The sequence below is a fragment of the Ylistrum balloti genome, unplaced genomic scaffold (assembly GCF_031769215.1).
Source record: "Ylistrum balloti isolate Yb309-2 unplaced genomic scaffold, AGI_CSIRO_Ybal_v1 Utg369802, whole genome shotgun sequence".
NCBI classification, from domain to species: domain Eukaryota; kingdom Metazoa; phylum Mollusca; class Bivalvia; order Pectinida; family Pectinidae; genus Ylistrum; species Ylistrum balloti.
Genome location: NW_026781979.1, coordinates 1,808,667 through 1,935,288, shown reverse-complemented (window position 1 = coordinate 1,935,288; position 126,622 = coordinate 1,808,667). Strand labels below are relative to the sequence as shown.

The 126,622-nt window shown below is 36.3% G+C and overlaps 6 protein-coding genes and 1 pseudogene across 6 annotated transcripts; 5 read left to right on the top strand and 2 right to left on the bottom strand.

The window, feature by feature from the left end:
• Window positions 1-6,156: 6,156 nt before the first annotated feature.
• On the bottom strand, window positions 6,157-14,307 carry LOC132544597 (rhodopsin, GQ-coupled-like; the record flags this gene model as incomplete). Its single annotated transcript, XM_060208213.1, has 3 exons — window positions 6,157-7,304; window positions 7,945-8,081; window positions 14,063-14,307. Coding segments are annotated over 3 exons (1,530 nt in total), but the record flags the coding sequence as incomplete, so codon positions are not given.
• A 6,537-nt stretch (window positions 14,308-20,844) lies between these two features.
• LOC132544595 (neurotrypsin-like) lies at window positions 20,845-30,728 on the top strand. The gene is made up of 12 exons (XM_060208212.1): window positions 20,845-20,920; window positions 23,980-24,146; window positions 24,269-24,365; window positions 24,601-24,669; window positions 24,948-25,070; window positions 25,925-26,090; window positions 26,495-26,602; window positions 26,724-26,785; window positions 27,670-27,856; window positions 29,311-29,582; window positions 29,726-29,865; window positions 30,537-30,728. Exons 1-12 carry the CDS (start codon window positions 20,845-20,847, stop codon window positions 30,726-30,728), a joined length of 1,659 nt encoding a protein of 552 aa, XP_060064195.1.
• Window positions 30,729-32,771: 2,043 nt separating this feature from the next.
• LOC132544544 (uncharacterized) lies at window positions 32,772-35,223 on the top strand (annotated as a pseudogene).
• A 1-nt stretch (window position 35,224) lies between these two features.
• LOC132544594 (major facilitator superfamily domain-containing protein 1-like) lies at window positions 35,225-43,730 on the top strand. Its single transcript, XM_060208211.1, has 8 exons — window positions 35,225-35,264; window positions 35,728-35,843; window positions 36,386-36,486; window positions 36,640-36,745; window positions 37,769-37,909; window positions 41,870-42,009; window positions 42,362-42,476; window positions 43,623-43,730. The coding sequence occupies exons 1-8, from the start codon at window positions 35,225-35,227 to the stop codon at window positions 43,728-43,730; spliced, it is 867 nt and encodes a 288-aa protein (XP_060064194.1).
• Window positions 43,731-66,608: 22,878 nt separating this feature from the next.
• Window positions 66,609-103,855, top strand: LOC132544602 (ras association domain-containing protein 2-like). Its single transcript, XM_060208221.1, has 11 exons — window positions 66,609-66,651; window positions 80,684-80,778; window positions 87,294-87,589; window positions 94,767-94,845; window positions 96,766-97,017; window positions 97,464-97,661; window positions 98,429-98,530; window positions 99,452-99,503; window positions 99,758-99,969; window positions 100,371-100,468; window positions 103,212-103,855. Exons 1-11 carry the CDS (start codon window positions 66,609-66,611, stop codon window positions 103,270-103,272), a joined length of 1,488 nt encoding a protein of 495 aa, XP_060064204.1. The 3' UTR covers window positions 103,273-103,855.
• A 9,302-nt stretch (window positions 103,856-113,157) lies between these two features.
• On the bottom strand, window positions 113,158-118,009 carry LOC132544593 (ubiquitin-conjugating enzyme E2 D2B-like). Its single transcript, XM_060208210.1, has 6 exons — window positions 117,986-118,009; window positions 115,910-115,979; window positions 115,243-115,274; window positions 114,422-114,499; window positions 114,089-114,194; window positions 113,158-113,366 (listed from the first exon to the last, which is right to left on the bottom strand). The coding sequence occupies exons 1-6, from the start codon at window positions 118,007-118,009 to the stop codon at window positions 113,158-113,160; spliced, it is 519 nt and encodes a 172-aa protein (XP_060064193.1).
• A 3,318-nt stretch (window positions 118,010-121,327) lies between these two features.
• On the top strand, window positions 121,328-125,794 carry LOC132544545 (CDGSH iron-sulfur domain-containing protein 2 homolog B-like). The gene is made up of 3 exons (XM_060208155.1): window positions 121,328-121,424; window positions 122,657-122,865; window positions 123,513-125,794. Exons 1-3 carry the CDS (start codon window positions 121,328-121,330, stop codon window positions 123,603-123,605), a joined length of 399 nt encoding a protein of 132 aa, XP_060064138.1. The 3' UTR covers window positions 123,606-125,794.
• The last annotated feature ends 828 nt before the right edge of the window (window positions 125,795-126,622 follow it).

Here is a 126,622-nt window from a genome sequence, read left to right as displayed (position 1 = left end):
GACGGTCTGTAATACGTCAGTGTCTCTGTTGAGACCGACGGTCTGTAGTATGTCAGTGTCCCTATGAGACCGACGTTCCTGTAATACGTCAGTGTCCCTGTGAGACCGACGGTCTGTAATACGTCAGTGTCCCTGTGACACCGACGGTCCTGTAATGCGTCAGTGTCCCTGTGAGACCGACGGTCCTGTAATACATCAGTGTCCCTGTGAGACCGTCGGTCTGTAATACGTCAGTGTCCCTGTGAGACCGACGGTCCTGTAATTCGTCAGTGTTTCTATGAGACCGACAGTCCTGTAATACGTCAGTGTCCCTGTGTGACCGACGGTCCTGTAATACGTCAGTATCCCTGTGAGACCGACAGTCCTGTAATACGTCAGTGTCCCTGTGAGACCGACGGTCCTGTAATACGTCAGTGTGTCCCTCCCTGTGAGACCGACGGTCCTGTAGACCGACGGTCCTACGTCAGTGTCCCTGTGAGACCGACGGTCCTGTAATACGTCAGTGTCCCTGTGAGACCGACGGTCCTGTAATACGTCAGTGTTCCTGTGAGACCGACGGTCTGTAATACGTCAGTGTCCCTGTGAGACCGACGGTCCTGTAATACGTCAGTGTCCCTGTGAGACCGACGGTCCTGTAATACATCAGTGTCCCTGTGAGACCGACGGTCTGTAATACGTCAGTGTCCCTGTGAGACCGACGGTCCTGTAATACGTCAGTGTTCCTGTGAGACCGACGGTCTGTAATACGTCAGTGTCCCTGTGACACCGACGGTCCTGTAATGCGTCAGTGTCTCTGTGAGACCGACGGTCCTGTAATACATCAGTGTCCCTGTGAGACCGTCGGTCTGTAATACGTCAGTGTCCCTGTGAGACCGACGGTCCTGTAATACGTCAGTGTCCCTGTGAGACCGACGGTCTGTAATACGTCAGTGTCCCTGTGAGACCGACGGTCTGTAATACGTCAGTGTCCCTGTGAGACCGACGGTCTGTAGTACGTCAGTGTCCCTATGAGACCGACGGTCCTGTAATACGTTAGTGTCCCTGTGAGACCGACGGTCTGTAATACGTCAGTGTCCCTGTGACACCGACGGTCCTGTAATACGTCAGTGTCCCTGTGAGACCGACGGTCCTGTAATACGTCAGTGTCCCTGTGAGACCGACGGTCTGCAATACGTCAGTGTCCCTGTGAGACCGACGGTCTGTAATACGTCAGTGTCCCTGTGACACCGACGGTCCTGTAATACATCAGTGTCCCTGTGAGACCGACGGTCTGTGTACGTCAGTGTCCCTGTGAGACCGAATACGTCAGTGTCCCTGTGAGACCGACGGTCTGTCAGTGTCCCTGTACGGTCCTGTAATACAGTGTCCCTGTGAGACCGACGGTCTGTAATACGTCAGTGTCCCTGTGAGACCGACGGTCCTGTAATACGTCAGTGTCCCTGTGAGACCGACGGTCTGTAATACGTCAGTGTCCCTGTGAGACCGACGGTCCTGTAATACGTCAGTGTCCCTGTGAGACCGACGGTCTGTAATACGTCAGTGCCTCTGTTGAGACCGACGGTCTGTAGTACGTCAGTGTCCCTATGAGACCGACGGTCTGTAGTACGTCAGTGTCCCTATGAGACCGACGGTCCTGTAATACGTCAGTGTCCCTGTGAGACCGACGGTCTGTAATACGTCAGTGTCCCTGTGAGACCGACGGTCTGTACGTCAGTGTCCCTATGAGACCGACGGTCTGTAATACGTCAGTGTCCCTGTGAGACCGACGGTCTGTAAAACGTCAGTGTCCCTAGGAGACCGTTGGTCCTGTAATACGTCAGTGTCCCTGTGAGACCGACGGTCCTGTAATACGTCAGTGTCGTGAGACCGACGGTCTGTAATACGTCAGTGTCCCTGTAATACGTCAGTGTCCCTGTGAGACCGACGGTCTGTAATACGTCCGACGGTCTGTATACGTCAGTGTCCCTATGAGACCGACGTTCCTGTAATACGTCAGTGTCCCTGTGAGACCGACGGTCTGTAATACGTCAGTGTCCCTATGAGACCGATGGTCCTGTAATACGTCAGTGTCCCTGTGAGACCGATGGTCTGTAATATGTCAGTGTCCCTGTGAGACCGACGGTCCTGTAATGTGTCAGTGTCCCTGTGAGACCGACGGTCCTGTAATACGTCAGTGTCCCTGTGAGACCCAGTGTCCAGTAATACATTAGTGTCCATGTGTTCCTTAAGACCAATAGTTCAATAGTACACTAGTGACCCATGTGTTCCTAAAAGACATACATTTACTAGTAAGCCAGTGTCCATGTGTTCCTACAAGACTTACAGCGCAATAGTACACCAGTGTCCCATGTGTTCCTACAAGACATACAGTACGCCAGTGTTATTATGTTCCTATAAGACCTACAGTTGAGTAGACGCCAGTGTCCATGTGTTCCTATGAAACCTACGCCCACTTATAGATGATATACCAGTCATGTCATTGATTCTATCTTTTTCATTAGGACGACTCCTTGATTTACAGAGGATTTGGGATTTGGAATTTATTGACGTAAACATAACTAATTATCAAATGATAATACCGGGAAGTAATTACATCCTTCTGCTACGTCCGTTTGTACTATGAGGCTATTGGATAGACTGTGAAAAAATGCAACGCTTACTCAATATTGGGCTGCCCCGATAACAAAAAGGATACAAATCAATAATAATACATGGAGCTTTCCTCATAATGTCGCCACTTGTTAATCTGGTCATAAATACCAACATCTCCCTTGGGATATACTGGCAAAATCTTGTATTGAAAATGTCACATAGATATATCTTTAAAGATGAATAGATAAATAAAAAAAAATTAAAAATTTTGAAATTGAGCATTTTCTTCCAGTCATACAGGCGATCATATTTGTGTTGACAAAGCGTTTTGGAGTTATCTCCCTTAGGTTGCATAAAGCCATGGGTAACTCAACAGGTTAGACTTTGAATTTTTGTTCTTTGCAATTCTCCGTAATATGCGATATTTCAAGAGGAATGGATGGCATTGTATTATTAAAGTAATCAGAATCTCAAGGTAATATGCACAATAAAAACTTAGAGTGCGATGTACTAATGACATTTCGTATTTAAAGTGTTACACCTGACAACAGCCCAAATTGCCTTGAGACGCGTGACAATATTCTGTATCTAAATACAATGCGACATATGACGACATGTCATATTTACTCTGCGGCACATTATGAATCTTTGTGTTTACAGTGGGTCAGATGGCGAAATTACGTATTAAAACAATGCGACAAGTCTGGTGTAGAGGACAACTAGTCCTGTATCAGAAAACCACGCTAAGTAAGTAAGTCACGAAATTTTATATTCACAGTGCGAACCATGACATTGCACCATATCTACATTGTGGCACCTGAAGATATTCCATATTAAAAATTCAGTGCGAAATATGACGAAATATCATATTTACAAAGTGACACATGTTGACACTCCATATTTAGAGCATGACACATGATGTCACTCCATCTTTATAGTGTGACATATGACGACACTCCATGTTTAGAGTGTGACACATGGTTACACTCCATATTTAGAGTGTAACACATGATGACACACCATATTCAGAGTGTGACACATGATGACACACCATATTTAGAGTGTGACACATGACGACACACCATAGTTAGAGTGTGACACATGACGACACTCCATATTTAGAGTGTGACACATGACGACACACCATAGTTAGAGTGTGACACATGACGACACTCCATATTTAGAGTGTGATACATAATGACACACCATATTCAGAGTGTGACACATGATGACACACCATATTTAGACACACATGACGACACTCCATATTTAGAGTGTGACACATGACGACACACCATAGTTACAGTGTGACACATGACGACACTCCATATTTAGAGTGTGACACATGACGACACACCATAGTTACAGTGTGACACATGACGACACTCCATATTTAGATTGTGACACATGACGACACACCATATTTACAGTGTGACACATGACGACACTCCATATTTAGAGTGTGACACATGACGACACACCATATTTAGAGTGTGACACATGACGACACTCCATATTTAGAGTGTGACACATGACGACACACCATATGTAGAGTGTGACACATGATGACACTCCATATTTACATTGTGACACATGACGACACTCCGTATTTCCAGTATTAAAATACAATGCGACACATGACAAAATGTAATATTTATAGTGCCGCAAATGATAAAACGTACTAATATGACGATATTCCAGTCAGACAAATGACGATTACGGACGACCCATTGTGGCATTTCGTTTTTGCAGTCGGAAACATGAAGAAATCTGTGCGACAAATGACGACAATGCGATATTAACTTTTTAACCCAAGGACATCATTCCGTTGTTGACTTTGTCCCACATAACGATATCCTACACATGTATTCAAATTTTGTCATTTGGCAACATTCCTTGTTTTATACTTAGTCCCGACTTTATATGTTTTACACAAAATATATTATTTAGTATTTTTACAGTTAATACATATGGACGAGTGGTCTTGAGGTTTATGGTATGTATTAAACACAGAGGGTTTTAATGTTTTATACGCATATTTTCTAGTACAGTGTTCCGTAAGATTTCCAAGGATGACTTAATTAGCTGTACTTGTAGATCAGTACAAATATACGACTGAACTGGTTAACTCATGTGTGTGACCAGATGCTGTTTCATTACGTAAATAAAATGGTGATTTTCTATGTATGTATAAATATAGAACTTTCCATCAACTAATTAAACCGCCATTGATTTGTATAACACTTGTTGAAATAAATATCAAGTTCGCCTGATGTATCATTCACAAGATGACTACAGGTATTGATGCTACAGTCCACGACTTTACGATATAACTTCATCTGTTTCTATCTTTATAATACTTGTAATACAGGTATGTGTATCATTTTCTGCGAATTAATTGATAAACGGCATATAAATTAAGAGCTATTTTCTTCCCACGCGAAACAAACCAACTGCTCCGTTAACATTGTATCAACATTTCTCTTAGACGATATATGCATGTATTACCTCCAAATATATCCCGAATCAATCATTTACTATTCGTCTATATCGAGCACAAACGTTCATAACTGATAATAATTCTGATGTATCTTATAGGGTTGAAATATTTCGGTAAGGATCGGGGGCGTGGCAAAAGTGGCGTGGGCGTGGCCTAAATAGAAGGACGGTTGGTTTTCAGGTAGATTAGAAGATATTCTTTACTAAAAAGAGTTTGTATTCAAACAAACATACTTCCTATCCTGACCAAATACATAATCCTAAGGGAACGACTGAAAGTGACATCGAAACAGGTGTAATACAAATGTAGAACGGATATAAACTGAGTATACTGGGTTATCAACTATTTCGCTAGTACTTTTCATATAACTATAAATATATGCTTTTGTAACACCCCTCTTTGAGCCTACTATCTTTGCAAGAAGGTCCACCTCAGCAAATAGCTAAATAACAACTCGAAAGAATGTTATGAGTTTACGCACGTTTTTACTCTCAACAATATCAAAATTCAAGATGACATCGGAAGACAAACCCATTGGTATAGCAAAAATAACCTGCCCAACACAATCTACAACATAATGAATGAAACTTCCATCCAAAATGTAATACATATACATTGCACTACTTCAAAATAATTTTTTATGAAAACCAACCAACCTACCAACTAACAAATAAACATTATCTCAGAGTCCTCAACTCAATAATCTACATTTAGTAAATCCCGTCTCAAGTATGTCGATGACCATTCTAAACTCCAGAATGATTACAGAATCTTCAAAAGCGTATGGGGAAAATGGCATATATAGTCCACAGCGTAATGTACAAAGTTCGTTGCTGTCTAGAATCACAAGTGTTTGGGATACTGGTCCCGCGGAAACATGAAGTTACACATTTATCATCGAAAGGCTCCTGTTGTATATGTATGATCATGTATGCAGCTGTTCCTGGTGACGTCGGTGTGTCTGTTTTTAAGACCACCTCATTAATGATTTCTCACTTTCGGTTGACTGACACCATATGGTTTCAGATGATGTCACTATAAACGTCATTTCATGACGTCAGCTGTTAAAGGTAAGTAGTACCTAGACCCACCCGCTCATTATTGTTCAAGACGTAAATATCACCTGGAGGCGCTCCGAGTGCCTGGGTTGTTGGTCCATGTTGCACTCGTGTAGGAATATACAAGGAATTTAAGTTGGAATCCCGTCTGCCTTGATCTTGAGTGATATCAAGAAGTGTATCCACTTCTACTTGATAAGCCAATAAAAACATGGCGGGATAAGAGCGAGAATTATCATCTGATTTTATGACGGAGACACTTCTGCCGAAAGACCTGTCTCTGTTGGCCCGCGTCGCCTCTTCCGGCATTTTTCTCTCCGTTAAACTCATTGCCGTCGTTGTTGTCGATTCGCTAAAGTTACTGAGAACGCTGGATACGTCGCTGTTGTTGCTCTCCGTGCGAGTCACTTCTCGCTTCCTATAGCTGACTGAGGTTCGGAAATCAGGCTTATCCGCCGGCTTACAACAACAAAACATCCAAGGGGCCCGCTGATAAAGTGCTCTGCGAAATTTTGGATGACTGAATGCATATACAAGCGGATTGTGCATGGAGCTTGACTTCGCGAGCATCACGGGGAGTTCTGACACCAATGGTGTTATCCAATGCGCAGGTCCAAACTGTGCTATCAAGGCAATGATAGCGTAGGGGCTCCAAGATAAAATAAACAAACAGGTGATGGCCATGGCAATTTTGGAAATCCTAATTTCCGATCGAGCTCTCTTATTATTTACCCGAATGTCTTCTGCATTCATGTTCTGGGTTAAAGTAAGCATCTTTTGGTCATGATTCCAGACACCGAAGATGATCAATATATAAGATACGCTTATGATAAGCAGTGGTAGAGCGAATCCACATAGATACAGAATTATGATGTATACTCGTGTCCGGGTCGTCTTTGTTAAATAGTCGAAGGTACATGACGTTTGGAAACCTTCGGGAATGTAGGCGCCCCAGCCAAAGAATGGTGGGACACTCAAGAGAATGGACAAAGCCCAAACCAGAAGGATCATAAGATACACCTTGCGTCTTGTCATGGTCTGTGATGCTTGTAGCGGCTTGGTGATGACGATATACCGGTCAATGGAGATAGCTGTCAGGGTGTTGATGGACATTAGTCCAAAAACACCTCCCACAAAACCGTAAAGCTGACAGGCTGCAATACAAGACATCAGATCTTTACTAAATCAATATCAGGTATTTTGTGTCATTTACTACATACGAACCGTATTTTGAGTAAAATAAACACAAGCATAATTTGTATTGGTTTTATTGCTTTAAGCTGTTTCTCGCATTATTATTTATTTCTATGGAACCATAATGCCACAGTAGATATGTAACCGGGGTCTCATACAGTATAATTCATATAATCTTTTATTCTGAAAGTGCTTTTCGAACTGCTGATTAAGCCGAAGACAAAGAAGTGAATAGTACCCTCCGATACAAGTTTAGAATCAGATACAGAAGAGCCCAATGACTAAATCTTAAGTACATCTTACAGCTGTTTCGGCTTTCTAGGACGCATCAGTGATGTTAGGGCGGACAAAAGACACACAAGCGAATAAGGTAATGTAGATTCAAGCAATGAATTAAACTGGATCGCATAGCTGTTTAGTCTTTCTATGGCTCCCCAGTGACGCTAAGAGCTTAAACTGTTGAGACATTGATGACTGAAGAAGATTGAGATAAATGTCAAAACCATTTGGGGAGGAGCACTAAATTTAATAAAAGTCATAAATTTGAATATTGAATTTTTGAAAAGAACATCAAATGTATATGTACTCTGAATCACTCACTCAGGGATCCAAACACCCACTTCTGGTGGAAGGAGGACACAGTCAGTAGCGGGAAGCCATTGAAAGCAGAGAAAATGAGGTCACTGACAGCTAGGTTCACCACTAGTAAGTTCGATGGTGATCGGAGGCTCTTCGTGCTGCAAAAAATAATCATTTTTTTCTCCGTTCTTACATAATACACAAATATCATACACTGTATACAATATAAACCAATTTTTGCGTATTTCATAATGAACTAAGGGTCTCTCTAACACCACTTCCAACTTGACATTGACCCACTTTTGCTCCAGCGCGACCTACTTAGACCTAGGTGATGTTTTAAACCCAAGTTGACCGAGCCTGCTGACCTAGCTATGGTCTAACCTGCTTAGACCTAGATGGTGCTTGAAACTCCAACGTGACCTAGTATCAGATTGATCTAATGTAATGTATAAAAGACAGAGAGTTTTCTCATCCAGTATCTGTCTTCTAAGGAAGAAAGAACGACACAATCAGCACTCACATAGTTCGCCGTTTCAGTGATCTGCGGGCCAGGTAAGTAATTGTTCTATTTTGTTTGAACGCAAATTTTCGTTGTTATAAGACGCTGCAGTTGATATTAAATGTTACCACAGCGAGGACTCAATGCTACAAAATCTCTGGTTTATGATTACAACCTGACTGGAAAAGTACCATGTCAAGTTCAGAAATACTTGAATTTAGTATGACGGTATTTGTCTGTTGCTGATAGATTCATAAATAATTGTGAGCCATGCCAAAAGTTGACGGAACTGTTGAATTTGACATTGAGGCGGCTGTCGTGACGTTTTGCTCAAGTCGAAGTATTTCAACAATCTAATGTTTGTTTTAGTTGTCAGGGAGAAATATTTTAACAGTCTAATGTTTGTTTTAGTTGTCAAGGAGAAATATTTCAACAGTCTAATGTTTGTTTTAGTTGTCAAGGAGAAATATTTCAACAGTCTAATGTTTGTTTTAGTTGTCAAGGAGAAATATTTCAACAGTCTAATGTTTGTTTTAGTTGTCAAGGAGAAATATTTTAACAGTCTAATGTTTGTTTTAGTTGTCAGGGAGAAATATTTAAACAGGCTAATGTTTGTTATAGTTGTCAGGGAGAAATATTTCAACAGTCTAATGTTTGTTATAGTTGTCAAGGAGAAATATTTCAACAGTCTAATGTTTGTTTTAGTTGTCAGGGAGAAATATTTCAAACAGTTTGTTAATGTCAAGGAGAAATATTTCAACAGTCTAATGTTTGTTTTAGTTGTCAAGGAGAAATATTTCAACAATCTTATGTTTGTTATAGTTGTCAGGGAGAAATATTTCAACAGTCTAATGTTTGTTTTAGTTGTCAAGGAGAAATATTTCAACAGTCTAATGTTTGTTTTAGTTGTCAGGGAGAAACATTTTACCAATCTAATGTTTGTCTTAGTTATCAGGGAGAAATATTTCAACAATCTGATTTTTGTTTGAATTGTCAGGGAAAAATATTTCAACAGTTTAATGTTTAGTTGCCAGGGAGATGTTCCAATAACATCCACCTTTAGGTAATACATTGTACATCCTCATACCCCTGTACTATTTACAAAAATAAAGGCAAACAATCTTGTTTACGTTACAGACTCGTCCTCTAAAATATACATTAACAGGTGAAGGATTTTACTGTCATTATTTACTATAGTTAAGGGAGGCTTCATGAGGAGATGTAATTACGCAATGTGTTTCAGTAAGGTTTCTTTTTAGCCTATCTGACTCGACGTCTGGCTAGTGATGTAATGACCAATATGTATCTTCTCATCCTCTTTATATGAACAGCTCTGACTGGGATATTTCTTTAACAATCAAGCCTAATACTTCCTGTTGCGGGTTAGTAACTTATAATACGATCACCTTTCTATGTTTATGGTTGGCGATATACAGAAAGCTCATCAAACAAGCCAATCTACCTTGACAACTGGGTTGGTTGACAAGTTTTCCGTCTCCGCGACTCCTGCCATGTCCGGATATCGTCTCACCGACGAACGCCAGTGTTATGGCGACGTGAAGGAGCGACCTGCATCCCCTTCGGTGGGATGGACTCGTCTGTAGCTCTTATTGTTTGGTTATACTAGTTTATACGACGTCTCCGGGGCCCAACAATGCCTTATCCTTACTCTAGCTGTTGAAACATGACTTTTACATTATATATCAGATGGTTTGGTGAAATACCTGTTACCACTCTGTATTACACCACTGAGAACAGTGGTAGGAAAGTAAAAGACAGTTAACTCTTTGTTTCCCATCAAGGTTTTCTTTGATAGGCGAATCAGTATTGTCTTCGCATATCTCATGACGAGACATGTTATAGTACTCGTGTCCAAAACGTGGCTGAATTTAGTTCACCAATGAGTTAAACGTTAAAAGGTATAAGCCTGATTGGTGCTTTGTGAAGTTGAGGTTTTATATTCAAACAAAATAAGAACATGTGATTTGCATTGAATCTTTTATTTACATTCGGACATATACGCGAACTTATTACCAGAACCTCTTCTTTTGTCCGATTTTTTCTTCATACCCTTAGTACGTTGCAGACAACAGACTTGATTTGGTTGCATGGAAGGTTTACCGCTGATGAGTTGTCTTCAGTCCATTAGGATACGTAATACCCATTAGGGCACGGATAGTGTCTGAAACTGCTACACAACGTGTCATTGACGATAGATATCACGATCTCAATACCGTCCCATGTATTTGTTGTACCATCTCCGGTTACAGCCAGCAATGTCTTCTGCAAATGATTCATTGGACTGTGAAAGGTTTTTTTCTTTGACGAGTGAGGATATCTAAAGTCTCCTTTTGTTTAATCTGTGGCATTTAACGGATGTTCCGTCATTTCCACATCCTTTATTTCTGTTATTTTTTTTATCTGTAAGAATAAAGACAAATAACATTAAGTCAACTGTTAACTTTGTAAATGTAAAGATAGGACGTCTTCATGAGGTGATGCAATTCTGAAACATTCACAATTCAATACAAAATAAGACTTACCTTATCTTGTATGTGTTTCATGCTGCTCTCTGTTCCCAAGAAGACTGATGCTGGATGGCACGAATCCCGTGTCTTTAATACAATACAGAAGGTCATTCTGGGGCTAGACCATGTTCGGGTTGAAAACACCACCTTGATACAAGTAGGTCGCTCTTAGGCTAGGACAACTTGGGAGCTAGACCAATTAAGGGCCGAGGATATGTGAAAACAACCCTTGCACGGAAGTAGGTCAGACCGGGAATAAGTCAAGTTGGTGTTAAACATCCCCTTGGGCAAAATAGGTCACAAAGGTGCAAAATAAGGTAAATGACACATTTGGGTTGCGGTGAAAGACACCCTTATAATGTTACCGAGCCAAGTGAATTAAACTGAATCATGGTTCTTCTGCGACTCGTTAGTGATAGTAAGGGTCTAAATTGTTAAAGGAGGCGAGTGAGAAACACACGTCACACCAGTGCATATGATCACCCCACTAATCCTGTCAGACATGTTGTGAGCTAAGCGTTTTAAAGAATCGATATAATCAATACAGGATCAAAAAATTAAAGTTCAAAGATCTAATTGATCAGATTAAATAACTTGTAGTGATTACATGTATTTGAAGTGCCAGTGAAGTATAAAAATTGATAATTCTCAGTGTGATACAAACTTTGATCTAATAGTGTGAATGGTATTCATCAATAAACAGAAAATGTAATTCTCTACTGATTAGTCTTTAAAGTATTGATATCATTATAGTTAGATATTTAGACAATACGCCAGAAAAAAACACAATAAGCAAGAAAGAAATGTAAAATGATTAATTCGACAAAAACTGCTGGGATCATATTCCAAACTTAAGATCTTCACAAAATAAATTAGCCTTTCTTACACAGAAAGAATATCAGAGATCTTAAAAACAAAGTATAGGCTATATCTCGAACCTTAATTACATAAGATTTAGTTATACAACATTGCTAATGTAAATTAAACATTGATTTTTTCGCTCCGGTTCCGTTGATAAACAAAATGTCATACAACATCTGTGGAAGGGCGGTATAGTTGACGACGAGTTGTGTTCTGACGATCTATAGAAACCGGAACATTGCCGTAAGCCAGTCTACCTCTCGATGATTGTATCGTACATACATATAACGGTGATTTTTTCTTAATACACTTGTTTACTGTAAATATGTTTAACCTTCCAATGGTTTGTGAGCGATTTAGGGGTGGGCGCCTGCTTCCATTGAACTCGGTAGGTGTATTATGTGATGATGTCGGCCTATATAAACGGTAAGATTGAAGGCTTTATAACGTTATCGCAAACGACTTGCTCAACAATACCAGGGTCAAATTAAAATTATTGAGTTGCTATTGTTAATGACATGGCCTCCAAAATTTAATAATATGCCAATATCATGTACGCGGGAGTTAGATACATCGTACATTGGTCCGGATTTACATAATGAATAATGCTTTAAGATGTCTCTCTCTCTCTCTTTCCGTTGAACTCATGTAGCTTTTTTACTATATAGATAAGCTTCAGCATGCCACAATGTTGTGTTTGTTTGACATTAAACAGAAAGGCCAAACTCATTAATTCCCTTGGTACTAATGACGAAAGTGATAAACTGATTTTAACCGTAAACTGCAAAATGGCTGTTTGGCAGTTTAGCAAAAGCTTGAAGGAAGAAATGCTGTATTTTAGCTAAAGTAATGAACGTTTTTAATTCTCTTCTTAAATTGTACTGTTATGTAGTGTTGCATTTTTTCACAAAAGCCCTGAATCGGTCTTTGATTTTCTTCATTTATTGTATTGTTAATGTATGTATGTTTTTACTTAAGCTTTGAAACGATCTTTAATTCTCTTCATGAACTGAAATGTTAATTTGCTGTCGAAATGCAGGTTTTACAGTCCCTTTCCCCTGATTACTTAATTCTTATGGATCTTTTGAATATGCGATGGATGGCATTGAACAATAGACATGACTTTTGATAAAGAAACATTTCCTGATTATTGCACATCGTGCCTTTGTTTAGTCTATTGGTGAACAAAATCATGCTGCATCATAGCGATATTTTCATCGGCTTTGGTTTTACATTGTCACACGTCTGTAATCTGCTTATCAGGGTATTAGGAAACAATCACAGGAATACCCTGGAGACTTTCGCTTTCGCTCTGACATAAAGCAAGTGTGCAAAAAATGTTTCATTTAATTTGATTTGTCGTCAGCCATGTTTATTTTGGGCCATACATCTTTGGTGTGAGCTTAGTATTAAACAACATTTTTAAAACAACACGAATTTCCTTAGATAGGACTTAAAGAGATAGCGAACGAACACTTCTTGTCATAATAGGCATGTATCGTGGCCCACAAGTACAAATGATTCACAGCAATTGATTAAAGCATCTGAGTGGTTATGGAACGTCTACGCAGTGGTTGTACATTATATGTGGAGTGTTTAAGGGATATCTGCGGAGTTGCTGTAGAGTATATGCAGAGAAGTTGCTGTGAACTAGTTGCAGAGTGTCTGCAAGGATTACCTGCTGGTGGAGTGTTGCGAGGCAGTTGCAAAGTAATTGCAGATGATCCAGTAACTCTCAGATATTCTGCAACTACTCCACAACAACTCAGCAGATACGCTGCAAATACTGTGCAGAAGCCCTGCAACCAATCAAAGGCTCTGAACTATTGTTATAATATTTGTCTACTTGTGGACCACTACTTCTATGATTTAAGAATAATTAAATATGTTATGTCTTCAGAAGAATAGGGTCGTATCACCATATTATGCAGCGTGCTCTGTCACTATAGGATATTTTTATAATGTCAGATGTATTAAGTTCACGACTTACAGTAATCAAATATCTATATGTGCTGAAAACAATTATATCTCAACCAGATATTTGCAAAGTTAACACGAGGCTAAACCTTGATTCCGAGTACTTAACTTCAGTTTAAACAATATTTCAAACCATAGTTAAACACTATCCGAGATACTTACATTACATTGGGGATAAGAAGGCAAGCTTTAACTAGACTTTAAAATATTATCTCGTGGTAGAGATACCTTTGTTTTTATCAAACAATAATATAACATTCTGTTTCCTTACTTGCTAAATATATAAATGACAATGGAATTTCCAGTAATCCCCAGTAGACCAACAATAGTGATGAAGACACCGATGATGTAATGCCATTCCTTTGTGACGGGTGGAAACTGTGTCCAGTGTGGATGGACGGACAGAGGGTGCTGGTCACTCCATATAGTGTTTGGCGTAAACGACTCGTTCATTGGTCCATCGATAACATTCAACCCATCGAGGGTTGACAGATCTGTAGGGAGAGATGAGGAGATTTAGAACAACAAACACACAAACAACGGCAAACAGGATATCTCGTTTTTCAATAATTATGTAGTATTATTATTAATATCTAGATTAAAAATGTGACTTTAACTTTTGTGATTGGTATAAATGTAATTATTGTTGCTCTACTGTTTCAGTCATCACGTGTATATAGTAGTGATGATTTTTCTTAGAAATTTGATGTTGAATATATCAAAGTCCATAGTGTCTGGTAAGTAAGACAAAAGACTGGACGTTTGATCTTTGTTAATCATTGCATGATACACCATCTACTGATATCAGTCTGGATACCTCTCGCTTCATTGTGACTCCAAGTCAGACGTACCTGTGTTAATCAACATGTTTTGGCGACGTTCCTATCGATTAGTCAAAGATATGTCTAAAGTCATACAGACAAAGATACAGAAAACACCACTCTGTTCTAATCTTTATGCCTAATGTTGTTATAATGTCAAGCACTCGCGACGTGTTCTGACCTTATCGCAGCAGAAACGTCGCATCGATGCAGTGTTTGACTATACTGTATCTGACTTTGTTGTATCAGACTATTTTGTGTCCGACTTTGTTGTATCAGACTATTCTGTGTCTGACTTTGTTGTATCTGACTATTTTGTGTCAGACTTTGTTGTATCAGACTTTGTTGTATCTGACTATACTGTATCTGACTTTGTTGTATCAGACTATTTTGTTGTATCTGACTTTGTTGTATCAGACTTTGTTGTATCTGACTTTGTTGTATCAGACTTTGTTGTATCTGACTTTGTTGTATCAGACTTTGTTGTATCAGACTTTGTTGTATCAGACTTTGTTGTATCAGACTTTGTTGTATCAGACTTTGTTGTATCTGACTTTGTTGTATCTGACTTTGTTGTATCAGACTTTGTTGTATCAGACTTTGTTGTATCAGACTTTGTTGTATCAGACTTTGTTGTATCTGACTTTGTTGTGTCAGACTTTGTTGTATCAGACTTTGTTGTATCTGACTATTTTGTGTCTGACTTTGTTGTGTCAGACTTTGTTGTATCTGACTTTGTTGTGTCAGACTTTGTTGTATCAGACTATTCTGTGTCTGACTTTGTTGTGTCAGACTTTGTTGTATCAGACTATTTTGTGTCCGACTTTGTTGTATCTGACTTTGTTGTATCAGACTTTGTTGTATCTGACTTTGTTGTGTCAGATTTTGTTGTATCAGACTTTGTTGTATCTGACTTTGTTGTATCAGATTTTGTTGTATCAGACTATGCTGTATCTGACCATCTGTATCTTGCTATGTTTTATCTGACCATCTGTACCTGACTATGTTGTATCTGACCATCTGTATCTTACTATGTTTTATCTGACCATCTGTATCTTACTATGTTGTATATGACCATCTGTACCTGACTATGTTGTATCTGACCATCTGTATCTTACTATGTTGTATCTTACTATGCTTTATCTGACCATCTGTATCTTACTATGTTGTATATGACCATCTGTATCTTACTATGCTGTATCTGACCATCTGTATCTTACTATGTTGTATATGACCATCTGTACCTGACTATGTTGTATCTGACTATGCTGGTCCTGACTATGTTGTATCTGACTATGCTGGTCCTGACTATGTTGTATCTGACTATGCTGGTCCTGACTATGTTGTATCTGACTATGCTGGTCCTGACTATGTTGTATCTGACTATGCTGGTCCTGACTATGTTGTACCTGACTATGCTGGTCCTGACTATGTTGTACCTGACTATGCTGGTCCTGACTATGTTGTACCTGACTATGCTGGTCCTGACTATGTTGTATCTGACTATGCTGGTCCTGACTATGTTGTACCTGACTATGCTGGTCCTGACTATGTTGTACCTGACTATGCTGGTCCTGACTATGTTGTATCTGACTATGCTGGTCCTGACTATGTTGTATCTGACTATGCTGGTCCTGACTATGTTGTACCTGACTATGCTGGTCCTGACTATGTTGTATCTGACTATGCTGGTCCTGACTATGTTGTATCTGACTATGCTGGTCCTGACTATGTTGTACCTGACTATGCTGGTCCTGACTATGTTGTATCTGACTATGCTGGTCCTGACTATGTTGTATCTGACTATGCTGGTCCTGACTATGTTGTATCTGACTATGCTGGTCCTGACTACGTTGTATTTGATTATACTGCATCTATATGACTCCTTTATAATATTTCTATGTTGTATCCGACTATATTGTATCTGACTATAGTGTACTTGAATATATTGTACTAACTCCGCTGTGTCGGATTCAAATTTATTTAATTCTGATATTCAGTACCATTACGTGTAACTAAACCTTACACCTTCGTAGGACGCAAATACTTAGATGATGTTAAAGGTTGTCCTATCAGTCATGGAATGGGCGATTCAGAACCTCGTTGATTATATGTTTTTTTTTTCCATTGGAAGCATTTTTTGTTAAATAGATATAAAATTGCCCCATACCTTCATAATGGCACTGGCTTATTAATCTTATGGGGTAGCTTGTGTAACTGGTGGCACAGGGCGGTGTATAGGTGTTGTATGGGGTTATTTGTGTAACTGGTGGCACAGGGCGGTGTATAGGTGATGTATGGGGTTGTTTGTCTAGCTGGCTCATACAAGGCTAATATCTTGGTATATGTAGCCTATCTAATAATTCATGGATAGACTGAAAGGTTTCAGACCGATAAATGATTACTTGACAGGAAACCAGCAGTATAACAATACCATATCGTCATAACTAATCCCTAAGAACATAGTCGATATAACTAATCCCTAAGAACATAGTCGATATAACTTGATACCATGGTATCACGAACTTGGTGTATTTCCATTTACAAAACATACATGTCATAACGCAGAGTCTCTCGAGCTGAAATAAATGGCTACATTTTTTCTGTAATAGGAAATCATGATTATCTGATAAAATAAATACATTAGATGAAAAAAATTTTTTGTACATATGTGAAAAGTATGTGATAATATAAATAAAAAGTTGTCATCTACTTATCAGCATTGTTAAGCTCCAATATCACCCATGATTCGACAGAAAGCTTAGTTACTTTCCATTACACTAGATATATGAACATTAATTTAATGACAGATTTTTAATAGACGAAGAAGACAAGAAAACGCTGGGAAAGAACAACATCTACAACAATGAACACACAAGAACAATACTGAAATACAACACAATAATAGACAGCTGAACAGAAAGTTATCTTAAAGCAAGACACAGTGACCAATAACCGCACATAAAGATGGAGGATACCAGACACATTGGACAATATCACCTCAATAGACGGTGGATACAACACAGAATGAGCAAAGACAACGCCAGTAGACGGTGGATACAAGACACGCTGAGCAAAGACAATAGATGGTGGATACAAGACACACTGAGCAATGACAACGCCAATAGACGGTGGATACAAGACACACTGAGCAAAGACAATAGATGGTAGAAACAAGACGCATTGGGAAATGACAACGCTAATAGACGGTGGATACAAGACACACTGAGCAAATACCATACCAATGAACGGTGATAACAGACACATTGGCAACAGACTGAACAATCGCCACAGCAATAGACGGTGGATACAAGACACATTGGCAACACACTGAACAATGACCACAGCAACAGACGGTGGATACAAGACACGCTGGCCGCACACTGCACAATGATCACAACAATAGACGGCGTATACAAGACACACTGGCCGCACACTGAACAATGACCACAGCAACAGGTGTTTGATATAAAACCTGCTGAACATTGACCACGCCAATAGACGGTAGATACAAGACATACGAACATTGACCACACCAATAGACGGTAGATACAAGACATACGAACATTGACCACACAAATAGACGGGAACCCACAAGACACATAACGCTATAATCTAAACAATGAATAAACGAACACATAATAGATGGGGTTTTAGTGAAATGTATTGATCAGAAGCAATAACACATGATATATACATTTCTCTTAAGAAAACCACCCTTTTGGCGATTGTAATTCGCGTTTTCATTCTGTAGTGCAGACCTACAATTTTTATCAATTATGAAAGATATTGATCGTCACATGGCAAAGGTTAGAAATCCTAGTTTCACCAATTTAGTACTCCTAATGGTAATACTAGAGTTGTAAAGTGGAGCGTTCATCTCCGCACTTCAGAACTTTATCCTGTCGTAATAACCTTTCTAAATAAATAAAATTCATTTATTATAATATATTCTTCAATCTTTTTAACTATGCTAAAAATTCTGAAATAATTCTTTTTAAAATAATTAATCTTATTTCAGGAAACTATTTCAATGAATATAAATACGATATAATCGCTAGACTACATACATAGGTAAGACGTAAAATCTCCATATACTGTAGAATCAATGTGGCTTTATTGTACTTACTTTCTGCCATGTTCTCCGTCCTACGCCACCTGCATCACTGTAACGATTGATCTGGCACTGCCAACAAACGCGATCTCATTAGTAAATTACATTTGTATACATCAAGCCATGTCTTAAATTGTATTTTTGTATGGCGATGTAGCTCAGAGGACAAATCTTGTTCCACACCTCTACACTTTCTGAAGTAAATAGTATATAATACAAATTTCAAAGAGACGACTACAACACTAGAAATGTCACAATATTAACGGACATCATTTGACCGAAGAGTTCGTATACTACATACAAAATACAATTACTATTATTGTGGATTAAATGGATTTATTGCCGTCTCTTTGCATGCTTAGTCGATTTTCAATGTTGTTTGTCTGAGAAAGTAATCCGGACCAGCAAAGTCCAGAGTATTTCCAGCTATCTCGTTACACATATTTCGAGGAAAGATATTCTTCTTAAACAAAGTATGGAAGTTATATTGATCAAATGTCAGATTGTTTTGAAATTACCGTACTCTCGTAAACATGCTCCAAAGTTGATGGATGAAATATCAACGACCAAGAACAGAAAACAATATAAGACCAAAATCTCTTGAAGAAGTATTGATCTTTCAGATTGTTGAGAAATAATTTGGAATATAGTTTGTGAGAAAAGTAATACGTGCAATCCAAATAATGGGTCATTTACATAAATCAAATGAAATATCGGACTTTCATTATAACATGTGGAATCGCTAATATTGAGGACTTCAAACCCCTAGAAATCCTGCATCGATGCCAAAACTTCTGAGTTTTGAAGAGTGCTTTCCAGTTGCTAATAGCACCATGTATTTGCATTTGAATTACTGGTCTTCGACGAGACAGTGTCAAATGCCCCCTGAAAGTCAATTCATTGATGACATTAAACTGCGAGAAGTTTGTTTCTGTATCCATATCATACAGTTTATCATTTATCGAGTCATCTTCTAGAGATTGAGTGCGGGACATTTTGATTAACAAGACTTAATCTCTACCGAAAACTGTTATAACCAAAAAGAAATTATTTATTGTCAGTAGGAAGTGTTTCTACAGTTTCTCTTAATCATGTTTGATGATGGAACATTTACAGATATATTTATTTATTGTTTATTGGAACTCCGTGAATGCGAAACACACAACACTAGGATATTTCTACACCATATTCTTCAACAGACTAAAAAGTTTTCAAATCAATAGTTTGTTTAGTAACACTTTTTACTCGTTTGCATAACACAAGATTATAGTTATAAAACATTGTATAAAGCCAAATGAAAGATCTTTTCCATAAGTTCCTGATGTAAACAGAATAAAAATAATTCGATGGCGTTTAGATTGCACACTTACCGTAAGTCGGGTTTGATACAGGTAAGCGAGACTGAAAGTTATTACAGCGAAATCAAGACTCCAGTAACATTCGCATTAAGAGGACTTACTCATATCACAAAGGAGAATAAATTTTTAGACATGGCGGAAATCAAATCATTGAGATATTAACACGTGAATATAGTGTGTATTGATATTGCCTCCTGCGGTGGGCATTGCAGAATGAACCGTTTTTTCGTCTTTAGCCTAGAAACAATTTCATCACAACAAGGCAGATGGTATTGCCCCTAAAAAGGCACATAAGCAGCACATGGGCTGTATCTAAGGAGTATGACTATAAAAGATGAATCTCAGTTTCAATTATTCAAAATCAATTATACATTACTGATCACGTTACGTATTCTGAACCTAGGCGTAATGTAATGCTACGTAATAGAAGAAAACAGGCACAAAAATCCTTCCGGACGATGACGTCATATCTCTTATACCCACCCTTAAATTCCCAGGTAGGCGACAAATTTGGCATACAATTCCCTGATAATAAGGCAAAGTAATGGGCCACGGTTTAAAATTTGTAATATGTCACTTACAGTGTGACGTCTGCGTGTCCACATATAACCACTAGACGTGAAGCTCGTCCAAACAATCCTGTACACAGTGTCATCGAGTTCACTTTTATCTATAACTGGACACAACCACTTAGGCGCGTTTAAGTTTCTGTTTGATGCTGAAAAGATTTGTACGTAAATGTGACTTGAAATTATAGGAGATGCATCCCTTGCAAGTAAATATTGTGTTCATTTTAGCTGTTTTTGGACTGTCCGAATCTGCCCAGCGAACAGAAGGTAAGACAATCTCTTAGAACTTGCGATATTGATGAAATCGTAAAGCTATCATTGAAACCTAGATCTTGGTTAAAGGCAGTATCATCAAGTATATAGTTCATACATTCTACAAATGTCTCGTGTTTACAGGTGGATGAAAAAATTACAAACAAAAAGGTGTGTCAATAAGAGGGACACCTGTAGACCTAAAGAGGTTTATCTCTAAGTGTCTTTGAAAATTTGACCTTGTGAAAATGAATATGAATGAATTACTTCAACTATGAAATAACAACAGCAAGACAAACTGGACTAAAAACGAAGTAGTTTTAACTTTTATTAAATGCACTATAAATTTATATAATTATAAAATATGTTTGTGGTAAAAAAAACTTAATAAAGGAATCATAAAATCATAAAAGGAAGGTTTTTGTTTTTTTAATTGTTTTTTTTTTAATTAAATAAGAGAATTCCCGTAATTGATTTGTATTTACCTGTTCATATATTTCTGTAAGGCCTAACCAACACGACAGATTTATGGGATAAAACAATTAGAACTGGTAAGACAAATCCATTCATTCATTAAAAGACCATTTTCTAATAGTGCATTTCAGAAAAGTAATTCACAACAGGTGGTGCTAGAAATATCACTTGAGAACTCAAGCTGGTTACAAGCTGGTTGTGGTTAAATGTCAATAACTATATATGAACTCAGTATTTTCAAAACTCTTGTTAGGTATATTCGTCTCAAATATGCACCTTATAAGCTATATAAAGGGAATTCTTTGGAATTCACCAGGCATCTCTGTCGCACAACGATAATTACAGTTCTTACCATTAAAGTCAGTATCATCGGAAATAAAACAAAATTTATTCAATAAAATATATTTAAAAGATTAACCAACTTGTCTTGGACGTATCCGGAACAGTGATATATAACAAACAATCCCATGAACAACAGGTGCTTTCGAAGGGCAATAATTATTTTCAGCACCTGAACTTTGGAACGACACCTATCAGATAATAAACTCAACAAAATGTTTCAAATACATAAATAATGTGGAGTGAGAAATTGATCTTGCGCGTCAACTATCAACATACTGTCTATATTTATAGATAAAAAGTATAAAAAAATCAAACTTGATATCAAATTTTGTACGAATGTACGATTTTCAATTGTAGTAAGTAGAAATGATGAGAAAAGGTGAAAGTAACATGCAGATTGATTACAAACATCACACTCAATGTATGACTTAGAAAATGCTGGGTATCGACAATCATTGAAAATAAATGGTTTAGGGAAACTTAATGTTTTTCTTGGTGTCGTTACAAAGCAAAACACAAAAGTAAAACGTCATTGATTTAATGTTAGGATGATAAGAGAGAGAGCATTTAGGGATAAAAACTAAGAACATAAATTCATTGTTGTTATCCATTTAATATTTCCCAGAACATAAATTCATTGTTGTTATCCATTTAATATTTCCCAATGTCTTTATAATTAACTTGACTGGTCAAAACACACATTGAATTATATAGCTGTAACCAATTGTTGATATAAAAATGTATTATACAACTCTTTCGGTCATGTAATGGTGGTCAGAGATCTAATCATCTAGATATGAATGCCGTGACTGAATTTTCAATCAGCTGAGTACATTGAGTGCACCGGAAGCACAAACTGCGAAGCTATTTCTGTCAGTAGGTAGGTCTCTGTTTGGACAATGACCGACACTCAATGTCAGATAAGCCGATCTCACGCTCAAGTTCAAGTTGATCAAAGTATTTTGTTTTAGAACGTTTTTGACCTTTATGGAAAACTGTTTCACTGGCAAACAGACAATTCTATGGTTATATAATACCGCTAGTCTAAAGTATATTAAGTCCGTACCATTATCCTTTTCTAAACAACAGTTAAGTCTTTTCACACAGAGGATGGACATCAAAAAACAGAAAATTAAAACACGTTCTAACAAGAAAATAAAGAAAAAGGTAATAATAAGGCTATAAAGGAGTTCTATGGCCTTTATCAGGGTCTCAATGGGAAGTATATCATTTCTTTTTACGATATAAAGCCCATGGTTACCTTGTTGATGATATCTGACTGGGGATTTTGTTGATGATGTATGTCTGGTGATTGTGTTGATGATGTCTATCTGGTGAGTTTGTTGATGATGTCTGTCTGGTGATTGTGTTGATGATGTCTATCTGGTGAGTTTGTTGATGATGTCTGTCTGGTGATTGTGTTGATGATTTCTGTCTGGTGATTGTGTTGATGATGTCTTTGTTGATGATGTCTGTCTGGTGATTGTGTTGATGATGTCTGTATGTGATTGTGTTGATGATGTCTGTCTGGTGAGTTTGTTGATGATGTCTGTCTGGTGAGTTTGTTGATGATGTCTGTCTGGTGAGTTTGTTGATGATGTCTGTCTGGTGATTATGTAGATGATTTCTGTCTGGTGATTGTGTTGATGATGTCTGTCTGGTGAGTTTGTTGATGATGTCTGTCTGGTGATTGTGTTGATGATGTCTGTATGGTGATTGTGTTGATGATGTCTGTCTGATGGCTTTGTTCCTTTCGGGATGGTTATCCTCCTGAGACGCTCTATGTGGCGGGTGTTATCGATGTCGATGAATCAGGTGAAGTTTAACCTTCCAGAAAACCCGCTTTAAATCTCTTTGTGCTTTCCAGGGTCTCCCTGTAAACCGCTCCGGTGTTCTAACTTTGCCCTTACGCTTTTTCGTCGCAAACATTTGTTGATGTTGATATATTTCATATACTTAGAGGCCCGACCACAACCTATGAATGAAAAAAGTATATCATTCAAAGGTTTGTTTTAGGGTTTTTGTTCTTGCTTTCATTCGTTTGATGGAAAAACATGCCATGGTTCTCGCATTAACTTGATTTTTTAAAATTTCTTTGAATGACCTTAGTTCACATCTTGGATTTTATTATTTTTGTTTTCCCTCCAAACAAACTTTGCAGAATCGGTAAACACACTTCATATGATCACGATTAAGGTACACGCATTACCCGAACCGTCACGTTTCAGAATCTGAAGTAGTTGTTTATGTTGCTTTAGCATGGAACAGAATACGGTTAGTGGGTGGAAACAGATACGGTGGCAGACTAGAGGTCAAGGGCAATGGTGTGTGGGGCACGGTCTGTAATAAAGGATGGACAGACGCTGATGCATTGGTGGCCTGTCGACATCTTGGATTTTCAGGTGTTGTCACTTCACAATTACAGGTAGTTATATCAGGGTGTCATGGTGATATTATCTTTTAAGAAAAAAAAACATCCCGTATATTGTACATGTTTGTTTAAAGAGCAGCACGATTCAAAAACCATTATTATGTAAATGTTTTCAGCGTGATCAATATGACGTAGGCACTGACCACATACACCTAATGCGGATTGCATGCTCTGGACGAGAGACGGCTATTACTCGCTGTGCCAGAACCATAGGTGATTTGATAACGTTTACTTACATATCAATTATTACATGTACCTGTTTCTATAAATAGAGTGTTACGCGCTAAATATTTCTGTTGTTCGTCACATAAGAAAAAAGTAAACGTGCATCGAATGTAACAATATATAAAATTTAACTAACTAAAACGACATATAATTTTTCAGTTACACAATAATCCCACAAGTGACGTGACCGCTTAATTATTTATGTTTGAACATTTTCATTCAGATAAGACCTGTTCCCATAGTGATGACGTAGGTATCGAGTGTCAGGTTCCTCGGCCTATGCGTCCATCAGGTGAGTGATATTTTCAAAATTGTTAGGAATATTAAATTTTGAAACGTCAAACGACACAAAGACATTTGATGGAAATGACAGCTTTGGTAAAATTTAGGTTTTTTGAATGTAATAAACTACTTATAAATAAACAAGAATCATAGAAATTGCAAGAGGGTGTTGTGGATTACTATAACATATACCATCAGTGCCATCACCAGTACATTATTTTTAGAATTCATTTGTAACTGCTTTGTGTGTAACCATTGTAACAAATCATTATTTGTCATTGGTTACAGTGTCCACTCGCTGCAGTTCGACTCAGTTCCGATGTCCGACGTCTAATACTTGTATTCCTGCTCGCTGGCGGTGTAATTACGTGGATGACTGTGGTGACAATGCGGATGAAAACCAATGTGAACGTAAGGCCCCTGTATTCTGCAAAGTACTAAAATAATCGCATATGTAATCAAACCCATTGCCCAGTTCATCTCTTTTGAAGTCAAATTTATAAAAAAACGATGTCAATTTTCAGGTCAGAGAAGGTGATAAACTTTGAAAAATGTTGATATATATTGGTTTGTGCAATATTTGATACGTGTCGCCTGAGATGAGACTAATTTCATGTCATAGAAAGTAATAAAAACACAATTGGAACTATTTCTATGGGATGGCCATTTGATGGTATGCGCGTGCGCTCCCTGGATAACCCCAGTGACTGATGAGCGGCGCCAAAGAGGATGAAATTAACCTGAGATTTCATGAATCCAAGACCTCACATTTGTTCTCGGGAACAAAGTTTATTATGGTTTACGCAGGAAATTACATTTCAAAAATCATTATTTCTTACATTTTTATTGAAAACAATTTGCACCCTAAGAATTACTTGTATGTAATGATACTTTAGTGGTATGCACTTGATTACACTGATTGGCCTGAGGGGTTATACCAGAAAGGGGGGGGGCAATTTAACTGAAATATTGCAATCCTTCTTAAGACATAGACTGGTTAGAATTAAAAAGTTGGTGATGGAGGAGATTAGGGTAATTTGCCAAATTTGCATACTGTGGTGACATGTTGTCGTCGCATTTCCTCCAAGATGGAGTAAAGCTTACTAAAATTTGTAAAAGAAAATTATTTTTTAGGTATAATTATGAAATTACATTTTTTTAAAATAAATTAAACTTGGTTAATATCATGGACATAAGATGATTTTTTTAATCTTTTATTGAACGTTTGTGACCGTTAAGGCCCTTGGACCTCTTAAACATTTCAGCGACGACCAGTTTACCAATGGTTGCAGATCCGTTCCGTCTAATGAACGGGGGTGGCCCGTGGGAGGGGAGACTAGAAATCAAGTACGCCAACATATGGGGCACGGTGTGTAATGACGGGTTCGATATCACGGCAGCCAACATTGTTTGCCGCGATCTTGGATACGAGTGAGTAACTATATCTTCATACGGCCTCCTGATATTGCACATGTTACAAAATTTGCAAATCCTTAACCTTTTTTCCGCATGAAATATTTACGATTTAAATTTGGAGAAAAGGGAAAGCAAACGGCTTCGAAACGTGTGTAAAGACATATTTAGTGAAGCTCTTGAAAACATAGAAAAACAAATATTGTCTTTTATGAGAAAAAGTTAACTTGTTCATGATGTACAAAAGTGGGACAGCGCTCCAAATTACGAGATGTAACTTTGGGTTTTTTGTGTGCCTAAGTTTTGTTACTGTTTAGGACTTGTTCACCATGATTGAAAATACAAACGTGTTAATTCTTAGTACATCAATATTAGTTACTTTATCATAAAGCTTATACAAGGTGGTTATGTTCTGTCGCCAGGGGCGCCCGGTCTGTGCAAAGTTTCGGATCTGGTCGTGGACAGATCTGGCTAGACGAAGTCAGCTGTATTGGGAACGAAACCTCACTGATGAACTGTCGTAGAAACAAGTAAGTATTGAATCTGTATATATTTATATCTATATCTTAAGTACAGCCATGACTACCTTATAAGTCCTTCAGATCTACATTTACGTCGCATTTTGTCTGATGTCAGAATACCCTTTTTCAGTTTAGCTGTCCATGACTGTCGTCATAGTGAGGATGTTGGTGTCGTCTGCTACCCATACAAACGTAAGTGTACCTGACCTGTATAAACAATACAAAAAGAAATGTGTGCTAAAGACACTTAGTTCCCCTAGAAGTGCTGTTTGGTATAACAGCTATCATGTCTATAATGACCATGAACTGCTTGTTGAATTATTTAACAGACAACAGTATTAATTTCACGTGGATTAGTATGCAAAGTCTTTAAGGATTTCTGAATACGGTAAACGTTGCAATACACTGGAATGTTTTGTAAATAATTATATGGGTACCGGTAGAAAACCATAAATAGGTACCGCTAGATATGTATATTTAAAAAGTTTCGCAATGTATGTGAAAATCTCATGGTGGATAACAAATTTAAAAAATATGTTTAAACACAAATTTGAAATCAGTTTTAGATAACACTTACCAAACTACAAAATATTAAGATCATCAAACGAGGGACAACAAATTGAATATTTCAAGAAACATTACAGAAATTTAAAAATTAAAAAATAACATTGTGTATACTGGGAATTAGGATACTTCTATATTATCAAATCTTCTATACAACACATGTAAATACTTCAAACAAATTAAGTGCACATAGTATGCCAGACAATTTAGATGACATATTCCAATATGATATATAAAAAATAAAGTTTTAAGATTCTTTAAGAACAAAAACAAAAAAGCAAAAAATAATTCGACAAACTTTGAATTATGAGCAAAGATATTTTTTAAATTAAAAAAAAATCAATCGCATGTTTTGGGTTTGGTTGGCAAAAGTATTATATAAGGAAAAAATAGGAAAAAAGCACTAAAGGAAACATAATAGAAAAAAACCTTTAAAGGCTTCGGACAGTTGTTTCATAATAATCATTGTAACAGGGGAATGGTAGATATTATCAGGAATGCTGTTTTCTCAGCTTGTGGTATACAGAACATTCCGGTCGTGTCAAGAAAGATTGTTGGTGGGCAAACTGCCAATCCTGGGAGCTGGCCTTGGCAGATATCACTTCGAGTCATTCTACCTAGTGGGCGTTATGACCACTTCTGTGGAGGGACACTCATTCATGAGGAATGGGTCATCACCGCGGCACATTGTTTTGACAGGTATAACACTATCTATATTATCAATTAGGTCATAGAAGAATATAGCTTACTCGAAATCAGCAAATGTCTCTTCTAATAATTCATTTACCCTTATCTTAAAGATAAGCAAACTCTACTATGAACCACTTGCAAAACTTACAGCAAACGAAAGTACTACATCGTAAAAATGGTGCGATAGCACTTTTTATACATCAAAGTGTCTTGACCTCGCTTTTCACAAATTAACCTTGAATTACTAAATTTACAACTATTCTAAATTCAGAGACAGATACTATATTTACTTATAAAATTCACATATAAAATCTACCGTAGCGACACACACACACACACACACACACACACACACACACACACACATTAGTTACAGTATTTCGCACGCACGCTGTTATTATACCTAAAGCACACACATATATATATATATATATATGTATATAATATATATATATATATTATATATATACTTCTCGAAAATGCAGATGCATGTTATTAATATCCATAAAGATCCATATATATATCTATAATATATATATATATATATATATATATATATATACTCTGATGAAAATGCAGATGCATTTAGCAAAGAGTATCGAAGTAAAAGTAATATCAAACATGATAAAGATTGTAACTTTAGATAAAGGTGTATCGTTAGAACAATGTACGAATGTACGTGTATATTAGGATAAACATGCGACAAGTCCATCCAAAGCTTAAGGGTACGCCGATTTCACTACAGTACATTTTGCATTAGCGTTTGACTGTAAGAAATGAAAAGAGACTTAGTTGTAAAGAAATTATCACAATATCAAAATAAAACTGCCCTTCTCGTGTGTCCACATCTGATAAAATACACGATAAAACACTACTAAAATACTTCACGAGATTATGATCAGTTCGGTAATAAATATACCTTTATGTGTTTCATTTTTCAGCAGTTAATGATTGCTAATAAAGAGAAATTTTGACAACACTTTTAGGATATGACAGGTATCTTTATCTCAGTTATCACAGTTAATCATTAGTATAAAGAGAGATTTTGACAACACTTTTCGGATATGACAGATATATCTTATCTTTTACAGACAATCACTCATTTTTCGCTACAAATTCCTCTCTTAATTATCTAACTTACTGTACGGGTTTAAAAACAACATACATATAGATATATACTGCGATTTTTCTCCATCACTGCCTGTATATCATACCCATGCTAAAGGTAGTTCAACAATTATATTTATCATTTAAAATTTTATGCAGTATATATTAACAAATCAATATTCATTGCCACCATTTAATATTTATTTATACATGTAAAAATTCAGTTATGGACATTTTCAAAAATTATATATAACTTTAATGAAATATCTATAAATATGAATATCAACATATCGTTTAAAGGAAATGGCAAACAATACTGTTCTCCGATTTTGGTTACACTGATCTTCATCTTACAGCCTTCAAAGCTTGGATGAAATTCGTGTCGTCTTGGGAGATCATCGTTTGTCCGTAACTGAAAAACAGGAGCAGACTTTTCGGGTACGGAGCGTCACAGTTCATGAGGACTACAGAAAAGGTCATCATGCACATGACATAGCAATCCTTCACCTGGTGGGGGCAGCAAACCTGAACAGCTCTCATGTCAACACTGTGTGTCTACCGAGCGATGCCAACACACAGTTTGAAAGTGGACACAGGTGTTACGCTACGGGATGGGGAGCAACTGAAGGTTCGTAGTCATGTAGTTGACATTTACCGTAAAATACATTGTAATTCCAATTTACCTTTTTTTTTTTCATTAAAGAGCGATTGGAAATATAATCAGTTAAATTTACACACCAGGATAAGCCTCTTTTTTCCTGTTTGATATAGGTACAGGTGATCAGGATGTCCTCAGACAAGTCCGATTACCAATCTACCGTAACTCAGCCTGTCGCCACTTCTATGGTTCCAGAGTGACGGATAACATGCTGTGTGCTGGTTATGACTTCGGCGGCAAGGACAGTTGTAGGGTAAGTCACTGCAGGGTGACAAGGACAGTTGTAGGGTAAGTCACTGCAGGGTGACAAGGATAGTTGTAGGGAAAGTCACTGCAGGGTGACAAGGACAGTTGTAGGGTAAGTCACTGCAGGGTGACAAGGACAGTTGTAGGGTAAGTCACTGCAGGGTGACAAGGACAGTTGTAGGGTAAATCACTGTAAGGTGACAAGGACAGTTGTAGGGTAAGTCACTGCAAGGTGACAAGGACAGTTGTAGGGTAAGTCACTGCAGGGTGACAAGGACAGTTGTAGGGTAAGTCACTGCAGGGTGACAAGGACAGTTGTAGGGTAAATCACTGTAAGGTGACAAGGACAGTTGTAGGGTAAGTCACTGTAAGGTGACAAGGACAGTTGTAGGGTAAGTCACTGTAAGGTGACAAGGACAGTTGTAGGGTAAGTCATTGCAGGGTGACAAGGACAGTTGTAGGGTAAATCACTGTAAGGTGACAAAGGCAGTTGTAGGTTAAGTCACTGCAGGGTGACAAGGACAGTTGTAGGATGTCACTGTAAGGTGACAAGGACAGTTGTAGGGTAAGTCACTGTAAGGTGACAAGGATAACTGTTTCTGTTAATGCATTGAGGGGAGATAACGATGTGTTTGAGTTTCGTTCCTCTTCAAAGTCTTTAAACACTCTTTTTTTCAGGGAGATTCCGGAGGTCCGCTTGTATGTAAAGCAAGCAGTGGACACAAGTGGACACTGGTCGGAGTGACGTCATGGGGTGAAGGTTGTGCGAGGGTAGGGCATCCCGGAATATACACTCGAACACAAAAATATCTTAAATGGATTCAGGACTTCGTAATAGGAGGCCGGACTACACATACCTTCATAAGATGATGCCTTACTCGCCTGTACGATGAAATGTAGCAATGCCACCTTTCCATATGAATCTCATTTACTCTCTAACTGACTGCCATGTGACGCGTTAAGTAAGCACTTAATTATTTATTGTTTTATGTGCTTTGTGTCTGTTGATATGTTTTACAATATATATTTATATGAAAAAAACAAACAAATAAAATGGTTCCTGATGCAATATTTATTTTTCTTTCTTATTGGTTTTATCAAATTTTAGCTCATAATGCGTGTTTAAGGTACTGTAACGTATATAATCAATATTATTATAAATCGTCCTAGATAACTGTTTCCGTTATCCATTGAGGTACCCATCAAATCAAAAACATTGAGAAAATGAAAGTCAGCCCATAGCGTCAATGTTTACTAATTTGTCAAACACAAACATGTTAAGGAAACAGAACATGTTCAAGATACACGATTTCACTGTTTACACATCGAATTCCGCAATACTGAGATACGGGGGCAACATTACATAACAACTAAAACAACTTAATATATTGCATTCTATGTGAAAGACAAAGCGTATAACCTTGTTTGTATAAAAATTGATGGGTATCGGGGACACGATAACATATTACGGTATCACCAGAAAAAGACGACTTTCTCAATACAATGTGTATCCAAAGTTACTTCTAGACTTGCAATGCTTTAAACAAAACAATGGTTAATTTTGATAATTTCAATTATTTTATATGCTGGATGCAGTGTTTTACATATGCCGATCACTCGCTGTTTATTTTTAGATAGATAACGTTATATATATAGGGTTGAAGACGAGATAAAGATACTGATTGTTAACCCAGGTGGCGAGACACATATCTCCGTAAACTACACTGTAACATGGATGGTGGTACAGTTTCTATCAGACCAGTGAGATGACAGAACAGAAATAACTTTTAAATGGATTGAAAGATAAACACTTATTGATGAACCCATCGGCAAACGATTCTGAAATTGTATCACAGAGGTAGGTTACTTTAGCTTAGGTTTCTTTGTATATTACAACTCGTGATGTTCCTTTCCGTTCAACATCTACCTTGTTACTTCTATAAGATATGAATTACAGATATACATATTGCCTGCAGTATGTGCTACGTCCAGCAGTCATATCTCACATCTATATATAGTTACCTATCAAACACTGCCGTACAAGAAGTCATTAGAGTATTCATGGAGCTGATATTGGAAAACTACTTAAACAATACCAGAAAAACGAAATTACTTGTTTAGACATTGATGTCGTTTTCGTGCAAATTGTAGATAATTTAAAGCAAATTTCTTCAGAAAAATACATAGCGTTATGGATCTTATTCAGTGGGTAATTGGAAAACATAACCTTTTACCACACTATACATCTTCCTTTAAACAATAGTTCGAAAATCCTTAAGAGAGTTCATGATGGGATATTTTTGAGGAAAAACTTAATTGTATGACAAGACATTAACGGTATTTTAATAGACCGTTGGTTATCACTAAACTGCCAATGATTAATTCTGAGAAGTAAACAGTTTTATAACAGTGTCACAGTCTTCAGAATCATACCTGGATACTTAGGTTTAATCCTAGATGTTGCTGCAGGATTTTCCTATACATATTCATATCTGAATTTTCCTACATATATTAATTCATAACAAAACGGAACTTGTATACGATCGTTATAGTTAACAACTGTAAAGACAACTGTTCAGATCGGAACGAGACCTCATATATTTGTCTTCTTCAAACCAAGCTTACTGGTAAGTTTTCTTACCCCATCAACGCAAACTCTGTCAGGAGAACAAAGTAGACATAATTTTCTTCGTACATATCAAGGCATAGATGACTTTTGGCAGATTTGCAGGACTGATTTACAAAATTATTTCTTGAGAAATATAACCTCTGAGACCAAGGAAGAAGCTCTTGTTTGAAAACTTGATACGGATAATTTTCGCGTCGATTAAGACAATTATAATTATCGATACGTCGATTTTGTTCGCAGGAAAGATTATAATAATCCATGACGAAGGACCTAAGAACGGTGATATGAAAATACATGAATGTAAGTAGTGTTGAGGACGTATGTCGATAAACTTATATAACCTAGAATCCTATAAATCTTGTTATACCAACATCATTTTGAGATGTATCATTCTATCATACTCATGATACAAAATTATTGCATTAGATGACCGCCATAAAGAAAGCTGAAAGTGTTCAGGTTAATAGAACTGAAGGTAATCAAAGGGAATATTAGACATTTCTCTTAGCTGTTGTTGCAAATATTCATATATCATTTGCCACCAAATGCACTTATACATATATATACACGCATATACATAAACTCATGTATTTATTTATATATATTTTGAAATGAAGTTTAAATCAATGATTTACTAATGACGTCGGGATAAGCTGTTATTGTGAAATGTAAAACAAAGTGTCAGCTTTTATTTACATTTCCTTATATTAAAGATTTATGCTGTAATCAAAGTACCAGAACGTTTTTCAATAGATTAATTCTTAACTGTCTATCTGTAAGGGAGGTGGCGTTATCTTATCCTGGTGTGTGACTGTCTCCTGGCTTTAGGATGTTACTACAATATCGGCGTACCCAGTGCTCTTCAGGCCGATATCCAGGGATCAGGAGTAAGGAAACATCAATTACTGCTTATCTATCATAGTTTTCTAATCGTAGGCAATATTTTACTTTAATTCCTGCCTTCGTGATGCTAATTTGTCAACTCTTTCGGAAGGATACTTCAGTTTCAATTTTTGTGACTGTTGGTGGGTCCATTTATGATGTTGATGATGAATGTATCTAATAATGTCAGACGATAGATTTTTGTCAGTAAAAAAAGTTATGTTCTATGAATTTAGTATTGTTCCATGTCATGTTCAGGTTTCTAACTGCACACAATACAACTCCTCTGAGCCTGCCAATGTGACTTGTTGTGAAGAATGTCTAGGCCTGGGACCACAGAAATACAACCTCTTATTTTCTGTCCTGTCATGGACGTAAGTATTCTGTAACTGCGGAGCAATAGTTTTCATGAACATAAGCAAGTACCAATATCTTCATTGCAGTAGTGACATCGTGGTCTCTGTTTCGGTATGAAGTGAGGTATGTTAAATACTCCTTAGTACGCCTGTTGATTTCTTTGTTGTTAACTTTGTACTCCTTTAACACATGACTGGTGCTGCTAATGAACTAGAAGATGCTTATTCATCCCCCTTTAATCTCTTGAATTGTCTTCGTGTACAGTTGTCTTTCGATCATATTCTATCCTCCTTTTATCAACGTTGAGTCTGAATGACAATTTCAGTATAATTAGTATTTTGTTGTCTCTCAATACAAAGTTAGTACAAGTTTCTGATATTGACCATTGACAACTATTCATTTTTGCATGAGTATTGTACATTTTAAAACAGGTACCATTAAAAAAACAACAACAAGACAATACATAAATGTCAACACAATCATAACCCAAACCCAAAGTCAATAAAACTAGGGCAAAATATGAAATCGCGTTTGTACGTCAACAACATCCGCAGTCCTTCCTTTCCTGAAGACGTTGTCGTTCCAGCGGCGGTTACTGGCGTTGCTAGTAGAAGTTCCGTTTAGTTTAAGGCTAATAATATGTAGTTATAGGTTAGACTCCATGAGACACGCCGTTTCGTATCTTCATAAGTAATATTTTCTGGATAAGTAGTTCCTTAATTTGGAAGTTTGCATTTTTCAGGTCGGCGGCTGTCTCGATACCAGGAGGGTACTTCATAGACAAGATAGGAAACAGAGGTAGGGTAAACCCAATAACAGGGACAATGTATGAAACTGTGACATGTGAGGTTTTTCTTTCTATATATAGTTACACAATACTGATTCCATCATTTCGCTTTACTTACAGCCTCTGCCGTGTTAATCCCAGCGATATTCTCCGCGGGTATGGTGCTGTTCGCCCTGGCTGGCTCACCGGCCGTTAGAGGTTCCTCCTATATGTTTCCTCTTATGCTTATTGGCAGAATGACACTCGGCTTTGGCACAGGACCTGGAAGAGGTATATATACGATGAAACAAGAGACGCTGTCACACTTTCCTTGGCATAAACCGACATGTTGGCAAACTATCATTGATACAATAATCCCATCTGGGGTCAATTTTTTTGCATCCGATAAAAAATTGCCATGTTCGATATGCATGGTATTTCATTATTACTAACCTATTTTATTTGATTTCTTTATTTTTTTAGATCATAACATTACCTGAGTTGGCTTGTATTTGCTGGGGTTGTCGGTGAAGCAGAAAATGCTTCCTCTTCCGGAACACTTGTATTATTCTCAAAGTACTACATGTTGCAATTCTAATGTCTAGTTCTTTTCAAGTTTTACAGAATCGGGTGGTATCCTTCTGGTTTAGAGACAACAGTGTGTTACCTGTTAGTTTCCTCATCTTCACTATTAGGTCTGGTAACGTCCTCAACTTCTTTCTCACCGCTAACATGGCGCAGTGGTTCGGACTACCCTGGAGTCTGTGGATAGGTAAGTAATAATTTAATAGTGCCATCGATATATATCAAACTCTTATCTCGCGTTTTAACTTATGGCAAAATCAAATTATTTTGACGTTAATAATAATCAAATTGTTTTCATACCAAGCATTTTATGGCATGCAAATATTTTACCCATGTCCGTCTGTTTGCTCGTTCCGTCGCTCCACATTCTGAAACAATACCATATCTTGAGAACTTCTGTATGAAGAAAGGCTCAAATTTATCCCATAATATCATGTCACTAAGTTCATATCGTGTACGTTAAAAAACAAAGGTCATATTTGGAAACCTATGTAAATTCAACCAACAAATATTGTTACCTATAACAATAGACGTTTATATACATTCATTCCGTACGGACTCTTTGTATTTAAGCATCATCCGTGTATACGCAAGATATCAATAGGTAAGACACGTCACACTGTAATGATAATAACATACTTTTGAAATAGGTGTGTTCGTCTGTTGTACCGGTTTGATAGCTGGTATCTGTCTGGCCGTCCTTGACTGGATTGGAACCAAACAACTGGACGAGGAGGCGCGCAAACAGATGGAATCTAAGCCAATAGTGGGTATAACAATTCAGACTTTCATGGGTTCATAATAAAACAGCAAGCATTCTGAAAAAGCTAGCTCAAAAAATACATCTTAATAACAAGATAACACAGAAAATACAGAAAAATGTTCATGTTAATTTTTTTTCTTATATATTCCCAGCTTCATTGAATTTTAATGTTAATTAAGATTCTATTTATATGTCAGTATGGTCTTTGCTGGTTTACTTCTAAAGAGGGTGCTAAGATTATCATTACATGTGAATCTGTACACTTAGTTTCTGTAAGGGAAAGCATGATTCCATAAAAATAAATCAAAAAGAAAAAAATGTATGAATGTGTACAACAAGGATAACATTAAACTCTATCCTAAAGAGTGCAAAATGAAAAGACATTGTACTGAATGAAACGTATGGAGACATAAATGTATCTGATAAGGTTGCAGAATGGCGATTATCGATGAAACATACGTTTGCTATTTACAGAGAGTTAAAGCACAAAATCCTTATTTTTAGTTGCAATCTTGCATTATTATCCGTATTTTAACTGTTTACAGAGACTTGCAGATCTAAAGAGTTTTCCATCTTCCTACTGGTATCTGATCGTGATGCTGACCTGTTTTTATAGTTCTGTCATTCCCTTTGTCTCGAATGCAACGTGAGTTCCGGTCTTTGAAAGTGTTGTTTCATGAAAATAACACCCTTGAATTATAATGCCATATTTGATCATGATCAAAGATATCTATTCAAATTATTATCAATTGTTTGTTTTATGGATGTATTTAAAGCTAGCATTAATGATTTTTTGTAGAAAGTTTTTCCAGGACCGTTATGGTTACTCGAAGACTGATGCCTCATACATCAATGGTGCCGTGTACGATGTGTCGTTGTTGGCTCCGATACTTGGCAAAATAATGGTAATAGATATTAACGCGCGTGGTGTCCCTATAATCATGCTATCGATAATTTCTAGAATATGAACACCTGTCAAATTTTAATTCTGCATACCAGAATACTAGGCATATCTTATGTTCATATTTAGAAGTATCCTTTTTCTGACATCAGTCTACATTGTACAAAAAACACACTAGTGAATGACACCTTTTGATACAATCTTAGGGTTAGATACAGTAAATAATAATCAAAAGGTCAAATTTTAAACCTGAAAGGCGAATGAGGAACATCCAAAGTGATCGAAAGAAAAGTAAGAATGAAATGATGAGGTGTATTAGCCCCATAATTCGTTCAATTTTGTAGTTTTCACAAATCGAATAGTTTAAGAACAATTTTAAGTACAATTCTGAAGCGTGGCATTATCTATGATGTGGCAATTGAAAGTTCGGATATCTTATTTTACTGAGCAGTCTTTCTTTCATTTTATCAGTACTTTCTCAAGCAGTATATTACCTGTACAGTCAAGTTTTCTCATTGGCATGCTATACAGTATTACGAAACTAGAATCTGGCTTTTGATACGACCTTTGGAAGTTCCCATTGTCAACTAAGTTACATAGTTATTTGAGACTAAAGCGTACAACACAAATACAGACTGTTACAAATTTGGGTAATGATGAAAAACAGTGAAGCAAATACAGATGATATTAAATAGGAGTTTTAACATGTAAGCTCTGAATTATACAAACTCCTCTGGTCGTATATACTGTATGCTTAATTTACATTTTACACAAATATACACATAAAATGTAATGTTATACGTTAAAAAATTTAATTGCATATAAAGCTAGTTCATTCTTTCTTGGACCCGGTAGTGACTCTAAATGTTTATTGAAATTTTGAAACATAGGATTGAGACATAAAAAAGTGGTCGGAAAAATTCTCAAAATTTAGATTAAGAACATTTGATGTTATATAACTGTTAAAGACTTCAGTGGCGCATCTTGTCATTGTTGACATGCTCTGATGTCCATTTCTTGCCTGCAGGAGAAGCTGGACTGCCATGGAATTGTAGGAATGACGGCAGCCTTACTGACCATACCAGCGTATCTGACGCTCGCTTATGTGTCCCAGGTGTCGCCACTAGTTATGTCCATATGGATAGGAGTGACGTTTAACTGTAATGCGGTAAAGTCTCCCTTACCTTGTATGTATGTAATGTATCAGTTACCAATCGACTATTTAAATGAATTTGTACTGATGTGAACCTTGTATTCTTTACTATTTATTGTACAGAATACACATTCATAATAAAGAACTGCTAAGAATTAATATTTCAGGAAAATACTTTTACTTTTACTAACTTAGATAGTGATGTGTTGACCTGTAAGATCAGTTCTAAGATATAATTTATATATTCATTAATCAGTGAAATGAGTTACAGTCGGTTGTGTTAGCAAAAATTAGCACCTCATTCTGGTTTAAAATTGTTTAAAGGGACATAACTCTGATAGAATAAAATGCAATTATCAATTATCTTTCTCAACGTGATACCCAGCACATTGATTTTTTCCCGCAATACACATGAAATGATGTTTGCAAAATACATATTTTTGCTGTTTGTTTTTATTCCTGTATGTAGATCAGGAGATGATTGAACCTTAGGAATTAAAAAATAAAGTGCAGCGTTTACAATCGCTATGTAAATTGGAATCAACATGTTGCTCTGATTAGATCTGGATAATTCAAACTTTTATTATAATTGTTTTGATTAGATCTGGATAATTCAAACTTTTATTATAATTGTCCCGATTATATCTGGATAATTCAAACTTTTATTATAATTGTCCCGATTAGATCTGGATAATTCAAACCTTTATTATAATTGTTCGGATTAGATCTGGATAATTCAAACATTTATTATAATTGTTCGCATTAGATCTGGATAATTCAAACATTTATTATAATTGTTCGCATTAGATCTGGATAATTCAAACTTTTATTATAATTGTTCTGATTAAATCTGGATAATTCAAACTTTTATTATAATTGTTCTGATCAGATCTAATTCAAACTTTTATTATAATTGTCCCGATAATTCAAACTTTTATTATAATTGTCCCGATTAGATCTGGATAATTCAAACTTTTATTATAATTGTTCGCATTAGATCTGGATAATTCAAACTTTTATTATAATTGTCCCGATTAGATCTGGATAATTCAAACATTTATTATAATTGTTCGCATTAGATCTGGATAATTCAAACTTTTATTATAATTGTTCGGATTAGATCTGGATAATTCAAACTTCTATTATAATTGTTCGGATTAGATCTGGATAATTCAAACTTTTATTATAATTGTCCCGATTAGATCTGGATAATTCAAACTTTTATTATAATTGTTCTGATTAGATCTGGATAATTCAAACTTTTATTATAATTGTCCCGATTAGATCTGGATAATTCAAACTTTTATTATAATTGTTCTGATTATATCTGGATAATTCAAACTTTTATTATAATTGTTCTGATCAGATCTGGATAATTCAAACTTTTATTATAATTGTCCCGATTAGATCTGGATAATTCAAACTTTTAATATAATTGTTCTGATTAGATCTGGATAATTCAAACTTTTATTATAATTGTCCCGATTAGATCTGGATAATTCAAACTTCTATTATAATTGTTCTGATTAGATCTGGATAATTCAAACTTTTATTATAATTGTTCGGATTAGATCTGGATAATTCAAACCTTTATTATAATTGTTCTGATTAGATCTGGATAATTCAAACTTTTATTATAATTGTTCGGATTAGATCTGGATAATTCAAACTTTTATTATAATTGTTCCCGATTAGATCTGGATAATTCAAACTTTTATTATAATTGTTCTGATTAGATCTGGATAATTCAAACTTCTATTATAATTGTTCTGATTAGATCTGGATAATTCAAACTTTTATTATAATTGTCCCGATTAGATCTGGATAATTCAAACTTTTATTATAATTGTTCGGATTAGATCTGGATAATTCAAACTTTTATTATAATTGTTCGCATTAGATCTGGATAATTCAAACTTTTATTATAATTGTTCGCATTAGATCTGGATAATTCAAACTTTTATTATAATTGTTCGGATTAGATCTGGATAATTCAAACTTTTATTATAATTGTTCGGATTAGATCTGGATAATTCAAACTTTTATTATAATTGTCCCGATTAGATCTGGATAATTCAAACTTTTAATATAATTGTTCTGATTAGATCTGGATAATTCAAACTTTTATTATAATTGTCCCGATTAGATCTGGATAATTCAAACTTTTAATATAATTGTTCTGATCAGATCTGGATAATTCAAACCTTTATTATAATTGTTCGGATTAGATCTGGATAATTCAAACTTTTATTATAATTGTTCTGATCAGATCTGGATAATTCAAACTTTTATTATAATTGTCCCGATTAGATCTGGATAATTCAAACTTTTAATATAATTGTTCTGATTAGATCTGGATAATTCAAACTTTTATTATAATTGTCCCGATTAGATCTGGATAATTCAAACTTTTATTATAATTGTCCCGATTAGATCTGGATAATTCAAACTTTTAATATAATTGTTCTGATTAGATCTGGATAATTCAAACTTTTATTATAATTGTCCCGATTAGATCTGGATAATTCAAACTTTTATTATAATTGTTCGGATTAGATCTGGATAATTCAAACTTTTAATATAATTGTTCTGATCAGATCTGGATAATTCAAACCTTTATTATAATTGTTCTGATTAGATCTGGATAATTCAAACTTTTATTATAATTGTTCGGATTAGATCTGGATAATTCAAACTTTTAATATAATTGTTCTGATCAGATCTGGATAATTCAAACTTTTATTATAATTGTTCTGATTAGATCTGGATAATTCAAACTTTTATTATAATTGTCCCGATTAGATCTGGATAATTCAAACTTTTATTTTAATTGTTCGGATTAGATCTGGATAATTCAAACTTTTATTTTAATTGTTCGGATTAGATCTGGATAATTCAAACTTTTATTATAATTGTTCCGATTAGATCTGGATAATTCAAACTTTTATTATAATTGTTCCTATTAGATCTGGATAATTCAAACTTTTATTATAATTGTCCCGATTAGATCTGGATAATTCAAACTTTTATTATAATTGTTCTGATTAGATCTGGATAATTCAAACTTTTATTATAATTGTTCTGATTAGATCTGGATAATTCAAACTTTTATTATAATTGTTCTGATTAAATCTGGATAATGTGAAATTTTATTATAATTGTTATTATTCGTTTGATAACGTACTTGTCTACATGAAATAGTAACCTGAATTTATAGGTCATACAATGGGAGCTGACTATATATAAGCAGAATTAGGGTATAAATCGACAGTAGACCTGCCATGACGGCTACTCTCTAACATATCGTGGTCATTGTCAACTACTAAAATATGCTGACGCTCTTTAATTTTCTGTTACGCTGTCACCTTCGTATTTAGAATTATGTTCCCTAGAAATATATCTAGAAATAAATTTCAAACATAATTATTCATTGATGTAAAACAAGACCGTTGGATGTAGATGACATTGAATCAATCATTGTTGTATTTTATGTATAGGACTGTAAGTTGACGTAGAATACAGATCTTTATATTGATAAATATTCTTGTGATGAGCTTTATCTTTAGATATTATAATAAAGACACTACCGAAAATATTACTCATGAATATAACTTTATGAAAAAGTACTCTCACAGAAAAAGTTGTTTTTCGTTGGCTAAAACTTTTGCGGTTTTTATGAAAATCTTGATGCAAAACGTATGCGAAAATCATGATATGGACATTTATTTTTTAAAATAATTTGAATTTTAAATTAATCCTTTATTCGCGGTTTTATTGTATTTCATTCTCCAAAATAGTTTAGAATTAAACACCCGAAAATTAGCTGCCTTTTCAATAATAGTAAACATTGAAACTCTTCGGTGATGATAGGAGCGAAATATCAAAACGTAAAAAGAGAGGTAATTCTTGTTTAAGATAGGGGATAATTTAAAAATAATACGAAACAAGTGTAATAGGAAATCCCTTTGTTTGTAGATAATATTGTGGCAAGTTATGATGTCTATGATTCCTCCGACCTCCTATGGAACAGCAGCTGGTCTGGCCTCTAGTAGTATGGGGATAGGCATGGGACTGTCTGCTCTCGTTGTGGGCACGATACTGGGACACGAAGAGGAGTAAGTTGGATTACTATTTCAACTTTTATCAATATCTTGTTTTTTCCTATATAGGCTCAATTTTGAAAATACGCATTTTAAATGAATGTTAGAGTTTCGGATATCATTTTGTTGTTCCGAATTTCATCCTTCTTTTATTCGTAGATAATAATGCTTCCATTTTTCTCTTAATGTGGCATTTTTATATGTAAGGTTCTTGTTCTTTGAATGTCATAATTTGATGTTTGATTATCACAAACGCCAATGTAACTAGTGAAATGTTATTTTATCGAATTAATGGGCCTAAAACAGAATTTCCCGTATATCATCTATGACACCGTTAATTGTGTGAATGATCTGATTTGGTCATCAGGAAAGACGTTGACGTTCGACTCCAGAAGTACCGTTACATGTTGCTGATGTTCGCCTGTCTCAGTGCAGTGTCGTTCATAAGTGCGGTATTCATGAATGTATCCGACATTCGATCGGTAAGTCCATCTCCTGTCGCAGCTATAACCTGGCATTAGACAGTTAGTGTCTTTAGGGTCTCGGTCCCGGTATTATTCTGACATACAATCATGAGTCAGCATGTAAGCCTGCATCTTGAGTATCCGTCAAATACATTTAATTAATATTCAAGGCTTCACTTATGGAATAATCAACAAGATCCTCCAGAGCTATTCTTCATTCCAATGTCACGAGAAAGCCTGCTTCACAATTATCAACTGTGTTTGCTACATGCAACAAGTGGCTTTCCATCCTTTACACGAACCTTGAAACGATTTAGTATCCCAATCCAAAATTGCAAATAAGATAAGCAGTGAAGAAATTCAAGACAGGGTATAAATTAACATGATGTTTATATTAATCAGTATGGTTTAGCTGTCTGCGACAGCTCCGTAGCAAGGTTGCAAAATGATCTCGCTATGTCGTGCGCTAAATGTCAAACTCAAATATAGCGTTTACAAATAAAGTAAGAGAAATAGCGGGAGGGAGAACTGTAACCACGGTGTTTAGCTCATGAAATGCCAACGGCTTAGAGATATTGCAAATACATGTAAACGAACTGAGTATGCCTTTTCGCATAAGACAAAAATTTAAAATGATAGATATGTCCATTAAACTGCGGGCATTACGAATGCAAACTGCATAAAACGAAAATTAGTAAAAAAAAAAAAACAAAAAAAACAAAAAAACAAAAAAAGCACGTTGCCACGATGAATGTCAAACGAAAGCAGTTCAGTACCCAATGCCACTTCTGATAATGATTGCATAGCAGTTTCAGGTATAAGGAATTCTTTTCAAATCAAGGAAAAGGGAGAATAATGATAAATATACAGTGTTTAAGGACATAGTATTTTAGGTTAGCTATTTGTAATGTGAGAGAAAGTGATATATCATTAACGTAATATGCAGGGTATATTATATTATAGATCGTGAATGATATCTTATATACATATTCGGCTTTTATCAGAACGTGACGAAACTGTACAAAAATACACAAGTGATAATTATAGTTGACCAACAAAAGTGTTATTTTTTAAAGACACAGTAGTATTATAATAAGCTTGTCTATTTACGTCATATGCTAATTTTGATTTTAAATAATTTATTTATTTATTTATATCTTCTAGGAATGCAACATAAACAGACGGCTACGGAAGGGTAAGACATCACCAGAAAGGAATGGATCTGAGACTGATCCACTGGTTTCTGACGATAAATCCATCAATAAAATGTGATCATGGTCGTGTATTATATATGTCCGCATATTTCACATACATGTGCATGGTTGCCCATTAATGACAGATATGTGGAGTTCAAGAACACTATACATTTTACTGCGATCGTAGCAAAGAGGTTTTTAAAAAAAAATTTATACTGTTGATGTTACATACATTAATATATCACCCTAATTTTCACAATTGTCCATAGATATAAAATTGTCAATCTTTGGTACATCAACAATTTTTGTAAATACATTGTATATCATGGGTCATTATATATATTAAACAAACATCTTGTACTTTTTGCAATTTACACTGTCGCTCAGTGAATTTTTGTATAGAATTTTTGCCATTGTATCTCATTCTTCCTATTGTGGTAAAGACTTGTTTAAAGGAGTAACTTGATCACCACTGCTGCTTTCTTTATAAGGAAAATAATGAAAGTCATGGCTGTCCAAGTTAAACATTGACTAGATAATACATACTAATGATTTGTTTAAAAACTCAAGTCGGTAGACGACTTCTATATACGAAATTGGGAGACATGCCGATAGTGTCACAGAAATGAAATCAATGACCAGTACCTTGGTTTTTAACATTACGGTTACAGCTCATGTGAAACATTCTGTGGAAAACAGAGGTATAATTAGATCAACTTCCAACAGGTAATTTACATTTACGATCCCTGGATAGTAAAAACACAATACGTATCAGCCCTCTCAGGGTTTTATTATATATCAAAACAGTTTACTAAATCAACTTTTATCAGTACATTTTCTCTCTCACACACATGGAAATTGTGCTACAGAAAATGCAACCCTTATCTCGAACAAACAATCAACTATACAACCTTTCAAATGCACAAGCTTACAAACATGCACAACTGAACACTCTGCCAGTCTTTTAAAGATTAAATCTTAATACTTTTCGTAAAACATAGTAAGTATAGTAAGTAACACTTCATCTAGTACATAATACCTGTAATGAGGCATTATCATCATTTATTGTAAATCTCACTATTTTCGACGCGCCATAATTTCGCGGTTAACCAGTGCTTAAATAAACCGAAGGGGGAATGAATTTTTGCTGATTTTATGAAATCAAGTAAACGTGAATTCTATGAGTGGCTTAAGAGAACCATTTAAATACCGTTCAATACATAATCCTAGCATGTCGATACCAGAGATGTTACACAGTAACAAACTTGTTATAGTTTACTCACATATTATTAATGGCATTTTAAAATAGCTATGGATTTATCAATATGCGTTTAAATATTATGACGATGGAAACGAATAATAAAAAAGCTCTTCAAACCTATAACAACAGTAAACAATTATAATGATTTAAAAAAGAGGAAACTAATAAAATAAAGATCATCAGGACATGTCAATATAGAAGTAATGATGTTGCTTACTGAAAGTACAATTATTGCTTTATCAAGACATTTGAACTATACTGAGTATAAACCAATATGAAAAAACAGAGTATTTTCAGTTATGATAGTAAAAATGGTATGTAGGTGTAAATAGTTATACTACCCGACCTACATAAGATACATCGTTCTATGTAGAAGTAAAAATGTTATTCTCGCGTAAATAGATACATTATTCGACCTACATAAGATATAAGATATGCAGAGCATTAAATCTGCAACAATTCTCCAAACTACGTTAATATTATGCGAATATTGAGATTAAGATATTGTTATGAGACAATACATTTCATGGCATTCGTAACAGACATTTTACAATTGTGTAAATAAGACTGATATCACACTTTCACTAACTAGATATGCATTACGTTTAAACTTGATCAAGATAATTATAAAAATCTGCTACATATAATGTCTATCATTACAATACTTGGTTCCTTAGTGTATATAGTCTTTGTTAAATGTAACACAATACGTACAGATATTTCCAATGTTTAAAGCGATAACACGAATTGATATGACATTTGCATTAAACTTTGATGTCATTTACACCAGGACATATATGCTACACACACGAAAACGTATTGAAATAATAAAATACGTGTCCGCAAGCAAAATTTAAACCTTGCGTAAAGGAACCTATTTTTCTCGTTGGCACTTTTGTTAGATAATTTTGATAATGTATTTTCATACCTATTGATACACTTGTACTTGTAAGGTCAATATAGAGATATAAAAAACATAAGACACAAAAAGACTCTTTTTGGCCACAGTCATAGATACAGTAGTTAGCACTTTGTACCATAAATGAATAATACCAGCATCCGCATCTAATAGTAGATTCCCAACTGAGAACACCATCAGGCGACAGAAGTTTCATGTGACTCACTTACGGTTGTGTCTTTAAGGGGTAATTGTATCACTGGTACACTCTGGTCATCCGCAGTATTTGGATAACACACCATCGGAGGGTGAGGGATTTCAGGGTCTGATAACTCCTTAGGGTTCGGCACATGTATAATTTTATCTTCGCCATACAGCTGGATTGCTGTAGGTTTTCTCTGCTTTTCAATATCCTCTTTGGTGATAACAACATCGCTTTTATCTTTTTCGTCTTCATTTTCTGGAGACACTCGATTTATCCACCGAGATATACTGTTGGTCATATGTTTACAAACAAGCACAAATAATAAAATTATAAATCCAACTCCGGCCACTAGGAATATTGATCCAAGGATCAACAAATCCTCCAAGTTGTTGCGAACACCGATAACAAGAAGGGAAATACTTAACCCAAATAAGAATATAGAGATGACCCCCAAAAACACTGTTGTATATAAGGCTTGCCGATTCTCCCGCTCCCTCTGACGTTTATCCCGTTCTAAAAATACGTCATCAGTTACTGCTGGTCTCACTTTTACTTTTTTCATCGTCTGTTCTTCTACTTCTTTTGTGCTCTTCCGAAATACCATTACGCGCGTCTGTCAGACCTCCTGATATTTTGAATACCAGCATCGGGTATATTGAATCTGATGGACACAGAAAACAACACTCCTGGTGACATTTTGTATGGCTTCATGAGTGGTTTATTCTGCATAGAACAGTTCCGCGTATTGTCTTATTCCTTAACAGAAATACTTACACTGTACACGATATGTACACAATGTCCTCTGTTAGTTATCGATCCTAAACACCGGAACAGCCTGATCCCTCTCCGTCCTCCTTGTATACATTCTTATTAATCAAGGAACGAAGGTTACCACTGCTTCTAACTGGATACATGTCTGAACCACTGATTGACTCTGTCCTTCCATCATGGCGACACGGGTTTCGGTCATGACTATGTAAATTGTTAGTATCCTACACTACAGAGTACACTAATACACATCTATAAATACAATTACATGATAGCTCCTCGTCAGGTAAATACAGCATTAAAATTTACAAAGTCTCGTGGTATTTAAAACCTCGTACTAACTGTGTATTATTGAGTTATTTGATGTTCGTAAGGGGCCAGATACGGGTTACACATAGATCCATATAGACACAGTGTCCTCAATTCCAGTTTGTATGGAACTAATCAGTTATTGAACGACAAATAAACAGACATGCGCATTCATTGAATTACGAAATACTTAGTGCCATCAAATCGATTGAAATCAATGTTCTAGTTCCTAGCAGTACTGTGAAGACCGTAGAGCTCAGCGCCTTTTTAATTACACGTACAGGTATATCAACGGAAAAATGATATTGATAGTCTCTACAGACTGCGAAAGGCATCGGATAATATTCGTTAACTCCCTTGTTACAGATCTGGGAGACAGTGCTAATCTAATGTAACTTTTCTCTGATACATAATGCAAGCATATGATGGGTTATAAATGGTCGTTATTGTATTTCTCACAGAAATCAATAGACTCTACTTCTTCCCCGTGTCTATATCTACCTGTGTTTTATCAACGTGTGTGTAATGTAACTCGCAGTTTTGTTTACATGTCGTCAAGGCGGTGTGGTGACCCATGACAAACAATACTTGAAGTTTTCTAATCCAAGGCGGATAAAGGAAAGCTGTCATTAAAAAGTCAACCCAAACGTGAGGGGTATATATAGAGATCGATTATATAGGCTGCGATATATTCTTTGTCATCTTAATGCTTCCCATATCATCAAATTTAAACTCGTTAACAATGGCGGAGAATCTTATATATGTCTTTTTGAAAAAATGGGTCTTATTTCAAAATGACATATCGGTATATATTGTTTATCACAATCGATTGAAGTAAACAATTTACATAGACGTATACATGTGTAAAGTAGATTAATATATTATCGTGTGAATGGGACGTGTTCTTTAAAACGTCAGTTATAAACTGTAACAAACTAGACACAGCTATAGTACATGGTGTATATTGATTTATTCGACACCTAAGTGTTATATTTTCAACCATGTCCTATCTTGTTAGTAAACTATGTTGAATATTAAAATCGCATTAAGGAAACTTTTTTTTTCTACAAAATATCACATCTTTATTAATGGTTGATATGAAATATATGGTATGATATAAACATTTGTCCCATCCTGGATGTTGGAAATGCCTACTTGTTTTGTTCTCAGCAAATTGTGACATGACAGAACGTCATACAGCCATCTCTAGTTTATGACCTTTCGTTGCAGTAAGTTTTCCTTGTCTTATTTTATGTTGTCGATTCCAGTCTTATCTTGTTGTCGTATCTTATGTTGTCGTTTCATGTTTTCCTTGTTGTCGTATCTTATTTTGTCGTTTCATGTTTTCCTTGTTGTCGTATCTTATGTTGTCGTTTCATGTTTTCCTTGTTGTCGTATCTTATGTTGTCGTTTCATGTTTTCCTTGTTGTCGTATCTTATGTTATCGTTTCATGTTTTCCTTGTTGTCGTATCTTATGTTGTCGTTTCATGTTTTCCTTGTTGTCGTATCTTATTTTGTCGTTTCATGTTTTCCTTGTTGTCGTATCTTATGTTGTCGTTTCATGTTTTCCTTGTTGTCGTATCTTATCTTGTCGTTTCATGTTTTCCTTGTTGTCGTATCTTATGTTGTCGTTTCATGTTTTCCTTGTTGTCGTTTCATGTTTTCCTTGTTGTCGTATCTTATTTTGTCGTTTCATGTTTTCCTTGTTGTCGTATCTTATATTGTCGTTTCATGTTTTCCTTGTTGTCGTATCTTATGTTGTCGTTTCATGTTTTCCTTGTTGTCGTATCTTATCTTGTCGTTTCATGTTTTCCTTGTTGCCCTATTTTATGCTGTCGATTCCCGTCTTGTTGCTCTTACCTTGTTTTTAATTCCTGGTTCTTGCTGACATTTCCTACACATTTTAAATTTTGAATTTGTTTTCGTACCTCTACTCCAACATAACGTAATAACTGCAAAGATTTTCAGACTCATTATCGATTGAACAGTTTTCCTGCATATAAAAATTTTACAAAAGCGAATAGCACCTTACAATACAACTTAGGAATTAGATATAGTAGAACCAATGAGTGATGAAGTAATCAATAAACATATTAAATCTTGATAGGGAATTTTAATTGATCAATAGATGTCCGTATTTGTATATACTTAGTGTTTTCAATAGAACGTCAAGTGAAGTGTATTTTCTAAACCGTGCCATGATTCCAAGGAATAAAAACGTATCTTGCAGGTTTCAGCAAACCTCTGGGATTAAATGTATTGTCTCCTCTGCAACCTCAAAGATAGAACAAAAGAAATTAGCCATTAATCACAATTCGAATGTGTAAACAAAGACAGTGGGACACTGTTGAGGAAGGAGGCCTGACACTTACTGAAATCAAATTGCCTTGTTAGTTAATGCTTCCTCAGTAACCAGTCTGTGAGATCAGGACATTCATGACTTGTTATAAAAAAAAGGAGTGTGAATAAAAACGCAAAGCCCTGAAACTTGTTAATGTGTTTACTTTTCATCTCGTTCATCTCCATTACTAATATCAACAGGAAAGGCACCAAGATAATAGATCTAATGACATTTCATGAAATCAACAAGACAACAGAAAGAGTTCCAGGGAGACTTCCCTCCAATAAACAGTGCACGTCGAGGATAAATAAACAAATTTATATAGGTACAAGATCTTGTCTTCTTACGAGAAATGTAATTAAACATTCGCCGTTATATATTTTTGTCACAACTGATGAAAAAAAGATGTGAATATTAATAATAAATTAATACTATACTTTCATTATACAAGGAATTTGAGCGATCATTCGTTCTATGTCATATCTGTTATATTGAGCTTATTTTATACCATGATTCACAAAGACCGTGGATATGGACATGTGTAGGATATACACAGTCTCTAAAGGAATGAACACAGAACGGATGATTACCTCTGTTTCTTTGTGAACAGTTTTCCTTACCCAAGAAAAATTCGGTCCCCTGTGTGAAAGTGACACGTAAATTAACGTGTATATCCCTGGCATAAAGCTTCAGCAAACATTAATATTGTCGGCAAAGAGAGATAATAGATAAATCACTGACTCCTAAACGAGCTAATAACTTATTTACCATTTGAAATCGAAAGAAGAAATATGAATGCCGAAACTCTGGATTTTATAATAGCACCTTTAAATACAAAGTTAGATACAGTACAGCCAAATAACTTTAAGTAACCGGAGAGTAAGAGTTGTAGATACGATACACAGGTATGATTTACTGAAAATGCTGGTAAGATTCTCAACAAAATACGAACATGGACGTGGAATCAATCCCACAGCTTAACCAACATATTATTGTAACATTGTAAACCTGTTTTGATTTGTATAGTTGACCTGAGACGAAATTGACAAACAGACAGACACGTCAACAGTTCTATTGTAGTACTCCTCTACATATATAACGTATTATGTCATTTAAATTCTATATTACTTTCATGTATAGAGTATGTATATAATTTTGGTGAAATAAGGAATAAAAACTGCAGCATACTATTTTTTCATTTTTCGCGACAATGTCATCGTTCAGTGACTTAGACTGATAAATGGGTAATACGTTTTGTGGAGAAATAGATAAAAACATTAGATCAATACACGTTTATAAAAAAACAAAAATGAAATGACAGAAAAATACATTACTATCATAATCACATGTAAAAAATTGTACACTATAATATACAGCATGCAACAATATTGTAAAAAATGATATTCAGAAATTCAGTTTTGAAAGAATCTTAAGCCGTATTATGAAACTTATGTTATTATCATAAAAATCTACATCAGTTTTATAACAAAACATTCTGTTATTTACATTTGTATATCACATGACTGATTTGATGCCAACTATAACTATCTATCTATATTATGTTAAGTAATATCAACCGGTTCATATATTGGGCACTACTTCGTATATATCTAAAACTGAACACAGAGCAAATTTCTCATAAAACAAAATAATAGCTTAACACGAGATTGGTTTTAAAAACTTGGTGAGTAAAACACATACCGTGTATACAAGACTTATCAGTAACGGCGTTATATCTATTTTTGTCACATAACTAATTTGCTATCAGTATAACATGATGAACTAGCCAAGCGGTGTGATTAACTGCAGTTCTAATTAGTCCCTTTGTGACGTCATATGCATTATGATGTCACCAAAGAAAGAGATATAAAATGTGGTCAATTTAGATTTGGTATCGGTTTAATTGATTTTGTTTTCATGAATATTTTCAAAATTATCTTCGTTTGTGATTATCAGGATCATGTTAACGTTTTTGATTCGTGGTAAAATGAAAATCAATATTTCATCGTTCTCACGGAACCTCGTGTAAAACTTTCTATATATAACGATAAGCATGACGAAGGAAGATCTTTCTAACTCTGATTTCAAATTTCAAATGTGTCACACCAGTTGTCAGAGTGATATTATAACATGTGTCACACCAGTCGTCAGAGTGATATTATAAACATGTGTCATAGTCAGAGTGATAGTATAACACGTGTCACACCAGTCTTCAGAGTGGTGTTATAACATGTGTCACATCAGTCGTCAGTGATATTATAACATGTGTCTCACCAGTCGACAGAGTGATATTATAACATGTGTTAACATAACTTGAGATTTGCATATAGTTCGTCATCTGCGATATCGCAGTGAGAATTTCGTGTAAAAAATCACACATACCAGTATCATACACACATATATACATATCAGAAAAAGTCGGGAAGAATATTGAACACTACCTATATAAAATTATCAAAAGTATCACATATATCTACATATCACACATCTGGCAGCAGCATCACATGCATGACTAGAGAGTACAATGAGTGGGAATACCCTGTTGGAGGCTCTAAGGTATAAATTCCAACATCCTAAAAGGTACGTCAATATGAGATCCTTTGGAATGAATGTTATATTCTATAATAATAATCCATCGGTATCAAGCTCTTCATTTCTCTTGTCTATAAGTGACACACCAGATCATTTTTAAAAACGAGCTAGGTTTGGGGTTAAAGCCCAAACGGGTCTAACGAAAATTACGATAACAGTTATGAAAGAAAACATCATCTCTTTCCTTTACCGTGCCGTATCAGTAAAAGAGTGTAACAGCTCAGTATTAATGAGCCAAAATGTTAAAACTCAAAAGATGGAGACTACAAAGGGACCCGGTAACATACTACAAAATGTTTACTATACATTTGATATTATTTAAACAGATATCAGATCCATGACTTTGTTCTCGGATCTGCGTGGTACATATGCTATAAGATAATCTCATGTTAAGGCCTAACTACGTCATATCACAGCTGTTTGTTGATGTTACCGTACATGGTAATCATCATAGTTAGATATACAAAATATATGTAACGAGCTTTTAACACAATGATAATGATACAAGATTTAATGTTGATTTAAATAGTCTAAGATAGTGTAAACCAACTACCTTATAAGAACCGGTGCTTGCCGGTCATAGTCTTTGGCTAACTTTATATATGTCAAGTATGAAAAAGCTATAATTAGTACAGAAACATGTAAAATATGAATGTAAGATTGATGTATTAATGTCAAGACATAAGATTAATATAGATATATTAATTGATACAAATATAAAATTAGTAAACATCTTACAACAGAAACAAACTTGAATTATTACAGAGAGATGTGTTGATATTCATACGTTTCCTTTAAACAAGACTATAATCCAAACACCATATTCCCAAATTTGTACATGTAGACTTTGTAGCATATCTAAATAAAACCTAAGTAATTACATCAATCACCTGGGGTGTAATGTAAACCTTGTCTTACTGTGGTAATACTCTCTAATATCTCGACATATTCCTTTTGTTTCATGACAAGAATATCCAATTTTCGACAATATTTCATGACAATTCGGTACAGTCTACCTGGACGAAATGTCTGTCTCTCCTGTCCTTTGTCCTCTATGCTTCGTCTGTGTCTCGCAAGAAAAAAGAGACAGCTTTTTTATCGCCTGTCGCACTTCCAAGTCTTGATTTTACATCAATAAGGACATCGGAACCTTGAATGGAAGCTTGAGAGGTACCGATGTGTATCCGCTCTTCTGTTGTGTACTGAGAGTTTATACTAAGTTTACTGCGTCTTATGGCGTTATTGATCTGATTCTCCGGAATCTGTGTGTCCGTCTCCACTTGGCGGAGTCTGTACACTGGTCGCATTAATAGCATCAACATTGTCACAAACCCCGCTGTGTCGAACACTAGGAAAATGCCCCCGACTATATATAAATCTGGAATGTTTCTGGTGGATGCTAGGACCATCAATATGACTCCAACAACTAGTAAGAGTATAAGAATTATACTTCCACATACGATGTCGCCCTTGTCGGGATTTGTCCTCCCAAATTCACTAGGCATGTTGATGTCCCTTAATCAGCTGGTTACCGGAAAAGTCGTTAAAGGGACAACTGTAGCCCCTTTTCGGGCGCTACTGTGCATTAGGGAATTACTATCTTGCAACAAATCGTCATCGTAGCTACAATTGCACGTAGACTTTCACTCGTTGATGTCGCTTGATGAGTGATTCCATCGCGTTTTCTCAATTGTCGCAACTCCAGTCCAAACTGCAAAAGTAAAACAATACGATTTTAATCTATCATTTGGTTTTTCGCATTAAGAAGGTTACACAATGTAAGTGATTTTCTTGGCCGAAACGTTTAAGTTGGCTAACTTTATAGTGTTACACGTAGCACAAGTAGACCACTCTAATATGTGACCGCATCTTCACTTGTTTGGCCGGGCACCACCAGTGTTGGTAGACAGAACCCCAGCACTTCTTTTCGGATTCACATATACAGTATATGTATCTCACTAAGAAACAGAAACCAGCTGCAGTGGTATCCAGAAATAGTAATAAATTTGTTTTGTCATCACAGAAGGACAAATCTTAATGCATCAGAGGTCTGACGCCATTACGTGTAAACGATTAACCTATTCCGCCTTTAAAACTCAGTTTCCAAACAAGTTACAAACACATTCTACACTCTACATTCTATACTTAACACATATACACATAGCACTAAAACTGAAATTACTCTCCACACCAGAACAATTGTCTAACGTAGATGACTGTTAAACGAGACAGTAATTGGTCCAGTATCATTTATAAATGTAATTTACACAAAAGATTCTCGCCGATTCTTCCCATTTTAGGCATAATTAACATAACTCTTTGTATGACGTCATTCCATTTACTCGGGCAGTGTGTTAAAGGGACAACATTTTGTCAATTACAGAATTTGAAAACATTATTGTACTTAAATATATAATCCCTAGTCAAATAATACAAAACAGTGGTAAGATGACTAGTACTTTTCTCCTGGTGCTTTTTCAGAAGACTCGGTGTAGATCTATATTTTGTTCATATTTTGCCTTAGGTTATTGAATTTGAGTTTGTACTATGAATATGTTGACATGTTCGTATTTTTGTCAGGCAAAGATGGTGACAATTTTACATATGTAGTTACCTCCTTAATGTATACACGACTTCCAATGAAAACAAAACTTTACTAGTACGAGACTACGTCACCAGCAAGAATTGTAACGTGTCATAGAGAAAATCTTATGGGAAATTATACCGATAATTTAATCGCTGCAATAAACACTTGAATATATAAAACAATACATGTCAATTCTGAGTAAAATGTATGAGAATATATGGGCTTTCGTTATTAGTTATCAATATATTGACAAAATATTGTCGTTAATCTATACAGTGTTATTTAAAGGAGGAGGAGGGAAGAATACATACCGGTGGTATAATTCTATGAGGTGATACATACCGGTGGTATAATTCTGTGAGGTGATACATACCGGTGGTATAATTCTGTGAGGTGATACATACCGGTGGTATAATTCTGTGAGGCGATACATACCGGTGGTATAATTCTGTGAGGCGATACATACCGGTGGTATAATTCTGTGAGGCGATACATACCGGTGGTATAATTCTGTGAGGCGATACATACCGGTGGTATAATTCTGTGAGGCGATACATACCGGTGGTATAATTCTGTGAGGCGATACATACCGGTGGTATAATTCTGTGAGGTAGTATCATATATATATAGTAGAATATATAGCGAGATGGTATAATTTCTGAGGAGAGACAAAATGTACGCTATACCGGTGGTGTAGGTCACGAGGGATAATAAAGCCTCTTTATACATGTATATGACTCGGGTATATACAAGTACTGTGATGTTTACATGTATATCGTACACACTACGGGTACTCTTCGTGTAAATGAGCACTCTGTTATAACACACTACATGCACTAAACGCTACATCGACAACACGTACTCATTTACACTACAGCACACGTACCTGACGGACACGTTATATCAAACATAAACACCCCTTCGCCCCGGTGTAAACACTCACCTGTCCATACCGGTATCCACTGACTGACGACCATGTTGCGACATACCCGTATATGTAGGGTATGAGATTTACCAATAGTTGATCACATGATCTCCTTATACAAAACAAATACTATGACGTGGCCTTCAATAGGATATTTAAATTCCGATGATATTTAACGTAGCATGCTAACGTTCACGCTTCGTATACCCCGGTTGATTAGGTATGGATGTTGCCATGGAAACGTGACAACAACACAATGAATGTAATGTACAGCATGTTGTGTGTCCTCCGTATAAAGGGAGATAACTCCAATTGACACCATCTAAAATCGGCACGATATTTTTACGAGTCAATCTCTTGGAACTGTTAAACTTCTCGGTTCTGTGCAACCAGACATACCAGATATCAGTACTCCAGGCCTCACAGCTCTATACAAACAGACATACCAGATATCAGTACTCCAGACCTCACAACTCTATACAACCAGACATACCAGATATCAGTACCCCAGGCCTCACAGCTCTATACAACCAGACATACCAGATATCAGTACTCAAGGCCTAACAGCTCTCTACAACCAGACATACCAGATATCAGTACTCCAGGCCTCACAGCTCTATACAACCAGACATACCAGATATCAGTACTCAAGGCCTCACAGTTCTATACAACCAGACAGCCCCGATATCAGTACTCCAGGCCTCACAGCTCTATACAACCAGACATACCAGATATCAGTACTCCAGGCCTCACAACTCTATACAACCAGACATATCAGATATCAGTACTCCAGGCCTCACAGCTCTATACAACCAGACATACCAGATATCAGTACTCCAGGCCTCACAGCTCTATACAACCAGACATACCAGATATCAGTACTCAAGGCCTCACAGCTCTATACAACTAGACATACCATATATCAGTACTCAAGGTCTAAAAGCTCTCTACAACCAGACATACCAGATATCAGTACTCCAGGCCTCACAGCTCTATACAACCAGATATACCAGATATCAGTACTCCAGGCCTCACAGCTGTATACAACCAGACAGCCCCGATATCAGTACTCCAGGCCTCACAGCTGTATACAACCAGACATACCAGATATCAGTACCCCAGGCCTCACAGCTGTATACAACCAGACATACCAGATATCAGTAATCCAGGCCTCACAGCTCTATACAACCAGACATACCAGATATCAGTACTCCAGGCCTCACAGCTCTACACAACCAGACATACCAGATATCAGTACTCCAGACCTCACAGCTCTGTTCAACCAGATATTATCAGTACTCCAAACCTCACGAATCTATAACTAGATTTAAAGGATATAATTTTCTGACAGCTTTTTAAAAATTCTACAAAAATAAAAATAAGCCTTGTTCACGAGTGGGGTTTGTTTAACATCTTAATCTATCAGTGTATGACATATGTTATAAATTATCAATGTTGATACCTCAAATACAGCATCTTTGTTGTTTCACTATTTTAGGGGGTAAAAAGTTACAGAATTTTGATGAAAATCCGTGGAAGATTAACTTCATTGAATATAAATATATATTGACATAATGGAAGCCGATTGGTCATGTTTCTGGATACCTGTTATTTTAATTCTTCATTTATTTCCTATAAAATACTGAATATCTCCATGTTACAAGTATATTTGATTGAAGACAATTACGTGTTTTATGGTATTGTCATTACATAACTGCATGGATTTCATTCAGTTTCATTCAGGCTACAATAAAGAAATTAAAAGGAAATAATCAATGAAAAATATGATTAATTGATAGTTAATTAAGTAGGTAATTAAGTCAGTAAACAAGTAATTAAAGAGATAGTGATGATTTATGACAGAAACTTGGTTTCTGTACAAACATGTATCTCTCTAGGGGACTGCAGATATTCATACAGAGTATGTAAGAAGTGTAAAAAAAACTCCACAAAGAAATTTTAAGCAGTGTATGTTTTATTATTCTGATCGTTATATCGATAACACTGTAATTTTGATATTAAAACATTTGATACATCATTATAATACTACATAGTGTATGTATAAACTCACCGGCACTAAGATTTACTTACAATCATGTCATTAACATTGTAATTATCCCTTTAAATAAATCACACCATTTGTTACTTATATTAGAAGTCATTTCAAAATAGCACTGTCGACCCACATCTCGTTCTCACGAAAATAAGAATTTTTAAGAAATCACAAGTAGTAGGATATCCAATGGCGACTAACACAAGGAGAGGTCAATAGATATTTCAAATTTTCTTTTCTAAATTAGGCACCGTTTAAACTTGTTAACTAAAACTAAAGGCACAAGAGTTGTATTGCTGAATCTGAGCTATATCTGTATATAACTTTACTAATCGTGTCTATTCCATGTGTCCACAGCTATCCTTGAGTTTTTCTGATTACAAAAAAATGTATCATTCAACGTTCCTTGTTTATCCTACGTTTCGACTGGATATGTGTGCAACATCCTACATAGCCCGGAGCTCTCCTATCAACACTCTGCTTCATCGCTCTATCACTTCTCTCCGTGATTGACCCACTTTCCTCGTTTAACTGCTTATTCCGTTTTATGACATGATTTAACATTCTCTTTCCGGTTCGTGTGTCGAGATTATTTATTGACAGGAAGTGACGTAATTTCCGGTTATCATCCATCAATGTATTAATCAGTACCCTGTCCCTGATTAATTCGCCCATTTCTACTTCCATGTCCTTATTGTTTCGTTCTGTTTCAGCTAAAGTTTTATTCACAGCCTGTAGTTTTATGTCCAATTCAAACACGTCTGTTTCTAATTTATAAATTTGCTGTTTCCGCTTTTCAAGATTTTCCAATAAAAACCTATTTGTAGATCGCAAATGATCAAGATCTTTCTTTGTTTTCTCGGAGATCTCTGTTGGCCCATGATTGTGTTTGAGCGCGTGTCGGAGTTTTTCGTTCTCGGCTTTGTACATTAGCATTTCTCTGCCGACCTCTTCCAGCTGACGCTTAAAGTTTTTCCGCTCCTTGTCTAACATTTCCTCTAAAATTTCTTCTCTCTGGGTCTTAGGAACGCGTACAGAAGCATCACTACTGCTGAGCATTACTTCCTTATCTGTTGGTGATTTATCTGGATTTTCTTTCTCCTCATCTGTTCTCCCTGTCTTTCCTTTAGGGACTTTCGACATATTGTCTGTCGTTCTGTCTTCAAGAAATGTGGACCCTTTTATCACTCTATTCTTTCAAACACCACAAAAACCTGAACTCCTGGATGTAATGATAATCCCTCACTAAGTTCAGACCGATCGTGATCTGCCTAAGGTGACATTTCCGCAAGAGTCTCCATTACTAACACTGACTTACCAGTAAAGATAGCAATGTCATTCGAACGGCTTCGAGATCTAGTCTAGCAAATAGAATATATCACATAAGCTGGAACATCCCATGCGGCTTTCTGATGTCCTATATTTTCAAAAGTTTGTATACAGCTCCATCAATACAAGCCTTTTAAAGTCACTTGGTCCTTTGTTGATATATTCTATTTCTCATACAATCATGTGACTTGTTATCCATACCGGAAAATATCATGCATCGCACTTTCTATAACACCCCACAGGTAAGTCCAGATCTATAATAAAAACTAGACATATACTCCACGTGACATAGTCAAGTTTCATTGAAACGTTAAGAATAAATGACAAAAAAAACATTGAACATTTAAAGTTTGCCTGGATTGAATATCTTCTAGACTATGGGCTGTCGTGAAGTAGAATAGCTTGATAAAGAGTGAGTGAATGTTTACAATCGATATTTTATCGATCACTTGTATACACGTATGTTAATGTAATCATTCGTGAGAAAGATTACAATGTAAGGCAAAGTTTACACTGATACCGAAACATTCGGGGGCTATATACGTCACGTCAGTAAATCAGGTGTGCTGGTAAATACTTCCATTTAACACCCGACCTACCATTAACTAATAACGTCTACAACATGACCCCTAACCTTCTTCATAAATAAATCCGATAGGCGGCACTCTTTACGTTCTAGTATAGCGCGATTAAAGTTAATGACTCCCGTGAATATGAGTATCTATAACAGTGCGTTTGTGGTATCAACCGGTGAGCAGCACACGTTAGTATCCAAATCCACTGAAGCGAAATACGGAAAAATCATGGAATCTTTTCAAATCTATAAACATCCTTCAAAATCTCGAAATGTTTAACACTATCTTCCACACCTTCTAGTATACTTTATATAAAACAGATAAACAGCCCCTTCTGCCTTCACGTATACTTTATATAAAACAGATAACCAGCCCCTTCTACCTTCTAGTATAATTTATATCAAACAGATAACCAGCCCTTATACCTTCACGTATGATTTATATAAAACAGATAACCAGCCCCTTATACCTTCTAGTATAATTTATATTAAACAGATAACCAGCCCCTTATACCTTCACGTATGATTTATATAAGACAGATAACCAGCCCCTTCTACCTTCTAGTATGATTTATATAAAACAGATAACCAGCCCCTTATACCTTCTAGTATAATTTATATAAGACCGATAACCAGCCCCTTATACCTTCACGTATGATTTATATAAGACCGATAACCAGCCCCTTCTACCTTCTAGTATGATTTATATAAAACAGATAACCAGCCCCTTCTACCTATTAGTATAATTTATATAAGACAGATAACCAGCCCCTTCTGCCTTCTAGTACAATTTATATAAAACAGATAACCAGCCCCTTCTACCTTCACGTATAATTTATATCAAACAGATAACCAGCCCCTTCTACCTTCACGTATAGTTTATATCAAACAGATAAACAGCCCCTTCTACCTTCTAGTATGATTTATATAAGACAGATAACCAGCCCCTTCTACCTTCTAGTATGATTTATATAAAACAGATAACCAGCCCCTTCTACCTTCACGTATAATTTATATAAAACAGATAACCAGCCCCTTCTACCTTCACGTATGATTTATATAAAACAGATAACTAGCCCCTTCTACCTTCTAGTAGAATTTATATCGAACAGATAACCAGCCCCTTATACCTTCTAGTAAAATTTATATTAAACAGATAACCAGCCCTTTCTACCTTCACGTATAATTTATATAAGACAGATAACCAGCCCCTTCTATCTTCTAGTAGAATTTATATAAAACAGATAACTAGCCCCTTCTACCTTCTAGTAGAATTTATATCGAACAGATAACCAGCCCCTTATACCTTCTAGTAGAATTTATATAAAACAGATAACCAGCCCCTTCTACCTTCACGTATAATTTATATAAAACAGATAACCAGCCCCTTCTACCTTCTAGTATAATTTATATAAAACAGATAACCAGCCCCTTCTACCTTCACGTATGATTTATATAAAACAGATAACCAGCCCCTTCTACCTTCACGTATAATTTATATAAGACAGATAACCAGCCCCTTCTACCTTCACGTATAATTTATATAAAACAGATAACCAGCCCCTTCTACCTTCACGTATAATTTATATCAAACAGATAACCAGCCCCTTCTACCTTCACGTATAGTTTATATCAAACAGATAAACAGCCCCTTCTACCTTCACGTATAGTTTATATCAAACAGATAAACAGCCCCTTCTACCTTCTAGTAGAATTAATATAAAACAGATAACCAGCCCTTCTACCTTCTAGTAGAATTTATATAAAACAGATAACCAGCCCCTTCTACCTTCTAGTAGAATTTATATAAAACAGATAACCAGCCCCTTCTACCTTCTAGTATAATTTATATAAAACAGATAACCAGCCCCTTCTACCTTCACGTATGATTTATATAAAACAGATAACCAGCCCCTTATACCTTCACGCATAATTTATATTAAACAGATAACCGACCCCATTACCTTCACGTATAGTTTATATCGAACAGATAACCAGCCCATTCTACCTTCTAGTAGAATTTATACAAAACAGATAACAAATCCTTTCTACCTTCTAGTATAACGTGTATATAACAGAATTAAGACTGAACTCCTTGTCCACCTGATCCACGACAAATATTTCAAGATTCTTGTTTGTTTTTTTTTTTTCATAAGCCAGGTTTTTACAAAGTTTGCCTTCTTCATATATATGTGCAATATTGGCGAGTACAGTTTTGTGCCACTATTGTGTGCGCATGTGTGTTCGAGTTATCTCCCTTGAATCCTGACATTTTTTCGGATTTTCTGAAATAACGATGTGTTGTTTAATTTTTATCTACCTCTTTCTATTATTCTAGGAGAAATTGACAGGAGTTAATACTAAATCTACAATAGCAACTATGATGCATTTTAAGAAGAAGCAAGTGAAAAAAGAGAGGTTCATTTCGAGACATTGTGAACTTTCTACACTAATCATAGAAATGAGAGGCATCGGTGTGGTAATCCCGAATATGTATCAGGGTATCTCTCTGATATTGTTACTGGAGTCGGTGAGAATTGGCCGCAATCCGATATAAGCTATAATGATATTGGGAACATTTTCACCAAATGGTATTGATAGTTTGTTATACCAGGGTTATAGTTAATATGAGTAGGCTGCGCCTGTACCCACATATACCGTCTTGGCGTAAGAAAACCCAAGGCAACTCTCTAGGTGTAAGATAATGGCTACTTGCCCATGTGTAAGATAACACACAGCTACTGTCCACGTATAGGATAATCCATAGTTACTGTCTATGTGTAGAAAACCAACAGCTATATTGTTCATTTGTAAGATAACCCACGGCTACTACCCAGGTGTAAGAAACCCACGGCTACTACCCGGGTATAAGATAACCCACGGCTACTACCCGGGTATAAGATAACCCACGGCTACTACCCGGGTATAAGATTAGCCACGGCTACTTCCCATGTATAAGATAACCCACGGCTACTACCCGGGTATAAGATAACCCACGGCTACTACCCGGGTATAAGATAACCCACGGCTACTACCCGGGTGTAAGATAAACCCACGGCTTCTTCCCAGGTGTAAGATAACCAACGGCTACTACCCAGGTGTAAGATAACCCATGGCTACTACCCGGGTATAAGATAACCCACGGCTACTACCCAGGTGTAAGATAACCAACGGCTACTACCCGGTTATAAGATAACCAACGGCTACCACCCGGGTATAAGATAACCCACGGCTACTACCCAGTATAACGGCTACTACCCAGGTATAAGATAACCCACGGCTTCTACCCACACAGCTACTATCCATGTGTATAACATCCCATACTCGCTGTCTAGGTGTAAGATAACCCACGGCTACTGTCCACGTGTATTACAAACCCATAGTTACTGTATCGGTGCAATATTAACCATGACTATTGTTCAGCTGTAAGATAACCCACGGCAAACCGCCCAACAGTATAATAACCCTCGGCACATGTTCAGGTGTAAGAAACCCACGGCTATTGTTTGGGTGTAAGATAACCCAAGGCTATTGTTCAGGGGAGCGATAACCCAAGGCTATTGTTCAGGTGTACGATAACCCACGGCTATTATTTGGGTGTAAGATAACCCATGGCTATTGTTCAGGTGTAAGAAAACTCACGACTGTTGTTTAGGTGTGAGATAATCCACGGCTGTTGTTAAGGTGTAAGATAACCCACTGCAAACCGCCAAACTGTATGATAACCCTTGGCACTTGTTCAGAAGTAAGATAACCCATGGCTACCGCCCAGGTGTATAATAACCCTCGGCACATGTTCAGGTGCAAGAAACCCACGACTATTGTTTGGGTGTAAGATAACCCAATGCTATTGTTCAGGTGAACGATAACCCACGGCTACTTTAGGTATAAGATAACCCACGACTATTGTTCAGGTGTAAGAAACCCACGGCTATTGTTCAGGTGTAAGATAACCCACGGCTATTGTTCAGGTGTAAGAAACCCACGGCTATTGTTCAGGTGTAAGATAACCCACGGCTATTGTTCAGGTGTACGATAACCCACGGCTATTGTTCAGGTGTAAGACAACCCACGGCTATTGTTCAGGTGTAAGATAACCCACGGCTATTGTTCAGGTGTACGATAACCCACGGCTATTGTTCAGGTGTAAGAAACCCACGGCTATTGTTCAGGTGTAAGAAACCCACGGCTATTGTTCAGGTGTAAGAAACCCACGGCTCTTGTTCAGGTGTAAGAAACCCACGGCTCTTGTTCAGGTGTAAGAAACCCACGGCTATTGTTCAGGTGTAAGATAACCCACGGCTCTTGTTCAGGTGTAAGAAACCCACGGCTATTGTTCAGGTGTAAGATAACCCACGACTATTGTTCAGGTGTAAGAAACCCACGGCTATTGTTCAGGTGTAAGATAACCCACGGCTATTGTTCAGGTGTACGATAACCCACGGCTCTTGTTCAGGTGTAAGAAACCCAAGGCTCTTGTTCAGGTGTAAGATAATCCACGGCTATTTTTTAGGTGTAAGAAACCCACGGCTCTTGTTCAGGTGTAAGAAACCCACGGCTATTGTTCAGGTATAAGATAACCCACGGCTCTTGTTCAGGTGTAAGATAACCCACGGCTATTTTTTAGGTGTAAGAAACCCACGGCTCTTGTTCAGGTGTAAGAAACCCACGGCTATTGTTCAGGTGTAAGATAACCCACGGCTCTTGTTCAGGTGTAAGAAACCCACGGCTATTGTTCAGGTGTAAGATAACCCACGGCTATTGTTCAGGTGTAAGAAACCCACGGCTATGGTTCAGGTGTAAGATAACCCACGGCTCTTGTTCAGGTGTAAGAAACCCACGGCTATTGTTCAGGTGTAAGATAACCCACGGCTATTGTTCAGGTGTACGATAACCCACGGCTCTTGTTCAGGTGTAAGAAACCCACGGCTCTTGTTCAGGTGTAAGAAACCCACGGCTCTTGCTCAGGTGTAAGATAACCCACGGCTATTGTTCAGGTGTACGATAACCCACGGCTATTGTTCAGGTGTAAGAAACCCACGGCTATTGTTCAGGTGTAAGAAACCCACGGCTATTGTTCAGGTGTAAGAAACCCACGGCTCTTGTTCAGGTGTAAGAAACCCACGGCTCTTGTTCAGGTGTAAGAAACCCACGGCTATTGTTCAGGTGTAAGTTCAGGTGTAAGAAACCCACGGCTATTGTTCAGGTGTAAGATAACACAAGGCTATTGTTCAGCTGTAAGAAAACCACGGCTATGGTTCAGGTGTAAGATAACAAACGGCTCTTGTTCAGGTGTAAGAAACCCACGGCTATTGTTCAGGTTCAGGCTCTTGTTCAGGTGTAAGAAACCCACGGCTATTGTTCAGGTGTAAGAAACCCACGGCTATTTTTTAGGTGTAAGAAACCCATTGTTCAGGTGTAAGAAACCCACGGCTATTGTTCAGGTGTAAGATAACCCACGGCTATTTTTCAGGTGTAAGAAACCCACGGCTATTGTTCAGGTGTAAGAAACCCACGGCTATTGTTCAGGTGTAAGATAACCTTGTTCAGGTGTAAGAAACCCACGGCTATTGTTCAGGTGTAGGTGTAGAAACCCACGGCTATTGTTCAGGTGTAAGAAACCCACGGCTATTGTTCAGGTGTAAGAAACCCACGGCTATTGTTCAGGTGTAAGAAACCCACGGCTATTGTTCAGGTGTAAGAAACCCACGGCTATTGTTCAGGTGTAAGATAACCCACGGCTATTGTTCAGGTGTAAGAAAACCCACGGCTATTGTTCAGGTGTAAGAAACCCACGGCTATTGTTCAGTTCAGTTCAGTGTAAGAAACCCACGGCTATTGTTCAGGTGTAAGAAACCCACGGCTATTGTTCAGGTGTAAGAAACCCACGGCTATTGTTCAGGTGTAAGAAACCCACGGCTATTGTTCAGGTGTAAGAAACCCACGGCTATGGTTCAGGTGTAAGATAACCCACGGCTCTTGTTCAGGTGTAAGAAACCCACGGCTATTGTTCAGGTGTAAGAAAACCACGGCTATTGTTCAGGTGTAAGAAACCCACGGCTATTGTTCAGGTGTAAGATAACCCACGGCTATGGTTCAGGTGTAAGAAACCCACGGCTATTGTTCAGGTGTACGATAACCCACCGCTATTGTTCAGGTGTAAGAAACCCACCGCTATTGTTCAGGTGTAAGATAACTCACGGCTCTTGTTCAGGTGTAAGAAACCCACGGCTATTGTTCAGGTGTAAGAAACCCACGGCTATTGTTCAGGTGTAAGAAACCCACGGCTACAGTCTTCACAGGTGTAAGATTAGCCATTACGGCTACTGTCCAGGTTTCAAAAAAAAAACAAACACTCGGCTACGCTCCTGGTGTAAAAAGACGTTTACCTCAGGTTACGGCTACTGTTCGGATTTAAAATAACTCAGTAAATGCCGACCGAGTTCCAAACATTTCTATGGTAAGTACCCGTCCAGTTTTTAGCTACCGGTCGAGTACACAGTGCTTCAGTGTCAGATTGCTAGCTATTTTGGGCAAATATTGTCTTGTCCCAGCGGCGTCCTCTACAGTATTATGTATCTAGTTCGGTTCAATGATTTGAAGTAGACATATCTGCTGTAAAATCTCATGTACCATAGGGTGAAGTTCGGTATTGGGTTCTGTCCTGTTACGACGGTGAAATCCACCTGTGTTTTGTTTTAGTATGAACTCGTGTCTGTATAAGCGCTGAGGCCTATCCATACTAAAAATAGGCTGATGTACTTAGTATAATCCCAATATAATTTATTACACACATTCTACTAGGGCTCGATAGCTGAACTGTGTGTATTTGACCTGGGATTTTTCATAGATAGTTTACAGGAGAGGACACAGTGACAGGATTGTAAGGTAGAACGTGCGTGCTGCAGGTCCTGTTCAAAACAACCAGCCAACTACACGTAGCAGTAGAGATATAGCTGTGGGACGGAATGAAAATCGAAGACGTGAAGATCAGAATCGATTGGGTTCGGCTATTGTTGGTTTGATGAACGTCTCCAACACCAGTGCCAGGCTCATTCCAGCCTCCTCGGCAAACATGGTGTGATTGTTACCATTCTTGGGATTATCTACAATGAATACAGTATGTTCCAAATGTGAAAAACCCGTGTACTTCGGTAAGTAAACAAAACTGATTATGCCTTTTTTTTTAAAAAAAACATTACACACATGACAATGTGATTTAAAAGTAGTAATGTACTACACGTGTGTACAACTCTGCTGGTGTATGAAACATAGAAAGACGGAGTTGAGAGAGTAAATCGGTGGAGGGACAGATGACATTACCACATTCCGAGTTTATGATCAGGCAGGAGAGAAATCAATTACGGATAACTAATTAAAAAAGTAATTCAATATCGATTAACTGTCATACCATCACGCATTCATCTGACACACTACCTTGGCGTTATAGTACCACGCGAACGCTAACAAGCACATAACCTATTGTTATCTTTCGATTAAATTATTTAAATGTACTATTACAATCACGTGTGTATACCACTAACTTAGGGCGTGTGTCTGATTTCACTTACACATGTATTTAAAAGAACGCGTGCTTGAGGCCGAGTTCAAGCATTTCTCAAAAATACTTCATACATTATTCACACATGTGCCTGTTAAAATGCTGTATACGGAATCGTCAGAATTTTAAAACTGATACTGTTACACGCACATCACCTTTAGGGAATGCGTGTCAGTGTCTACATACAAAAGACGGTCGTTTTCAGATGTAGTGAAAAAACAATACATATATGATATAAAATAGACACGTGTGTGTAGAAATGAAACAGACACCCTAGAGCAATATTACTTCAAGGGTGTCTCCAGTGCTGAAAGGACGTTATATTTGTTCATCATATGCATGCATGACTGATTTCAGGATATGTACGTCAAGGGTAACCTGTCATCATCAATGATGAAGCTTATCGTGACAGTAATGTGATCCCAAACTGGTGACGATTGATATAGTTGACAGATCACACTCAATTATACACCAAATATGGCCTTTTAAGTATAACACATAATCACCGTAATCTGTACCACACTATATGTAACAGGAGAATGCATCACTCCTATTTAATGTCCCCATGTCTGTTTTATTGTGTTGATATACTGGGCGTTTCTATATTGTTAGTTGACGTACAGCGAATATGCCAGATTATTTCTTACTCCGCAAAATGTTAGGTCGCTTCACTTCAGTTTATGTTACAATGTATTTATGTACCTTCTAGCATATGTACATGTCAGACCTGCTGGTGACTATTGTCATTGTTGTGCTGCTGTTGAACAGTGGAAATCTCCGTGGAACGACAGCAGTCTCAAGTTTGTCCACGAAACTAAATGCACATTTTAGTCTCTATGTATGCAATAGTTATGATTTAATTTGAGCAAAGCGACACGTGTTGTTTATCCTCTATCTTAAACAACTCGGACCTTTTACCCCCTGCATTGGTCGCGGATTTCTTAAGGTGTTGATAGTTGCTCTAAAGACTCGCATGTTTATTGTTCTAAACGACTTAAATGTTGGTTGTCCTGTAGGACTCGTGTGTTGACCTAAACGACTCGTGTGTTGACGGTCCTAAACGACTCATATGTTGATTGTCATGAATAACTCGTTTGTTGATCTGAACGACTCGCATGTTTATTGTTCTGAACGAGTCTTATTTTTTTGTTGTCCTGAAGGACTCATCTGTTGATCTAAACGACTCGTGTGTTGATGGTTCAATACCCCTCGTTTGTTGATTGTTCTAAACGACTCATATGTTGGTTGTCCTGAAGGATTCATCTGTTGATCTAAACGACTCGTGTGTTGATGGTTCAATACCCCTCGTTTGTCGATTGTTCTAAACGACTCATATGTTGGTTGTCATGAATGACTCGTCTGTTGATCTACATGACTCGTGTGTTGACTGTTCTAAACTACTCATATGTTGGTTAACCGAAATGACTCATCTGTTGATCTAAACCACTCGTTTGTTGATTGTTCTAATCGACTCATAAGTTGATTGTATTGTTGAACTGGTGTGTTGATTTTTCTAATCGTCGTGTGTGTTGATTACTCTAAACGACTCAATTATTGTTCCACCACTTCTGAACCATGTTTGTCCTTAACGACCCATGTGTTGTCCTCCCGTGCTATAGCAGGAGTGTCCTGAAGGACTCGTGTGTTGTCCTCTACTTCTATAACAGGAGTGTCCTGAAGAACTCGTGTGTTGTCCTCTACCTCTATAACTAGAGTGTCATGAAGAACTCGTGTGTTGTCCTCTACTTCTATAACTGGAGTGTCCTGAAGAACTCGTGTGTTGTCCTCTACTTCTATAACAGGTGTGCCCTGAAGAACTCGTGTGTTGTCCTCTACCTCAATAACTAGAGTGTCATGAAGAACTCGTGTGTTGTCCTCTACTTCTATAACTGGAGTGTCCTGAAGAACTCTTGTGTTGTCCTCTACTTCTATAACAGGAGTGCCCTGAAGAACTCGTGTGTTGTCCTCTACCTCAATAACTAGAGTGTCATGAAGAACTCGTGTGTTGTCCTCTACTTCTATAACTGGAGTGTCCTGAAGAACTCTTGTGTTGTCCTCTACTTCTATAACAGGAGTGCCCTGAAGAACTCGTGTGTTGTCCTCTACCTCAATAACTGGAGTGTCCTTATGGACTTGTGTGTTGTCCTCTATTTCTGGAAGAACTCGTGTGTTGTCCTCTTCTTCTATAGCTTGAGTGCCCTGAAAGCCTTGAGTGTTGCCCTCTACGTCTATAACAGGAGTGTCCTGAAGGACTCGAGTGTTGTCCTCTATTTCTGTAACAGGAGTGCCCTGAAGGACTCGAGTTTTGCCCTCTACCTCTTTAACTTAACCGTAGGGCTGTGGTTTCTTAACTGGAAGTAAAATATTCGTTATAACAGTTTGAGTTTCCTTTCGTCTTTGTTTCCTGGTATCCAAATTGTCTGAAGTGCGTAGATCTTATGAAAAGATGAATACTTAATATATATGGTTCCATTTCCTTGGTTTTTTGTTTGTTTGTTTGTTTTTGTTCATCATCCTGAAATACCTGAAATAAATGTCTACCTCTACGTATAATAACTTTGATGTTTTGGTTTTAGAATATCCTTTGTTTTGCTGTAAAACGGTAATTGAAAGTGCGGATGGATTTGTTACTGTATTGTTATACGATCTACTAGTAATTAAATTCAGATATTGGCGGAGATACATCCATCATTGACTCATCCCTGTGAAAAGACCTATTCCATTAGTGATTAGGAATGGTGTATACGGTTGTAAGAGAGCAAACCCATTTAGAAGTAACACTAGCAAAAGGTTTTGACGCCAAGGAATACACCAAGGGATATAGATACACCGATCCTTGGAATGAAGGTTGACTCGGGTGCTGACGGTAAGCATTTGACTAACACTATGGGTTCTATAAGTCACACGACACTTATAGTCAGTCTCTAGAAGATAAGCCATCGATCGCGAGGTAAACATCGTGGTGACCTTAAACTTAGGATGCCACAGAAGCGGATTTGTTGCTGCAATGCCGATATATTCTCCATGTTGGTTTTTTTGTGCGTAGCATTGATATAAATTATTAAGAGGACAAGCTAGATATTCATTGATTTCTTATTTGTGCTGTTAAAGCAGAATATTTCGAGATTTGGAGTATGAATAATGACACATGTACATGAAAATCTGGTGGTTACCAAAAACCTGACTTCCTTTCGGTCACAGCATGGGAACCGTTCACAGTAAAACCACACAGGCGACGAGCAAATCTCTCTTCTGCTTCCACACGTACCCAGGCCACAAAGGTAGGATTCTTACCAAGACACTGAAGGTAGGGGATTGGTGGGTCTTTTGACAACTGTAGATGTGCACGAAGGTCAGATGCTGCTAGCAATAAGAAAGCTATATTTATTACACCAGTTCAGTTGTAGACGGAGCAGAGAGGTAGACTGCTGAAAATGTTGTATTTTGGAATGTTAGCCGTTAAAGTCAGAGCAGTGAAATAAGAATGTATAATCATTATATTGAGCTTCATAGACGACGCAAATTTCAGTTGTAAATTACATACATTTTGACATTACTTTCGTTCACCTTATATTTTCCAAGGTACACCTAGGACTTTATTGATCAGCATCACAGGCGATAACTAGAAGGACGAAACAGCTGTTAATGTAGTTTAATTCGTTATTTGGCTCGACTGTATATAATTCTAAATTTGTATTAAAATGTGTTATTCACTTGTGCGTAAAGTTATGTGAAATATATCAGGTAAAAAGCTTAGGTTGTGTCACAGATACCTGGCAACAGAGACAGAACTGTCTCACAGATACCCGGCAACAGAGGTAGAATTGTGTCACAGATACCTGGCAACAGAGACAGTTCAACAGATACCTGGCAACAGAGACAGAACTGTCTCACAGATACCCGGCAACAGAGGTAGAATTGTGTTACAGATACCTAGCAACAGAGGTAGAATTGTGTCACAGATACCCGGCAACATAGGTAGAATTGTGCCACAGATAACCGGCAATAGAGGTAGAATTGTGTCACAGATACCCGGCAACATAGGTAGAATCGTGTCACAGATACCCGGCAACAGAGGTAGAATTGTGCCACAGATACCCCGGCAACAGAGGAAGAATCGTGTCACAGATACCCGGCAACAGAGGTAGAATTGTGTCACAGATACCCCGGCAATAGAGATAGAATTGTGTCACAGATACTTAGCAACATATCTTTTTGTAGTATTCGATCACAGATAACCGGCAACAAAGGTAGAATTGTTTGCGCTGGTCAGTGACAGACACATAGCCTACCTAGTCCGACTCTAAGTCAAAATGTATGCTAGAACTTGGTTCTCTGTAAACACTGTAAATCTTCTGTGAAATTTTATTTGATGTCCAGTGTAGAGTGACCTCGTAAATCTCCTGCCCACAGCTACGACAGCAGTCCTTGTCCAAAGCACTGGCAATAGCGACATCATGTCCATATCTTCCGATATCATAAATCAAGCAAGTTAGCTCGTGTTATGATTGCACACTTCATTTTTTTATTAACGTATACTGTTTTTTTAGACATATGTTGTCTTGTCAGCTATTTTCCAATGGCTACATATGAAATGTCATTCATCAGAGCGTACATGCTGCTAAATAGAGCGGTATTTGATACGTTCAGATTCAATGCCATTGTCAGTGATATTGTGGAATTTCTATATGTAGACGCAGCGTGTATAGCTTAGTAATAAGTAGAAAGGGAAGTTGTTATTTTGTAGAGATAAAAAACGCAAAACACAGAAAAATGACAATGTGTTGAAATCACGCTAGGTGTATGATGTATATAGGAAAAATGGGTTCTTATCGAGGATTCCATGTCATTGTTGATAGTGCCGTGCTTATAAATGTGACCCAGTTGTCATGCTTTCTATAAGTCCATGTGATGGGTCGTTACTGAGGAATATCATTAAAGTCTCTAAGGCACCACGAAAAACAAGCGACGGAACTCTACAATAGGAAAATTAAGAGTATAATTTGTAATTCTTAATCAGTCTTACATTTGTCTCTGATTACACTGGAACCCAAAGAATGATAAAAGATAATTCAGGAAGTGGAACTCTCCAGTTATTGATTGCCATGGTTACGTGAACCATATTGTTTACAATGTTTGTACTGCAGCCTCCCTGATGAGAACGATTCCCTCGAGAACCAACATTATCAATGCCATTAAAACGCATTGCCTCAAAGAAGCTTTCATATGAATAATTACTTCATCTTTGACGTGTAACGGAACTGAAGCTAGGTCATACGTGTAACATAATTGTAGATAGATCATAGGTGTAACGGGACTGAAGTTATGTCATACGTGTAACGGGACTGAAGGTAAGTCATACGTGTAACGGGACTATAGGTAGATAATTCGTGTAACGGGTCTGAAGGTAGGTCACACGTGTAACAGGACTGAAGGTAGGTCATACGTGTAACATAATTGTAGATAGGTCATACGTGTAACGGGACTGAATGTAGGTCATACGTGTAACATAATTGTAGATAGGTCATACGTGTAACGGGACTGAAGGTAGGTCATACGTGTAACGGGACTGTAGGTAGGTCATACGTGTAACATAATTGTATGTAGGTCATACGTGTAACGGGACTGTAGATTTATTGCCATGCAATGTACTTGGAACGGAACTAAAGGGACTGTAGGCCTTTGGTTTGCACTACTCTTCTAGTTTTTTGTTTCATTTTTAACTCGTTTAAAAATTAGCTTAGCTGGAGTCCGAAGGTGGTCGTCTTTATGACTATTACATCATACGCTTTTCTACATGTACAAGAAGCTGCATGTGGTTTGATTACAGCGAAGCTCCACCATCACATCAAATACTGTATCTGCTCATGTCAGGCCATAGCCTAATTTGTTTAAATAAGTGAGATCGTCTCTTGTGACCCGTTTAGATCGACGAAATGCAAGAAAGTTGAAGCAAAATGAATACATAGGTATAAAGCATCTTTTCAGAAGAAATCACCAATAACGACTTCAGTTATAATATGTAATTCCGTACATGGCATGTGTTATTCTGAAGACATGAAAATAGGTAATGTGCTGTATCGGAATGATAGCGAGCATTCGCATTGCTTTTCAAACAAAAAACTTTGAAACTTTAAGTTTGTGCTTTAGAAAGTATCAAAATCGTGTTCCATGGTCTTTAGTATCTATAGCTGCACAACCTCTTTACTCTTTGCACTTACATAATCACACATATTTAGACACATACATGGCGGAGGACTTTATATCGAGGTCACGGGGTAATTTGTTTGTTACTGATGGAAAACAATGGTAACAAAGTTCATGACTGGTCCAGAAATGTATGACAACGACCTAGCAATGTACAGACATGGTCCATCAATGTATGGCAACGACCTAACAATGTACAGACATGGTCCAGCAATGTATGTCAACGACCAAACAATGTACAGACATGGTCCAGCAATGTATGGCAACGACCAAACAATGTACAGACATGGTCCAGCAATGTATGGTAACGACCTAACAATGTACAGACAAGGTCCAGTAATGTATAGCAACGACCTAACAATGTACAGACATGGTCCAGCAATGTATGGCAACGACCAAACAATGTACAGACATGGTCCAGCAATGTATGGCAACGACCAAACAATGTACAGACATGGTCCAGCAATGTATGGCAACGACCAAACAATGTACAGACATGGTCCAGCAATGTATGGTAACGACCAAACAATGTACAGACAAGGTCCAGTAATGTATGGCAACGACGTAACAATGTACAGACATGGTCCAGCATTGTATGTCAACGACCAAACAATGTACAGACATGGTCCAGCAATGTATGGTAACGACCTAACAATGTACAGACAAGGTCCAGCAATGTATGGCAACGACCAAACAATGTACAGACATGGTCCAGCAATGTATGGCAACGACCAAACAATGTACAGACAAGGTCCAGTAATGTATGGCAACGACGTAACAATGTACAGACATGGTCCAGCATTGTATGTCAACGACCAAACAATGTACAGACATGGTCCAGCAATGTATGGCAACGACCAAACAATGTACAGACATGGCCCAGCAATGTATGGCAACGGCATAAAAATGCACGGCGAAGGTCCAACGTTGTACAATAAAGTATTTTCCGAAGTCCAGTGCTGTATGGGCAAGACCAAATAAGGTATGACATTGTCCAACGATGTTTAATATTGTCCGGACATGACCGTATGAGATACAAACGATGTCCAACGATGTACAGATATGGTCTAACAATGTTAAATAATGCATAGGTATGGTCCAATGATCTCCCATCATGACCAACAGTACGAGATCCAGTCACGCGAGTTATGCCATCGATCTGAAAGAGACCACTAAGGTATTGGCTTTCATAATGTTTTTTTCTGTGTAAAATCTATTTTTGTTATAAGCGAAGCTCGGTTGAATTATTGATAACCGAGATGACACGAATGTAGATACAATGTAATGTAGTGCCGATGGTGTTGAGATCATGCAGCGTAGAATGGTACTACCTGGCATTCACCCATGCTTGTGACTCGTAGTTATTAGGACACAAATATATGTAAAAAAACAGTCTTGTTGTTTCCCGAGGTTGCTTTTTATAACATATATATTTCTAAATAAACCAGCTGGTATGTACATGTATCTTATTTGATATAATATCATTACATAACAGGTACCTTTTCTATTACATATGTACGTCTGTGTCATATTGTTATGTGAATATGTAAAGTTCACAGAGAGGTAACGGTTCTCTATCAGTTCTAACGACGCTTTAAAACTGATGTAACTTTATATAATATGGCTCCAAATAGCTGAAGACTTTTATTGTCCAATTCTAACAGTGGCCTGCTCCATTTAGAATACAGCAGGCCTGTCGATTACAAACTGTCAAAAGTTGGGGCGATATAACCATTAGAATATATAGGTATGATGATTTCATTCGCTGAATCGGCTGATTAATATTTAAAAATCATAAACAAGAGCGAGTTGTACAATTGTACAGCGACCGGTCCCTAATAACGAAGTATGTACGTATTCGTGCAGGAGATAAAGTGATTTATTGTATGGTATTGTTGACTCATTCCACGTATAAAATCGCAGCGATTTTGTAATTTTAACAGTTCCTGAACGGTAAGCGATATTGTGTACCTGGTGTGTCTGTCCGATAGGTGTATTGGGTTTGTAAATATTGACCAGTTTCCTTCAGTTTATTTACACACATACAAAGATGTGTTTAACCCTGTCGGAACCTAAACCCAGAAGTTTGTCATTAGAAACACGTTCCAACCTTATCAAGTATTACTTACGATCCCCTTTACATTGTGTTAACAACACTGTTTTTTCCGGAAAACATACTTTTCTTTCGTATAGTTTCTGTTTTTGTACAGCAGGTCCTACAGAACATTGTCAGGTAAAACTATGTTACTCCTTTTGGGATCAAAGATAAAATTGTAATTACGGATTGATGACTGTGAAACATGTTCTTTTTAATCTATTAACTAGCAAGTAAGCCGCAGGTATTCATTGAACCGTCCGTCGTATTCAATCTTCGTAACAGACTTGTTTAGCCTACAGGCTTACAACTCACAATTCATTAATCTGTTATTATACACCAGGTCAACTTACACTACTCTCACGTTCCTCCTACTGGACTACTGACCGACTCATTGCATAATGTCCGTGGTCAAGTCCATCCTACTGGACTACTGACCGACTCATTGCATAATGTCCGTGGTCAAGTCCATCCTACTGGACTACTGACCGACTCATTGCATAATGTCCGTGGTCAAGTCCATCCTACTGGACTACTGACCGACTCATTGTATAATGTCCGTGGTCAAGTCCATCCTACTGGACTACTGACCGACTCATTGTACAATGTCCGTGGTCAAGTCCATCCTACTGGAGTACTCACTCACTCATTGTATAATGTCCGTGGTCAAGTCCATCCTACTGGACTACTGACCGACTCATTGTACAATGTCCGTGGTCAAGTCCATCCTACTGGACTACTGACCGACTCATTGTATAATGTCCGTGGTCAAGTCCATCCTACTGGACTACTGACCGACTCATTGCATAATGTCCGTGGTCAAGTCCATCCTACTGGACTACTGACCGACTCATTGTACAGTGTCCGTGGTCAAGTCCATCCTACTGGACTACTGACCGACTCATTGCATAATGTCCGTGGTCAAGTCCATCCTACTGGACTACTGACCGACTCATTGTATAATGTCCGTGGTCAAGTCCATCCTACTGGACTACTGACCGACTCATTGTATAATGTCCGTGGTCAAGTCCATCCTACTGGACTACTGACCGACTCATTGCATAATGTCCGTGGTCAAGTCCATCCTACTGGACTACTGACCGACTCATTGTATAATGTCCGTGGTCAAGTCCATCCTACTGGACTACTGACCGACTCATTGCATAATGTCCGTGGTCAAGTCCATCCTACTGGACTACTGACCGACTCATTGTATAATGTCCGTGGTCAAGTCCATCCTACTGGACTACTGACCGACTCATTGTATAATGTCCGTGGTCAAGTCCATCCTACTGGACTACTGACCGACTCATTGTATAATGTCCGTGGTCAAGTCCATCCTACTGGACTACTCACTCACTCATTGTATAATGTCCGTGGTCAAGTCATTCCTACTGGACTACTGACCGACTCATTGTACAATGTCCGTGGTCAAGTCCATCCTACTGGACTACTGACCGACTCATTGTACAATGTCCGTGGTCAAGTCCATCCTACTGGAGTACTCACTCACTCATTGTATAATGTCCGTGGTCAAGTCCATCCTACTGGACTACTGACCGACTCATTGCATAATGTCCGTGGTCAAGTCCATCCTACTGGAACTGACCGACTCATTGTATAATGTCCGTGGTCAAGTCCATCCTATTGGACTACTCACTCACTCATTGTATAATGTCCGTGGTCAAGTCATTCCTACTGGACTACTGACCGACTCATTGTATAATGTCCTTGGTCAAGTCCATCCTACTGGACTACTGACCGACTCATTGTACAATGTCCGTGGTCAAGTCCATCCTACTGGAGTACTCACTCACTCATTGTATAATGTCCGTGGTCAAGTCCATCCTACTGGACTACTGACCGACTCATTGCATAATGTCCGTGGTCAAGTCCATCCTACTGGACTACTGACCGACTCATTGTATAATGTCCGTGGTCAAGTCCATCCTATTGGACTACTCACTCACTCATTGTATAATGTCCGTGGTCAAGTCATTCCTACTGGACTACTGACCGACTCATTGTATAATGTCCTTGGTCAAGTCCATCCTACTGGACTACTGACCGACTCATTGTACAATGTCCGTGGTCAAGTCCATCCTACTGGAGTACTCACTCACTCATTGTACAATGTCCGTGGTCAAGTCCATCCTACTGGAGTACTCACTCACTCATTGCATAATGTCCGTGGTCAAGTCCATCCTACTGGACTACTGACCGACTCATTGTATAATGTCCGTGGTCAAGTCCATCCTACTGGACTACTCACTCACTCATTGTATAATGTCCGTGGTCAAGTCATTCCTACTGGACTACTGACCGACTCATTGTACAATGTCCGTGGTCAAGTCCATCCTACTGGACTACTGACCGACTCATTGTACAATGTCCGTGGTCAAGTCCATCCTACTGGAGTACTCACTCACTCATTGTATAATGTCCGTGGTCAAGTCCATCCTACTGGACTACTGACCGACTCATTGTATAATGTCCGTGGTCAAGTCCATCCTACTGGACTACTGACCGACTCATTGTACAATGTCCGTGGTCAAGTCCATCCTACTGGAGTACTCACTCACTCACTGTATAATGTCCGTGGTCAAGTCCATCCTACTGGACTACTGACCGACTCATTGTATAATGTCCGTGGTCAAGTTCATCCTACTGGACTACTGACCGACTCATTGTACAACGTCCGTGGTCAAGTCCATCCTACTGGACTACTGACCGACTCATTGTACAATGTGCGTGGTCAAGTCCATCTTACTGGAGTACTCACTCACTCACTGTATAATGTCCGTGGTCAAGTCCATCCTACTGGACTACTCACTCACTCATTGTATAATGTCCGTGGTCAAGTCATTCCTATTGGACTACTGACCGACTCATTGTACAATGTCCGTGGTCAAGTCCATCCTACTGGACTACTGACCGACTCATTGTACAATGTCCGTGGTCAAGTCCATCTTACTGGAGTACTCACTCACTCATTGTAAAATGTCCGTGGTCAGGTTTATAGTATAATGTCCATGGTCAGGTTAATTGTTAAATGTCCATGGTCAGGTTTATAGTATAATGTCCATGGTAAGGTTTATAGTATAATGTCCATGGTCAGGTTAATTGTTAAATGTCCATGGTCAGGTTTATAGTATAATGTCCATGGTAAGGTTTATTGTATAATGTCCATGGTCAGGTTAATTGTTAAATGTCCATGGTCAGGTTTATAGTATAATGTCCATGGTAAGGTTTATTGTATAATGTCCATGGTCAGGTTAATTGTTAAATGTCCATGGTCAGGTTTATTGTTAAATGTCCATGGTAAGGTTTATAGTATAATGTCCATGGTCAGGTTAATTGTTAAATGTCCATGGTCAGGTTTATTGTTAAATGTCCATGGTCAGGTTTATTGTTAAATGTCCATGGTCAGGTTAATTGTTAAATGTCCATGGTCAGGTTTATTGTTAAATGTCCATGGTCAGGTTTATTGTTAAATGTCCATGGTCAGGTTTATTGTTAAATGTCCATGGTCAGGTTTATTGTTAAATGTCCATGGTCAGGTTTATTGTTAAATGTCCATGGTCAGGTTTATTGTATAATGTCCATGGTCAGGTTTATTGTTAAATGTCCATGGTCAGGTTAATTGTTAAATGTCCATGGTCAGGTTTATTGTTAAATGTCCATGGTCAGGTTTATTGTTAAATGTCCATGGTCAGGTTTATTGTTAAATGTCCATGGTCAGGTTAATTGTTAAATGTCCATGGTCAAGTTTATTGTTAAATGTCCATGGTCAGGTTAATTGTTAAATGTCCATGGTCAGGTTTATTGTATAATGTCCATGCATGGTCAGGTTTATCCTACATAACTTTATAGGGTGATAATAGGTAATTGGTTTTCAGAAAGATGATGCCTTACTTTTACGGTTTTTGTTTTATAAAAACCTATCACTAATCTTGAATCTGATATGCTTGTCAGAATGATGATATTGATATAATATAACGTAAAGATAAGATAAACAAATGACGTCACCTAGTCCTGAGCACCCTCAGACGTGTTGTTTGGTTAAAAAAGTGACCACACTAGTCCCGTATGCCAGTTTTAAAGAGGCCTCGTCTCACCCCTATGCTGTTCATACAGATCTAGGTTCTTTTTTTTTCTACACGAAGTCTCTGTGACGTGAAGTTGACATTTAGCTGAAAGCTTTGTTTTACCCGTGCTACCTGTTTACTGTAAATACACGTTAAACATTGAATTCGTAGTGACAAAATAAAATAGCAATGTTTGAACAAGTCGAGTGGACGATCTATCAAAGTTGAGTCTAAAGCAATGCTTCCTGGTATGCCATACTGTTAAACAAACCAATAGGTGTTTGTAACTAAATCGTTTGTTTGCCCTCTCTCAGACTAATTCTACTCGAGTTGTCAGACAACGTTTACTTGTTGCTTTGTAATAGTATTTGTTCTGATAATTGACAGTCCTAATGTCACGTATATTGGTGTGTCAAATACAAATACAGAAAATGCAAAATTTGGACGTGTCTTATCTCTCTGCAATATGTTTACTCGGATCTGTTCAAAAGCGTAATGAAACCGTTTGTTAGAAAATAATTTTCCTGTTTGAATATATTCATGCAATATTAGTTATTTTAATTTTTACTCTTATGTGATTTTACAGAGTGTACTTTAAGTTAATACGGAAGAAGAACAAAGCAAATACCGATATTACAATAAAATATCAATTAAAACTCAGATTTGAGTAAAATAGGGCAAACTTTCATCAGGCTCTTACAAATGTATAAGGTGAATAAGACCAGATGTTCCTGAGGAGTAAGCGCCCTCTGCTTCGCAGACGACACCTGCCTTGTAAATCTTGGTCAATTTGAGTATTTTTGTGAATAATCTCACGTTCCCAAATGAGAACAAGGTAAACAATAACGTAATCACAATACATATTAACGAGCATTAAACACGTCTAACTTTATTTCACACACGAAAATAAATTTCATCCCAATGAGATGAATATGACGCCCGTTAAAGTTGACAAAATCTAATACATTTAGGAATCGTCCAGATATCGAAAGTTAGAATTTGGAGTAAAAAACAAGACATCAAGGACATCCCCAAGAGGAGGGAGCTTTGTGATCTGTACCTCTCTGTATCTAATTTCTGTACGATATAAGTCATTGTCAGTGACCCACTGTTAATGTTCATTGGATAGTACAGAATCGTGTAAAGTGTTCCTAGCGTTTTTGTGGGTGCATCGTGTTAACTTCGGCATATAAATACGTGTAAACCTTCATTAATAAACTTTTCCTCTGTTGCAGCTGAACGCAAAACTTCTTTGGGCAAGAACTGGCACCCGTCATGTTTAAAATGTGAAGAATGTGGTAAAATCTTAGCACCTGGTGCACATGCAGAGGTAAGTATTTTCTGACGTCACGCCAGGTTTTGGTCAATCAAACTTGACAGAATATAATTCATTGACTGTCCTATGCCTGAAGTGGTCAGTTGTGCTCTAGTCCTATATGCGTAGGTCTGTCAGATCATACTTGCTTTACATGCACACAGAACAAAATTGAATCTGTAGCATGACATTCTCATGAGACCATTGACAGTGAACTCAATAGAATACACATATGTGTCCCAATCATTTGATTTCAATGAAGTCTTATCATATATAACCGTATGTTGGTAATGAACTCGGTGAATATATCGTCTTCAATAAAGTCTGAAGCACTGTGCATTTGTGTGTTTGCATTATGGACAAAGTGATTGCAGTTAGATGACCTTGTCCCTGTGAAGTTTCAACCATCGGATCATCATGATGAATCCTTATTAGCTGCTCATAACCTAGGGCCATTAAGAACCGAATTGTGTACAGCAAAGACGTGCTGTTTATAGCTTAAGTATATAACATAAGACAAATTGAATCGATAGTGTATAGTAACGTGTGAAATGTCCCTACGTCTGTACATATTACAGCATCTGTCCGTATGTCTGTAATTCTGTACCGTCATACACTGTAAACACTGTTCGCATGATACCTGGTTAAGACAACAGAAGCTATATATATGACAGTCGTTTACCGATAAAGAGTCGATTTTAAAATAGCTCTACGATCGATCGACTGTCGTGCATGTGTCACTCAGACCGAGTTAAATACGGATGCATCTCGATATTTCAGTATATCTTCTGTGGGCTATTTCTGTCACTAAATTGCTTGATCTAAATACATGTGTTTACATCACAACCGGTGGGTCATTGTTGATACCACTAATAGACTAAAGGTGAGGTCAGTTAAATACGTTTCTTTTCCTAATCTGTTATAGGTGTTCAGTTCAATTGAATTTTTTCGTGTAATGGAATTCATTAAGTGTAGGATGATGGTGATAGAGATATGTGTCAGTGTGGATTACTGATTCCACTCATAAGCGGCATTGGCGAAGTTTATCGATATTTTATGGACATTGTGAATCACCGCACGGGAGATGTTCGAATGTCTATCGATGACTATTTAATTTGATACAATAAGACTTCATCCATGGCCTCAAGGCAGACAAGGGTGTGGCACAGAGTGTCGTGGAATAGCATTCCAAACTGTTTTATTTGATGTGCGGGGAGATCAGTTTTTGGACCTTGCTATTGTTAGATCGTAACCCTTTCCTGTCGCTGTAGATGTATATCAAATGGGTTATAACAGATCGAATATGCAAAAAGAAAAGATAAACATCACCTCGACAACGAAACTAGTATTAACTGCAATAAAAATAATATTGCGAGCAGTGCACGTGCCTCCGGTTACCATCATTGTTGATTCGTTCTACTCTTAATCCGCGTTTCAATCTTCCCCGGAGTGACAGCAATGGCGAATAATTTGAGTGTCACAGAGAAAGAGATAAAAAGTTAGCTTTGTGATTTTATAAAAAAAATTACGTTTTTTCCCTATAAATTATTTCCTCCTGGATGTCGGTGATGAACCCAGCAGATTCAGAACCCCTATTGATTTGCCGCTGAAGCGCCGAGATTAACACTGCCATCACAGAGAATACATGTCAATTAAGGACTACTGCTGACTGTCTTATATATGGTGTTGTAAAGGATAATTCAACTAGATTTATAAAAGTTTGTTTTTGCAATTATTGCAGAAATTTTATGAATAATGGCGTTCTTAAACATTTATGAAAAGGAATAAGTAAACAATGTAATAATTATATAATAAATCTAAAGTAAATATTTCCTGAATGGCCATTTATGTCTTGACAGGCATGTAATGATAATAACAACAATAGTAATGATTGTGGAGGCTGTCTTTTCTTTTGTATGCGTGTAATTCCAGGATGATAAACTTGCTTTGAATATTTCCTGTACAGATGTATGCAAATCAAATGTGCTTATGGGAAGGTTGTTTCGGGGCAAATCGATTTGGTATTCGAATGCACAATGTGATGTAGGGATCACGTGGTTTTGAAGCAGACGGGATCTGGTGAGAATAAATCCTAGGGCTTTTTCTTTTTACGGTGAATTAGGCGAATATCACAACAGGGACGTGGCAATCGATCGCTTGGCGTCAAACAGGTGATTTGGACACTGATAAAGCGAGCTGGACCACATGATCAATACGCGAGTTAACGTTAGTTCCAACACAATTCTATCATGGAGTGTCGCGAGGTCCCAAGATAAATAGCATAAGGTGTCACCATATCGGGAATCTCCCGGTGTAGCCCTTCCATACTGCCCTCTGCCACGGAATGTCGTGACGTCAGCGGTCCTCCATTACCTTTTCGTGGTACTTTGCTAAACACGTGTTGCATCCTACCAGTTGACGATAAATTGCAACAGCACTTAAAACAATTAATAATGTTGAGATATCGGACATTGCCTGTCGCTGTTGAATCCTCAGAAATCCCTCATAACACCCGTGTGTTATATAATCGTGATGGTGACATTCCAGCAGTCAGCTGATGAAAGCATTAAACCGTTCCCTGAAAATCGTTGATCCAAGCCCGGGAAATCAATAATTTCAAAAGTAATTAAAGATGATGAGAACATATTGTGACGTCACTATAAATTGCTATGCTTTTCCAGCGTATTACACAGTAAACGTTTACTGATAATCGGTAGCTCATCACTGATACCCTTTGATACAAACATACCTCATTTTACCAAAGGAATTTCCTTATCTCTACGTATCATATTGTCTACTGTTGTCACTACGCTTGGAAACTCTTTGTGAAACTCATTTTTCAAATAAATGCTTAGAGCTGACAGACTTTGGAAGTGGAGTTATCAAGTGCTAGTGACAGCACAATGTCAAGCATAACACCATGCTACTTAAACCTCTTCATCTTATGGCGAATGTTGTGTCAGATGTATACGGTGCCCTACGATCGATAGTGTTGTAGCCTGCAGGTGCTCGATTTGCTGATCATTGCCTCCGCTGTGGGTAATGTATTCCAGCACATATTGAGTTCCTATTGCAATGAAACTCGGCAGTAAAAAGTGTAATCTGTGTCAACTATTCACGAACCGTTCTAACAACATCACTTACGTTTACATCCATACATATCATTCTACACTGAAATCTGCAATCTTAATTGAAATCTTAGTGTAACGTCAATAAAGCTCATTTTGTCAGTGGCGTTTGTGGACATGATGGGATATATTATATCCCTGATAAACTGATTCGTGTTAATTGGTGCTGATCATTATCCGTAAGTGAATCAACTCTCTATCACACGTTGCAAGTCAATGTTGGTTACTCACAAGTACTGAAAAAAGATGAACACATGATTGAGATACAAACGAGATAGTGAACTTACAATTTGTACATAATGTCAGCAATCGAACTAACGTAAGGCCTGCATATTTCTAACAGTCGAGTTAATGAAACGTCTGACATACATGATACTATAAGGTCGTACATGTGGTATCAGTCGGAACAGCTTTACTGTAGGTCATCAAATACTGGTTATTATGAAGTAGGTCATCAAATACTGGTTATTCTGAAGTAGGTAATCAAATACTGGTTATTATGTAGTATGTCATCAAATACTGGTTATTATGAAGTAGGTCATCAAATACTGGTTATTATGTAGTAGGTCATCAAATACTGGTTATTATGAAGTAGGTCATCAACAACTGGTTATTATGAAATAGGTCATCAACCACTGGTTATTATGAAGATGGTCATCAAATACTGGGTTTTGTGAAGAACATGTTGGTCATTAAATACTGGTTATGATGAAGAAGGCCTTCAGCCATTAGTTATTATGAAGTAGGTCATTATTCACTTGTTATTACGAAGTAGGTCGTCAGCCATTGGTTATTACGAAGTAGGTTAGAAATCACTTGTTATTATGAAGTAGGTCAACATCTACTTGTTATTACGAAGTAGGTCGTCAGCCATTGGTTATTACGAAGTAGGTCATCAGACGAGTTATCATGAGGCAGTTATGTACGCTATCAACAACCGCACACTTTTTCAAACCACAGTACTTGTTGTGGAAAGGCTTCATTTCATACAATCAAAAGAGTATGAATGTATCAAACTGCTTATCGTGCTACACTCTCGTCTTCCTTGATGTATTCAAGATATCTGATCAGATTTAATTCTGTTCCACTTAATGCAACGTAAATTTATATTGAAATGGCTGTCTGTCGTCTTTGCCCTACATGTATAAGCGGCAGACACGCAATTATTGAGATTTGTGAAAGATGAGGGATCAGTCTCCAGTGTGGACAAGAACAGTATACTGGGGATAGCTAACTAAAGGGTCCAGGTCCCAAACCAGTCATTAGTCCAATCTACATGACGTCAGCCGTGCTAGACATCTCGGCGTTTAGTGCCGATTTATATCTGTAGTTCCGGTCCAGACAACGCCAGTAAATCGCTCCAGCTGAAGAACAAATGATGTTTTCCAGCCTCATCAGCCAGGGCATACAACATTATACACGGAAATATTCTTAACTTAAGGGAGCATTGTTAACGTCTTTCTTCATATTGGCATTAGCTACATTGGAAGGTCTGGCTTCAAATGGCATCTTCAGTTGTAAGCATGCAATATAAAGTTGTTTATGTCGAAATATACGGTCGCTTAATAGACTTTCGCGTCGGTTGCCTTTTCTCCTCACGAACAAATAATTGTGACAAATCCTGTCTGTGTCTAGTCAGAATTCAAATATTTGAGATAGAGGATATGGTTCCACAAGCAAATCGCTGCCAACCTATCGGCTTACAAAGAAATGTACGTTCCAAATAAAAATATATGTATTCATATCAGAGTCAAATGTCTTTGATAAATCGTGTATAATTCAATGAACGTTTAGTCAGGACTGTTCGCGTGGCCTAGAGTAAGATCACATTTTTTGATTCCATTGCAACGCTCGGTATCTCCAACAAGACAAAAGACATGTAAAATATGTACATGCAACGATGACAATGCACTCTTTCAACATGCTGTCTGCATATACGTAAGTGGGACACGGTGAGATAGTTTGTATAAGGGAAATCGATTAAAATGTGTATATATGTATTATAGTAGATAGCTGTGCAGTGTACAAGTGCTGCAGTTTAATTCATACAATGTTCCCGAAACTGAATATACTCTAAATTGAGTTAAACAATCTATTGACAAAAACTCTCGCTTGTATAATGTCTATATTTTCTGCTGGAAATCGATATATGAACGGAAGGTTGTATGGATAGCATTGGGTTCAGCTGAACGGGACATGGTTTATAGGGAAGAAACGTTGGTTTCATATAACCAATATTGTGTCGCGTGTCATACAGTGCGGAGATTGGAAGTTCAAAAATGTACTGCATCGGGTCTATATTATAAATGATTACTTTAATGGAAATGTTTTTGTTTTTGATTTTTTTCACAAGTTAAGTCGCTCTTTATATCTTACAATGCTAAGTTTGATTCTTTTGATAAGCTGTTTTCAACGTTTGACAAATTCTTACGTGCAGCAGCAATTTTTTAGATGTTGATGTGACAGGCTGGGTCGTGATTACTGTCTATTTAAAAACCAAGTGTTTTAATATTAATGTATGATAGCGAAACTCCTTACTCCTTACGTAGAAACCCAAATCCTTTGATGAAATTCAAGTATGTCCAAACGTACTAACTGCCGACCCTAGATTTTGCGTCCACTTTTTAATTCGTACCACCACGGACTTAGATATCAAAGATCGTTAATGTTTAATCAAAACTAAAATTAATTTGTGACCGCATGGTTCCAGTTATGCTAACCTTGCAACTGCATGTATGTATCTTAGGTCAAAGGGTCAAGATGATCTATTGCGATCGTACGCCGTCCGCCGTCCGTAAACTTTTGCTTTAAAACACTACTCCTGCTTAACGCCTTGGTGGTTTTCAACCAAATTAGGTCTGAAACATCATTGGGGCGGAGGATCATTTCTTAAAATCATAAATTTGATTCAACCCCTAGGAACTTGGGGGCGGGACCCCAAGAGGGGAAATTAGACAATATTTTGCTTCAAAACTTAGGGACGGGGCTACAAAAGGAGCAGTTAGTCGATATTTTGCTTTAGAATGCTACTCCTTCTTAATGCCTCGGTGAATTGCAACCAAATTTGATCTGAAACAGTGTTGTAAATGTGTTATCATTTCTTGAATTCAGAAAGTTGATTTGACCCCTAGAGACCTGAGAGTGAGGCCCCAAATTGGAAATAATTTTGCTTTAAAACGCTAATATTCTGCCTTAGTGCTTGAACGGATTTATATCTTATGTGGTCTGGAATATCATCACGGGAATTCATCAGATTTGTCAGACTAAATTTCTTCAGTTTTGTGGTTTGCCCATCCATGTATCGATTGTCAGATGACCATTAAGGGCCATGACCCTCTTGTTGTAGTTGCATACATTTCTCTTCTCTATAGATAAATTCTAATGTGTACACTTGTGTTTCAGCACAAGGGATTGCCGTACTGTCACCGACCGTGCTACGCTGCTCTTTTTGGACCTCAGATGGTCGGTTATGGGTCAAATGTCCATTCTCCGGCCAACTACAGAAAGAGTGGTGACCATGGTACTTTGTATAACGAGGAACTGCCGTCTTTCGCCCCTAAAATGGTTTACGAAGTTCAGGTGAACGACAAGCAGACAGAAGTAATTCGGCGAAGATCGGATGTGTATTCTAGTCAGACTGTCTTATCGTCTATAGAGTCAGATACCCCAATGTCTGTACCTCAGTTTGATTCGGAAACGTAAGTTCATTGGATTAAAAACAAAACAAAACGCAACAGTAATGGTGACGTCACCAATGACGTAGTCAATACTAGTCTGACCATATGGTAGGTGATATGGTATTTAACTTTTTTCAATGTTTTGATAAAAATATTTTCGTTATCTTTCTTCCCTAAAAACGGGTACCTACACTAAGGGATTAAATTTCTGTATGATGAAAACGTTTGGATATAGTTGGTCAAGTCATTGCTGTATGGTATACTGTTGGTTTTGTTGTGGACTTTATGTGCATAGAAATCATTTTCTGTACTTTATGAAGCCAATCTAAATTTTTTAAAATAAAATAAAAATAAGATTGATAAAGTATCACTCTGTGGTCTGTGAATTAGTGGAGACTGCATGTGTACTCCCAATATTATAATCATATTCACTTACTCAAAGGTGGACCCTGTATAGTGTACATTATCTTTAAATTGAAACACACACATCCACAAGCGGACAAAAAGAACGTAAATTTTATAATACAGATCACACGATGGTGGTCACCAAAGTCCCTCAGAGATATCGGATTTTTTTTTCGATTTGGTGAAATGTTTCTGAAATATCTTGATATCATTTTGTAGCTAAATATAGATCTCGAAAAACTAGCACTTGTATTATACGTATAGTTTCCATGGATTTTACCAAACAGCTTCCTCTAAATAATGTTAGCTAATTTTGGTAAAAGATGTTAATTCAGTACGAGTTACGCCCCCTTACCAGGAAATGAGGATGGAGAATGTAAGCCCGATAGAGGTCAGTGTGTATTAGGCCTATGTGTTGATGGAGTGACTGGTCGGCAGGTAGGCCCTAAGGATGACATCGAAGAAGCTCACAAGGTGACTACTGATAATGCATTATACTTATTTACTTACCTATTAATCAGTTATCCTCAGTTTAAATACACATGCAGCATTGAGACTGAAATGTAGCAGTGCACGTGGTCTTGCAAGTTGCTTTGATGTTGTTGACACCCGTAGAGACGTGTGTCAAATTTTATTTTCTATACTCTAAACTATTAAGTCTGACGTACAGACTTGTGTTATGTTGTCGTTTTGATAGTTGTGCCATTAGTATTCCTTCGTAAAGCTATTCTTATGGTGCAGCCAGACTTGTTCATCAGCAGATATCTAAACTATAAAAAGACCCTCGCCTAGATACGAGAACGATCCATTTGGGAATGAAATCTGTCCTGTCTAGGCATATAGGGATTTATCTGCCACTGCCAAATTCTTGTTAGTGAGAATAGAATAAACGTTTGAAATGATACCAAGAAAATACACAAACTAATAGCAGTATGTACAGTACACGTATAAACATTACAGTAGACACAGTTAACTTTATCTGGGTCTTGGTTTGCACACTAAGATTTATACTTATAAACATTTTATCATCATCAACTTGAAATGGATGCTGCAGGGAATATTGTAATATATTTTTAAAAGTATGATTGTTGAAGTTACCTCCCTTTACGATTTAGGAACCTCTTGATTCCAATCCCCGAAAAGATGTTTAATCATTTGTCAATGACTCCCCTGTTTTGCTGTCAGAAATAGATTTGTTATGAAATTATCAAATGGAAAACAGTGATAATGGAAAAGGGTATTGTAGAAAAGTGTAATCAAACAGTACTATAGGAAAGGGAAATCAATATGAATCTTACTCATGCTTAAACAAACATTACCAATTCAGCTTTCCACACTTCTTCTATCCTGAAGTCGCCTTCTCAACAAATGTATGCAAATGCACATTTTTGATGCAGGAAAGAGAGGAGAGAGATGAGCAAAAAGTATCTTTATAAATGTACAGTATTGATAAGCCCATGTCTGAGTTATCTCCCTTAAAATATATAAAGATAATGTCATGATGTCTCACTTATGTGATAAAATAACATTTGATTCCATGGAAAATGAATTTTCTAACTTATCAATTTGACAGGTTTGATGGTGAGAAGCTAAGGAATTTAATATAAAGCTTGTTTGACAATTGGACAGTTTTGGTACTTCATTTGGGAAAGATTTTGTTTCATTGTCGATAAAATTACCTGGTATACACTCATCATTCTTAATACCATGTTTAATTTGTTTCAACATTGGCATGTACATATCTGGATGTGCATTATGTGATTAACATTTCAACATTCATCACAGAGTTTTAAGAAAGGATAATCTGAGACATTAAGTCTCCTTATGAATTTTAAGGAAATTATATTTCAGCTTATGCTGAAGACCTTCAAGGGAGATAACTATATATGATCATCTGATGAAGCTTTCATTACCTGTTTTGGATAAATCTTACTTTTCACCTTTGAAACTTGTAAAACTACAGTAAGATCTACATATGATTATAATATACTACCATTGGGGATCAAACCTGTTTTTCCCAGCTTCATATTGAACTGAACATAGCCTAGCAATTAGATTTAAAGGGTAATTTCTACTAATTTGAAGGTTGACGCAAAAGTTCACTTTAGAAGAAAAGAAAAGTCCACACTTTACAGCATTGTCTCTGAAAGGAAGTGCTGGTTCATTATGATCTATTTATGTTACACAGATTGTAGTTTTCATGCATTATATTGTGACTTCAAAATTACTTGTACCTTGACAAGGTAAATACTGTTAATGATAGATTAAGTTTATAAATATAGGAAACAATATTCTATTTAGTATACAGTAACCATTTATACTATCATTTTACATCCAACACATTTGATGTGGGACCTTGAGTATACAAAACTGGCATTCTGCATGTCGACTTATTACATGCCTGCTCTCTTAAGTGCTTGATTGTTGGTCTGTTTTCATTCAGTAATGATATGGTTGATGTTTGTCACTGGAACTTTGCCAGTGTCTAGTCTACCCATTTAGTACTTCGCCAGCTTTGTTTATCAGATGTTTATTGGCTGCCTAGCTCTAATAGGAGAGAAATTTGATAGGACTAGCCAAGATTCAAAGTTGTGACCTAGCAAACTCAAACAAGGTGTATTCATACCTGGTTGTTAATGAGCATGCAACTCTCCACCAAGCAAAGCATACACAAAAACGTGCATGTGTACATGTACCTGTTAGATTGAACATTAGTGTACATGTACCTTTTTGATTGAACATTAGTGTACATGTACCTGTCAGATTGAACTTTAGTGTACATGTACCTGTCAGATTGAACATTAGTGTACATGTATCTGTCAGATTGAACCTTAGTGTACATGTACCTTTTTGAATGAACCTTACTGTATATGTACCTGTCAGATTGAACCTTAATGTACATGTACCTGTCAGATAGAACCTTTGTGTACCTGTACCTGTTAGATTGAACCTTAATATACATTTACCTGTCAGATTGAACCTTGATATACATGTACCTGTCAGATAGAACTTTAGTGTACATGTACCTTTTTGATTGAACATTAGTGTACATGTACCTGTTAGATTGAACCTTAATATACATGTACCTGTCAGATAGAACTTTAGTGTACATGTACCTTTTTGATTGAACATTAGTGTACATGTACCTGTTAGATTGAACCTTAATATACATTTACCTGTCAGATTGAACCTTAAATTAATATGTACCTGTCAGATAGAACTTTAGTGTACATGTCCCTTTTTGATTGAACATTAGTGTACATGTACCTGTTAGATTGAACCTTAATATACATTTACCTGTCAGATTGAACCTTAATATACATGTACCTGTCAGATAGAACTTTAGTGTACATGTACCCTTTTGATTGAACATTAGTGTACATGTACCTGTCAGATTGAACCTTAGTGTACATGTACCTGTCAGATTGAACATTAGTGTACATGTACCTGTCAGATTGAACCTTAGTGTACATGTACCTGTCAGATTGAACATTAGTGTACATGTACCTGTCAGATTGAACCTTAGTGTACATGTACCTGTCAGATTGAACCTTACTGTACATGTACCTGTCAGATTGAACCTTACTGTACATGTACCTGTCAGATTGAACCTTACTGTACATGTACCTGTCAGATTGAACATTAGTGTACATGTACCTGTCAGATTGAACATTAGTGTACATTTACCTGTCAGATTGAACATTAGTGTACATGTACCTGTCAGATTGAACCTTAGTGTACATGTACCTGTCAGATTGAACATTAGTGTACATGTACCTGTCAGATTGAACATTAGTGTACATTTACCTGTCAGATTGAACATTAGTGTACATGTACCTGTCAGATTGAACCTTAGTGTACATGTACCTGTCAGATTGAACATTAGTGTACATGTACCTGTCAGATTGAACATTAGTGTACATGTACCTGTCAGATTGAACCTTACTGTACATGTACCTGTCAGATTGAACATTAGTGTACATGTACCTGTCAGATTGAACCTTAGTGTACATGTACCTGTCAGATTGAACATTAGTGTACATTTACCTGTCAGATTGAACATTAGTGTACATGTACCTGTCAGATTGAACATTAGTGTACATTTACCTGTCAGATTGAACATTAGTGTACATGTACCTGTCAGATTGAACCTTAGTGTACATGTACCTGTCAGATTGAACATTAGTGTACATTTACCTGTCAGATTGAACATTAGTGTACATGTACCTGTCAGATTGAACATTAGTGTACATGTACCTGTCAGATTGAACATTAGTGTACATGTACCTGTCAGATTGAACATTACATGTACCTGTACATTAGTGTACATTTACTGTCAGATTGAACATTAGTGTACATGTACCTGTCAGATTGAACATTAGTGTACATGTACCTGTCAGATTGAACATTAGTGTACATGTACCTGTCAGATTGAACATTAGTGTACATGTACCTGTCAGATTGAACATTAGTGTACATGTACCTGTCAGATTGAACCTTAGTGTACATGTACCTGTCAGATTGAAACTTAGAGTAGATTGAATAGATCCCAATAACTGTGCATGTACTTAAACATGCTATTGTCTTGATAACTGGATGGTTAGGTGCCACATTTGAATTCTCCTCCAATGTGACTGGAGTTTGATTCATCAATTGAAAAAGTATGCTGGCCCAGGCTTGTAGCAAGTCTAGTAAAATAATTGTATGGTTGCTGGCAAGACCACATGATTTTTCTTGGGAATTTCTGTTTAGCTAGTAAGACCTTTTGAGTACATGATAGCAACAATGCGGGCTTACAAGTGATGAATATATGCTGATAGCTTGTTTTGCAGTTGTTATTAGATTACATCTTGTTCCTCCTTCTTCCTGTATGAAAACATACTGATTTGGAAAGATAACCTCAATATCATGATGACCTACCAGTTACTATCTTAACTCATTTTGTGATATACGAAGAAAAAGAGATCCAACGTCCAAGAGGTAAGGCTGGTAAGTCCGGTTTCACTCCACAGCGAATTCCCTGAGGGAATACCGAGTCCGGTACCAAAGGATAGGTTAAAAAATCGGTAAGCAGGACCAGACAACGCCAATGCAGATCTTCTGTAACTTTATTAGTTGACTAGTTTCGGCACACTAGGTATGCCGTCCTCAGAACAGTGCAAATTCAAAAAGCAGGACTTTATATACTCCTGTGCCTAGCAACTACACATGTTATTTCCACCAATGTCAAAGAGAGTACACTGGTTACAATGATGTAATTAATTGGTGATGTCATAATGCAAGTAAACAGATAGTAGCGGAGTTCCGCTTTGCCCTAGGCTAATGCTATGTAATGTACAAATATCAATAAAAAGAAATTATAAAACTGATAAAGAGATACAACAATTAACAACGTTGTCTATGGTATATATAAATATATGAGAAGTCTATCCTACGGCTGGAAATATTAAACAGGTATGTAGTAAATGTTCGTTCCTAATACAGCTGTCATTAGAATCTAATTATAATAGTAGTACAAGTTGTGATATGTCATTAGATAATTGTCCAATGAATATATATATAGAATATGTCATTGTTAGTGTTAAAACGTTTGTGATATCTTGATTACAAATTGCAGCCTCCCACTTCCTTGGGAGTTTTTTGGCTGTTATATCAACTCATAAGAGTGTATTTTATGCTGGACAGCTGCTATATCTACCAGTTGTTGTATAAGTAAACACTGGCTACAGAGTCTGGGATTATACATGTGTGTGTACTATGGGCAATATACCTGGCAGTCTATTTGTGGAAGGCTTTTGATAACAGTCTGAGATAAGGACAAATGCAGATCAAGGATACAGCTGGTGCCAAAGAGGCCTGTCTGAGGAAAAACATCGATTATGAGTTATGATTTAGTGGGCTTAAAAAAGGTAGTCTGTATACACATCCCGACTCCCTAGTGAGACCATCACCTACATTGTAAAGTATATACCATCTGTGGAGACTCCATGCAACCTCTACCACCAGTTACTATCTGGGGAGATAACTCCAATACCCTCGCTGTCCAGGCCATGCAGTAAAAACCTAGGTTTATAACATCTGTGAAGATTCTAGGCCTGCTTACCTTTGTGATCAACTAGATACAAATGTAGCTGAAAATCTGTCATTTAAATAGGTATGCCATTGACATTGAGGCGTGTTCTACTCCAGTGAACAGCTACAAATTTCTTATGCTGGTGAACTGTGTTCATAAAAGATTTGAGAGGATATGTACTTCAGATATGGCTGCTATCTTACTGGAGTGGATTTACCTATATGTTTACATTTCTGCAACTTATAGGCGGAAAAACTAACCAATTCACAGGAGATCTGTGTGTCTTGTTTGTAGTACAACTGTGACTGTATACACACCCATGCTAGCTTAAGTGTTTACCTGTGACTGACGAGTATATGTTGTAAAGCCTTGACTTGGCTGGATTTTACCTGTATAGAATATCAGTGATTGATTATAGCGGTTTGAGTAGAATAAAGTTCTAGTGCTAGGTCAGTTAAAACCTGATACCAATGGCTGCTCTAGCTGAAATGGAGGATGATTACCTGGCATGGTCAGCAAGGTAAAGATATAGACATTGTGTGCAAGTGTTCCACAACATGTTTCTATATCATTTTTATTTTTATCAACAGTTATTTAAATTGGTAACAACTTGACCTAGATTTTACGCTGATGGCCCAGTGCCGCTATTTATATAGAATTACAGTGTAAATATATAAGCTATTCTGTTAATAATAACTGTCAATATTTGTTTATTTACAGACAAGAACTGCTACAAAAGATTAAAAATTTCAACAGCTACTATGAGGGGAAAACGAGACAGTCATTATCAGCAAACACAGTAAGTGACTGCTAGGTTTGAGAAACCCTTAAACATTGGTAGTGATTTGTCTACCGAGATTTGTAGTCATAGTTCGAGTTTCAACTTTCATTTTGTTTCTATCAATTTGATTTATAAAGTGTAGTCAGTAGGCTCTTTTTCTTTCCTTTTTTCCTGGTAATTTCTGTATAATATATTGTTTTTTTAGGGATAAAATGATATTATAAGGCTGCAGTCACCAGGTCTGTCTTTTGATGTGCTGAAAGTTTGAAGTGCCCATTAATTACTGTGCATATGTGTTTCCTGAAATAGTTACAATGATTTTAAATAACAAAGAAAAAAATCTTATTATAATGGGTATTTTATGGATCATGAGTGGAATCATGCAATCGCATAATGTACATGATATATATATCTGTTCTTGTATAAACTGCATAGTTATTCAAAATGTAAAATTATGTAGCTCCATTAATGTGTATACAGTATATTGGTCTCTCTATGATATGAAAAATACAGATTTTACTTCCTGTTTGATACTTCAAAAATAAATTATGAAGATATATTCAACAGCACTTTTTTATCAAGGTATACATGTAGTTATGGGGAAATATGGACTAGATTTATTATCAGACCAGAGATCAAAATGTGCATAATCCATGTAAGTTTATTTGTAATTATATAATGCAGCTTTATGTACGTGTATGTTGTCAACACAAGGCTTTAGGTGCTTTCTTTACCTTGGACCTGTGAACAGTCAGTAAACATGCAGACTTGCCATATGTTGATAAGTGTATTATTTATGGGACAACCACTAGATTACATTTTAAGTTGTAACACAGACCGTTTCTTAGTGTGTTACATCTTGTAACGTTGAATGTAAATGGGTAAATGTGACATATTAAAGTTGATATAATATTCTTGGTAAGTGTTATAGGGTAAGTAAAAAGCTAGAAACCATTACATAAACTACCTCTCTTGATCAGCTGTAGAACTACATTAGGTACAGGAAACATTGGTGGCCACCTAATAAGTGGGTGTGGCAGTAACTCACCGTGGAAGAAGTATAAAGTAATTAAGCATATTGACGCATTTAACTTCAGTTTTATTTCAAAGAGTGTGTAAATTATTTTACTAAACCAAGATTTAGAGCTGTGTGAAGGTATACCAGATTGGTGTGTATGTCATTCTGTAATAGGAATTGAAATGTTTTGCCATTAATGATGAGGGATTACTAGAAAATGTTTTACTCAGAATGTACATGCAGGGTTTTCCATAATTTTGTTAGTAGTAGGCTGTGTAGTGAAAGTAGGAGGCTGGCCTGCCGTATACATGTAGTCATGTATGGAACATTATTATGGAACTGGATTGGTGTAGGCGGCCAAATGATCAAAGTAGCCGGCGACCGGCTCTTATGGAAAACCCTGACATGGTATACATGGTACAATATAAAAGAGAATTAGTATAATATAAAAGAGAATTACTACAATATAAAAGAGAATTACTACAAAAGAGAATTAGTACAATGTAAGACAATTATTACTATATAAAAAAGAATTAGAGTAATCTTTCAAATGATGCAGTGCACAGATAATTTCACAGCATACCAAATTATCAATATGTCATTTGTATAAAGTCCTTATCTAGACATACAAGCCCCCTCAGTATGATACATTGTTTTTGTGTATTACAGCACTGTCCAGACCTAGTAATACTGGCCCCCTCAGGATAATACATTACAATTTGTATATTACAGAACAGTCCTGACTTAGTCGTACAGGCTTCCTCAGGATAATACATAATATTGTGTATATTACAGAACTGTCCAGACCTAGTAATACTGACCCCCTCAGGATAATACATTATGTTTTGTATATTACAGAACTGTCCCGACCTAGTAATACTGACCCCCTCAGGATAATGCATAAATTTTGTGTATTACAGAACAGTCCTGACCTAGTCATACAGGGCCCAGTCAGGATCTACTGGGGTGTATTTAAGCCTATACAGCTACAGCACTGCGACAATGTGCCGTCAAATCTGCACCAAACTAACTGGCGGCACAGCTTTATCCCAGGGGACATCCACCAAGGTCAGGATAACACCCCTGGTAACAATGGGTTCCCCCGTCCGCGGGCAGAGGAGCCAAGTCCATCTACCTCCTCACGAGTACCTGACCTCCTGGAGAATCTACCTGTACGTACCGCTAATCTCAGATCTGTATGACTTTAAGTTTGTGGTAAAAGTTTGAATCATAAAACTCAGTACAGTAACCTTAGTAAATGTACCTAAGTGACTAGTCCTTTTTCTTACTTGTCTGTGATTTGGTCATGATTCTATTTGTGTTTAGACTAAAGGGACTTTAGGAAAGGTCAATTAAAGTATTCGTTTTAGCATTGATTAAATCGTCCACATCAGTAGGGAAAAATGTTCATTTTCAAAAATATTTTAAAAGTTCTTAGTGAAAAACATATATAATTACAAACTGACTGATAAGGATAATTTTTATCAACAAAATAGTTTATAATACACAATGGGTGGCATGGGGTTAGGAAAGAGAATTGGGATAATGTAGTGTTTTTAAGTTAAGAAAATATTTGACAAAGAATGCAGCATAAAGGTTGCAATTTGTGGACTTACAGAAGCTGTCCTTGGAGGAGCCGTCATCCCCAAGTCATTCAAGTAAGGGGTTTGATGATAGTATCATTCAGACTCCACCAGAGGGCGTGGTGATGAGGAGGAAAAACATAAAGAAGTTCAACACAGTAGCATACCGGGGTGATTCACGACCCAACAAGTGGAAGCGAGCATCCATCAATGGTCACATCTACAACTTTGATGTAATTTCCTCCTACTTAACTTCATGTGTCACAAAATCTTCTATGATAGAATTATTGAACTGTGTCAGTTTTTTTTTGTGGTTGTTCAAGGAATATATGTAATACAGCACAAGCTGTCATCTAAGTCTGTAAAAGCATTCCTTACTACCCTTCCCCACATTGTTACATTCTTCATCTTTATTCCTGAAGCGAAACTGAAGCTTAGCCTTCAAATTGTTACATATTCTATTTGTAATCTTGAAGCTTGGAGCTGTACTGAAGCTAAACCTCAAGGTTACTCTTGTATAAATCTACTTTAGCCTAGGACTCATGATATAAATATCTTCTATCTGTGTTTCCTGCCTATTTCTTAAAAGCAAACTATCAGTTAAATTTTGTGGATGGTACTACTAAACAAAACCTTGAGTCCTGATGTTGGATAGATGGTTTACTGTGATAGCCCTAACATATAACTACTCCAATATATAACATTATACGCTCAATCCGTTCTTATTTAAAAAAAGAGAAAAAAAAAACATGTAACATGTCTATGTGAATATTTATAGGTTGTATGAACAATATGTGTTTGTACCACAGTCGACCCAATTACAACATGCAATTTGAAAGGTTAATTAGGGATATGAAAATTTTGTGGATGTACACTTCAGTTTTATACCCAAATAGGTATTCCTGTTTGTACTGTATTCCTGTGTTTGTGTGTTTCAGACGTGAGTGTTCACACCAGTGATGTGGTCTTTGTACTATATTCCAATGTTTGTGTGTTTCAGACACGGGTGTTCACTCCAGTGATGGGCAGCTGTACAAGTGTAACTGTTGACAGTACATTCTCCACACCAGATGTCATCAAAACACTGCTGGAGAAGTTTAAGGTGCATAGACAATTCATTTGGAATCAAAAATTAATATTCAGACAATTCTAGCTGATGGTATAAATTGGCGATACGTTTATGCAGATATATATATAACGGAATAGTGCACTTGATCGAGACTATTGATAATATTGTTCTGAATCTGTTGATTTTTTCCCAAGAAGTTAAGATATGCAAAGTTTATAGCTGACTTCAGATTTTAATAAAATCCCAAATCTTTCAAAAAAAAGAAAATTGCAATGCACTTAGGTGATGGTCATTGGATTCAATACAACCAATTTGACCAATTAAAGTAAAACGTTTTGGATAGCATAATAAGAACATGAAGTATTTAATGTTCACCTTGTATGTTTGTAGTCAAACACAAATTTATCACAGTAATTTATTTGCTAATTGATATCAGGTGGATAAATTTTATAGAAAGGGAGAAACTTGTAGGTCTGACATGTGGTAATGCTTGATATATGTTTGGCAGGGACTCATGTTTATACTGGCCAATCATAAAAGGGGAGGTAATAAGAAGTTTCGTGTACATTAGAACGAGTCAATACAACATATTATAGATAATGCTTCAAATACTAAATTATGATACTGTAGTTAAAAGAAAGTAGAAAGTAATGACTGGTATTGAAAGATTTGTTGTTATTTTTGTAAATTTTTGTAGGTTGATAATTTGGCTTTTAGCATTGAAGATTTGTGTATTACACAACAGATTGTACAAAATCTATTACATTGGCAATTTCTTCAATACTAGGTATCCTGGATGATTTGTTTTGAAACCTTAATATAACTGTTGATATCCTAGTTTATTGTTTGTAACCAACAAGTTTTCCTAGGAAGTTAACAGGAGCAGTTTATACAATGTAGATCTCACTTGTAGATCTGTTTTCAAATTTCTAAAAGGTTTATTGATATTTTCAGATTGAAAACCAGCCAGATGAATACTCACTATATTTAGTAACAGAAAATGCAGGTTAGTAAATGGTCATATTTATTTATCTATTGTTTGACTAAATATATAACTTTTATAACTAAGAACTATATCTGTTTACTATTACTTTGATGTGAGTTACCCTGTTAACAGCAGAAAGCATGGTGTCTAAAGTTTCAATTACCAGAACATGTGTTGTGTTTGCCACATGTTCCTGGTTGTTAATATTTTAAGAGTTATGCCCCTTCTCAGTACTTAAACCAGTTTTTCATCAACATATGTTTGCTTTGTGATAGGAGAAAGGCTTCTGAGGGATACTGATATTCCCCTACTGGAGAGGGTGGCTCTTGGACCTGATGAGGTCTCAAAGTCCAAGATATTCCTGAGGGACAAAGTGGCCACACCCAGGAAGTCTTCCCTTGTCCAGCTGGCGGTACCAGATGTAGTGGTGGAAGAGGAGGATGTAGAGGAACCTGTGCCAAAACCAGAACCACGATTACCACATGAGGTAAACACATAATGATGTAGGCCATGTTGGTTGAGATTTTATTTGACAAGACACCTTTTCATTAAGAGATATGATTTGAGTTATCTGGAATATTTGATTGTGACGAGGTCTGCATAACCTTCACCAGTAGGTGAAAGGTTTAATAAGAAAGAAAAGTTACATTGTGTAGATTTACTTTTTAAGTTGTTATGAAAATAGATTAACATCAGAACACTTCCATCTACTACAAGGGTGTAGAGTGCTATTAAAAATTTAAATTGTTAGGAGTTTTCAAATTCTGATCTGAGTGAGGTTAAAGGTTAGGTAGGTGCACTTATGTTTGGGTAGAAAGTAGATAGATTTAGAATGTATGTTATGAATAACACAGAGGTGTTGGTTAAGTGTCCTTTTTGTTCATATAGGTGGAACAGCTAATCTCTATACCAGAACCAGTACTACGAGGGATTCTTCAGAAGTTCCTCAAAGATGAAGAAACAGATATACAGAATGTCAGAGCAAGGTAAGGCCAAACTAGATTTTATACAGAAATATTTGTATGTTAAATCATAACTTTGTTTAACAGAGAAAATCCATCCCTGATATAGATAACTAATGTGTATCAGTCTCATATTTCTCTGCAAAGTGGACCTTTGTTTTAGGAATTGTAGTAGTTGTTATGTATTATCATTAGGTCTTGGTCTGTCGAATAATTGACACGTTAGTTGGGTAGTATTAAGAATTTCAGTGACCTGAAAGGTTTCATGGATTCATTTTGTTTAAAGATGGTTATGGCTAAATTTGGTTAGCTGGTTGGCATTGGTAGTTTGCTACATTTTAAGTATTGGCTGGTTACGGGTGTTCATTGGTTAGGAGTGGTAATAGGTTAGGGGTAATAATTGGTTAGGAGTAGTAACAGGTTGGAAGTAGTAATTGGTTAGGAGTAACTGGTTTTGTTACCTGGTTATGGGGTGTTTTCTGGATAGAGGTATTAACTGGCTAGGAGTGGTAACTAGTTAGGGTAGAATTTGGTAAGGAGTAGTAACAGGTTAGGGGTAGTAATTGGTTAGGAGTAGTAACAGGTTAGGGGTAGTAATTGGTAAGGAGTGGTAACAGGTTAGGGGTAGTAATTGGTTAGGAGTGGTAACAGGTTAGGAGTGGTAACAGGTTAGGAGTAGTAATTGGTTAGGAGTAGTAACAGGTTAGGAGTGGTAACAGGTTAGGAGTAGTAACAGGTTAGGGGTAGTAATTGGTTAGGAGTAGTAACAGGTTGGAAGTAGTAATTGGTTAGGAGTAGTAACAGGTTAGGGGTAGTAATTGGTTAGGAGTGGTAACAGGTTAGGGGTAGTAATTGGTTAGGAGTAGTAACAGGTTAGGGGTAGTAATTGGTTAGGAGTGGTAACAGGTAACGGGTAGCAATTGGTTAGGAGTGGTAACAGGTTAGGGGTAGTAATTGGTTAGGAGTGGTAACAGGTTAAGGGTAGTAATTGGTTAGGGGTGGTAACAGGTTAGGGGTAGTAATTGGTTAGGGGTGGTAACAGGTAAGGGGTAGTAATTGGTTAGGGGTGGTAACAGGTAAGGGGTAGTAATTGGTTAGGGGTGGTAACAGGTAAGGGGTAGTAATTGGTTAGGGGTGGTAACAGGTAAGGGGTAGTAATTGGTTAGGGGTGGTAACAGGTTAGGGGTAGTAATTGGTTAGGGGTGGTAACAGGTTAGGGGTAGTAATTGGCTAGGAGTGGTAACAGGTAAGGGGTAGTAATTGGCTAGGAGTGGTAACAGGTTAGGGGTAGTAATTGGCTAGGAGTGGTAACAGGTAAGGGGTAGTAATTGGCTAGGAGTGGTAACAGGTTAGGGGTAGTAATTGGCTAGGAGTGGTAACAGGTTAGGGGTAGTAATTGGCTAGGAGTGGTAACAGGTTAGGGGTAGTAATTGGCTAGGAGTGGTAACAGGTTAGGGGTAGTAATTGGTTAGGAGTGGTAACAGGTAAGGGGTAGTAATTGGTTAGTAGTAACAGGTTTTGGGTGTTAGGTGGCTAGGATTGGTAACTGATTAGGAATGATGTTATATTATAGGTGGTTAGCAGTGAAAACTGACAGACAGTATGACAGGTGGTTAGCAGTGAAAACTGACAGACAGTATGACAGGTGGTTAGCAGTGAAAACTGACAGACAGTATGACAGTTGGTTAGCAGTGAAAACTGACAGACAGTATGACAGTGAAAACTGACAGACAGTATGACAGTTGGTTAGCAGTGAAAACTGACAGACAGTATGACAGTTGGTTAGCAGTGAAAACTGACAGACAGTATGACAATTGGTTAGCAGTGAAAACTGACAGACAGTATGACAGTTGGTTAGCAGTATAAACTGACAGACAGTATGACAGGTGGTTAGCAGTGTAAACTGACAGACAGTATGACAGGTGGTTAGCAGTGAAAACTGACAGACAGTATGACAGGTGGTTAGCAGTGTAAACTGACAGACAGTATGACAGGTGGTTAGCAGTGAAAACTGACAGACAGTATGACAGTTGGTTAGCAGTGAAAACTGACAGACAGTATGACAGTTGGTTAGCAGTGAAAACTGACAGACAGTATGACGGTTGGTTAGCAGTGTAAACTGACAGACAGTATGACAGTTGGTTAGCAGTGAAAACTGACAGACAGTATGACGGTTGGTTAGCAGTATAAACTGACAGACAGTATGACAGTTGGTTAGCAGTGTAAACTGACAGACAGTATCACAGTTGGTTAGCAGTGTAAACTGACAGACAGTATGACAGTTGGTTAGCAGTGTAAACTGACAGTATGACAGTTGGTTAGCAGTGTAAACTGACAGACAGTATGACAGTTGGTTAGCAGTGTAAACTGACAGACAGTATCACAGTTGGTTAGCAGTGTAAACTGACAGACAGTATGACAGTTGGTTAGCAGTGTAAACTGACAGACAGTATCACAGTTGGTTAGCAGTGAAAACTGACAGACAGTATGACAGTTGGTTAGCAGTGAAAACTGACAGACAGTATGACAGTTGGTTAGCAATGTAAACTGGCAAGGAGGTTCACATATGTGGTTTAGGGTACACATGTACTTAAATGTTTAAAGAAGCAAGCATTCTGTGAAGCTTAGTTTCTATAATTCTATTCATTAATAGGTTTTGCATTCTTTGTTTTGTTGATTCCTTGATACGAGATAAGATTACATACATTGTAACCTGCTGGTAGTTATATAGATAACATCATTACCATTGTACCACTATCTATTGTAGATTTTCTGTGGCAAAAAAGAGGATCAAAGAGGAGATCGCCAAGATAAAAACAAAGATGTGACCTTGTGATGTAGTGGTAGAAACAAATTAAATTATTGACAAGTTTTTGTGATACTTGACAGGTTATTTGAAGTAAAATATGTTCTCCCACAGTTACTACATCTCGGTGTTATCAAGTGAGGGCATGGCGATTTATATGATGTTGGTGAGAAGAAAAGTAGTTTTACAGAGACGAGTAAGGCAGTTTTGTTGTTTTGTTAACGACATCCTGGTACATACTGGGTAGTTATAAAGTTCCGTATCAATTCATTTACCGTATACAATGTAATGTAAGGAAAAGTTTAAGGATGAGAATTGATTTCAAAATTTGGGTAATACCATGCTTAAATAGTTGCTTTGATATCAAAACTCTTTGGCATGATTTTTTTCTATTTCAATTAAAAAAAAACTTTAAAGAATGTTCAATTGTGAAAATGTTTAAACTCACCTTTCAGACTTTTTTTCTCTCCATTTTTTTTTATAACTTTTTGTTGTGGTTATGGCTGATTTTGATGCTGAGGTTGAATAGTCTCTAATCATTTTATGAATCTTTTAGACATTTTTAATTTGAAAATGTCATACCATAGATCATTTGTTTAATTAAATGTTTTCATTACCGAGATTTAAATTTAAAAAGAACATGTTTGAATAAATTTATCCTCTTTTAAGATACTCAGTTTATAATTTTACATATACATCAATCAACTGCTGCACACAAAGTTGTAATCATGTTTTACAGTTATTGTGAAAATGCCAAATATTTCTTACTTCACATATTTTTTTTAACTTGTTTGAATTTGTTTGTTTCCTAAATTGTGATAAATATTATGTATGTGTTTTAAAGATGGTGAGATATCAGAAAACTGTGAGGAGTGCGAGTGAATTACAAGCGAGATTCTGCAGCTAATTAACTCATGATTTCCATCTAAACTTTGGTATATAACTAGTAAATGATCTGTAACTTTCTAGGTTTACAATAGATCTGATCTACTGATACAAGTTAGTTAGGAATCTCAATTCAAATAAAAATTCTGGATTTATTTTGACTACAGAATTTTCAGTTAGCTGATTAGCTGTCCACTCTCCTGATTTAAGGGTAGAGACCCATTATCTCATTACTTCAGTAACAGAATACCTGTTAGTTTTGCATGGTACATCTTATATCAGCAGTATTGCTACACTATTTGTGCTTAGTTTAATTTGTGTTGAGTGTTTCTTGCCTCCATCACTGAGGAGGGGACATAACTCAAGACAACAACACCAATTATTGATTTAGGTCCATGCTGTTAAGAAAGAAGGATTAGATTATATTAGAGTATAGCAGTAGGTTTACCAGTATAGAATCGTGTTATGGGGTTTGTGCCTTGGCTTTCATCAGATATTAAAGAAACAATTATGGTTGTGACCAAAGTTAGAAACTCTAAATTTTTTAACCAGTAGAAAATTTTGTACTAAATACCATGCATATCTAAGAGAGCTTAGATCTTTTGAACATGTTGTTGTCCTCTTTTACTTTCAGTACGTTGTATTACATTACAAGATTTGTTGTATACTTTTTTGAAGCATGTGTTCTTAATGTCAATGTACAGGCAACCAAACTTACGATTCAATTATTTACTCAGATTTTATGAAGGAAAATAGCCTGTACATGTAAGTGAACAGTATGTCAACTATATAAAAGCCCACAGCCTACTTGTATAGTATTACAGTATATAAACTATACTCGAGATCACTATCATAGTTTAAACTATACTGAAGTTCACGATTATGGTTAAATTATACTTGAAGTTCACTGTTGTAGTTTAACTATACTAAGAGTTCACCATTATAGTTTTCTTTACTGGAGTTCACTATTGTACTTTTAACTGTACTGGAGTTCACTATTATAGTAAACTACACAGTGTGTACCAGATTTTACTGTATTTGCATTTTAATTAACCAGTATTCTGAGGTCTAACTTCGCCAGTTAAGTAGTGGGTAAGGTAGAGGTCATCATTGGATACCCATATAGAAACAGTAGATGATGAGTCGGTGAGAAATTTTAGGCTAATCTGTGTCTGGCATAAAAGCAATATTATTTTACCACTATAGTCTTCCTTGAGAGATTGTCTATCCTAAAAGTCTTACATACAAAGGATGGAACTGATTTGTAAGTAAAAGGCATGTTTATTCAGGTAATGTAAGAAATAACTGTTGAAAAAAAGGAACTCCAAGAAATCCAGTTGTAGTACTTATATACATACAATGTAGTAGTGTTTGTGTACTAAATTTGTGTATCATTTGTAAGATAATAGTGTTTGTTCTATTTGTAAGACAGTATGTGTGTATTATTTGTGAGACAGTAAATAATATATGTACTATTTGTAAGACAATAATGTGTGTATTATTTGTAAGACTTTATTGTGTGAAGTGTTTGTGAGACAATATTGTGTACTGTTTGTGAGACAATATTGTGTGCTGTTTGTGAGAAAATATTGTGTGCTGTTTGTGAGACAATATGGTGTATTATTTGTAAGAACATGTTGTTTGTGTATCATTTGTAAGACAATATTGTGTAAGACAATATTGTGTATCATTTGTAAGACAATATTGTGTAAGATAATATTGTGTATCATTTGTGAAACAATATTGTGTATCAGTTGTAAGACAATATCGTGTATCATTTGTAAGACAATATTGTGTAAGACAATATTGTGTATCAGTTGTAAGACAATATTGTGTATCATTTGTAAGACAATATTGTGTAAGACAATATTGTGTATCATTTGTAAGACAATATTGTGTATCATTTGTAAGACAATATTGTGTATCAGTTGTAAGACAATATTGTGTACTGTTTGTAAGACAATATTGTGTATCAGTTGTAAAACAATATTGTGCAAGACAATATTGTGTATCATTTGTAAGACAATATTGTGTATCATTTGTAAGACAATATTGTGTATCATTTGTAAGACAATATTGTGTATCATTTGTGAGACAATATTGTGTATCATTTGTAAGACAATATTGTGTATCATTTGTAAGACAATATTGTGTATCAGTTGTAAGACAATATTGTGTGCTGTTTGTGAGACAATATGGTGTACTATTTGTAAGAACATGTTTGTGTAGGATGTTTATAAGAATCTGTTGTTATTTAGTTACCAGTATCTAGTGTAGATGAGGGTAGTCAGTATTGCCCGTGTGCCATATTCTTTGTTGTTGTAAGTGTGTTTTATCCTGTTGTATTTGGGTTTTTGCTTTAGATGTACATAAAATTGGCACAAGTGCTTAACCTGTTATACCATTTATACTATAATTTTGTAAAGTCCATATGATTATATTTTTATTAAGGAGATATAAGCATTGTTGTTTAATTAAGCTGGTGTGACATTATAAATCTGTTTTTGCTACATATTTTAAATAATCAATTTCTCAGCTCTCTGAAATTTCCCAAGAAGTTGTCTTGCCCAGAAATTTTCTCTCAAGTTATCCTGCCGCGGAAATTTCTCTAAAATTGTCCTGCCATACATATCCCTTGCTCCAGCCATACCCCCTCCCAGACATGCCCCAGTGTGTAATGTGTTGTTGTAGTATCTACATTCCAGGGACCAGATATATATATATAATGGCTATTGTCTTTATCATCTTTACTACAATATAGAAACTTTCAGTATCACATTTTTTTTTCAAATTTGTTATTTGTTTATAATGATCCCGATTCATTATCATTACATAAGCCATTAAGCATTGTCCATAATTACGTAACAGTAACATATAATTACACTTTCATGGGTATATATCAAATAATCCATTGTTCACTATCATATTCTTTTATTCCTTTATCCCACATTTATGTCAGTCATATAGAAAAGGTTTATTGTGTGCAATACTGAGTAGAATCAAATCTTGTAACCACAGTATAAATCACAGTAAATATTCCCCCAGTTCTTTTAACTTTCAAAAGGATGTTACTTTAATAATGATTTGATATACAAGATTTTAATATGCTGTACATTGTAATGGTTTGTAATGGAATATTAACTACCGCATTCTCTACAATGGGCTTAATTATTTTAAGTTCAACTCTTTTAACATTGCATATTTTAATACATTATTTGTTCAGGAGTGTAATGTGCTGTACTTGTTACATGTGGTGTTATTTAAGAAATATACCATTGACAAGTGTTAAAACGGTCATGTATACAGTAATGTGGCGTCTTGAGGGAGAGCCATGTCGAGTCGAGGTGGCGCCATGTTGTGTCGAGGTACGACCATTTGGTGTCTCAAGGTGCGGCCATGTGGTATCTTGAGGTACGGCCATGTGGTTTCTCTGAGTAAAGCATGGTGATGTCTCGAGGTACAGCCATGTAGAGTCTCAAGGTAAATACATGAGGTGTTTTCAGGTAGTCATTTGGTGTCTCAAGGTACTGCAATTAGGGGTCTCGAGGCACAGTCATAAAGGGTTTACATTAATCCATGCAGTGTCATTTAGTTGCCGTTGAGTGTCTCGATTTGCAACCATGTTTTATCTCAAGTTACATTTACATAGTGTCTTTGACATAAGGCCATGTAGTGTTTGGAGATAAAGCCTTGTTGAGTATTGAGGTTCACTCACGTGATTTCTTGAATAACAGTCGTGTGTAGTCTCGAGGTAAAGCCACATGGTGTTTTGAGGTAAAGTAATAGTGTCTCTACATGTAGCCATGTGGTGTCTCGGAAGTGCGGCTATATTGTTTCTGGAGGTGTAAATCAAAGCTATGTGGTGTCCTAAGGTACAACTACTTGATGTAATGGGATGTCGCACTTCCTTACACCACTTCATATCCTCTTCAGTTTTTGTTAACGAAATATGCTGCAATAAATTAAATAAAACAATAATCACACTTTTACGTTATTGTTTGTAATTGAAAGTGAAGGAAGTAGAAGTTTTAGAGATGAGCAGGATATGAAACTAAAATACATTTTCCGTCTTCAAGGAAGGAACGCACAGGACTGAACAGGAAGCAGCCGGGAAGATCTGCACTGTGCATCAGTTGTAGCAAAAAGACATTTTAGTCACATACGGTGTCGATAAAACGATCTGTAATGCTACTGTCAAATCAAACAGCATCTGTAAAGGCGAGAAATATAGTAATGTTAAAAAACAAAAACAAAACATTAATTTACTCTGTACCACAATAAGTTAGGTTGATTAAACCAATGTTTATTTGCAGTTTTATCAAACTGCTATTATTTTATATTTTCTGCGTCATGTTTTAAGTTGTACAAAGTTTCTACATTTACGTACAATATAGATAATATCAGATATAAGTAAACAGGATGCGTTAATACTCTTCCCAGAAGGACGGAAAAGGCCACAATTTGTGAATAAAACCTTCTTTTAAAAAAGTATTGTGTACAACCCGGTACAGACGGAAGTTTGACACCAAACACGACAATAGAATCCCGACCATGTAGACCGTGACCCTTACAAGGGTCAGTGTATTTGTAGATATATGCACTGATTTCCCATGTCTCCACTCTACAGATCGCCATTGATGAGATGTGCATCTTTCCTTAGAATAGCATATAGTACATAGTATAAAAAAACAATGGTACGTCTTTCTGGGTCAACGATGGTGGAATTGATATATCTGGTAGGTGACTAATGGTAGCACAACTGGCCGTGATTAATATCAAGATACATATATGTATATAGACAAGGAAGTGAAATAGCCCCATAATTAGAAAAAAATATATATAATCAGTATCGGAGGATCATTAAAAACAAAAAAGAAAACACCAACGTATCAAATCCTTGAGCCATTGTGTGTCAGTTGTGTCTATTCTGAACCGTGCTGCCATTTCTTAGATGATACGAGAGAGGGGCTGATTACGTACAATGTAGTCTCATATTACACGAGTCACCTTTCACATCCCTGTTTGCTGCTTTCATCCAATTAAATATCCATAAATATGAAGAGTCCTTTATCGATCCATAGTTAATTATTTTTAACAATGAGTAAAACATCATAGATATTACTAAATAAATTTTTATTTGCAAGAGAAATAATCGTAACAAAGTAATTATCTGAATACATCAGAAAAATAACAAATTAGTGGATTATAAAAATAGGTCATTGCAAATATACTACACATAAATTACGTATCAGTCTGTAACAGAGGATTTCACAGCATATAATACAACGTAAATAGCCTTTCAAACCATAGTATCTAGTTCTGACTTTTGACAACCCTCTGTAATGAATGATCACATGACGACTCACTGTAACGAATGATCACATGACGACTCACTGTAACGAATGATCACATGACGACTCACTGTAACGAATGATCACATGACGACTCACTGTAACGAATGATCACATGACTCATTGTAACGAATGATCATATGACGACTAACTGTAACGAATGATCACATGACGACTCACTGTAACGATTGATCACATGACGACTCATCGTTACGAATGATCAAAGGACCGACCCATCGTTACGAATGGTCACAGGACCGACCCATCGTTACGAATGGTCACAGGACCGATCCATCGTTACGAATGATCACAAGACCGACCTATGGTTATGAATGGTCACAAGACCGACTCATCCTTACGGACGGTCACAAGACCGACCCATCGTTACGGACGGTCACAAGACCGACCCATCGTTTCGGACGGTCACAAGACCGACCCATCGTTACGGACGGTCACAAGACCGACCTATTGTTCTATTTCTTTGGACCATGTGTATAATCGTTGTTCGCAACTCCAGCGACTTTTAAAAAATATTCATTCAGAAGTGACCGTTCAATGTGAGGAAGTGCTGACAAATCGAATGTTTTCACAGTGACTAGGGATAGTCATAGTATGGAACTCCATAATACAAAAATAAACACAAAAATGCATTCATAATTTAAATATGGACAGCTTCCCTGTATGAATTTCTTCCGTTCTCAGGCATATTCGTTTATGTATGGTGTCGGATTGCAGCCTTGTTTTCGTTATTGCGTTGACAAGGCGACAACATAACCAAAATGAATGCAACAGAAACGCTAAGCAGAGGTGATAGACATGGTTGATGAATTATAGCGTCTCATTGACTAGGACAACAACGCGAAATCAACTACCACAATAATTTGAACGAAAATTTTATGTTTGAAAAACCCGTTTTTCTTTTATACATATTTTAAGCAACAAAATGGCATTCATTAATATTTTGGACGTTTACTCTCAGTTTGTGATGTAATTCAAACAAAATGATAGAAGAAAGTTTTTGGCGGGAAAATGGTCGTGCACTTTCCAGTTGAAATTTCATTTAACGTGACATCATTTTTCTGAGAGTCTGTAAGACTGGTACAACTCCTGATTGGATGACGTTCTCATATAATTTACACATAGTTATGGCTCGATTATGATACTTTGTAGTTTTTAGTTATTCATAGTGCAAAGTTGATCCTGCACTTAACCAAGTAATGTAAAATATCCAACTTAATAGATAGGATATCTAATTTAGGAAACAAGATACCTAAATTACCTAATCAAACATCTTATGAATAATATAAATCTAATTTGGCAAATAATATTTCTAATCTATTTAAGAAATTAAACATCTTCCCAAATAAACAAGATATCTTATCAAATTTGTTTCACAACATATCTAAGTAATCAAATTTTGTTAGAAACATACAACGTGTGTTATATGCTAGACTAAATCTTTTATCTAATAAATTAGATATCTAGTAGATCTGTTTCAGTAAATTACATATCTTGTCTAGTAGATCTATTTCAGTAAATTACATATCTTGTCTAGTAGATCTATTTCAGTAAATTACATATCTTGTCTAGTAGATCTGTTTCAGTAAATTACATATCTTGTCTAGTAGATCTGTTTCAGTAAATTACATATCTTGTCTAGTAGATCTGTTTCAGTAAATTACATATCTTGTCTAGTAGATCTGTTTCAGTATATCTTGTCTAGTAGATCTGTTTCAGTAAATTACATATCTTGTCTAGTAGATCTGTTTCAGTAAATTACATATCTTGTCTAGTAGATCTGTTTCAGTAAATTACATATCTTGTCTAGTAGATCTACTTCAGTAAATTACATATCTTGTCTAGTAGATCTGTTTCAGTAAATTACATATCTTGTCTAGTAGATCTGTTTCAGTATATCTTGTCTAGTAGATCTGTTTCAGTAAATTACATATCTTGTCTAGTAGATCTGTTTCAGTAAATTAGATATCTTGTCTAGTAGATCTGTTTCAGTAAATTACATATCTTGTCTAGTAGATCTGTTTCAGTAAATTACATATCTTGTCTAGTAGATCTATTTCAGTATATCTTGTCAAGTAGATCTATTTCAGTATATCTTGTCTAGTAGATCTATTTCAGTAAATTACATATCTTGTCTTGTAGATCTGTTTCAGTAAATTAGATATCTTGTCTAGTAGATCTGTTTCAGTAAATTACATATCTTGTCTAGTAGATCTGTTTCAGTAAATTACATATCTTGTCTAGTAGATCTATTTCAGTATATCTTGTCAAGTAGATCTATTTCAGTATATCTTGTCTAGTAGATCTATTTCAGTAAATTACATATCTTGTCTTGTAGATCTATTTCAGTAAATTACATGTCTTGTCTAATAGATCTATTTCAGTAAATCATATATCAAGTCTTATCTAGTAGATATATTTCAGTAAATTACATATCCTATCTAGTAGATATATTTCAGTAAATTACATATCCTATCTAGTAGATATATTTCAGTAAATTACATATCTCATAAATTTCAAATAGGGTACCTTATAAAAAACTCAAGATATATTATCTAATAGATTAGTTATCTTATTGTTTCATGCACTGAATCAACATTGCTCCATGACTGCTTGCCATAAAGTAGATAAATTTTATCTGATAAATTTGTGCAGAATGCATTTACAAGTTTTATTTACGTGTATACACTTACCAATGTCACAGCTCTGGCTACAGTTAAAAAATCAGTCTAAGATTAAATGAACGATTCCTTAAATATACAAGTAGGAAGTAAAAATAAATCATTTCATTATAATACACGTATATAACTAAAATGATGAATACTGGCAAAATACACACAGATCAACAATAGTATCAATATAATAGCAGTATATATTAGTATACCATAGTTTTACATAGTATCAGTATGATTTAAAACCATTTCAATTTTATCAACAAAATTTAAGAAAAGAACAAACTTAAAAAAAAAGAAAATATAAATTTTATAGAAAACATTGTTACCTACAAACTAGTTTACATCTTAATTACGAAATTAGACAAAAAAAATCGGTAAAATTATAAAAGAGAGAATACTAAATCTATAAGCAGTATAACTACACAATGAGTAAACTGTATGCTAATTAATTCTGGTTCTATCATCCCCTCCTCTCCGTCAATGTAAGATGTAGTACTGCTTTATAATACTGTATCAACAATGTGATTAGGTACTGAACAAGTGTACTTTGGCATTGGTGTCTGGTAAAGTGGTATAAAATATTTGGTGTTTCATTGCTCTCTCCTTTGCTAAACATATGAAATTATATAGAATAAATCGTATGCTACACCCCAGAGGGATTTGGAGAAACTTTCTCTAAACCAGTGGCCTCATAACACTGTATCTCCTGCTAAATCAAGCATCGAAGCTCACAACACATCAAGTATACTATAGAATACTACTGACAATACATGACTCACTCACTGATACATCTTGTCGTACATAGTGTAAGCATTGTCATTCTACGTTGTCCTGGGTACTCAAAATATGTTCCATGAAATTATTGCTACCAAAAAGCAATAGTGGCTTTTAAAACAAAGCTTATCCTCTAAATTAATCAAGCTTAGTTCATTTTGATAAATCTCTAATCCTGAATTCGACATATGGCTCCTTTCGTCATTAAACAGTGTCTTCCTTAGCTTGTCCGCTTGCAGTAGGTACTTGGTCACCTTGGTAAACCTGTGAAGTTCTAATCGCATGTGCACTCGTCCATTCCATCGCTGTTTTCACGAAATCCTCTTGGTTATTGATGTACATGTTGGCTATGTCAGGGTTAGCCGGGTTATCGGTGTTAGGGGTGTGCATCAGGGACGAAATGGCCATCAGAACTACAGGCATGAGACAAAGGGTTCTTTTAGAAACGAATACAAGCTATCAGATCTAACATGTCTGTTGCGATTGGAGTATATTTAACTACATCCATCTGTTTGATAATGCGTTATGAGGCAATGGTTTTACACTATCAAGTCATGAATTTATACTTGAAAGCCATGGTTTTACACTATCTAATCACGGCTTTACACTAGGAAGGCGTGACTTTACACTTTAAGTCGTTTATAACATTTAAATGATATTTCTTTCTTCTTAGTTTACAATGTTTATATATATACATCAAAAATGCTGTGCAAATGTGATAATTAATGTGATTTTAATTCACACTACAGACACTCTCGGCATTCATGGCGACATGAATTTAAACAATATAATTAACAGTCTTTCCTCGTTGTGTTTATCTTTGGTATTCCAAATGCATTTTGTTAACATAACCTATTGCTTTGTGAGAGATATAAACGCCAAGGTTCACTGCCGGTTCATTTTTAGGTTATTTTAGTTACCAAGCTGTGTTCATGTCTTCACCGTTTTGTTGTCTTCTCTCTTTTTTAATTACTATTTGAGTACTATGTTTTCACAGAGTTACAGATTAAACGCAAATTACCAAGTATCTACCATACCGTTTTACTTTTAAGATTCATAATTCAAGAAGTAACGTGTTCTCCGTTACATACTCACTGTACGCCACTGAAAACGAAGGCTTCCGTTACATACTCACTGTACGCTATTGAAAACGAAGGCTTCCATTCCGATTGTAAAAAGTCCATACAAATCTTGCCATCTTTTTCCACATTTGGGTGAAATATCTTGGTGCCGAACTTAATCTGGTTCAAAAGTGAAATAAAGAAATTATATGAGCTGTATACCGAAATAATACAAACGATATATTTTTACTTTACATTCGGTAAATTGCTATTTCGCAATACTACGATAGCAGGAGCAATGTATAGAAATATCAACCAACGGCACTGGAAACAGAATAGATATGAAGGAGTACTTGATCTTTGCAAAAATGAAAACCCTACTAGGCTATAAAGATACCGATACTTACCTTAGGTGGTCTGAAGGGATAGTCTGTTGTAAATGTAATTTCTAAACAAAAGAGGCCTCCGAAATATGGACTGTTTTCCTGCAAGTGTAACAAAATACTAATTAAGATATGTGGTATTATATACAAGACCCACTTACATACGGGTACTGATATAACTACTTACATACGGGTACTGATATAAAACCTTACATACGGGTACTGATATAAAACCTTACATACGGGTACTGATATAACCACTTACATACGGGTAGTGATATAACCACTTACATACGGGTAGTGATATAACCACTTACATACGGGTACTGATATAACTACTTACATACGGGTAGTGATATAAACACTTACATACGGGTAGTGATATAAACACTTACATAAGGGTAGTGATATAAACACTTACATACGGGTACTGATATAACTACTTACATACGGGTAGTGATATAAACACTTACATACGGGTACTGATATAACTACTTACATACGGGTAGTGATATAAACACTTACATACGGGTACTGATATAACTACTTACATACGGGTAGTGATATAAACACTTACATACGGGTAGTGATATAACAATTTGTATTACATTATGAAATAGATAGAGGCTCTGAGTTATCATATACAACTAAGGAATTCAGTGTAAGCATAAAGACAATGTGTAAAAACTTATCAACATAGATGTTTAAAATTTAACTGTTCAAAAGTGAATCAGGTTTTGAATATTTTTTAATAATAATTGTGCATATGCTTATAATTTGGCAACTTCCAAACGACTTGATAAATCTTCAAATACCAAAAGGAATAGATATAAAATTATAGTTACCGGGCCTGGTATGACAGCTTGACAGTGTAACACTGAAATGAAAAAAAATTGAATAGAGGAAAAAAGACACCATATGTAACAAGGTATTAACTCAAAGTCAAATCAGAAACATCAGCAAGAACTTTGTAAATAACCAGAAGCATACTGTAACAGACCAGATACAGTAAAAGGTTCAGGAAATCACATATGGAGTTCTGTAAAATCGAAAAGATTCATTCAATGATTTCAAAAAAATCCATTTAGGCCTTGGTGATTAACTGATTCTTAAATTTATTGTGGTATACGTTTAACATAGATACCAGTGTATTACATGGTCGCTTTTGAACTTGATTATCAATTCACTACTTCTTTTACCACCAGCTGAAAAAATATGTGAGACGTTTCGATGACTTCACTCATGACTGTCACCTTCATCAGAAATATGACCAGTGTGAAGCGCATTTACACCTAGGTATGCAATGTACGAGGTTCACTGGGAAAAATCTGCTACGTTCGTGTATAATGAACACGTTCCATTATTCGAATGAATTAAAACGTGGCATTCAGGTTATCGTAAACATCAAAATTGGCCAAAATATGCGTTAAAAATTGGAGGGGCAGTTAATTTATGAAGTTATGCCTCGTTAAAAATCAAGTGATGTTAATATCACATATAATGTTAACTCACTATCATCCTCCAGTGGACCGGCCGATAGACCGCACTCGTCTGGAATGTCCCGGTATAGATCCTGTAGTTGCTGGAATTACAGCAAATCTGAACGTCATGCCGTGATACACTGAATGACACTTTAATAAATCTCGGATACATTAACAGAGCTGTTTATAAATAAACGATCTGTCATATATTTCTACATGTAATACATCTAACAAATGGTATTTTTACAGTTTATCTCAACAGGTGCCGAAACCGAATGAGAAAATTTAATGCATTTGCGCCAGTGGACTAAAACCTGGCTTTTATGCTGTTGAATGTCTAAACATAAGAGCATCTCGAAATTGGCCAAACGATAACTGGATATACCCTGATACGACATGGTGAAGCATTTATGATGACAACGGTGAACGTAGACTATCAACTTCAACACACACGAATACAAAAAAATAAGCATACAAAGACCAACAGATCATACAAAAGTCTTCACGAGTATTTTCTACATGATCCCGTCAATTTTCACTACCCTCTACCACCCTGCTCGTTCTCATTATCTACAATACGGACAACGTTTTACTTCAAATAGCGAAAATACCAACGGAAGTGTCCAACGCAGATTTACCAAAATGATGCTTAAATTCTCGTCATTAAAACATAACCAGAACTATTGAGACAGTTTATCAATACTGGAATACACGAGAGAGTATGTGACAGAACAATAAAAAAAGGACAACAACGACGACATCGCGGGGGGTAAAGGATTTCTTTTTTTGTTTTGGCAGGGGGGGGGGCTGAGGGGGTGAGGGGGAGAAACCTGTAATCTAATACTTAATTAAACAAATAGATACACTCTGAAAAAATGGTCACACAAAAAGTAAATCAAATAAAACATTTTATTAGCCGAGGAACATTCCAATTTTTCTGGAACAGTTATAAATTGCTGTAAGAAATAACAGCATATAAGTGATGGACAATCAAACTTTTACAGAATCCATCCTTTCGGTGAAGTGGAAATGGGATTGATTACTTTCTTTGTTTGGATGATGGATAGTTATGTTCTTTTTTAAATAACGACATTTGCTCGAAGGAGGTGTAGACAATATCAAAATGGTCAACAAATCGGGAAATTCAGTACCCTGCTCTGTCATTTGTGAAAGAGGAAACACGATCAAGCATATCTTTTTTTACATATTTTACATGACGAAGAGTCCACCAAAAGAAGAGATCCAGTACTTTTATTGTATAACTATTTTTTTTAATTTCGTGTACGGACTTCAGATATTGAAAATCACATGTGAACCATCCTCGTACAGAAATCAAAACAAGAGTTAGTTTCTGTATGTATGCTAATACATATAGTCTACTAGAAGACCTAACTAACACCCAAATCGATGAAGACATTTTCAACTAGATATTCGACATATTTACTATTTGATAATTATTTCTAACTTCACAGATAATAAAATCATCAAATCTGACCCATACATATACATGTATGTCCTTACTTTTTTCGGGCATTCATACCGGGACCAAATAAACATGTCCTATATCTTTATTAGATTATGGATTTTTTTTGCATTATTATAAAAAAAAGGAGAATATATCAATTTAGACATTTTTAGAAGTACATGTGCTTGTTGTACAAGTGCTTGTTGTTGTCATTTAAATGACCCTATCAGTTTCTTCCATTCCTTCTCCAGTACACCTGTATGTCTTCTGCTTGTAGTCACCTTATATAACGCCACGAGTACACTGTATTTATATATATCCTAGCAATTAGGGCTAAGAAGTCATGATTATTATGTATTATAATAGAGCAACACTAAATTAGGTCATTAGGTCATATATGTTTGCAATGCTGTTTAAAGGAGTAACCTGTATACCATACGTTTCTGTGTTACCTACATAGATACTGCTAGCTCTCTTCCAGAATCTGTGTGTATATGGCTATAGTATGCGGTCGTCACCCTGTAGAAACAGGTGTGTAGAAGGCGCTATTGTGTACACTAATGTTTGATGACAATATCTGTTGATCTATATCTATGTGGCCACCTGTGGTAAACAATAGCTATGAATACTACAAAATCTTACCTTTGTGATCAGCTTTAACGCCATAGTAATGCTCAGAATTTGTCTCAAAAATGATCACACCCGAGTAATATCTACACCCAACATTATTGTTTACAGTAGAAAGTGTCAATTTTCACCGGACTTACAAGGGAGACAACGCTGAATTACAGGTGAGAAATCGAAGGTGGACGTCAATCATTGTGCGTATGTGGAAGGATTTGATAAGCTTCTAAACGCAGTATCTGGGAGCTAGACATTTTTAACGTTTCTGATAGGATAGTAAATGTTTATTTTATCGTCGAACCTCGGTAAATATTAAATATCTTACCATAAACTTTAGCATATATGTACATAATGTAATATCTGAGACAAGCTCAGCAAGCTGGCGATAGGCCTACTCTGATTTCTGACATGATGACATTAACCTGGAAAAGAACAAAGCCATGTACAGCGTACATATAGTCCTGTGTTTGCCTGATCTGAGTGGATATTTTACCTTTTGATTTTCTCATCCTATATTGGCCTGAGAAGGTCCTCACACCGGGCTTACGCCGGACTTCGAGCGGACTTACGCCGGACTTACACCGGCTTTCTAGGATTCCAACCTCTGTGTTTTGGGAGTTACCAATTCCGAGGTGTACGTTTTAAATACGTTTTGTAGAGGAATTCTTAGAATGCCCTAAATCAGTCTAGCCTATTGTAAACACTAATTATCTGATGGTGATGGTATAATGTCTTCTGATTAACCATTCTAGGACATTGATTGTGTTTCCATTAGTCAGGCATTCTTTCTTGATATTTAAAATGATTTCACTCGGTACCTTCAGTACGATGAAAGTTAGGTGCAGGGTTGATCAATTGAGCCTTTTGAAAAATCCTAATTAGGATCTTTATGCCATGTTTTCTAAAATCTGCCTATTTTTTTGTACATTTAGAACACATTTGTTGGTTTAGTATTATCCAACCAATACCTCATCCTCGACACTCCAGGGGTTTCGACATAGAGACACACAGTTTTACATAAATTACAAGTTGTAGTGTTAATTCAGAATATTTATGAAGCTGACATGACAATAAAACATGCACGCATACTGTAATGTGAAGTTAGAGTTCAATTCCACAGTATCACAAGCAAATTAATTTGGATTTGATCTCTATTAGTGTTTGAACTTCAACAGACTTCTTTGACAAATCATGTGGTTTATTGAAAGCACGGACACTGAACGCGTTCTTTCGGAATCTGTTTACCGTCACCTCTCATTCAAGACTCTGGTTTTGTTTGGAAAAGTTCAAATGCTGTATAATATTCACAGGTTAACTTTTGATACTCAATTTCCTGTTTTAACGCAATGATGGCAGACCGAAAACTAACCATCTTTCTTGATATAACCTGTCCCTGGCCCTCTATCTCAATTCCTCCTCAATGGGTATTTTTTTAATGATTTGCTCGTCTTTTAACAGCATTGAATACCAAATTGTCACAGGGCACTCGGTTTAACGTAGGACGAATGATTTATACAACGTCAAAACACAGTCTTTGTGCGCAGATATTCACAAACGAACTTTTGGCCAGATTGCTTTAGACAGTGAAAGTACACAATATGTTTCGATGTTTTCAATAAATTTTAAGGAAGATTATTTGATGTGTTCAATCATGCCTCGATACGTTTTCTGTAAGATGATAAATTGTTATTATTACATACATTGTAATTGCATTTGCGTCAAAATGATACGTTTTCTATTGACCGTAACATCCAATGTCCACTCTCCTGGATCTTCACGTGTGATATCCGCATGCAAGTTGATAAATACTGTTATTAGTATGTAACCATGATAGTTATTAGAAAAATTACACCGCTCGGCTACAGGCATATTCCTTTTGACCTTGATCAGCAGTTCCGGGTTCGGATCCCACAGACGGCTTCCCTGTAATAAATAACGGCCTCTGGTATATGTGTCATTTGGCAATGCTCTAGTTCAAAAAGATGAAGTATTGGAGAGTCTACAAGATCAGTTATGTACTTGTAGATATATGCAAGGTGGTTCATGGAGAGATATTACCGTACATCATTACCACAGGAACTTGGCACGAAGTTCCAACCAATGGTCCATATGTGTATTATGGTCTAATATATATATAGCTGTACCAAGGGTTAGAAATTCGTGCCAAGTCCCTGTGTTCACTACTAAATTGTATACTTAGCGCCTGTCCAATCTTATGCTATATACTCGTTGGTTTATCTATGAAGAAAGATTTGATACATGTGGTGGTTTAAATACAATGTTCTTAACCTTTTACCATTCTAACACGAAACACTGTTGAAAAGTATTTCGTAAACAAATGTTTTGTCTGTTTGTCAAGAACTTCCCTTATCTAAATTAAGACCATTCTTTTGTATACCCAATAAGATATTTAATTTAGCTATTTAAAAAAAGGTTCCCATGCAATATCCAAATTATAGTAAAACTTTCATCAAGGTTTGAGAGCACGCTTCAAGTTGAACCATAGAGGACAACGACCTGGATTCAGACGGTCGAGTTGTGTTCCAGGAAAAAAATGTTGATATCTTAATAATAAATCTTGTGGTCACCGGAAATAACATCACACCTTCCGGATTCGCGCCGTCAACATCTATTTTGTTTAAGGAAGAAAAGTTTTCTCAACGACCACCACGAATATTGGACTTACTACCAACATCACAAACATGCTAGAAGTTATAAAAGATAGGCACATGTTTAAGATAAAATATTTAAAAAAGTATCAAATCATGCAATATTTAAGCCCATGAAAATATCAATAAAATAATTTAAAGCAAAAATGTCTAATAGTGAGTAGTCACACTGCAGGAACGCGTTAATCTGTAATGTCCCATTGATATCGTTATCAGATACGGTAAACATATATGTGTTTATTTTTTTGTTGATCAACTTGTCACTTGAATTCTGTTTCCTCATCCGCTGCTCTCAGTACTAGCTTTTCTGTCCGAGACGAATGTTGACAATATTTGTAAAATTGAGCATTCATAGCGCGTTTTTTCTGTAAATCTTAGTTTTAAATGGGATGAAATGTGATAATTTTAATGAATTCAAATTTAAAACGAGTGTCACGTCATGGGACTTTGTACATCTTTGGGGTCAGAAATTGGGACGCTATCATAAACTGTATTTAGGTCATTACAGAAATAAAAGGACTTTTTCATTATTTTTCTCTCCGTTAGCACACATTCATCAATCTTTTTAAACAAGTTAATATTTCTAAATCGAATAGAATTATCAATAATGTATTTTTCCGGAAATTGTCCTCTGTGCCGACGTTATACATTTTCACTTTTAGAGTTACCGGAAGTTGTCACTGTTAGCACGATGGAGGTCGTTTCGAACATAATCACTGTGTATTTACCTAATTATTTAAGTAATTTACCAGTTCCCAAATCTCTATTTGGCTTCGCGAAGCTGTCTGGTGAGTAGTTGATATATATTTGCGTGGAAACAGTTTTAATTGCCACATCGACATCGTGGTTATATCCTCATGCATGTGCAGTATGTCACTCGTGATATTCCATCACCCCACGTTCTAAGATTGTTGACATTGGTTTGCTTTCTTGGGTCACAGAAACACACTTCATGCATTGTATTTTGTTCTTGCTTCTGCTAATTTGAATCACAGTTCAAACACTGGCACACCGGTACGGTGGCAATAATATGTGCAGGTTGCAAACATCAATTGATTAACGAGGATGTAATGCACAGTATCTCCAACGCGCCTTCATTATTACGAAGGCTCAAAATCCTCTGAACTACCACGTTGGCGAGTCTTAAAGTACTGTTTAAAAATAACTGGACAAAATGATATTTTTCAATTACAGGCTGAGATATTTATATATTTAGCTAATTAGCAACATAAATTTCGAAATCATGTCCACATTTACACAAAGAAACTGTACACGATAGGTTCTACCTCAATTTAATTTTGTGTTAGAGTTTCAGTATGTTCATCCTTACAAATCTTAGGATGTTTCACTAACTTCTTCAGACATACAGACATTTACATATAATGCTTCAAATGAATGTCGTCGGAATATACATGCCACATGTAATTTTTACTGTATTTGGCAGTGATAAAAAACAGCTGTATTTTAGCACATGTGGTAATTTGACCAAATAACTCTCTGAACTTAATTAATTATGAAAAGTTGTTTAAATAAGCGATTTTACATTTTGCAATGAACAAGTTGATTTTTTGGAAAATTCATAAAATCGTCATATCCGATGAAGGTTGGAATGCTTCTGTCTGGAGCAATTATTTTGTCATCAGGCAAAATTCATTTTAACGTCAACAACAAAACTGTTTAAGTTTCAATAGTGTGATTTTCAATCAATGGTGCAGTTTAAATAGAAAACATGGTCAGTGTCTTAAAATATAAGCTGTATTTTGGCGAGGGTGAAGATAGACAAAAGTGGTGAACCTCTGACGTACCAGCTTTGTCATTCTGTCCGGAGCAACAACTATTCTTCACCCTTGCCAAAATACAGCTTATATTTTAAGACACTGGCCATGTATTCTATCCAATAATATTTTAAGACCCATATTTTTGCTGTTCAGTTGTACAATGGTTTTCACTCAGGCCATGAGGAAAAGTGCCTTTGTTTGTGTACTCATGTTTTTAAAAGTAAACTGTTTTCTTGTTTCAGTTGTAGAATGGTTTTCACTTGTACCTGTTGTGGGAACAGTATCTTTGCTTGTGTATGTCACTTCACAAGCTTTTAAACCTAAGCCTCCTCCAAAGAAGAACCCTGTGAACCTGAAGATCCAAAAAGAAACACCAAAAGTGGTGAATTTGGTGGATATGGAGGACCTTGCAGACAAAGTAACTTACTGCAGATGCTGGCGTTCCAAGAAGGTATACTATAGACCAGAGTTTGAATGAAAGTAATTCCTGTAGCCTTTGAAGAATAGAAATAAAAAAGGATACAGGCTGTTATTTTGCAGAAATTGCATTTAGAATATACAAGAGGAAGCTGTTTCATCTTAAAAGACCAACTACTTTTATAAATTACCCAATTTTAAACCCTAAAATGGGTCTTTATTCGGCTGTTTTTAAATCTAGACATCTCAATTTGCCATCATAAAAGTTTAATTTTTTTAAAATGGTAAAATTTGAATGTAGAGATATATTGGATGGTTGCTCTCATTGGCACTACTGTTAAAGTTATTTATGCATAGTTCTTATTTTTAAAATTTTTGAGGTTGTATTTCAACCCTTAATATAGTTTCAGTCCAGTGAAAGTTTAGTCCAATTTACAAATGTTTTCATTGTATCTATAAATTTTATGTTCCATATACATGCTTATTCTGGAACATTAATGGCCTAAATGAGGTAAGGATATAAACAAAATGACCAATTTTATTAAAAGCACTAACATAAAGTATGGCACCTTTTACGGTATTTTACAAAACATTACAATCATGGTATGGGAAATTATGGATATCATGAATGTAAAAAAATTCTATGTGTTGTACAATGATTGAAAATTTCTCCACTTGCAGTTCCCTCTTTGTGATGGCAGCCACAACAAGCACAATGAGGAGACGGGCGACAATGTAGGGCCCCTAGTGCTGCGAAGAAAAACAGCAGCATAGAAGTGATACTGACCAAAGTGCTGATCATGAGGAACTCTCGCCTTCAGGATTAACATGATAAATTTACCTGTTATAACAATTGTGTGTATGTGTGAGCATTGAATGTGAAATTAAAATATTTAACAGTCTTTCGTAAAATTCAGAAAATTCAGGTCAAAAGAATTATATTTTCAAATTTGTTTGCTTGACATTACTGAGAAGGTCTGTAGTTGTAAATATCATTGAATATTTCAAATTTAGTGCTATCTAATACCTTTGTGGGATTTTTTAAATGTTTTTTTTTTGAGTACTTGTTATATATGAGTTATACTTTTTTTCCGTTATCAGAGAAAGTCTTTGTTAAACTACAAGTTCAAGTCAAAGGATTAAATAGGCCTATATAGCATAATTACTTGTCCTTTTTTAACACTCGCAGTGGTTACATACATACCTGTTTTTTTTTTATATAAGTGTGGAACAGTTATGATTCCAATTTTGAGTGTTTGCATTTGAAAGTATTGATAAAAAATCATAAAACATTCTTTCTTTAAAAAAAAAAGTTATGCAAGCAATATGATAACTGTTGCTGAAATATTATCATTTGCCCCCAGAAACAGTACTGTCTAAAGACAGGTACATACACCATAAGCAAAGGGTGTTAACTTGAAACAGATTTGTTTAAAGAAATAGCATCCCTCCAACATGCATATATATATATATATATATATATAAACGGAATATATTTCATCATTCCATTATTGCATTTTTATAAAGTTATATTTGTTTATTAATTAGCATATACAGCAGTATGTTCATTTTAATCCTCAGGTGTGAGTGCTTTATAAAACCAGGAAGTCCATAAAGTGTAGACCTCTTGCTGTGTTGTTACAGGGTTGTAGGGCATAAAAATGTACTTTGGCCAAATTTACCTTTGCAGAACATACCTATATACTCCTGATGGTACTATACATGCATACATTTATTATGGTTAGACGTGACCTATCATGCAGTCACTAATCACATATATTTTTTCTAAAATAGCTTAAATTTCATTACATGAAAAATTGTACTTGTATTTGAAGGTTGATGTAAACTTTTTTACAACTCATTAGTACAGTGTATACATATATCATCAACATTTGTCCACTATATCATGTAAGACAATTCTCACTATTTGGGAAAATTGACAGGCCTTTTTTGTTACCCTGTTACCAAACATTTTTGATGTCTGATTTTCTGCTTTTCAGTTTGATAAAGTTTGATTTTTTGATTACCCAGTATGTATGAATTTTCACTGATGTTTTTTGAAAGGCTTACTGTTTTCGCTGGTTTTTCACCTGTTTGAAATGATTATTCATTGATTATATCGCACAGAAATGATGGATTGCCTTCAACACACTATTACAGATAATCAAGATTCTAAAGGTTTTTTCTCTTTTTTTTGTAAATAGTAAACAAAATTGTGTGTATTGTCAGATACTTGTTGTCAATACCTCGGTCTACCATTTCATACTGGTAAAATAGAAGATGTTTTGTAACAATCTGTATTTGAAGTTTACTTGATAATTCATGTTTCTCAAAATAATAAAAAAAAATAGGAAACAGCTGCTATAAACAGAATCTCTATCTTCTTTATGATACTGGAAGGTTGTATAATTCTTAAAATTAGAAGGAAATGGCATAATATGAAAACATTGAAAAAATTTTTTTTAATTATAATAGTTTTTATAATTAGATGATAACTTCTATATATGAAAAAAAAATCCAGATTTTCTACATCAGGTGAAAGGAAAATTTTACAGTAAGTAAACTTAGAAGAAATCTAAAGGATTCAGTACAAATTGTATGCACAACTTGATATATTGTACACTGTTCACCTTACTAAACAGTTGAATTGGTTTATCTCTGATTTGTAGACTTGTTTATGTATGAGGAAGTGATTTAGACTTAAAGCAGACTGTCAAATAATGGAAGACATGAGAGCACTGTATTTTATTTATGGTCAATGGATTTTGTAATTAATAACAAAAATGAAGACAAATTGATACTCTGGTACAAAGCATATTGATGATAATCTTTTGACTAATTCTTGAGTTCTACCATTTTTTTGTATCATGTTTCTGATGACATTGTTATTTTGTGCTTGAGCAAGTTGATTGTGTTCATTGGATGATTTTTATGTAAATTGAAAATAAACAAAATGTTGCTAATATGTGTTTACAGTGATTGTGATGATTTTCAAGGTAACAGATAAGTTCGGCAAGTGTGTTATGTTTTACTTCAGACTTAAAAACAAATATTACAATATTTTATTACTTTAATACATTGTCAAAATGAATCAATAATTTGATCCCGTTCAAAACAACTATTTCTACTGGCTTAAGCAGCAGTGTACTAATTTCTCTTATGGAAGTCAAAATACTTTAAAGTGACAAATTTTGAGTCATATCGAGGTACAAGCTTTAAGCATACACTTTTTTCATGATGGACCTTTACATAAAAAGCACACAAAAACAGATGTTTAATTCAGAATCCTGTGGTAATAGGGACCTGAAGTTAAATTCAGAGGGAGAGTCGTTGAAAATCTTATCGGTCTGAACGAATGATAGAATACAGAAAACGAGGTTCAGTTCGCAATATCAAATATATAGACTAACTGGGTAATGAATTGCTAAAACGATTTTAAGATGGCACGTTTTATCTTCTAACAGATTATTTATCAATAAATATATGTTTACCTCTTTTTGATATTTTCTTGTTGTAAATTCACAACCTCAAAAACTTGATGAAGAAGGGATGTGTTTTTCGTTGAAGTGAAGAAATCGAATGTTGATTTCGGAGCGTCATTGATATGTATTTTAAAGGAATGTAGATTGTGTTTTAAACCATCCTCGAAAATAGCTAAAATTATAACATTAAAATCTTTATACTTCTTTTTTTTAATATCCTCATCAGGAGATTATATTAACCATATTCCGGTTGTAAATAATATACAGGTGTATTTTGACATATATTCTGACATGTTAATAACATTCTTT

Coding starts and splice junctions, on each gene's coding strand:
- LOC132544545 (XM_060208155.1), top strand. CDS start 121,328: ATGGAGGTCGTTTCGAACATAATCACTGTGTATTTACCTAATTATTTA. Junction 121,425..122,656: donor TGGCTTCGCGAAGCTGTCTG/GTGAGTAGTTGA, acceptor TTCTTGTTTCAG/TTGTAGAATGGTTTTCACTT. Junction 122,866..123,512: donor GATGCTGGCGTTCCAAGAAG/GTATACTATAGA, acceptor CTCCACTTGCAG/TTCCCTCTTTGTGATGGCAG.
- LOC132544594 (XM_060208211.1), top strand. CDS start 35,225: ATGGCGCAGTGGTTCGGACTACCCTGGAGTCTGTGGATAG. Junction 36,487..36,639: donor CCCTTTGTCTCGAATGCAAC/GTGAGTTCCGGT, acceptor GATTTTTTGTAG/AAAGTTTTTCCAGGACCGTT. Junction 37,910..41,869: donor TGACGTTTAACTGTAATGCG/GTAAAGTCTCCC, acceptor CTTTGTTTGTAG/ATAATATTGTGGCAAGTTAT.
- LOC132544595 (XM_060208212.1), top strand. CDS start 20,845: ATGCATCCCTTGCAAGTAAATATTGTGTTCATTTTAGCTGTTTTTGGA. Junction 24,670..24,947: donor TCGGCCTATGCGTCCATCAG/GTGAGTGATATT, acceptor CATTGGTTACAG/TGTCCACTCGCTGCAGTTCG. Junction 26,786..27,669: donor CGTCTGCTACCCATACAAAC/GTAAGTGTACCT, acceptor CTGTTTTCTCAG/CTTGTGGTATACAGAACATT.
- LOC132544602 (XM_060208221.1), top strand. CDS start 66,609: ATGAATACAGTATGTTCCAAATGTGAAAAACCCGTGTACTTCG. Junction 80,779..87,293: donor CACCTGGTGCACATGCAGAG/GTAAGTATTTTC, acceptor CTTGTGTTTCAG/CACAAGGGATTGCCGTACTG. Junction 97,662..98,428: donor GTCACATCTACAACTTTGAT/GTAATTTCCTCC, acceptor TGTGTGTTTCAG/ACACGGGTGTTCACTCCAGT.
- LOC132544593 (XM_060208210.1), bottom strand. CDS start 118,009: ATGGCGTTAAAGCTGATCACAAAG. Junction 115,980..117,985: donor CGTTAAAGCTGATCACAAAG/GTAAGATTTTGT, acceptor CTGTAATTCCAG/CAACTACAGGATCTATACCG. Junction 114,195..114,421: donor ATCCCTTCAGACCACCTAAG/GTAAGTATCGGT, acceptor CTTTTGAACCAG/ATTAAGTTCGGCACCAAGAT.